General features: G+C 53.3%; 6 protein-coding genes across 16 annotated transcripts; 4 read left to right on the top strand and 2 right to left on the bottom strand.

Annotated features, from left to right (window-relative positions):
* The first annotated feature begins 17,966 nt into the window (after positions 1-17,966).
* Positions 17,967-25,097, top strand: GOLGA7 (golgin A7). Of its 2 annotated transcripts, none has more exons than XM_056362888.1 (5): positions 17,967-18,217; positions 19,526-19,678; positions 20,027-20,128; positions 21,275-21,338; positions 23,759-25,097. In XM_056362888.1, the coding sequence occupies exons 1-4, from the start codon at positions 18,107-18,109 to the stop codon at positions 21,320-21,322; spliced, it is 414 nt and encodes a 137-aa protein (XP_056218863.1). In that variant the 5' UTR covers positions 17,967-18,106; the 3' UTR covers positions 21,323-21,338; positions 23,759-25,097. The 2 variants fall into 2 exon arrangements, with proteins under 2 accessions (XP_056218863.1, XP_056218865.1); XM_056362890.1 differs by having other exon boundaries at positions 18,014-18,217; positions 23,756-25,097.
* A 154-nt stretch (positions 25,098-25,251) lies between these two features.
* Positions 25,252-33,253, top strand: GINS4 (GINS complex subunit 4). The gene is made up of 8 exons (XM_056362887.1): positions 25,252-25,403; positions 25,627-25,713; positions 26,023-26,136; positions 26,603-26,700; positions 27,016-27,104; positions 27,483-27,573; positions 27,685-27,784; positions 33,217-33,253. Exons 1-7 carry the CDS (start codon positions 25,296-25,298, stop codon positions 27,779-27,781), a joined length of 684 nt encoding a protein of 227 aa, XP_056218862.1. The 5' UTR covers positions 25,252-25,295; the 3' UTR covers positions 27,782-27,784; positions 33,217-33,253.
* LOC130160440 (protein phosphatase 1 regulatory subunit 3C-B-like) lies at positions 31,436-34,701 on the top strand. Its single transcript, XM_056362886.1, has 2 exons — positions 31,436-33,142; positions 33,217-34,701. The coding sequence occupies exons 1-2, from the start codon at positions 33,129-33,131 to the stop codon at positions 34,118-34,120; spliced, it is 918 nt and encodes a 305-aa protein (XP_056218861.1). The 5' UTR covers positions 31,436-33,128; the 3' UTR covers positions 34,121-34,701.
* A 2,669-nt stretch (positions 34,702-37,370) lies between these two features.
* On the top strand, positions 37,371-44,888 carry GPAT4 (glycerol-3-phosphate acyltransferase 4). The gene is made up of 12 exons (XM_056362885.1): positions 37,371-37,541; positions 40,362-40,431; positions 40,770-41,067; positions 41,236-41,310; positions 41,753-41,842; positions 41,961-42,054; positions 42,549-42,664; positions 42,884-42,939; positions 43,277-43,362; positions 43,600-43,728; positions 43,810-43,889; positions 44,505-44,888. Exons 1-12 carry the CDS (start codon positions 37,377-37,379, stop codon positions 44,611-44,613), a joined length of 1,368 nt encoding a protein of 455 aa, XP_056218860.1. The 5' UTR covers positions 37,371-37,376; the 3' UTR covers positions 44,614-44,888.
* A 6,251-nt stretch (positions 44,889-51,139) lies between these two features.
* On the bottom strand, positions 51,140-53,463 carry NKX6-3 (NK6 homeobox 3). The gene is made up of 3 exons (XM_056362987.1): positions 52,880-53,463; positions 51,677-51,846; positions 51,140-51,600 (listed from the first exon to the last, which is right to left on the bottom strand). The coding sequence occupies exons 1-3, from the start codon at positions 53,259-53,261 to the stop codon at positions 51,370-51,372; spliced, it is 783 nt and encodes a 260-aa protein (XP_056218962.1). The 5' UTR covers positions 53,262-53,463; the 3' UTR covers positions 51,140-51,369.
* Positions 53,464-54,167: 704 nt separating this feature from the next.
* ANK1 (ankyrin 1) lies at positions 54,168-120,575 on the bottom strand. Of its 10 annotated transcripts, XM_056362818.1 has the most exons (45): positions 94,473-94,606; positions 88,441-88,596; positions 85,144-85,245; positions 79,503-79,601; positions 78,296-78,394; positions 77,516-77,614; positions 77,217-77,402; positions 76,980-77,078; positions 76,295-76,393; positions 75,877-75,975; positions 75,235-75,432; positions 75,053-75,151; positions 74,567-74,665; positions 74,215-74,313; positions 73,827-74,024; positions 73,554-73,652; positions 73,366-73,464; positions 72,066-72,263; positions 71,761-71,859; positions 71,261-71,359; positions 70,837-70,935; positions 70,640-70,732; positions 70,372-70,444; positions 69,949-69,972; positions 69,165-69,272; positions 68,957-69,059; positions 68,523-68,670; positions 68,218-68,315; positions 67,914-68,138; positions 67,339-67,493; positions 66,957-67,168; positions 66,626-66,830; positions 66,341-66,437; positions 65,727-65,955; positions 65,418-65,543; positions 65,212-65,331; positions 64,912-64,996; positions 64,639-64,713; positions 63,902-64,033; positions 63,568-63,714; positions 61,380-61,932; positions 60,495-60,753; positions 59,105-59,188; positions 58,664-58,831; positions 54,168-56,449 (listed from the first exon to the last, which is right to left on the bottom strand). In XM_056362818.1, exons 1-45 carry the CDS (start codon positions 94,494-94,496, stop codon positions 56,423-56,425), a joined length of 5,994 nt encoding a protein of 1,997 aa, XP_056218793.1. In that variant the 5' UTR covers positions 94,497-94,606; the 3' UTR covers positions 54,168-56,422. The 10 variants fall into 10 exon arrangements, with proteins under 10 accessions (XP_056218793.1, XP_056218794.1, XP_056218799.1 ...); XM_056362819.1 differs by lacking the exons at positions 88,441-88,596; positions 94,473-94,606 and adding an exon at positions 120,435-120,575; XM_056362824.1 differs by lacking the exon at positions 88,441-88,596 and having other exon boundaries at positions 94,473-94,627.
* Positions 120,576-121,966: the final 1,391 nt, after the last annotated feature.

Genomic DNA, 121,966 nt, shown 5'->3' on the forward strand with positions numbered 1-121,966 from the left:
TGGTTCTTTGATTTACATGCACAATTGCAGAGCTGACAGGGTCTATAACAAAGTGATTCAGAGCCCTTACACTGCTGTTCCTAAAACACGTCTGATGGAGATGAAGCTGGCACTGCTACTGCCTGGATTTACAGCTGGCCATTAAAGTATGTTTACAAGCCTTTAGTACAGTGTACACATCTGGTAAATCATTGATTGAACAAATAGCTCCTGCTGCCATGCTCCCTCTGTCAACTTTTTCCACTACTATGTTACCCAGCACAAAATCATCTGCTTCAGACCTTGTGTTCTGCGGCGTCTGCCCGCCCACAGGCAGGCATGCGCACGTGCCCAAGCAAGTAGCCTTGCACATACCCACATCTGCACGTGTAGCCTGGGTTGTCACTGCGACCTAGATGCCGCTGGACACACACCTACACAAAAACCCCCACGCAGGTCTGCGGCACACCCCAGTTGATCTGTACCTTACCTATGAGCAGAGAAAGCAGCATCACCCACACAGGGCAGAGTCCTGGCTAGTTGCACAATGGGTGAGAAATGAGAGAGGAGGCTGTTTCTTCCTAGGGGTATGCATAAGAGAAGAGAAGGCAAATAGGAGTGCCTTCACCAGCCTGTCTGCTGCCTTCCAGCAAGCCGGCAGCAAGTGTGTACCGGTGCCCGCACTGGCCATTGTCCCAGCCGGCTTAAGGCTGGGCTGGCGGGCATGGCTCAGCGGGGCAGGGGGGACATGAAGAGCATCAAGAGAGTAAACCTGCAACTGGAGACACTGCAGGCAGACCAAGACCTCGGAGCCTCACCAGCAGGCAAGATAAAGGTCCTAGATGAAGCCAGACCTAAGAGGACAGCTCTTCTCTGCCTGTGGCAGCACATCGGCCAAGCGACACACCCCAGCACCCTGTCAGAGCCAGGCTGCACCGGCGGCACAGGCACAGCTCACCCCACACCGGCTGAGAGCTGCCAGATCCACCACAGCACCCAGGGCTCACACCGAGCAGTGAGAGCCAGGGGCTGGCAGGGCCTTAGGTTTGCTGCATTAGCACAGGCACAGAGGGAGAACAGCAAGACGGAGATGGGGTGCAGCGCCAAGAGTGCAGGGGGGCAGCATCCATCTCCCCTGGCGCTGGGGCGGCATCGTGCAGAGCCCGTGCACAGGACCCACACTTAAGTCTTCCTTGAGGCAGGAGAAAAAAGCTGTTTGTGTTTTACTAAGCATGCCAGTGCCCGGGGCCAGGGAGCCAGAGGAGCTGTGAGCCCCCACCACAGCTCTTTGTGCTTCTGTGAGAGCATCTGGCCAGCTGTGCAGTGATCTGTGGCCAAGCCCTCACTCCCCTGGCCATGGAGCTGGGCAAAGGCCAAAGGGTAAAGGGCAAACCACGGGAGCAGAAACAAAGCTCGACCAGCTCATTCATGCAAACCTTTTCAAGAGCTTTTGGGTGGCTGGACAGACAGACATGGGAGAACAGGACTTACCATCCGGGTGTGAATCACTGCAGGGACACACAGGCTGCCAAGTCCTGTGCTGTCACTTTGCAGCAGTCGAAAAGGAGATGCAGGATCCTGTGCTCACAGCCGGCCTTTAAGTAAAATGAGAGTGCAGGGACTGCTCCCAGCTAGAGACAGAGCTCAGAAAAGCAGGGGGAACAGTGAAATCCTGGCTCTCTGCAGAAAAAAGCACTGCATCCAGTCCTGCCCCTGCACACCTGCAGGCAGCTCACAGACTGCTGCAAGGACAGCCCCCCGCCCGCCCCCCCCCCCCCCCCCCCCCCGACGCTGCTCAGGTCCATGGCATCTGCCAGGGCTCAGGCAGCTACAGGCAGGGGAAACTGTGAGGGAAGGGGCAGACAGAGCAAAGGCAGGAGGGCAGGAGGATCCATGATTGCAGCTTGGAAAAGGCAACCCAGAAGGTGAGCAGGGGAGAGTTCCCCGCTGTCATCCCACTGCGAGCAGTGACTCAGGGGAACGCAGCCTGGAGAAGCATTTAGCCAGCTTCCACCCTGCCTGGGTCACTCTTCCAAAGTACCTATTCCCCATCCGCATTCGTGCTCATGGACACTGGCTGATGTGGGGACTGGGAAAAGCCAGCACAGAAAACTGAGGCAGATTCTCTCCTGGGCTTGTTGAAATTACATACGGGGCAAGCACAGCTGCTACAAACAATTTTAAACCAACAACAAAAAAATGCAGGCAGATTTAATTGTTAGCAATAACCTCTTAAAATAGCATCATTAGCCCAAGTGCAAACAGCTTAAAAGTGTTGGCATGATTTGTGGGATCCTGTGGGGTCTTCCGGGATTTTCTGGGGTTCCTGTAAAACGAATGCAAAGAAGAAACACAGCCCCTGAGTCCCGAAGAGAAAAAAACGTACTTCATCTCACATTAGCATGTGAAAAAGCAGCTCTAATACATGGTAGGTTACCATTTTGCTGCAAACCCAGAACCTCAAGGGCTGCAGGGATGGCCGTGCAGAAGCGTCAGGCATGGCAGCACAGGACAGAGCTTTTGGGCTGCTGGAAGCCAGTAAGGGGGCTGCTGCAGCGGCTGCTCCAGGGCCCGGAGGCAGAGGAGACACCCGGGAGGGCTTGCCATGTCCAGCCGCTCTCTGCAGCCTCTGGAGCGGGAGGATGAAGGACAAGCTGAATCCCCTGCCCAGCACCACGCTCTCCTCCCACCCTGCTGACTCCCCAGCTTCCCACCGGGGCCCTGCGCAGCGCCCAGCCGCAACATCCACCAGTGCCTAAATCCTACCGCACCAGGGATCTTCGGAGCATCCTTGAAGTTAAGTTTTTGCTTAAGCGCTTTCCTAAATAAAAACTTAATTCACCAGAAAAGTGCCCGCAGGGCAGGAACAGCCCTGTTCCTGTGTCCTCTCTGTAAGGGGTGGGAAAATGTGGTGCCTGTGCCCCGAGGCAGCTGCATCTTGGGCTGGGAAGGGAAGAGGCCTGCTCCTCACCCTCCATCCCCATTGCACCCAGCTGGTGCTGGTGCCAGCTTCTGTGGGGGTACTGGGAGATGCAGGCTTGAGGTTGATTTCCTGGGGCACAACAGCCCCTGAATTTCAGGTTTTTAATGGGCTAGCAGGGCATCTGGGAGGGAGGAGAGGGAAATAGACTTTTCCTTCCCCCATAAATAATTTTATGGAAGATTTTAAGAGAGATGTAAAGAAGAACCTCTTCCCTGCCCCCCCCCTCCCCCCTTCTCAACAGTACAGTGCATTTTAAACCATTTGCAGAAGGGAACTAATTAATACAGGCAGCAGAGCCCAAAGCTCTGCAGCAGCCTGTCCTCTGCAGCACAATGGAGATCCTACTTTTTCTCCCCTGCCTGAGAAACACATGCCCAAAATCCAAGTACATAAATTTTTTCTAACCTAATTCATTTTGTAGATTGATGGAGAAAATCCATAACAAATATTTATGGCTTTGCAATAAATAACCCTCAATAGAAGTTACAAAGAGCTCTGGTGAGTCTCAAGGTAACTTTCAGCGAGTTCCAGAGGTCAGGGCACATCGGGATACTGAGTCTATAGTGTTTGAGCCTTTGGCTCATCTGTTTTGAATTATTGGTATTACTCAGTTGAGCAGTGCTCTCAATGGAGTAGCTGTGCTGTTATTCCATGCCATATTTTATTTCTATGGTGGGAGAGAGGCTTCAATAATTATTAGTTGTACTCTGTTGCAGCCAGCAAAGAAACGGGCCCCAGCAAGCATGGGTGAGTCCTGCTGGTGCTTGCAGGCTGAGCTGTATAGGCTGGAGCAGGAAGGCGTCCATGCCCGAGCCAGAACTGCCTGGGATGGGATTCAGGACTGGACATAGTGCATTTTGCTGCCAATTCAAAACACAGACCTGCCAAAATGCTCGTGGGTTGTCCGGTGTGAACAGGTCTGGTGCTTCCTAAAGAGGTGCTCGTGCAGCCACTGTGTTTGCACAGGCAGCGGCCAGTGCTGCCGGCCAGGCTGGCACCAGGCAGAGCTTGGGGGCACGGGAGGCAGATGTGCCCTGCACAGACTGAGGCAGCTGTTAGTCCCCATTTAAAGGGATGTTGATGGTGTTTCAAGCTGCAGCCTTTGCTGATTGTGGTGATGCCTGCTCGGGGAGATGCTGCACCTCAAAATGCTAAAACCACCAGTCCAAAGTGAAGGGGTTCAGGTGCAGCAGTGAGTCCGCAATAGCCGAGGACCATGCTCCTTAGCCTGTTTGGCTGTTTACACTTTGCTTTCTATTTTCCTGTGGGACCCTCACCTTTCCACCTGTGCCAATCCCACAGCATGTCCAGCACTGTGGTGGGGACCACTGCCCGCCTTCACCGTGGTGGGACGGAGCCATGGCCAGGACTGCAGCACCGCAGCTGCACATACCCGGGCAGTGGCGTCCGCCCTGGCGAAGCAGCCAGGTGATGCACCGGGCTCTGCTGGAGCTGGCAAGGGGCAGCAGGAGAGCTTGCCCTCACTGCACCGCGTGCCAGCGCATGGCATGGAGCCACCGCTGGAGACGGCACCCTCTTCACAGGAGCCAGGGCTAGGGCAAGCAGAGAGCAAGCCTGTCCCTGCTCCATCTTCGTTAGCTCTTAATCATCACAACGGAAAGAGAAACCGCCGGCAGCGTCACGCTGCTTTCCCGGGCATGGGCTCCTTTCAGGGCTTTCAGAAAACAGGGTCAGACGTGTCTTCTGACCTGTGACCTGTCGCTTCCCTCCTCACCATAATTATCTAATACAGCGCTCTCCCTGCCAAGTACAATGAAACAATTTGTCACTTCAATTGTCTGTCAGTCAACACTGGGGCCTTTTCAACAGGCCAACACATGTTTTTTGAGAGCTTGTCAGCAAGGGCTGTCTGGCCAGGCACATAACCATGGAAAATGGAACCTTTGTTAATACTGGTTCTTAGAAAAGTAAATCCATTCACTTGCTTTTTTCAGGCCTTCAGTTTGGAATTTGCACAAGAAGCTGAATTGCCCCTGATCCCTAAATGATTGGTCAGAGGATTTGCATGAGGAAGCAGAAATTAATTATTCTTTTCTTTTCTTTTTATTTTCTGTAATTGTGTGTTTAGAAATGAGATTACATTCTACAGCAGCACGAGGGGCTTGAGGGATGGGGGGGTGGGGGGGGCAGGGCATTGCTTTGCATTTGCTTAGCTTCTTAAGAGTTAAGATCACCTAATCGTTTCAAGCATTTCCTAAGATTCTCTCTCTCTTTTTCTGCTTTAATGACCAAACAAAGGCTGTGCTACTTCCCGGGGAACTTTGCTGGCAGCTGAGCTCAGCAGCAGGAGCCAGGGGCTTATTCCTGTGCTGAAATGGTCTTCTTGCTGCTTTTGGCTTGCAGGGCACAAAATGCGTCCCAGAACCTATAAGCTTGGGAGCCATGGCAGCTCCTCGCACTGGAGAAAGGGTGAAATGGATTCCTATCAGCCCAGGAGGAATATTCTGGCTGCTCGAGTCGCACAGCCAAGCAGCATGAGATGGAGCAGGCAGACGGTCCTGGCTCAGGGAAGAGTCCCAGGAGCATCTCAGTGTGTTCACCTGAGCCAGGACTGACGCTGTTGGGACATGGACCTGTGAGCTGCCGCCAGGTCTGCGTGTGGCTCGTGCCGATGCATCAGATGCAGTGGGTCCCACAGGACGGAGTGCACTGTGGATCCACAGGCTGCAGTGCCAGAACCACGATGGCGGTGGAGTTGGGAGAGTCACCCTGATGTGGCAGGAACGAAAGGGAGGTGGGCCAAAACTGAAAAGCTTGTGGTGCGTTGCACTGCCATGCTGTATTTTTGCTGTACAACCTAGTAGAGGGTCTGGTCCTTGGGCAGTGGCTGCATTGCACAGAAACAGGAGCAGCTGAAACATAGTCCCAGAATAAAGGGCTGGATCCTTCACACAGCCTGGGGAGCATCTGCCCTGCTGAACCCACAGTTTGCCCCAAAAAGCTTTTTCCCACTGCTGAGGTTTCACATAGGAGCTCCATACAGCTTTTATGTTTTGCAGAGTCACAGACAATAGAGCTGATAACCTTCTTAACAGCACAAACTGGTAGAGAAAAAAAAATATCTAATTTTTTGGTGCTACTTAAGAGCTTCCTTCTTTTTTCTTTTCTTTTTAAAGCAGCACCCTTTGAAATTCCCACTTTCTCTGTTGACACACATGTGGAATCTTATGCCTAAATATTTAATACAGATAGATACCTCCATTTTCAGGTATTCATCATTTTCTTAACCATGCAGAAGCTTGGAATATTTTACTTGCAGAAATGCTAGATGGTCCCTACTTGATTACAAATGCCCTGAGTCAAAACCTCTCCAGATTTAGCTTTCCAGAATACCGCTATCCAAAGCTAATGTGAACCATGCAGGGAGGCCTGACTTAGAATCTTTTAAGCCTATGAAATGAAACAAATTGGCTTTGCAAGCATATCTCCCAATCTAAACTATGCCTGTAAATTCGATTTGTCCTCTTGGATCTATACTGCATTAGGTGGCCTGAAAGACTCTTTGTTTCAAAGTCCTTCTGTCTCCTCCAAAAACCCTGTTTCTGTGTTTGGTCATGTCAGGGTGGAAAACCGTGCTCATTAACAGCAAGGACTTGGTGCTCCTCCAGCATCTCGGCTTCGCCTGCTGGTCTGGCAGGAGGGGAGCAGGATTGTGCAGCCCCACCACACACAGGACCTTCGCCACGAGGACCCCACGCATCAGACCAGCTGCAGAGGGTGCCTGGAGCACCCAGACACTCTTGGCCGTGGAGCCAGCACATGCCACCAGCTTTTACCGGAGAGATCCCTGCCAGAGCAGGGTCAGGGCCAGCGCCTGAGTCAGCTGGGCTTTTCCGAGCCTTGGGCTTTCAGGATCCCAGTTCATCTGCAAACAGGACCTGGCAGCCCCTCTGTCCCAAGCTGCTCCTGGAGCAGGTACTGCCGGCTCCCCATGGCAGCACTGCATCATGTGGGGCTCCCTGTAGCAGCGCTGCAGCATGCAGAGCTCCCTGTGGCATGCAGGGCTTCCCATGGCACGGGGGGCTCCCCACGGCAGCGCTTCTGCCAGGGTCCAGAGACACCCAGCAACTGCAGACCTGGGGGTCAGGGCGAGGGAAGCCCAGCCTGCAGTGACGCAAGGAGCAAACATCTGCAGGCAGCAGTGACGTTTGGTGTTTCTCAGAGGCAGGATCTGCAGCCCTCAGATCACAGCTGGTTTGACTTACAAACAACAAAAAGAATCCTGTTCTTTGCACTTGTTTTTTCTTTGTAAACATCAGGGGAGATACCCACTGGTGCAGGTTCAAAATACCTTCCGCAGGCAGCACCGGGGCAGGAGCCTTGCTGCCCACACCACACATCCCGTGGGAAACCTCCCAGAGCAGGGCCAGGGGCTCCTGCTAGTAGGACTCGGGATGCCCCTGTGGCTCTGGGGACCCAAGTGGGGCTGGGGGCTGCGTGGGTTTGCTTCATTGACCGCTGTGTGCTGCCTCGAGGCGCTTTGCCTCCACCAGCTCCCTGACCTCTCCCCAGCACAGAGAACAAGCTGCTGCCCTGTTTCAGTGGCCTTGGAGCAATGACAGCAGCACTGGGGGGCTGTGGGTGGGAAGTCCCTGAAAAACACCACCCCAAGAAAGAGGTATGAGCAGGCAGGTTTTCCAGACCCCTTGGCTTTATGCATTGCTGTTTTCCTCAAAGGTGTGTGAGCTAACACAACTGGTTTAGTTCCCCAACTTGCAAGTACACTGCTGTGTGACCTTCATGGGGCATCCAGGCTGAAGAGCCTGGGTTCAGCACAAGCCCAAGACAGGGTTTCCCTTCCCTCTGTTTGCAGCGGCAGTGCCGGCAAGGATGGGATCCCGAAGGCGCAGCCCTCCAAAGCACCGCACTTTTGTTGGAAGGGGCTGAGCCACTTCGGCCAGCTAGCGGACACAGCTTGTAGACAGAGCCTGGTTTTCTCTCTTTAACAGAGTAATTTACTCCCTTTCTTTATGTTTTCATGTACGCTTGCTATATAATTTTAATAGGCTTATTCTAATTCACCATCTTTGAATAGGAATAAGCCTGTTAAAATTATGAACTACTTAGGCATGGAATCATAAAATGCTGGAACTCAATATATGGGTCTTTCAGAAATGGACAGATTACATGATCAGCATTTTCATGCTTAGCCTTCATGTTCACATGGCAAACCTGGAAGATTCCCAGTGATCACAGTATTTACCATCTTTTCTATTCCAAACGCACAACAGTAGATGTCTTTAAATGGACATCCATTAAATTCCATACATCTCCTTTCTTGATTCAGGTTTTCACTTAAGCCAGGGAAGAAATATATTCTCACCTAACATCTCCAGAAGCCTGCCTACAAAAGACTGAAGTCACCATGCAGGATAAGACAGATCTATTCTTACACTTGCTGGGAGATAACCTAAACAACTTAGTCAATTGAAGAGTTTCCCCGAGCTCTTTAAGTTGTATTTTTAGTATCTGATTCAAATGCATTCATGTCAGCAAAGGCAAGCCTTTAGCCCCTAACAGAAAGCAAAAGAAGGTCTTGGTGCAGAGATGGAACATATTTATTATTAACTCCCTATGTTAGCTGTTTTCAGAGGTGACCAGGTACAGGACTGAAGAATTAGCACACTTACCTAATCATAAAAATTCCAAAGACATCTCCCATGTAGTAGCAATTATATTCCATTGCAAGGGCTCCAGAGTTTACAATGAAGGCCAGCAGCATCTCAGACACCCCGAACACATATTTTTATGTTTCTATAAACTATAGTAAAATTGTAATTGGAAAAAACCTTGCATTCAAAAGCACATTCTTTGAGAATATTTTATATGCACATAAAACATCTGAGAAAATGTTAACATTATGATCTTAACTGTTTGCACATTGGAACCAGCTAAAGATTAGGAAAATGCAGTCCATCTGGCACAGTATTTTAAGCAGAATATTTCTGAGTGCATTTCCCTTAGAGCTTGGCTTCTTACCACTGTACAGACGCAGCTATGACTGCAGATGCATTGTGACGCACAGGCCAAGATGCTGATCACGATGTTGGCAGGAAGAATGAGCCCAGTTTGTTTTCACCATGCTTATGACCCGGGTCCCCAACGAAGAGGCAACACCTGGCAGCATCACAGGGTTTCTGCAGCTTGCACGGTGCTGTGCTGGCTGGAATATGCAGCTCTGCAGCCTGCGTGGAGCTTGTCCCCAGCAGCTGCTGGTCAGGGCAGGGTGGGGAAGGTCTGCATGCTAGGAGCAAGAGTCCTGCTGGAAGGACAGTGCAAGCTGCGCAGCTTTTGGAGAAGAGCTGGCTGCTGCACAGCTGGCAGGCAGTGCCCCACGGAGCCAAGGTCCCCCCGACACGAGGGGACCGAGCCCTGCGGCTGGCGACAAGTGGGGCTGGGAAGGACAAAGTCTGGAGAAAGGCACAGGCACCAGGGAGGTGGGCAGGGGAAACCTCAGCATGCAAGGCTGGCCGGGGGAGCAAGCAGAGGTCTGCGGGGCTGGCAGCATGCTGTGTGACTGACGCTGTGCAGCAGGGACCCCCTTTGGTGCAGAGGCCAGGCTGCTAGCAGGGGGATCAGGTGGGCAGGAGGGGAGAAGCCAGGGGCAGCCCCACGCTCCCTGGTCTTCCCCCACACCGTGCCACGGGACTGGGGGTTTCCTATGGCTTGTGCAGAGGCTGTTTGTTCAAGCAAACTCATTAGGTGTTTATTAGCCTTCATTATGGAGTGCTAGAGGGTTAATTAGTTCAGGCTGTGCCTGTGGGAGAAGGTGGGAAGCAGGAGGGTGAGGCAAGAGCAGCAGCAGCCCAGTATCCGGGTTCCTAGGGCAGTCCACCACTTATCCCGGTTTCTTTCTTTTTTTCCCCCCTCTTTCTCTCTTCCCTAAGCAAATTAGGAGTGTCATTATCACATATGCAAACCGATTAGCACAAGAAAGAGTGCCTGGGCAGGAGGAGGCTTGGGTGCCCAGCTCCTCTGGAAAGCCCGGGTGGTGGGGTGGTGGTAGGTGATGGGGAGGCAGCCTGGCTCCATCTCCTGCTGGGGTGGTCCCAGGCAGGCAGGCACTGAGGGCAGCAAGGGTCCATATCCAGGCTAAGGGCTTGAGCCTGGCAGGGACCAGCTGGCCATGGCTGTGGCCAGCTGATTTCTGGCAACCTTTGGGAATGGCAAGTACCTCTCCTGGAGGTGACATCTGAGCAACCAGGGCATCCTTCGAAGGTGTCCCTTCCCCAGTGTGCAGTGAAGCCCAGCTTCCACCAGCCTGAGCACAGGCCTGGGAGACCTTCCAGGGAGCCAGCTGGTGCAGACATGTCCCTGGAGTGCGTGTTTGGGCACAGTGACAGCACTGTTTGTCGTAGTATTTTGTTGCAAAATTGCTGCTTTTGTCCAGAGCATGACATGGACACTACTTACTATAGTCTGTAAAAACTAAACTAAATACATCACTTTTGTGTTTATTTCTTCCTTGTTGAATTGTGGTGCGGTTGGCAGGGGACAACAAATGATCCATCAGTCTCCACACTGGATGGGATGTAAGGCTGTTGAACCCTAGCAGGTCAGACAGCCCACGCAGAGCTCCTGCACTGACCCACCACTTGCAGCCTCTTGGCCTGGCAACAGGGAGACAAGGGGTGATGTGCTAGCCACCAGCAAGCTGTTCTGACAGATGATTGCCCTTCCATGGAAGCCTGAGTTCATCGAGCTTCTGCTTCCAGCTGACCTCGGTATATATGCATTTTTGCCTGTTTTTATCAGAAACCTGCTCCCTCTGTAAATACTTACAGGCCATGGGAGACTGCTAACTTGCAGCCTCAGAAGTCCAAATCAGCCATGCTATCCTGACACCTGCAGGCCCTTGTGTCAGCTCTTACCGAGGTGCAACAGAATCCATCCCTCCTTCCCAGGGATGGCCAAAATCGGCTTGCAACAGTGGAGTTTGCAAAGAAACAAACAACAAACCCAGAAGTGCTTTGCTAGAAAGATAAGCCTGGGTTCTTCTTCCTTGCTTACAGTAGGGGGTAGTCCATCACCAGCTGTGCCTTGCATCTCTCTGAGGCAGTTGGTGCTGGATGCCAGTGGGGCAGCAGGTCTGGAAAACCTGTCCCTGAGCCTGAGAGCATGCAGCCTGGGCTGTCCCAGTCCTCATGCATGGACAGCCAAGGGGGAAGCTGTAGACCCCTCCCCGGCACCAGGGAGCCCTGCCACAGCAACCAGGGTCCTCTTACTGCTTAGTGGCCCTCCTAGCCGCGGATTAAGGGTTAACATTTCTTGCTGCTCCACTGGCACTGAATTAATCTTGGCCATCAAAAGTCCTCTTGCAGAGGAAGGACAATACTGCACCAGACTCCGGTGTGATGTGAATGAAGCAGCCCAGCTTGGCCAGCATGCAAAGGGAAATTGCAAATGCTAAAAACGTAGGTTCATGGAAGTCTTATAAACTCCCAGGCTGGGCCCCCCAGCTCTCTCAAGCTGTGCTCAGCATCTGACCAAAGAGGGATGCATCCCCTCCTAGTAGCCTTCCCAGTCTCCCAGATGAATTAGCACAGTTTCCACATCAAGAGCAAAAAGAAAAAGGTTAAATGCAGACAGAAAAAGGCATCTTTAAATGGTGTGGTGCTGCTTCCTTTTCATACACACACAGACACCCACAGCCCAGTCTGCCACCCTCCTGTATATTCTGTTTAGCCTAGCAGCCACTCCTGGGATTTATTTGCCCACAAATGCCACAGACTGACTTGGGGTGCAAGAGCATCTGAAAACAGATTTCCGTATCTCTTGTGATGGGAGGAGTAAACATTACCAGCTTTTTAGCAAAAGAAAATGCAAAACTAGCAGAAGAGCACAATCAAGTGATCCCTGCCAGACTGAACTCCAGCGGTCAGGTACAAGTTAACAATGGCTGTGGCCCTGCTTGATTATTTCTGCTCCAGCTAATTGTGAAAAAACAGTAATTTCCACTTAAAAGACACTCTGTGTGATCTTTAGGAGGGTGATTCCCCTGCGGAGCTGCATCTTCCCCCGAGGAGGCAGCGGCAAGGCAGCACCGCAACTCCGTGAGGGCTTTGAAGAGGGATTCCCTGGAAGGTGGGCATTAGGCATTAGCATTTTCCAATTACTGCGTGGAGAAGTCCGTCTCGGTAGGGACTCTGCCCTGAAATCAAACTGCTGCTTGTCCCGTACCCGGAGAGCTGCCGGCAGGAACGGAGATACACTGCAACGGATCCGTGAACCAGCGGGTCTGGGCTCAGTATGTCTCGCTTGGAGTGCCCCAGTGGGGGGTCTCCAGGTCCCAGGACCTCCCAGAAAAACTCCCATGGGCCTTGGGAGGGCTGGTCCGGACCTTGCTAATAGTACAGCTATTATGCACCCAATATACAAGTGCTCAGGCATCCAGCTTCTCTGATACTTCCAGCACAAAGTTTAGAAACAACATCTGCAATTTTGGGAGTTTAAAGGAAATGAAGCTCCCAAGGGGATGTCCACAGAAAGTCCAAACTGTCTTCTCGTCTCTCCAAACCCTGGCACTGCAAACCCACCTCCCAGCACGTGGCCACAGCACAGCCGTCTCCTGCTCCCCCCTCCCCTGGCTAGGGGTGACCAGAGGTTTATCCTCCTAGAAGGGATGAGGACGATAGCTCAAGGCCATTTACAGCACTACCTCCTGATGAATTTAAGAAAGCCCAGCACACACTTCCTCTGTGTTGCAACACTTTCTGCCACTGCTGTGTTGTATTTTTAAACAAACACAAGCTGAAGTGCCATGGTCCTGCAGGCAAGAACTGAACTCACTGAACCTGAGATTCACCATTACTACCTGTGTCCAAATTTGTAACCAGCTTACACAAATCCTGTGGGAAGGCAAAGTGGGTTTTGGCAGGTATGAAAAACCAGATGTCCAGGGAAGCTGTCAGATCCCTGCACATCAGGGAATGGCCGCAGTCTTTATTTAAGTGTGCCACTAGGGGACACACAGTAAGGACAAAAACCATCTGTGTTGACAGGAAATAGTTGGTCCTGGTTAGTCCAACTCTGATGTCTGGGATGTTCGTAGCCTCCAGATCCAGAGAAACCTATTAGGTGGTATTTCCCCACATTCTCAAAATGCCTCTGACTTGTTGATCTGGCAGTGCTGGTGCTCTGCACTAACCTTGTCTCATCAGCCAGCTGCCTACAACCAGCCCTGCACTGCAAGCACCCGCCCCACGTCACCTGCCTTCCCCTCTTCAGCAAGTCTGGTGCTTTCCGGGGATGCTCAGCCCTTACTCCTGGGATGATTTACATCAGCTTTACCTACAGCCAGAGATAAAGCCGCAGACAAAAACCTGGACTAGGTCAAGCTTTTCCAAACAATTGCAGATCTGAGAGGCCATTGTTGCTGAAGGTAAATAATGATCAAATGATTTTCCTCTTGCAACAGTGTTGAGGTCTGTGGCCCCAAGCCAGGGAAGGCCACCTCACACCGTGGGGGGAGAGATGTTTCAGCTGGTCTGGGGCTGAAAAGGCATCAGCATCCCTCCAGGCTACCTGAGTGCCAGCGGTAGTGCTAAAGATGAAATGGCACCTCGAGACAACAGCCTGCTTGAGGCAACAAAATAAACAAGCGGTGAATAGAGGGGGACAGAAAAACCTGAATATGCTGCCATTACTCTTCTTCCAACACCCGCCACTGATGTCTGTGCAAATGCCTGTACCCAAGGGCTCCTGAGCCCTTCACAGCATACAGGGCTGCCCAGTTCTGCATGCTGTTGGTTTATTACCTTCATAACACAAGGACAACATTGATCTGATGTGCTTACAATCTTGCTCTTAGCCATAAAAATGCAGAGCAGTATGTTCAGCAAAGGAAAAAAGTTGAACCCTACAGACAAATACCATGGCTGCTTCTAAACACAAGGCTGGCTTGTGGTGCATTAAGCAGGGATGGGTTACCCAGCCAGGAGTATTTTCTGTCTCCAAAAGCATGAATTAGAGACCGTGTCTTACTATCAGCATCTGGAATTTCAAATGTCCTTGGAATAGATAGCATCTGGATTGAATTCTCCTTCTATTTTTTACAGGGCTCTCTCATTTAATAAATAATAATAGTTTATTACTGCATTGTAAAATTTCATAATCCTTTTCACAGCAAGAATGAAAAAGATTCAGAAAAAAAAGGAAGTGCTTTAAACAGGTTGATGCCAAGAACTAACCAAGGCAGAACATTTCTTCAAGAGAGATGGGTCAACTCATTTTGCACTTGCAGCACTCAGCTCCATGTACATTTGCAGATGTGCCAACAAGTGCAGCAACAATTGCTAATAAAATCTTGGCTCACATCAGAATGGCAGAACACGCTCCACACCTGCTCTGCTGCAGGACCCATACAGCCTGGGTTGCCTCCGAATACATCTCAGCACACGTGCTGAAGAGGGGGTCCCAAGCAAGTTTTGAAACATCAGACATTTTTTATTTATTTCCCAATTTGTAATAATTTCAGACCCACACTGATAGTTAATTAACAGAGCTCCCATTGACCAAGACAGCAGGAGTTTTGGAGGTAAAATATGAGACCAATTTAAGCAGTAAAATGATGTCTTTTCTCCCAGGCCTTAGTCCCCTGTTTTACACACAAGCTTTGCTCTCTGGAGGTGTGCATGGTCCCTTACTGAGCACAGGCACATCTCTGTCTTGCTCAACAGCCCGTAGCACTGCTGTGAGAAGGAGCAGGCAGAGCAGTGCTGTGGTTTATGACAGCCCTGGGCATCAGAGGGACCTTAGCTCTCCTCTTCCTTACATGCTAGCCCCAAGGCAGCCGGACACCAGGAGCACCAGGGCAAAGCTGCACGAGGACTGAGACAGCCTGCAAGCTGAAAGATCCCCAGGGTTCACAGCTTTCTCACTTCACTCGGGTTAGTGTTCCAGGGCTGATAACTCTTGTCATCCTCTTGCAAGACAAAAGAGGTTTAGGGAGATGAATTAATCTGTACAAACCACAGTAAGGGCACGGAAGGGCACAGATGGTGAGCCTGTGACCCACAGACTTCACCGCAGAGCGACGGGTGAAAGCCTGTGCTGCTCAGCAAGGAAGAACATGGGCATCGGTTTCTTTTTGGCACTTGGACAAAGGAAGACACTTGCACGCATCCCTTTCTTCCTGTGCAGCTTCAGATCCAGAAAGGCAGGACTCATGCCCACTAGCACTCTGCCAAGTCCCGTTATGATTTGAAGCAAGACAGTTTTCAGGTAATGCCTGCCAAGGCAGTAAGGGAGTTTGCATCCATGGAGAGGTGGACAAATGCCAACAGAGCAGCATCCTAGCACCTCACTGGGGACACTCCACAGCCTGGCTTGCCCCCACACCCCTGGTCCTGCAGCCAGCAAGCCCACTGACCCCACACCCTCGCCACAGTGTCCCGGCAGGTCCCGCACAGCCATGGCACACGGCCTGGCAGTGGCCTCCCTCCGTAAGCCTTGCTGATGTCTGGGGATGCCTCCCTGTCAGCACAGCAGACTCAGTGCCCCGGTTCATGGGAAGCAGGTCAGCCCTTCCGTCTGCTCTGACACTGACCTGGTAGAGATGGAGCATGGCCCAAGCCACTGTGTCTGCCCTTGAGTTCATTCCTCCCTGGATGCATGGGAACTGTTCTGTATATCATCTTCTAAGTGGAAGCATCAGCAGACTGAGAAGGAGCAGCTGCTGTAAGCAAATAATGAAACTGAATGTCCCAAAAGCTTTGCTTTCCTTTACTTTTTTTTCACCCAAGTGATGGCTTCCAATAATTGTTTAGTTAAACATGTCACTGACTAGCTAACTTCTGAACCTTGGAACAGTATCCTCTGATCATCCATGATTTCAAAACTTCCAGACAAGAAAAAAAGACTCTCAGGAACGCTGAAGGCAAGACATTAGCTTTATTTGCACAAATCACAGAACTAGGAACAAGGATCACACAGGGTGGTTCAACCAAGGCACATTTCCTAATTCTGGCTGAAGACCTTGCTACCATTGGACCTCAAGATCTCACAGTACTTCTGCCAAGTACTGCATTAATTAACCCAGACATACAACTCACTGATGGCTTTTGCAGAAGGGCTTGCTCCCAATACCTCTGTGTGACCTCAATGAATACTCGCTGAGGACTGTGCTGCAGCCCAGGTTCAGTAACTGTGCTCATAATCAGCGTCTGCTTGGTTTTTTGATCCCATGGGTACAGATTGCCATAGAGACCTCAGAAATCTTCAATTAGCTGTATCATTCTCCAGTTCCCCTGGTTTGTGAATTAGCTGAAAGGGTGCTGTCATTTTTCAGGGGGGTTGTGGAGTCTGCAGCACTTGTTATACTGAACAGAAGCATTTCACCTCCCGAGGAGGTTCACCTTCACCTTATGTTTTTGTCAGTTTAAATTTTTTTTTTTAATAATGTCATGAGATCCAGAGGCCATTTATCTGCAGTATGTGAATTTTCCCACCACCTAAAGAAATTTTAAACTAAACTATCTCTTTGCAAATCTCCCATGTCTGTTGCACACATGCAGGCTGCCGGGCTCCCGAAGGCTCTGGAAGGTACATGGTGCCTTTTCAAGCCCACCACCCCAGCTCTGAAGCTGCTCAGTGATGCAGCACTGTGCACGCCAAGGGCAAAGACCTCGGCAGAGGGGTGCTGCGCCCATCTCGCTGCTCAGCACCTCAGACCCACCGGTCCAACCCTGTCCCACGTAGTCCCCTGGCAGTGGGACAAGGCAGCTTTGTAGAGTGTAACACTAAGGCAGGAGGAGGAGGCAGTGACTCCACAGTGAGCCCCAAAGGACAGGACGGGACAGCCCTCCCAAGCAGAGCTCGGCTCGGAGGCACAGGTGGACCTGGCTGCTCCCGCACAGCTGCACAGCCCCTGCCCCGGGCAGCCAGCAGGACCCTGTCCCTGTCCCTGCCCCGGTGGGGCTGCACGGCGTGGGGCGGGGCTGCGGGCCCCCAAGTCCCACGGCAGCACCAGGCCAGTGCCGGGGAGGCCCAGAGCTCAGAGCCCCGGCCTGAGGCTGCCCGCCTGGCTCGGGCGCGCTGGGCCTTCAGGCCTTCCTGAACCCGAGCGGCCTGCGGCCCCACCCGCGCCCCGCAGCCGCCGACCGCCCGAGGCCGAAAGTTAACGGGCCCGGAAACGATCGCGGGTCCGTACACCAGCAAAACCAGCGTGGAACGCAGCCGGGCGAGCGCCGCGCCGCGCCGCCCCGCTCCCGGAGGAGAGCCGCGCCGGTCACAAGCTGCCGAGTCCCGCGGCGGAAACCGCCCGGCGCCGCGCCCGGGCCCGGCGGAGCGCTGCCATGTCTGCGCGCGGGGCGGGGGGCGGGGCGCGCAGGGCTGCACGCGCGTGCGTCGTCAGGGCTATACCATGTGTTCGAAGGGGGGCGTCACGCGGGCTATACCATGCGGCGTGCAGGTGGGGTAGCTGTGCCTGTGAAGGGAGGGACAGTCGCTGTAATAAGTAACTAAGGGTAATTTGCTGATCAGATGGGTTTTTAACAAAAGAAATGATCTTGCTGCAACACATTTGAGAATGTTTTGTCTGGCGAGAAAAGAGTTAACTTACCCATGAGGTTGCGAGATGTACCTTCTCAAGGCCAATGTTAAACCATAATCTCATGTTACTATGACAACCTTTGTCTTCGTCTAGACTTTAGTGTAAAAATAGTTTAGTTTTGTAATATACAGCTTCTTGCTACGGGACTGAGAGCATAACTGTTTGCTTAAACCGGCCTTGAAGCTGAGGATAAAAGGGCTGTGTTACTTGTCGGAATTTGCGAGCCTGGATGGAGCTGCGACTCCCCGGCCGCCCAGCGCTGTTTTTTCTTTCCTGCCTTAATAAACACTCAGTGAACTTATTTCGGACTCTAGTTATTTCAAATCCAACTATAACAGTCGCCACGCAGCCCACGGGACCGGGCGGCGTGCCCACATGCGTAGACCCCCCCGCTCAGCTCTCTCGCGAGCTGCTTTTGCGCACTACGGCGGCGGCGGCCCGACGCGTGCGCCAGAGCGCACTCCTGCCCTTTCCCCGGCCCGGCGTCCTCCTGACGCTTTTGCGACAGCCGTAAGTGAGTGGCGGTGCCCGGTGGAGCGGAGCGGGCGGCGGCCGCGAGTGGCGGCGGCGCGATGAGGCCGCAGCAGGCGCCCGTGTCGGGCAAGGTGTTCATCCAGCGCGACTACAGCGGTGGTACGCGGTGCCAGTTCCAGAGCAAATTCCCGGCCGAGCTGGAGAACAGGGTAAGGTGGGGCGGGCCCGCCCCGAGCCCTCCGGGCAGCCCGGGGCCGCTGGGGCCCGCAGCTCAGGCTGGCCGCGGCGGGAGCGGGGCTTGCGGGCCCGCTCGGCGGTGGGGCAGGGCCCGGCCCCGCGGACGCCCGTGCGCCGTGGGTGTCGCGGCGTGCAGGCGGGGGCCGGCTGGCGCCCGGCGGCGACCACGAGTGACCCGACAGACTCGCGTCCCCTTCGGCGCTGTTGTGAAGCACGCCGTGGGTCTCCCGCACAGCCCTCAGCTCCCTTGTCCCGTCTCTCTGGGGGCAGGAGCCGGGAGGGCTTCTCCCCCGTGTCCCTGTCCTGGGACGGCTCTCCCTCCGGCGCACCCCAGGGATGCTGTGTGAAGATCTCGACTACTGTCTTTAAGTTTAAGGCAGCTAGTGCTTTCTAATCCTCTCTTCTTATTACAGCCCTATGCATAGTGCCAGAGAGGCATGATTTCAAAGTGTAAGGCACATTCTGCTTTGCACATTGCTTATTTTTTGGCATAATAGCGTTGTTTATTGTCCAAATAGCATTTTTGATCAGTTGCGGTAAGCAGGTACTTTTAATTTGTGGTGAAAAGCCACATGCAAAATAGTTTGAAAATGCTTCTCTTTATTGTTTATGAAATGCTGGCATGTTGTACTTTCTTTAACCTTGCAGAAAGCAGCTCTCTTTTGTAACAGTAATGTAGAATGTGTTGATTATGTCTGTGAGAATAAAGCGTACACTGTTGTGCTGCTGTGCACTAACACTGTCCTCCCTTGTGGAGCCCAGCCAGTTCTGCTGGGCCTGTTCAGTAGCCTCACAAGTACTGTCTCAGGTACTTTCATTTTGTTGAATGCTGTTAGATGTAGTATCTTCCACTAACAGCAAAACAAACACTCCTTACTAGTGCCTTTTCTTTTTCTCGTGGCACTTCTCACTTGTTTGATCAGCACTGTAGCAGCAAGATTTTACTAGTCTACTCCCTAACTGCTCTTTTTAATCCAGCAGATCTCCTTGTGCCTGAACTAAGCTCCACACCCCCACCCCGAATTGAATCGCACATTGGCTTAGTTACTTTACTCTTTAATTGTTTGGTGTTCACATTGTGTTGGAATTCAGATTGGCCTAATCACTTGGCAGATACTCAACGAAGAGCTATAGGTCTGTAACTTGGTGTCCTTCAGACTTTGTCTCTAAACAGTGGCTGCAAAGCATGGAAGTGCAAATAGGCAATAAATGAAGGCAGAAGATATCGGTGAGCTCTGAAACGTGCAGAATGTGACAGCTAAACTTGACTTCTCTTGCAGATTGATAGGCAGCAGTTTGAAGAGACTGTCCGAACACTGAATAACCTCTATGCAGAAGCTGAAAAACTTGGGGGCCAATCTTACCTTGAAGGGTGTCTCGCCTGTCTGACTGCCTATACCATCTTCTTGTGTATGGAAACGCATTATGAAAAGGTGTGCTGCTTTTGTTTACCTTCTTAATTGCAAGGGAGTATATCTCAGAATTCAACCAAAGACTTATTTCTTGGTCAGTTTCCTGTGACTTGCACCATTGTACAAATTCCATATAGACTCTGGATGTTACTGCAGAGTTGTTTCACATATACATCAGACAGACTTGTTATTAGTCAGTTTAAGTAACATAATGATTACTTGTACTTCAGAGGAATTGTGCAAGTTTTGTCTCTAGTTGTGTGCTAGGTTCTCCTAATGTTGCTGTATCTGTAATATTGCTGGGGCTCTGACTCTAATGTGCGGAAGCCTGATGAAGGAACTCTGACCTCTGTGCTCTTCTGTTACCAGGTTCTAAAGAAAATTGCCAAGTTCATTCAAGAACAGAACGAAAAGATCTATGCTCCTCAGGGCCTCCTTCTGACAGACCCCATTGAAAGAGGACTAAGAGTTGTATCCTTCTGTGGTTTCTTAGATTGTTTCCTGCTTTGTCCATCTGTGATGTGTGCTGTCTCTTTATCTCAGTGGCATGCTTGGTTTGTGATATGGCAGAATATGTGATTAGTTTTGTTTCCATTATGTAGTGCTCTCTGGTCAGACCCTTAGTACATTAAGATTTGTCATATCGAAAGACAATCAAAGTGGAATCCATCCTTTCAGACTTCCTGAAAATCCAATGTGTATAAACAGAGTACTTCCAACACTTTAGATGCTTCCTTTATTTCAGTGACCTATAAAAATGCAGTTTGTCAGATTGAAAAAAGTGAAGAACTTGTTAGGATAGAAATCAATGACATGAAAGCAAGAGATCGCCATTTAATTTGCAACCCTCAGCTCAGGTTCTGGCGAAGATTTCGCCATATGACATCACTGTGAGTAGATGCCAGCCTAGAACTTGCTTTTGCTTCTAGCATGGCTTATTTCAACCTTTATTCTTCAATTCTTGAACCACACTGCAGGCATTTATCTAGTCATTACTCATTACTTTAGCGGTTGTAAAGACCTTGAATAGCAAGTCTAGCGATAGAGTGACTAACACACATCGTTTTTTGAGAATATTGAAACCGGAGCAGCTTGAAACACAGAATGCCAATGAAATGTGTGCTAAGGCTAATTTCTTGCAGTTGGGTTATTTGTGTATTTGTCTAAATAGCTTCTAGCTGTCACCAATATGAGAAGAATGCAGTTATTATGTTTTCTGCATTTTTCTGTGCACACACCTCCTGGAAAAAAAATACTCATTTTCAGTTCGATTAGTGACTTAGTAGCTGAACTGTAGAAGTTTTAATGTTTGTCTAATGCATAGCCTTTCCTGAAATTTAACAGAAGGTGGCAAGGCTCACAAACTCTCTATACACAGCATCTTGTGTTATTGTTGGCAGAACAGTCCTGGGCTGGATCGATCACTGATCTGACCTGACAGGGCATCTCTTAGGCGTACTATTTGTTTGCTGTGTAGCTCTGAAACTAGCCTTGAAACAGCAGGTATGAAGCAGAAAGATCAAAGGTTCTAAAATCTTAATGTTTTTCTGCCTTTTTTTTTTGTTATGTTTTCATAATCTTTTTATAGTATGTTTCCCTAATAGCTTTTCTGTGCAGATTGAAATTACCATTTATGAAGACAGAGGTATGACCAGTGGAAGATAAAACTGTGGAGTCTCAGGTACATGTTAACCTTACACTAGCTCATTCTCAACCAGTTTCCTATGCTCAGAGGGGTAGATTCTGTCATACTGAGACAGAATATTTATCCCACCACTATATGTAATCAAAGGCTGTTCACATAAATCCTGTGTGGACTAGCTTTTCTGAATAAGTAGAAATACCAATACTTGGCATTATGCCACTGAATGTTAATACAGATCAAGTGTTACCAAAATTGTTCTCTGTTCTGTTGAGAAAAGGATCTTCTTTTATTCTCGTGAAGCCTTTCTGTCATAAGGTTCTGAGCAGACAAACTTCAGACTAACCCTTAAATCTAGGCTTCAAAATAGGTGACTAATTAAATGCTTATTTTGGATTTCCAGATAGTTTTTTGTACTAGTAGTATGAGAAAAAGAGTCAAGAAAAATCGTTGATGGTACTATACTAGCACCTGCTCTTCCTGTACTGCTGTGAAAGATACAGCTTTTCCTTTCAAGTTATTTTCTGTGGTACCTCAGGCCAGGGTCTATATTAAAAGCCTCCATGTTTTGAGCACTTGTGAAATCAAGGTCATAACCACAGCATGTTAAAGATCCCCTTCTATTTTGCCCAGAAGTCAATATTAATAGCCCCTGAATCCTGAACAAATCAACGGGAGTAATTACATTTTACCTTCTTGCTGCTAGTATATAGAAGATTCACTTCTGTTGAATAGTAGCTTTTCTGTTCCAGGAGGGACTGAACAGTGAACTCCTTTGCTGCTCAGAAACATTTTGTAAGATACTGTATAAATACAGAATATCTTACCTGCTGTCCTGAATCTTAGAAGAATATGATATATTCCAAGAGTCAAGCCTTAACACAGCCTGAAAGGAAAATGCAAGTTTACTATACTTGGTACTGTTACAAAATTGTTTCAGTGCTTTTTGTAACCTGCCACTGCTATGTATCTCTAGGATTTCCCTTTTGGTAGTCTGCTCATGACTGACCCGTGTTTACAGTGCATATAAACCAGGTTAATCTACCACATACTGGAGCAAACCATGACATAAGTTCTGGTAAAGCAATACGGTGAAGATTCTTTGATGCATACCCGTTTCTAAACAACTCTGACTTGTAACTTGGCATCATTTGTAGATGCCAATTGTGTCTCAAAGTATCCTTCTTTATGTGGTTATTAGCACTTGGGAAGATGTTGTGTTGCACGGCACTTGTATTCTGTTGTTGAAACAAGTTAGTGTTTTATCAACTGCATCTGCATATATTTGGCACAAGGCATTGGTCATGACTCATTTCATAGCAGTTACTGCAGAATGTTGTTCTAGGTGATGTGGGTTTTGAGCAATTACTTAAAAGCTATTTCTGCCAGTGTTCAAACAACTGAAATTTCTGAAATGCAGAAGGACTTGTATGATGAAGTTCTGGATAGTTTGATGAATTGCAAATATTTGTTGTCAGTAAACCTGTTTTGAAAGCAGTATGAGTACTCAAGTAAGCCTGCTGGAGTTTTACTTCCTCCTACTCATTTGGAGCCTGCACGCTGTACTGAATGATCTGTTCGTGAATGCAGCCTACATGGGCTCTACAAAATGTGTTTTTCTATCCAGTATAGTGGTAGTGGACACGACAGGCTAGATGGCGTGTTGTAAGACTTTAACGGTCTCTGCAGCATGTAAATTTAGAGGAACTCTGAGATCTACTACTGTATTTGAGACCTTATCCTACCCAATAGATTTAAGTGAAAACACCTCTGTATGACTCTGTCCCTGAGTGTATGCTAGCATACACAAACTTTTAATTGCGGTTTTTCAGCTGGATGCAGTTCCAGTTCTCACCTTGGTATCTTTACTCATGATGCTTTCAATTAAGAGTGGCCAGCAACCTGTAGGTTTAACTGGGAAAAGGTGCTGAAAGGCACTTGGTTTTCATGATACTGTGTGGCAGTTATGAAGTGAAAAGTGTGCTGGGAGTACCTGAAAGAGAGAGGCTAAAATAAAGAATCATGCTACTTGCATGCAGTATAGAACTGCAAAATTACTATCACCAGGTTTCCAAAATACCTGTTGAACTTTCATTAGGCTTTGCTCTTGGAAAGCTCAAATTTTAATGGGATCCCTTGTCTTAAGTACTCGGCAGATCATGGGGATGGCAGTGTAAGTCTAGGTTGTTGGCAATGTGTGCAGAAAAGAGTTTGGAAATATTTACGATGGTTATGCAGAAAGAAGCAAGGAAGTAAAGGTCTTTATTTTCTGTTAGACAAATGAAATCCGGAGTGTTGGCTTCTGTTGCTGTTACGTTCACCACAGCACGTGGTAACCCTACCTGTCCCGCTGTGTACCTCCTAAGATAACAAAATGTGGCTGTGTAAAGGTTGGTGTAGGGTTTTGCTGGTTTCATTTAGTAATAGTTTCTAATAATATGAAACTTCTTTTCTAGCAGATAGCTCAACAGTGGACTTGCTGTATCGAAGTTCCCCTACCTCCTACTACAGAGCATCATTCCTTTCTTTGCTGCCAGATCCACAGTGCCATCTACTACAAGGACTAACTTCCTAAAACTGCTCCACGTGGGGTGACCTGGCTGGTCAGCATCCATTTTGTGGCAAACTTTTAAGCAATTAGATCACTTCTTAGTTTTTTGGGGGTTTTGTTTGGTTTTGGGTGTGGTGGTTTGTTTTTTTTTTTTGTGGTTTGTTTTGTTTTTCAAAAAAACCCAAAAGTGGTAAAGCTACCATACTCTTCTGAAAGAAAGAGGGCACTTAGCCCAACGGAAGTCTATTTCTAGTTGCGTAAGCACAGTGCTGTTCTTCCCTAGTTCTTAAACCCTTCTGTACATCAGTTGGGCTTTGGAAAACTGCAAGTCAGAGTTGGGAATTTTCCAGAAACGAGGCCTTCCCTCCAGTTCAGACTTGGAGTGAGGGGATACACAGTGCCTCTGCCTGGCAAGAAGTGACTCAAGGCAATGAGGATTTTATATTTCCTGTGTTGATCCTCATGGAAAACCAGAAGGCAAGGGGTTACTTGTTTCAATGTTTTCATTGTTCCTAGAAGGGGGAGGAATAGCTGGAGTTTAATAGTGGTGTTTTTTCTACTATGTCTGTGCTGTTACTGCATCTGTCAATGCTCACCAGAAGAGGGGGGTCTACTCATTCATAAAACAGTAAGTACAATAAAATGGATGCTGAACCAATAAACGTAACAATTCCTACCCTACTCTGATTAATATGTGAAGTGTAAGACTTTCTTTATGGATTTATTGTATATAATTTATAGGAAAACATTGGTTTGACGGACTTTTAGATGTTGTGTAAGGTGGTTTCTTAATTTTCTCTGCTGGCAACTATTGAACAGTGGAGCTGTGCGTTACTCCGTATCCCCCACACATTGACATTCCTCAGCAATCCCTGCAAAAGTAAAAGTTCCTACCAACCAGACTGGTTTAGCATTTTTCTCTTGTATCCTTTTCCCATATCAAAGCAAGGATGTCCTGGTTTTGGTTCAGAGCGTCAGTGTGCAGTTGCAGAAGGAATTCAAGCATTCAGGAGAGGAGACGGCCTGTGCAGAGCGGTTTGGGCTTCTGGTGGTGCTGTAGGTGCTAATACTGGATCTGAAATTCCAGGCTTACTACTCAGCCACTGATTATTTTGGGTTTTTGAGATTTGTTTAACATTTTAATTGTATAAAACTTGTTTTTTCTAAACTGTAACAGTGTTTGCCTTTCACATCTGTTGCAATATTGGCAGGAGTACTAACGGATTAGTAAATTTTTTCTTAAACGATGTCCGTGTCCTGTTTGGTAGTACCCGGGGGGGAGAGTTTTGCTCCTGCCGCAGCGGGGTTCGGGCTGTGAGCGCTCCTCCGGGGCGTTCCAGGCGCCCCCGCCGTTGCCGCCGGCGGGGCGGGGCGCGCAGGCGGGGCGGGGCGGGGCGCGCAGGCGGGGCGGGGCGGGGCGCCGCGGTTGGCGGGAGACCGGCGGAATGGCGGCGGCGGCGGCGGCGGACGGTGGGGCCCCGGGGGCGGACTCGGACGGCTGTAGCGAGGAGCTGGTGCTCACCCCGGCGCAGCTCATCCGTAGCCTGGAGCAGGTAGTGCGGGCTGGGGGGAGCGGCCGGGCCCGGGCCCCTGGGCAGGGGCAGGGCGGGGATGACGGAACGCGGGGCCCGGGGCGCTCTGGGGCCCTTGTGGGGCGGCCGGGGCTGGGCCTCTGGCCTTGCCGGAGGAGGGGTGGCCGAGTTCCTGGCCTCTCTGGGGACTCTGGCATGTGGCAGGTGCGTTCCTTGCTTCTGCTGACATCGTGCATTCTTTCAGGCCTGGCTGAATGAGAAGTTTGCTCCAGAGCTGCTGGAGAGCAAACCTGAGGTCATCGAGTGTGTTGTGGAGCAGCTGGACCATATGGTAGGTTCTGCTGGGCTAAGGTGGTGGTGTAGGCAGGCCCTGGTTGCCTGGCTTGGCAGATGCGTGCTTGGGTCTCTCTGGGGTTACGAGGGTTATCTGCTCCTCTGTCGCTGGGGTACAAGGCTCATCTGAGTACCTTCTTCGAGCTTGTCTTGAGAGGGGACTGGGAGATGCAAGGAAACAGTATGCTTTGTGTCACCAAAAACAGCTGCAGTCTATTTTTGTGGGCTCTATTTACAAAACTTGTCTTCCACTCTGTTTCTTGTTTGGCGTTTCAACCGTTTAATTTCTGTTTACCTTTCTTTGCAGGAGGCAAACTTGAAACGGGCAAAGAGAGGAGACTTGAAGGTCAGCATTCACCGCATGGAGATTGAAAGGATCCGTTATGTGCTCAGCAGCTACTTGCGATGTAGGCTTGTGAAGGTAATGCTTGCTGTGCTGCCCAGGGGATGAAAAAGGGTGACTTCACGAGTGATTTTTACCCATACAAGGCCGCCTGCTTCAGCAAGGCACTTAAATAAAGCACACTCTATCTGTATCCTCTTAAGTGCAACCGGAAGGAATTAATTCCTTAGACGCATTTTTCTGTTGAATGAAGGGAGATCACAGCGTTGCAATGAGTGTTTTCTTACCCCGTCTAAGCCCAGGATGACACAATGAAGTGCTTGCGTGTTCTGCCTGGGTTCTGCCACGTACACATACAGTTGTGTAGCTTGCAGACCCTAGTTGACTATATCACTCATTAAGGCAGGAACAGGTATTTGGGCAGGCCTGCAGCTGCTGTATAAACCTTTACAGCAGTGGACTGGTGCTTGTAAGAGAAGAGCAGAGACTGTAGGCACTAAACTACTGACTAGTTTCAGTCTTTGGGATTTTGTTCCAATATCAGATAGAGAAGTTTTTCCCCCATGTCCTGGAGAAGGAGAAGTCTCGAACCGAAGGGGAGCCTTCCATTCTGTCACCAGAGGAGTTTGCTTTTGCTAAAGAGTGAGTAGGTTTTGGATGCATCTACAACCTATAAAGAGGGAGGGAGAACTTGCCCGTGTATCATGCTGAACAGTTCTTAAGACTGTTAGCCTTAGGTTTGCAGTAAGAATCATGGGTTTTACTGGTAGGTTTCCATGTGGACTGAAATAAAATAACTCCAGTAACTCTGAGCCCATTACCGGGACAAGCCATTAGGCTTGCCTCTGGCCATGCCTGTGGGAGTGGGAGATGTTACTTGCTGGCATTTTGAGTCAATACTCTTCCTGAGAATTTGTATTTGATTAAACCAGTAAATGCTCCAATGGTTTGTTTCAGGTATATGGCAAACACAGAGACTTACCTGAAAAACGTGGCCCTAAAACACATGCCACCCAACCTACAGAAAGTGTCTCTCCTAAAATCAGGTGAGTGCATCCAGACTCTGGGGTGATCTGAAGATTACAGTGGCAGGGGTGTGGGGAAGACTTCGGGGAGCATGAAATGTTAAAAAGCGTAGTCCTCCAGCTAGTGCTTAGTAGCAGCAAAGATGATGTGACGACAGTGTCGTAACACTGCTCTGCCGTGTGGTACATGGCTTGATACTGCTGTCAGAAGATCATGCTGCCCCTGCCGTTGAGCCTTGTCTTAAGTCAAGGCTGTGCACACTACATCTGATCAGAAGCATCTGGCAATTCCTTTACTGGCCCTGAGTTTGCTGTCCCTCGTACCCTTCTGTCAGCTCAGTGTCTTGCAGAAGAGCATAAGTGAATACTGAGCTTGTGCTCTGCATCCTTTGTCTGTAGTTCCGAAGCCCAACCTGGACTCCTTTGTGTTCCTGAGGGTGTTGGAGCGGCAGGAGAACATCCTGGTTGAGCCAGAGACAGATGAGCAGAGGTAGGTGGGCACTTCCCTGTATGGTGTACGTACCTGAGCTAGTCCCACAGAAGAGACATGGGTTACAGCAGAACAACAGAGGCAGCTCAGCATCACTTCTGTCCTTGGCAGAGAGTACGCCATTGACCTGGAGGAGGGCTCACAGCATCTCATCCGATACAGGACCATAGCCCCACTGGTGGCTTCGGGAGCGGTGCAGCTCATCTGAAGGGTGAGTGGTAAGTGTGGGGCCAGGACCGCAGTGACGGTGGGGGCAGCCACCACTGTCATCGGGGACGTTGGGTGGGGCTGTGGGGCCACCTGGGTAAGCAGCATGGCTGGGGAGGGCAGCAGTGGTGTTGAAAGGAGTACCCTTGAAAACATGCAAATAAAGCAGCGGGACACCTTTGCTGATGCAGAGGGGCTCATTGCCCCCACAGCTCATTGAACTCTTTAATTGCTTATGACATGCCTGGAATACAGCCAGACTCCTCTCTGGTGCTGCTGAGCGAGGGCAATCTGTGTCACAGCACTCCCTCCAGCAAGGCTTTGCAGCAACCTTGCATAGTCCCCTTGGAGTCCTGAGGGAGGGACAAGTGTAGCTACTGCCTCTCTAGATCCCAGGCTGGTTTGACAGCAGATGTGGACAGAGCACATCTATACTCAAAGGTGAATACACCTTTTGTAAATAGCAGGGTGCTCTCTTTTTAAACCTGCAGCTTTGTGTTCATTCCTGTTCCAGTTTATCACTGTTCTTTAAATTAGGCTATTGGGTGGAAACTGACTAAATGGTGTGGCAACCAGCTATGTAAACTCTGCCTTCCCCCATCAGCTTTGATCTCATCACAGGATCTACACAACCTGCTGTTGTGCAAGTGGCCAGTTCCTCTGAGGTGAACCGCAACAAGGGTGGGGGGATACTTCTGCACCATCTTTGTCACATGTTCCATCGAGAAAAAAAGTTACACATGATGATATATGGTGGCAGAGCAAATCTTGGTTCTTGCAGAAGGAGCAGGAGGGATTTGGAACACGTTAAGGATGGGAACTGCAGCTCAGAGCAAAGGGAGAGTCATGGGGTCCTGTGTGGAGAACTTAGCCCGAGCTTGTTACCTGCAGTGAGAGGGGAGGGTGAAATGTTTACCAGATTTGTTCCCTTTGTCTTTCTGACGAAGTAACAGCTAGGATATGGCCATGAAGGTAGGGTTCTAATTCAGGGTTTCTACTTCCCTCAGTTTCTCCCTTGAAACATTATGCAGGCCAAACAGCAAGTCTGTCCTTAGTTGGAAAGACCCTGCCTTTGGGGAAGGCAGGCTGCACAAGCTTTGTTCTGTGTATGTAGCCTGTGTTCCAGTGTGGATACAGTTGTGTCAGTACAGCCCCTTCTAATAGGGCCAGAGAGGAGTTATGCTGCTTTTTCCTGGCATTTTGGCCATAACAGCACTATCCTTGTGAAATACCCACCCTTGCCATTACAGGTATCTGAGACTTGCATGCACAGTAGGCCTGGATTTGGAATTGCTACCTGGACCTTATGCTGACAGTGGCATTTCTTGGCCTGGGCCAAGAAGTGAATGCCTCCAGGAGCCATGGGGAGCTGTGTTTTCTCTGATCAGATTTGTGAGTGGTGTAACCACAATCAAAGCTTTGGAAATGTCAGACAGCATGCACAGGTTTGTCACAAACCTCTTAACCAGAGCAACTGGTTCATGCCCAGGGCGTTTGTGCCAGAGCCATGGGGTCTTTATACTGCCCATGTAAAATTTGTGTTTCAACCTGTGCTTCTGCTACGTGCACAGGCTTTGCATAAAGCCAACACCAGAGCAGGTCCTGCGCAGAGGGTTTGAGTGCTGCTGTTTCACCTTTTGAAATTCTGCGTGTGGATCAAGTCCAGCAAGGAGAGTGAGAGGCCTTGCTGCTTTTCCAGCCTTTTCTAACCTGCTTCTTTGGACTGGCTGACTTCAGGGAGATTGCACCACTAATTGCAGCTAATTGCAGGGAGATTGCAGCTAATCCTAAAGCTCAAGACTGCCTTGGTCAGTGAACTCCAGAGTAACCGGAGCCCTTATACAGGGTGGTCTGCATGGTCAGCAGCTGAGCACTGTGGAAGAACTCTGAGGAGTTTTGTAAGCTTGTGGTGCCTTCATGTTGTTCAGAATGATATTGGAGCATGAGGCTGGCAGAGCTTTCCCAGAACAGTCCATAGCTGCAGCATGAGAACAGGAGTCTTGGTTTTACATCACCTTTTATGCTTTGTGTCATTTATGTTGCTTCCTATCAGGCCAGTGCCCTGTATTAGATTTCTGCAGCAGAGCATTCAGCTCCCTGTGCAGGGAGACTTGATCAATAGAACAAATGCAAAGTGACGAATTGGAGGGCGTTTTCTGGAAAGCTTCAGCGTATAGCTGTTGGGATGCCTTATTTAAGACCACTAGCAACCAGTTTCACTAAAATGGAACAGCTGTAATCATGGGCTTAGGAAAACACAGCTTTGCACTATGTGTGATCTGAATGCCCTCCCTCCACAGAGTGAGAGGTTCTGGTACAGCTTCTGATTGCGGTTGTGAGGTACAGACTGTCAAGCTCCCTTCTGCTGAAACAGCTGCTGGGGCAAGGGGGACAGCAATTCCTTTATGCTGGTCACACAGAGGAAAAGTTCCTCCAGCCTTGTTGGCCCCTGTGTGCCTCTTCTAGTTGGAGGAGAAGCCAGTGTCCCATGCTACTTCAGCTTCGTGTCTGTCATGTGCGTTGACAGACAGTGGCTCCTGTTCCTTTGAGACAGTCTTGCCTGCATGGTTGTCTGTGTGAGGAGCAGCCTGGTGCTCCTCTTGACACTCCCCTTCCTCTGCTACGTGGGGGGTGACAGTGCATCTTGTGGGGTGAGTGGCTTTGCATGCCTGGTTTATAGTGCTCCTAATAAATCCATTTAGGTAAAGAAGATTCTTTTAAGTATAGACATTAAGAGGAGGCTGGGTTTAATCCGTAGGAATCATTAGCACATACCTCTGCCCAGCCCCCCAGAAAGGGCTGTGGATTCTGCCCTGCCCATATCTACAGCCCGGGCAGCTTCACAGAGGTGACTGAAGCTCCCAGCCAAAGTCATTGTTAATCTGCTGGTGCAGAAGTGTGCTACGGAAGAGCTGCTTGGAGAATGTCTAGGTGACACGTCTGGAAGACTTTCTCCTTGGCCCTATTAAGTTTGACTGAACAATTGCCCAGACAGCTAGTACTTGCCTCACCACTGTATCTCACGTGGCTGCGGCAATGTGAGCATAAGGGGTGCCTGTCCTCTTCAAGCAGCTGGATCTTAACTGAATCTGATTGTTTCCAGAGTGCCTTCAGTACAGCTCCTCTCTGGAGTCTTGGCAGCTGGTGTGTGGCAATGTCATCACAGGCAGTGCAGGATTTTTGACAATGGCTAGTAGGCTAAAACCAGTCAGGCTCAATGAAATTCAGTTTTGGCATACCTGAAAACGCTGCTGTCTGCTTTTTGTGTCCTTCCATGACTAAATACTGGGACACTTCTGGGACTGGATACTACCTTGCTGCTAACACTGAGCCTCTGTTCTGTCTGTGCTGGGGGAAAGGGAAGTGTCTGCAACTTTGTCAAGAAGATGAGGCTTTTGTGAAAGTGATGTCCTCTGAAAGTCCTGATTAGGAAAAGTAATCCAAAGGTGGTTCTATTTCTTTTTTCCTGGATATCTACAGGAAATTGATCTCAAATATATAACATGATTCAGGGAGGGTAGTCACAATACTACCACACACCTACCTAGTATACTACCTAGTCACAATACTACCTAGTCACAATAACTACCACACAAACTTTCTTACACGATGGGGAAACAACTGGTATACTACCTAGTCACAATACTACCTAGTCACAATAACTACCACACAAACTTTCTTACACGATGGGGAAACAACTGGAAATCGTGGAGTAAAGTTTCAAGTAGTCAAAAGGTTCAAAAGCAGACAACTTGCAAGACCATGAGCCCTTGGTTCAGAGATAAGGGGGACAGTTTGTTGTCATGACCTCGTTGGGATCTTGCTTGGGTTTGTAATCTGAGCAGTTGCAGCTGCAGTTAAACCTTGTAGGGGTGAGTATGCTACAGCTGATCCTCCAGCTGACCTCTGCAGAGGGATGTGGTGCTGGCCTTGGAAATGGGGAGCATTGCTTCTGGCGCGGTTACCAGCCACGGCTTCAGCCCAAGGCTTGTGGCACAGTGAGTCAGCTGTGTGCTGGTGGCAGGAGGCCTGGCGTTGGCCTGGCAGATGGATCTGCTTTGGTGCTGGGGGCTGGTATTTGGTAGTCCTGGCCATGAGCAGATGTCTCTAGCTGCTGTGGGCCCAGCCAGACGAGCACATCTGGCTCCTGGTCACCCACAAAGATGGTGATGGCTGCCCTGCTGCTCCTCAGGCAGGAGCGTCTGGCCAGCAGTGACACAAGTGCCATGCGTCCTTCTAGGGGGATGGTGCCATCTTGAGTCTCTCACTTCTTTTTCTGATGTTTTTGCTGACTGAAGCCAGAGCTGAACTGCAGATTTTTTCCAGCCAGGCACTGGGTTCAAGCTTGCTTCTGGTGGTTGTGAGAGGTGTCTTGTGTTGTGCTGGAGACATTCAGATGTGGTAGTGATGGAGAGCCATATATAAATACAGATAGGTGGGTTGTGTCATGAGCTGATGGAAATCTGTGCTGTCAGCAGGAGCAATCAGGGCTGCTTAACATAAATGGCTAGACAGCTCTGGAGAGATTAGCCGGTAGTACAGGGCAGGGGTGATCTGATTTATGTGGCGGACTTTTCTGTCAAGGAGTCACATGCAAGCTAAACAGAGAAGGTGATTTTGATTATAGATGTCAGGGACACCACAGTGGCTCTTGCCTGCTCAGGCATGAGTGAATTTCTTTTTCAGGGCAAAGGATCTGGGGTAAGAAACTTGAGTTAGATTTGCTTTTGGTAGAGAGTGAGCCTGGAGCCTGGGGCATTATTTATGCTCAGACACCCTGGAAGTAAATGTCTTCAGACAAGCGCCTGCAAAGGGATGTAAAACAACGGTTCAAACCTCCCACCACTGAAGACGGTGTGAGAGGAACACGCTCCTCTTCTTCCTGTAGCTTCCTCTGGGTGTTGGCAGTCCAGAACACGTTTGCCTTTGAAAAGCAAGTTTTTGTGGCGTTAGGAGCTTTCTCAGTGCTGCGCCTCCTGTTAGGCCGCTCTGTGGCTGCGTTCGGCAGCGCAAGCGGGGCTCTGCCCCGTCCCGGAGGGTGAGAAGGCCGCAGCCCGGAGCGCTACCCGGCACAGGGGCGGTGGCCTTCGGCACCCGGGCCGGCCGGCTCTCCGTGCCCCGCTCCCTCGGGGGCCGCGCCGCCCGGGGGGCCCTGCGGCACGGCGGGGGGGCGCGGGCTCAGCCCGCCGGGGCGGGGCAGCGCCGGGCCCCTATTGGCCGCTCGGGGGCGTGTCCCCGGCGCTGATTGGCTGCCGCCGCGGCCGCGGGGTGTCCCGGCCGCCGGCGCTCCCACGGCTCCATTGACTGCGCGGAGCCGCCGGCAGCGGGACCGGACCGGGCGGGAGGCGATGAGCTGCGGCGAGTGAGCGCGGGGCGGGCGGGGGTGGGGGGAGCCGCAGCCGGGAACACGCCGCCTGACCCCCTCTTCGCCTCTAGGCTTTTCCAGGTGTATAGCGCGCGGGCCGTCGCGCCCCCAGCCATGCCCGTGGACCTGGCCATGCGGCTCTGCGGGAGCCACTCGCCCCCCATCCGCAAGCTGCTGAACTCCTACGAGGAGCTACGGGGCAACCGTGGGCGCAAACCCCTCCGGTCCTGTCTCAACCAGAAACTGAGTGCAGAGCCCGAGCGGCGAGACAGCACCAAGAGCTCAAAGGGCCAGAAGAAGAAGAGAGTCGTGTTTGCTGACATGAAAGGGCTCTCACTGACGGCTGTCCGCTTCTTCTCAAAGATCGAGGAGGACCTCTGTGACTTACAGCATGCCCTGTCTGACCTTGCCTGCTTCCGACCGAGGCTGCAGGACTTGTGCCCAGAAGTGTGCAGGTATGTGCTGGACTTCCCTCAGCCCTCTGTGGACTACACGACTTTCCGCAGCCGCCTACACAGCAACCTTGTCTGCCTGGAGAACTGCCTGATCCAGGACCGTGCCCTGTCAGGGACAGTGAAGGTCAGAAACATCGAGTATGAGAAGAAGGTGATGGTCCGCATCAGCTTTGATGGCTGGAAGAGCTTCCGGGACATCTCCTGCCGGTACATGCATAGCACATATGGCTCAGCTGACACAGACATCTTCTCTTTTGAGCTTGCCCTGCCCAAGCCATCCATTTCCTGCAGGGCCACAGAGTTCTGCATCTCTTTCCAGTGTGGGCAGAACACCCACTGGGACAACAACCATGGGAGGAATTACAGGATCTGCCACACAGGCATGATTTGCTCTCCCTCCCATGCCGTGAAGAGTTCCAGCAGGGCCTGGGAGCATCTTGGCACTTCTCGGGCTGCCGCCCTGGTCCTTTCTCACTTGCAGACCTGGCGGCGCTCAGAGACCCAGGCTCCTTATTGGTAGGAAATCAGCATGGGGAGAGGTGTAGGTCCCTTCTGTGTTCTCATTATGGTGCAAGGGTCTTTGGGGAGGGGTCAGCTGCAGAAGATGCTGCTCACAGGTGTTCTTATTAGCTCCTCCATGTGTCTGGCTTGTTGCCATACAAGCAGCTGCTGGCCTCTGTGGAAGCTTCTTCACTGCTGGCTCCTGCCGTTGAGGCTAGAAGCTGCTGCTGGGTGTAAGTCCTGCCCCTCAGTTCTCAAGGCGATGCTGCTGTGAGAGTAGGGGGGTGACAAAGGGATGGCTGAGGCCTGCGGACCCCATCTCTGCTTTGGGCGAGAGCCAGCCCTGTGAGCCACGGGGGTCCTGGTGCTGCCCAAGTGCCTTGTGTGGAGTGGCTGGGGTGGGGTGTGCACCCCCCAGGGCCTGGGGTCTCGGCAGACCTCCCAGCTTGCAGCCGCCCTGCCAGCCTGCCGCCGTGGGCACTCCCCGAGCCACGGTCCCCAGGAGGGCTCGCCGCGGGGGCAGCCGTGCGGTCACTGGGCGGGGCGGGGGGCGGCGGGGTCGCGTCCGGTCGCTGGTGCTGTAACGGGGAGTTAATAAAGTGACGGCGCTTCGCGAATGCTGCCTCTGCCTGAGGGGCGGGGGGGGGCGGGCGCCCTCTGTCGGCGGCGGGCGGGACGGCGCGCTCCTGCGGGCGCGGCCCCGCGGGCGGCGCGCTGACGTCAACTCACGCAGCGCGGGGCAGGGGCGCGCACGGCACGTGGCGGGGGCGGAGCCGGGGCCCGGCGGCGGCGGCGGCGGCGGCGGCGGCAGGTGAGTGCGTGACCCGTGCGGCGCGGTTCGGCGGCTCAGCCCCGGCTTCCCCGCGCGGGCCTGGGGCCGCCGCGCCCGGCGGGTCTGCGCGCCCGGGCGGGGCGAGGCCGCGGACCGTTAACCGGTGTCCGCCTCGGCGAGCGCGGCCTCCCCGCCATGGTGCGGGCCGCGCCGCAGCGCCCCCCCCGGCGCCCAGTGCCGCCCGACCTGGCCCGGGGCGGGGGAGCGGGGCTGGCCGGGGCCGTGGGCTGCCGGCGGGAGCTCGCCCCACGCGGCGCTCGTCGCCCGACGCGCACACGCCGAGGCCGAAGGCCGCCGTGCTGAGCCTCGGCCCCGCCGCGGTTCGCTGCGCCCGCGGGGCGCGGCCCCGGAGGAGCCGTTACGCGTGTCCGTGGGCCGAGTGGAAGCGATCGGCCTGCGGCCGCCAGTGCGGAGCCCGGCGCTGCAGCCCGGAGCAGTCGGTACGGGATGCGGCCGCCGTGCCCCTAGGCCTCGCCGCGGGCCGGCGGGTGCCGCTGCCACCCCGGGGCGGTGCGGCCCGAGCGGCGACCTGCCAGCCCGGGGGCGCCGGCGGCGCCGTCCTGCCCAGCGGCCCAGCGGCTGTGGCCCGAGGGCTGCCCGGTGCGTGACCTGCCCCAGCGGGGTGACACCGGGCAGGAACGTGATAGCCGAGCCCTGTGCCGGCTCGGGGGGCTCCTCTGACCAGTTTGCCAGCACCAGTCCCGGTCTGCCCCGATGGGTGACAGCTGTGGTGTGGTGGGCAGTTACACACGTGGCTGCAGAGGTGCCTCTCCCAGGACACGGTGTGTGTGTTCCTTGGAGCGCCAGCAACATTCTTGGCTCCACTGGTGTGGCAGTGCTATGCCAGCAGCTGGAAGACACTGTACGGGGGGAGCGAGAGGATCTTCCAGATTCTCCTCAGCTCCTGCGTGCTTGTTGCCCACCGGCTAAAGCCCATCCTCAGGCTGGCGCTCCGAAGCCTTTGCTCGAAGCCAGGTGAAAGCAGTGTCTGGAGGGGAGTCCCCCCGGAACAGACTCATCTGTTTTTACTACCTGGGTTGGCCTTGCACATAGCCATGGCATGGAGGGAGTCCTGCCCCGGAAGGGCTGTAGTGCTGAGTGTTTGACTTTGGCGGTCTCGTGTCCCCGGCAAGTTCCACTTTGACTAATCATCGTCATTAATTGTCCCCTTGGGCTAACTCCCTGTCCTGAGCTGTTTGTGAAGCTGCCTGGTGTGCTGGGGGTGGTGGTGGTGGGGGAAATGTGTGTACAGCAGTAGAGGAAGTGATGCCTTCCCAGGAATCTGGGTACCTGGTTAGCTCAGCGCTCTCAGATGCCTCTGAAATGAGAGCAGTGATAAGATCTTTATCGTGAGGACGGGTTTTATGTCACTCCATTGACTCCTTTCCTGTGCTTGGGACCAGATTGCAGTGTCCTGTGTAATAGGCGTGGTTCTGGACAAGTCTGCTCAATCTGAGGTGTGGGTGGTATGAAAATACGGGACGAGTGGCAGCAGGGGTAATTCCCAAGTCTGTGACAGTGCCAGGCAGTAGCTGGAGTGCCAGTCTGAGCCTGCTGTGTCTCAGGAGCTGCTCTGAGTGATGTGACCAGCCCAAGTGCTATCTTCCAGGTTTCAGAGCCCACTGTCCCTGGCTTCCTGCCACCCTCACTGAGTTGACATCTCTCCGAGGTGCGTGACTTGCCTGACTTCGGTTTCTCTTTCCTCCACTAGTGCTGGTGACATGTGAGTGCCTCATCTGCCAAGAAGCCAACTTGCTGTTTGAAGAGCTTTCCAGGGACACAGGCTTCATTCATGTCTATAATGACCCTTCAGCATGAGTGGATGACAGGGGCCTCCGGATTTAAACTTGTTCCAGGCGTCATGCAAGGATCTCTGTTACTGCCTGTGTCCTCACAGAAAGAACAACAATAGCTCCGCACACAGTAGGCTCCTGCAAGTGCTAACTCCCTCGATCTCCTCCAATGCAGGCTCAGGGATGGACTCCACCTTTTCCCTGTGAAGAGACTCTGCATGCTTTCAGCAGCCAGAAGGGGATTCTGCTGCCAGGTTCTTCACAAGCCGCCCCACAGCAGGACTTGCTCAGCGGCGCCTTGGGAGGATATCCATTTGCGCAGTTGTGTCAGCGCAGTGCTCACTGCACACCTATGGAGGAACCTCTGTGTGTGTTCCATCGTCTTTGAGCACCTCAGCCCACACTGTCAGAACTCACCTGGGCTTCCAGCAGACTGTTCGCTTGTTTTCCCAACTGCTTGCCCTGATCCTGTTGTGTTCCCTCTCTTGCAGAGCCTGAAAAGGATGTGAATTTTGGAATGGGGTCTGTGAGCAGGCTGCGAACTCAGTGCATGTGTGAGACTGTTGTTGAATAACAGGAGGACTGGTTTATTGCTGTGGGCAGCCCTTCTGTCTGGCTGCAGGGCTCCAGCCTTGCCTGGGCCCTTCACCATGTTCCTCCTGCTCCCCTTTGACAGCCTGGTTGTTAATCTCCTGGGGATTTCTATAACTGTCCTCTTCACTCTGCTTCTGGTTTTCATCATTGTGCCAGCAATTTTTGGGGTCTCCTTTGGCATCCGCAAGGTTTACATGAAAACTTTATTAAAGATTTTCCAGGTAAGTTGTTTTCGTAATTTTCTGTCTGTTTACAGGGGTCTTGTCAAGCGTGGTTGTGCCAGGGAGAGAGGCTTTTGCCCCTCAGCAGAGCATTGCAGGTGACTGGGGTGAGAGGTTGGTTTGTTGGTGACGTGTGCTGGTGCCACATGACCTGTTTGGGTCATCTCATCCAAATGTAGTTTACTAGAGCTCTGTTGATGAGCATTTTTTTCCCCAGTAATTAATGTTGTAAGTAAAGCAGTAGGATATAGCGTGGCCTGTAAGCATGCGGTGGCGCGGGAGAATCTGTCAATGTGCTGAAAGGAGGTGTGTGCCTGGGTGGGTTAATGTCCTAGGCAAGGCAGTGTGCCTGGTATAATTTGATATGGAAGGAAGCCAAAAGGGGTGTAGGGTGTGATGGGGAGGGGCAAGGCTGCAGTCAGCAGGCTGCCTCTCTCCGGGTCATGTTTGGATGAAGCCAAAGCCGGAGGTAAGGCAAGGCTTCCTGTACTGCAAGCCCTGAGGTCTGTGGCCAGAACCCACAGCTCTCACCCTCAGCAGCGCTGCCTGCTCATCTGCTGGGCCCAGCAGCCATGGCTGCACCTGCAGCCTCTGAGGACGACCAGCAGCCCTTGCTGACCCTCTTGCTAAAGAGAGGCCAAGTGGAATTTTCCAGCTTGGGGTCGTGCTGTTCTCTTGCCTGCCTTTTGCAGGCTGGTTTTATGGGCTGTCTCACAGCCAACGTGTCTCCTTGAAGCAAGTCCCTGGTGAGACGAGAATTTTTGCCAAGATCCTACACCACCTTACCCTTGCAGCCCAGGCAAAAGCCAAAGGGGTGACCTGTGATTGACAGGGAGGTTTTAGGCTCTTAAATATGAAGTTCAGGCTGCTAAAGGATTTATGATATGGCTAGTGCTGTTTGAACAGGGGTGGTCTTCCCCAGCAGTATCTCTGTACTGGCTGGCTTGGGAAGGCAGCCCTGGAATTTGCACTGTTCAGCTCTTTAAACTCTTGAGTCCTCCCAAAAAGCCTGAGGTGCGGATGGGAAGACCCTGGGCTTTGTGAGGTGCTTTGTTAACACAGGTGTCTGAAGACCTGACTTCAAATGTAGTGACTGAACTGGGAGAAAAAATCAGTAAGAATTTTGGTTTATCTACAATAGAACTTTTCACCTTGGTTTTTTTGTTTTTTGGGTTTTTTTCCTTTCTTCAATTCAGGAATGTTTAATCTCAGCATCTATTTTGGTGTTTAATTTTGAAACTATTTTTCTGAAAAGACTTTGAAGTCTATTTCAGCTTTTATTAAAGAATCTTTGTGGTGGGTGAGAGGAGCACTCTGGCCCAACTGCTTACAGTTTTGGTGGAAAATTCACTCGGTAGGTTTGGTCATTCAGAATTGGATTTTTGAGGAGCGTTATTTACCTGAAAGATTTTCGCATCTCTAGAGGCCAGTGTTGCAAACATAGCCCAGATGGACAGCAGTCCAGTCTGGCAACCTGTGGGGGGACAGCCCAAGCTGCAGGGGTTGGGGTGGTGGCTACACATCACTGTTGGTGGCTGAGGGAGACATGCCTCCTGTTCCCCAGATGGGAGTCTGGGTTTTCTGCTAATGCAGTCAGGATAGAGCCCAAGCTGGGCTTGCAAGGAACGAACGCCTTCTCCATAGGCTGCTCAGCACCTGCTGGGTGAGAGCTCCTCTCCTGACTTCTCTGGGATGGCAGTGTCTAGGCAATCTTCTGCAATCCTGCAGTTCCTTCTGCTGGCAAAGGCAGCTGCTGGATGAGCTGGAAACTGCATATGTAGTTAGCATTCCCACATCACTGCCTTCTGACCTGATGCTGGCACGGGCTGAGACTGGGTTGCCAGGAGTTTCCAGCAGCTTCCCCTTCTTCACAGATCCCTGATGGAGCAGCTAGCCTGGAGCAATTGGCATGCTGTACACAAGTCCTCCTTCAGAAGCTTCTTCTCCCAGGCCTGTGTAATGAAGAAGAGAGTGAAGCTGAGAGGGTTACTTGGAGGGCAGGCAGAAAGACCGATCAGAAATCCAGCCAGCAGTTTTTGCTGGTGTCCTTGAGAATTAGCTGAGAGAGGTTTCTATGGCTAACAGGTAGTCTGGGCATGGTTTCTGGCAGCCAGCTGCCACAGAGCTGTCTAAGGGTGCTTGCTGCTGCAGTTTTGGACTGACTGGTCAGCTGAGAAGCAGCAGCAGCTGTGAGCTGAATCTGAGAGGGAAGGATCCCATCCTGTCATCGGCCTGATGTTTTTAGCAGCAGCCTGAAAACACAGTCTCTGCTTTGAGCTTGGAAGAAGTAAGGGTTGAAAAATAGCACCAGCCCCATGATGGGCTTCCTGCGCTGTGGTGTGGGCCACACCAGCTGGATGCACGGTCCACCCAGAAGCTGTGCAGTGGCAACCACATGCCAGGTGCAACAGAGCCTACAGGACACAGAGACTGCAGAAAATCTTGCTGTGCCATATCAGCACTGACCTCTCCGCTTCCCTGTGGCGCTCACGCTTCCCCCTGGCGCTCTGCTATGCAGAGTGGCGCACAAACATCATGGCTGTCCTGTGCCTGTACTAGTCACCTCCCCATCAGTTCTCTTGTCTTGCAGGGCAGGCAGGTCTCTGCTGTAAAAACATTCCTCCCAGGCCAGACTCTGCTTCCACCTTGGTTCAGTTGTGTCCACCACTCACTCTTCCAGTTCTGTATGGAAGCCTCCTGCTTTAGCCCCATCTTCTCCCCTTAACCATGGTCTTTCCTGGAAGTCTACTGTAGAACAAGGGGTAGTGTGAAATGGAGCTACAAGCCTTGTGAACCTTGCTCATCATTTGTCTCTTGCAGTGGGCAACACTGAGAATAGAGCGTGGTGCCAAGGAGAAGAACCATCCATTATACAAGCCCTACGTCAATGGTAAGATTGTGCCCTGCATGGGTACATACGAAGTTCAAAATTCTTTTAGGGAGATGAGGTAAATGTGTCTCGGAGCAGCTGAGGTTTTCTGGGAAGCCTCCTCCATGTAGATGGAGTGGAGGGAGCTATGGAGAGGTCCGTTTTGTGAGGAAGGGGAGGGAAGCGCCCAGGCAGTCCTTCATTTCTACGGGGTTGGGAGGGCTGGTCTATGCCTGTCTAAACTGGAGAAGGGAAGGGGGCCCTGTGGAGGGTGGGCAAGTGAGCAAGGGCCCTGGCTCTCGGCTGCATTTGAATGGGCAAGTCATACTTTGCTCAGAGCTGCCTGTGGCATGTTGCAGGTATCATTGCAAAGGAGCCAACATCACTGGAAGAGGAGATCAAGGAGATCCGCCGGAGCGGCAGTGGCAAAGCCCTGGACACCCCTGAGTTTGAGCTCTCAGATATCTTCTATTTCTGCCGCAAAGGCATTGAGACCATCATGGATGATGAAGTGACCAAGAGGTTTTCAGCTGAAGAGCTGGAGTCCTGGAACCTGCTCAGCAGGACCAACTACAACTTCCAGTATATCAGTCTGCGCCTCACTGTACTCTGGGGACTGGGGGTGCTCATCCGCTACTGCTTCCTCCTGCCCCTCAGGTGAGTGCTCCTGCCGAGATGGTGCTGATGGCATGTTCCCACTGCAGCAAGTGCAGCTGGTCTCCAAGCTCCACAGAGCCTGTTCAACATGATCAGGAGAGGTGGGCTACTTGATGAGTAGGGCCTGTGGCCTGGTTATGCTAGCGTGTAGCTTCCCTCTTCCTGCAGGATAGCCTTGGCGTTTACTGGCATCAGCTTGTTGGTGACTGGTACTACAGTGGTGGGATATTTGCCAAATGGAAGGTGAGTTTGTGTTTGAGGGAAGAGGGAATGGGGAGCCCCCTGTGCAGTTTGAGACCTCAGAATCCTGAAGTTTTCCTGCAAGGCCTGTTTGTTCTGCCTGCTGCAGACAAGGTGGGTGGTCTTGGCATTTGTGGCCTCCCAGGAAGAGACACCCTGTAATTTTAAACAAAAGGCCTAGATGTGAGCACTAAGCCTATGGCAGAGCTCAGCCCTGGGCTCTGAAAGGAAAGATAACAGAAGAGAGCAAAGGCTGAGGTTTGCTTCTCACGAGTTAAGAATCAGTGGTCATAAGGTGACAGCAAAACCCAGGATGAGATGTGTTCCTGTGGGAGAGATGTGAAGTCTTGCCTGGATCTCATGTCCTGGGGCAGCTGGGCTGAGTGACATCCTTACAGGCGATACTGTAGAACCAGGGGGTGACAGCTTCTGTCCCGGGCTGCAGGTGTAAGGAGTTCCTGAGCAAGCATGTCCACCTGATGTGTTACCGGATCTGTGTGCGCGCCCTCACAGCCATCATCACCTACCATGACCGGTAAGGAGGCACTGTCTGCTGCAGGGTGTCCCTTTCCACTAACTGCTCCGTGCTGTGCCTCTTGCAGGCCTTATGTTTTGTTCCTCTGTCCTCATCTGTACCTTTGTTTTGCATTTAGAGAAAACAGACCCCGAAATGGAGGCATCTGTGTGGCCAATCACACATCTCCCATTGACGTGATCATCCTGGCCAGTGATGGCTACTACGCAATGGTAAGGTCTGCACCTCAGCCCCAGCTCTGCCTGCCAGGGCCTGGCTGCGCATGTGGTGGGAGCAGCAAGTATATTTCGTGGGACAAGGAGCAGGCAGCAAAAGGCTTTTGAGCATGCAGAACTACTTTTCCCTGCATGACATCGCAGGGCACTCTCAGACCTTGTGCACAGATGTCCCATGGCATGTGGCTTTCCAGCAAGCTTGGTTTGGGACTCAGAGCACCAGGGGAATCTGGGCATGGCTTTTCAAATAAAGCTCTGGGCTTTGCCGTCCGCAGAAGAGCAAAGTGCTTCCCCAGCTGGGCCTCTGGCAATGTGGAAAGCACTTGGGCCTTGCTACATCTGTCCTTCCAGTCAAAGCCTGGGACTTTTCCTCTCAGCCTTTCCAGGGCAGGGGTAGAAAGATGAACCACAACTTTGCCGTGAAGCTAGGAGCTGCCTGGGCCTTCATGTGTCCCCTGGTCTTGTAACTTGTGTCTTCTTGCCCTGTTCAGGTGGGTCAGATCCACGGAGGGCTCATGGGTGTGATACAGAGGGCCATGGTGAAAGCTTGCCCCCACGTCTGGTTTGAACGCTCTGAGGTCAAAGATCGTCACCTTGTCGCCAAAAGGTGTGCCAGTTGCTAGCTGCAGGAGGAGGTCTGGAGGCTGGGGAAGTGGGGGGAGCTGCCCACGTCCCTTGGGTGAAGACACTGCCTTGCCTCATGGGTGTTGGGAACTGTGCCACTTGCTGGCACCCAGGTAGCCCCCAGGATAAGGACTGTATGCTCTGCGGGTTGCTAGTGACAGCTGCTGTGCCCTGTGCTAACTGGTGACGCTCTTCCACTTAGGCTAACAGAGCACGTCCAGGACAAGAGCAAACTGCCTATTCTCATCTTTCCAGAAGGTGAGTTGTGGAGCAAGGCCAGACAGGCACCTGGTGGAGGTGACCCATTGGGACAGCACAGCATCTCTCTTCCTTCCCTTCTTACACAGCCAAGGGCCTTGAGACCCTTCCCTGAGGCAAGGGGGACATTGCATCTTTAGAGCTGACTGAACCCAGAATGTGGAAGTCAGATATATGATGTCCCAGCGGCACGTCCTGTGCCCGCAGAGAACAGGGTTTGGAGTGAGTGTTAGGGGGCAGTTGCTGGGTGCCTGTGGCCTAGCCCTTGGCTGTATAGCTTAGACTTCTGAACTGACTTGCGAAGGGGAGTTGAGAAGATTGTGCTTGCCTCTTGCAGGAACGTGCATCAACAACACATCTGTGATGATGTTCAAAAAGGGGAGCTTTGAAATTGGAGCCACAGTTTACCCTGTAGCTATCAAGGTATGGCAAAGCAAACATTCTTACAGCACAAGCAGCCCTCTGTGTGAGAGCTCAGTCTTGGCAGCCCGGTCTTGGTGCTGCTAGGTCAACAGCCCAGTCTGAGGGCAGGGGGAAGCCAAGGTCACTCCGTGCAGTGCTCTGGGAGGGCTGGCCTGTTGCTGGGCTTGGGGTGGAACTTGGAGCCTCAGGGAGGGTGCAGCCACTCCCTGACTTTGATGAGCTCTTCTGCCTCTGTAGTATGACCCACAGTTTGGAGATGCCTTTTGGAACAGCAGCAAATATGGCATGGTAACCTACCTCCTTAGGATGATGACTAGCTGGGCCATTGTCTGCAGTGTCTGGTACTTGCCCCCAATGACCAGGCAGGTGAGTAAGGTGGACCTGGTCTATCTGATCTGCTGTCTGTTTGGCCCTTTGCTCCTGCTGAACAGTGTTGTTTTGTCACAGCCCAAAGAGGATGCTGTCCAGTTTGCCAATCGAGTGAAGTCAGCCATTGCCAGGCAGGGGGGCCTTGTGGATCTGCTCTGGTGAGTCCAGGCAGGCTTTTCTCTTCCTGGTGCCAGGGTTCCTTGTTCCTGTGTCCTTGTCTGTGCTTGTGGGCTGCAGAGATAAGTTTGTGTCTTGCACGGGGCACAGTAGGGCTATGGAGAAATGGAGATGGATGTTGCCTGTGACCTCCAAAACTGCTCTTCTGTAGCAGTGACCCAGGTCTTTGCTTCTGCTGTGTGTGTTGGGCACCAGGGCTTCATTCTGTGATTTCAGCTTGCACTGGGATACTCTGGTTCTACCTTGATGCTCAGCGAAGTGGGTTGAGCTTGGGAACTTCCTTTTTCAAGCAGTGAGATCTGGGGGGCAGAGGGACTCTGCAGGCAGTCTCCTGTAGCGGTATCAGAGCAGCTCACACTTCTGACAGAACTGCCATGTTGAGCACAGCGTGGGGCCATGGGTGCAGCTCCTGGCAGAGCAAGGTGTGAAAGTAACTCTCCTTGGGGATGGTTGGTCTGCAGCGTGCCCTGGCACTGTAAGGTACAAGGGTAGCTGTCTGGTGGTTGCGGGAGCTCTGCCCTGCTCTGAGCAGCCCCAACTGAAATTTCAGATGGTGCACACCTGCAGCATCTCTGATGGTATGACTCTTTCCCCAGGGATGGAGGACTAAAGAGGGAGAAGGTGAAAGACACGTTCAAGGAGGAGCAACAGAAACTCTACAGCAAAATGATTGTAGGCAACCATGAAGACCGGAGCCGCTCATGAGCCCTCTGCCTCCAGCACTGGTGTTGGGCCTGGCCAGAGCCCTCTGCCTCCAGCACGAGCCAGGGCTTGTCTGAAGCAGCTCTGAATCTTTGGACTTTGGCTGTTCCAGAGCTGCTTGGACTTGCTCCTTCATCCTCTGGCTGTTCTTTCCCAGAGGCACTATTACTGCCTCGAGTCTTCAGGCCCTGGGCAGGTCTTGGCAAAGATGCCTTCTTGTTACTGTTACAGTGAAGCCCCTTGCAGGGGCAATATTAAATGAAACACTTATGGTGTCATTTGCTTCCATACGGTGTTTACAAGCCCAGGGGGAGGACTGGTGTGTTGATGTACATGTGTGTCAGTCACAAGTCTCCCATGGCACAGAAACTAGTGAGCTGCACTGAAATTAGCTGCCTTGACAACCAAGGGAGTCTTCATGAGCCTGTGCTTCCCATTTGTGTGGCATAAACCCCTTAGGAGCAGTATGTGGTCTCCGAGGCCATTTCCAGCTTTACTTCCGGAAAGAGAAACCTTTCCTTTTCCTTTTGCTGCCCTCCTGTTATAGCCTGACCCAGACCATTGCTTCTCCAGCATCTGCATAACAGCCTCTTTGCTGGGGTTCCTCAAGCAGTGAGGATCATCCTCCTTGGAAGCCTTCCTCTGTCCCCTGGAACTGCGGGTTGCCAGGCAGTTGTCACTCGTGTAGCAGGTGGGGCTCTTGAATCAATACGTGCTGTGGTGGAGCCCAGGGTGGGTGGGAGAGGCTGAGAATGTGGGGCAGGAGATCCCCTTTCAGGTGTCTGCTGAGGGAAATGGTGGGATCTGATCTCGTTATGCACCAACATGTACATAGATAATCTCAGCTTATTGCAAGGAAACAGAAATCTTGTGCTGGAGGTGGTACCCCTTGCCCTTTCAGTTCTGCAAGTATATTTTTCAGTAAAACAACTTGTATTTGAGCATTCATCACCTGTACTTTCCAATTTTCCTTATGTTCCTACAAACTAGCACTTTCACTGGGTCTTCTGCCTGCTCTTACAAGCAAATACTGTTTCTCTGCTACCTGCAGAAGCCTGCTTGCATTTTCTAGAAGGCTAGAGAAGGCAGCACTGAAGTGCTTCCTTTGTACCTCACGTGGTGTTTGTTGGGGGCGGGCATCTGCTGTCCCCTAGGTCAGGACAGCTATTCTGCATAAATGTCCTGAAATCTGAATTTCCCTGCGCTAGATACTAACATGGATTCAAGGTAGTTCAGTGCCTGCTTCCTTTTATTCGCTGTATCAAGACAGAGAAATGGAGAAAAGAAAGCAACAGAGAGGAAGGGTTCAGAAACTCCCCTAACCTTTCTCATGAGACAGGATGCACATACCCCCACGTTATCCCATTCTGTGCAGCTTCCCTCCCGCGCATTGCTAGTGGCTTCAAAACACTTCTCTTGGGTCGGTTAGGTCGTCTTTACCTGTGCACAATGTGCAAGCAGGGGATGCACAACTTGTCTCCATAGTAGAGGAACCCTATTTTCCATGGTGTGCTATTCTCCACTGCCGTGGTTTAACCCCAGCTGGCAACCCAGCACCACACAGCCGCTCACTTGCACCCCCCGCCCAGAGGGATAGGGAGGAGAATCGGAAAGGAGTGTAAAACTCAAGGGTTGAGATAAGAACAGTTTAATAGGTAAAGCAAAAGCTACACAAGCAAACTTCCCATGTGCAGGCGGGTGTTTGGCCATCCACAGGGAAGCAGGGCTCCATCACACGTAATGGTTACTCAGAAGACAAACACCGTAATGCCGGATGTCCCGCCCTGCCTTCTTCCCCCAGTTTATATACTCAGCATGGCGTCATATGGTATGGATATCCCTTTGGCTAGTTCAGGTCAGCTGTCCCGGCCACGTCCCCTCCCGATTCCCCATGTCCCTCCAGCCCTCTGGCTGGCAGGGCCCAGGAAACCAAAAAGTCCTTGACTTGGTATAAAGATCACCCAGCAACAGCTAACATCGGTGTGCTAATCAACATTGTTCTGGCACCAAATCCAAAACACAGCACTGCACCAGCTACTAAGAAGAAAATAAACCTTATCCCAGCTGAAACCAGGACATCCACCTATGCCAGGTCCATCATTTAATGTAAGAATAAACTGAACTGCTCCCAGTATGATACCTGAGAGGGGACAGTCTTCCTTACAGTGACGTAAAGCTACACTTAGCAGCATATGATCTGCTAACATACAGTTAGGGGAAACATTTCTATACCTAATTGATTTACCTTTGCTTCTCATAGTGCTCAAAATAGGATCCTTTATAAATACACACACAGAGACACATTACCTGCACAAACATTGCATTCAATTATCAGTGATCTGTTACACATGATCACCATTAACATCCAGCCCTGCCAAGAGAAACCAGGCTGTTCGTGTTTGGTGATGGAGATGGCCTTATTGGCCCCATGCTTTTCACTGTTACCCCAATTTCACATTCTTCTCCTGCCCAACTTCAGCTATGGCAACTGATCTGGAGTGGGGGGTGGGGAAGAAAAAGCAACAAAGCCTGATACCATTTTCTTTCCACCTAAGGTAACAGAACAAAAGCAGCTGAAGCCAAGCAGGAGATAGTTAACATCTACAGGACTGAAGTGTATTGCTTATGCTCCTGTGCTACCAATAGAAGACAGAACAACTACTCCTTGCTGACAGACACCTCGGTTGCCCAGGCTAGGACCCCTCCTTCATTAGGAGTGTATTACAGCATCAAGGGCCTATTAACTAGCATTTCAGTTTACTTGTTTTACCCAGTTCGTTAGGTACGGCTCCTAACACCAGTTCACCAGTCCTCCATCGGTGTCCGTTAACTGATGGGGCTGTACTTTGCTCCTTCAAAAAACAAAAGAAAAGAAAAGGAAAAAGCAAAGTGCAACCCTTAGGTCCTTGGCAGTTGTTCTATTCATACAGAGTTTTTGACCATCTTTTAGTTGTAGAAGCAATGCTGGGTATAGCACATGCATTATGGGACTTAACCTGTAGCATCGCTAAGTGTCAGTTACCAAGCAGGTGTGCGTTACCCTGTAGTGACCCTATACCAGGGGTCCTCAAACTACGGCCCGTGGGCTAGATACGCTCCCGCCCCCCCCTCCCCCAGGGGGTTGGGGAGGGAAACCAAGCAGCCGCAGATGGCTTCCTGCCACTTCATCCGCGCTGGCCCCCTGTTTAAAAAAGTTTGAGGACCCTTGCTCTATACCACGTAATCATAGCATTTTACGAGCTGTATTTGCTCCATTTCCTGCTTGAGTCATGTGCTTTTACCCAAAAAGCTGCTGCTGACCTCTGTGGCAGCCTTGGCAGCCTCTGGCCAGGGGAGAAGAGCCCCAGTTTTGCCTAACAGCTTTGCTGCTCAGGCTCCAAGGCTTGCAGAGCTTTTCCCTTGCTCAGGGGGCTGTTTGGGCCTAGGCTGCTGCACTGTGCCGTGGTTTGGGCTGGCTCTGGAGGGTGCCCCTACCCCAGAGAGCCATGGGGTGCCCAGGCAGTGCCGCCCTCACTGGGTCCTATGGGTGCCCTTTCCCCGTGCTCAGCTGCAGACGGGGACACAGCCCTGGGCTGGGGCTGCCTGGGCAGGATCTCTAGGCTCTCCTTCACCTTTCCCCAGCCAGCAGCATGCCAAGCACTCACCCACATCCCTCCTGTCCTCCAGGACTGTGCACCCAGAGCCCTCCTCTCTGGGGCGGGGGGAGTATGGGCATTGGCTTCAGGTCATGCAAACACCACGCCACAGCCGCTGCAGGCACGGGCAGGGGCTCTGCGCTGGCCTCACACACACTCCAGTGCCTGCAGCAGTGTGCCCTGCACCCCTGGGTGCTTGGACCCAGCTGCGGGTGCCCACAAGTCTTCTGCCCACAGCTGGGTCCCCCAGCCCTTGTCACAGAGGCTGTGGAGATGCGCAGGAGCCTGCCCGCCCTCCCAGCTCTGCAGGCCCTCCAACTGCCCCGCCGTGCTTGGGGAACATTTCCAGCAGCCCTGCTCCTGCTGGGATGCTCAGCAGCAGGCAGGGAGCTGGCTGGACAGGTTAGGAGGCACACATCCATCTTTCCTTGGCTCCCCCTCCCCATGCCCCCAGTCAATATGTCTCTCTCCGATGAGAAAGTTAATAAATTTAGCTCTAGATTAAAAGTATCGATCATTTCATTTGTAAGCGATAAATAACCATGGGGGAAGCGCTGGGCGGCCCGCAGGGTAGGTGCTGCTGGCTCTGGCTGCAGCAGCCATGCAGCCTGCTGGGGCCAGGGGCCCTCATATGGATTCTGCCCGGATGCTGGCATTGATTTGCTATTAGTCTCCACGCACCACCCAGTAGCACATCATTCCCGGAGCCGCTATTAATGGCCTTTTGATAAATAATCACTTGTAAGTCAATAAATTTTTATTAAAGAGTGTGGCGCTTTGATTTATGAAAATCCGACGGGGTTTGTCTGGGAGAAAAGGGATGCAGAATTGAAGCGGAGCAGCTATCCATCTGCCTGCCAGGCTGCCCTGCCTGCGCTCGCGCCCACACGCCCCTGGGGCTACCAGCCCCAGGCTCTGCCACACACTGGCAGGAGCCCTGCCCACACGCCCCAGGGCTGCCCAGCCCCAGGTAGGGCCCAGCTGAGGGGCGCAGGGTGGGTTTGGGGAGGGCAGAGCTGGTGCTTGCCACTGACCGGGCTTCGCATGCCCTGCTGAGTACCTGGTGTTGGCAGGGGAACCACTCTGCTGCAGCAAGCCGCAGCAGCAAGCGGCCAGTGCTGGCTGTGCAGGAAGAGAGCAGCAGTGGGCAGAGTGAGCAGGAGAGCAGGGTGGTCCTGGCCACCGCCCCGGGGGCCTGCAGAGAGCAGCACTGCTGGGGGACCCGGCCGGCTGCAGGGACATACAGGGCAGCCAAGCTGCAGGAATGCACAGGGCAGCCAGGCTGCGGCTGCGATTTGTCACCCTCCCCAGCTACAGCAGGCCCTTTGCCACCTGCTTTATTTGTCTCCCAGTCCTGACGTGGCATCAGACAGGTGTTAAACTACTTAATCACTTTAAAATTGTTTTAATTTTCTGTTTTGTATTGATCTCCACAGCACCAATTAATCAGCTCACTGGACCAGGCAGTTAGTACATTAAAAATTGTCAGCCACGCTGGGCAGCTTAGAAAATGTCAAAAAAATATCCTGACAGCAGCTCCTCACTTCTGCCGTGTGGAGCCTGCTCCTGCTGAGTGCTGGTGCTGCCCATGGATGGTGACGTGGCTCTCCCAGCCCTGCCACACAGATGGGTCGCATGGAGCACAGAGCCTCTGCCCCAGCCCCGTGCACTGCACTACCCGTGGGACCTGCCCTCCCGTGCCCTTGCAAAGGGTCTATCAGCTCTGCTACCCGCTGGCATTTGTCCCATCGAGGCAACTGAGAGGGAAGCATTCCAAGCGCCACACTCGCTGCGGCAGGGCTTGACAGGGACCTACGGGATGAGGTTGGTTCTCCTCAGCCCTGGGAAAGTGCTGCCAAGAAGTCAGTGCTCCTTGCAAAGTCCCTCCACCCCAGCGCGTGGCAGAAAGTGACACGTTGGAGGACTTGAAGCCAAATGTGGGCCCCGGGGCCTGGGCAGACGGGTTGCACAGTGATGGTCTGCAGCCCCACACCACGGCTTCACGGCACAAGGCTGGTGCTCAGGGCCGCTGCAAAGCCCCAGTGCTCCAGGGGCACTGATTGTCCCCGGGGGTGGACGTGGCCACCAGTCCATCCCTAGATGTTGCCTGCAGCCACAGGGGAGAGCAGCTTGGGATGCAGCCCCCAGCACTTCCTCCATGCCCATGCCACACTGCTAATCAGTATATGATGGGCCAGCAGCACCTTATCTCTTATTGATTTCTGCCCAAGACACAGCCGGTCTGTTTGCTCACACCTGGCTGGCACTTAACTGGCTCTTGGCTGAACAACTGCTGAGCTCGTTGGGCCCCCAGCACTATGCCTGTGCCAAAGGACTCCCTTTGGCATCCTGAGCAGCTGGGGACAGATGGCCCTATGTGGCACCCACCATTGGTGTGCAAGGGCTGACCATGAGGAGCCACAGCAGGGGGTGTGCAGCCCCACATGCACACCCGTGTGCATATGTGCATCCCCTGCTGTACAGGGGTGCAGCATGGGGAGGGGGGCCCACCAGGTTGGCAGGCAAACACACCGGAGCTATTGACACCACATCAATCCTGTAGCCTCGACAGGTGAATGGGCTCCCACTCACACCATTAAGATAAATGATATTTATTTGCTGCTAAGAGGTTCCAACATGAGGCCCCAACAAGTGACTTTTGAACCAGCACCTCTTGCTGCCCATGCACACACAAACCAGGGAAAACCCTGGAAAGAGTCCCAGGGCTGCCTTCTTCCTGTGGGCTTTCCTGCCACACACACAGAACCACAGCCCCAGCCCCTTCCCCTGCCTGGCACGCAGACCCTGCCCCATTCATGCTATCCCAGCCCCTTCTCTGGCCCAGCCTCACGAGGGGACCCTGGACCACACGGCCACAAAGCAAGCGCTGGGACTTGGCTGGGACCTTTATTGTATCAATGCTGACAGCATGGCCACGCCTGATGCTGCCCACGCATGCTGCTCCCAGCCCTGCAAGCTGTGATCCCTGGGCAGGAGCTGCCAGGAAGCGGGCAACAGCCACCCCATACCCACAGCCGGGCATCTGCTGGGGGGTCACCCCTGGCAGGAAGCAGGCGGCTGGGCCAGGTGCCCCACAGCCCAGAGGAGGGGACTGTGCCGGCACTCAGCCGCTGTGCGTGCCCAAGCCCAGCACAGAGAAGGCCGCACGGTGCTTCCTCAGCAGCAGCCGGATCTTCTCATCATCTGAGTCAGGGTCCAGGGGCTTGTTGTACTCGTCGTCCTCAGTCTCAGAGGCTGCCTGCTCTCCACCAGAGCCCCCCACCCGCTGTGAGGACGAGGAGGGCTCCAGGGCGCTCTTCTTCCTCCATTTGGTCCGTCGGTTCTGGAACCAGACCTGCCACCCCAGGGGCCCAGCTCAGTTAGCAGCCACCACACCACATGCCCTGTGCCACCCAGGTACCAACACTCACCTTCACCTGGGACTCAGTCATGCCAAGGGAATAAGCCAGTCGTGCTCTCTCTGGACCTGCCAGGTACTTGGTCTGCTCAAAAGTCTTCTCCAGAGCAAAGATCTGGTGCCCTGTGAAGGTTGGGCGTGTGTGCTTCTTCTTGTGGATGCTGTCAGCCAGGTGAGCAGGGGCTGTGGAAAAGGATGAGGGAGGTGGGTGAGTGCCTGGGTGCTTTGCGGTGCATGGCTCTGGGCAGCTCTCCCCTTCCTGAACACAGCACCAGCACACCTGCCAGCCCTCAGCACCCACAGAGTCCCTCCATGCTGGCTCCACCCTAAATTAAAACCGTATTCTGGCCTCAGGGCTTCAGCCCCATCCCAGGAGTGCTGAGCTGCCCCCTGTGCCAGTGCCAGGCTGTGTACCCCCTGCGCGGGGACAGCACCAGCTTGTTGTGCCGAGAGGGGAAGGGTCGTTCGCAGCAGTGCACGGCCTCAGAGCCACACAGCACTGGGATCACTGTACCCCTGTGCCCCACACCCCACAGGACGCGTGATGGGAAGGCAGGCAGAGCTGTGCTAGGAGCAGACGGCTGAGCTGCCTGACCTGCCTACTCCAAGAGCAAGGAGAGAGGGGAAGGGGACTACGGCTGCAGATGCTGAGCAGCTGCACCCAGCCCCTGGCCCTGAGCCCCCTGGGGTTCCCCACGGGACAGCGGGTGCACCCGTCCCACCCACCCTCTGGCACAGCAGCAACGTGCTCTGCAATGCCCCCGCCCTCGCCACCAGGCAGGCAGCACTGCCAGCACAGGGTCGGCCACCCTGCCTGCCCCTGCCCCGAGCCAGGCCAGGCACTGGCCCTCGCGAGGCTGCCGGAGCGGCAGGGGATCTCCAGGGTGGCGGGCTCTGCCTGTCCTTGCCAGATGTGGCTCGCCTGGGGACTAAGCAAAGAGTTAACGTTTGCCATTGGAGCTGCCCCTGTTCTTGAGCCAAAACCTCTGGCAGGTTGAGGTCCAGCAGCTCTGGCGCTGGGGCCGCCCTGTGGTCCTGGGGCAGCCCGCAGGGTGACCAGCCATGCCTCGCGCTGGGTGACAGAGAAGATGCGGCCTGGGCAGCTGCCCCACGTCCCGTCGCCGGTGCTGAGGGTTCGGGGCTCTGCGGGGTGCCTGTCGCTCACAGCGCCCACCCGCCTGCCCGCACCCACCCGCCCTGGCCCCACTGTACTTACGGCCGCCGCACTGCCGGCCGCCCCGCCAGTCTGGGGCTGCCTCTGCCCAGCAGCTCCTGCCCCGCGACAGGTAATCGCCACCGGCCTTGGGGAGGGCCCCCACCTGGGGCCCGTAATAGACGCCCGGGGAGCTCAGTCCGTTAAATCCGCCCGCGTGGGGGTAGCCGGGGAGGAGGGTGCTGTTTGGTGTCGCCGCAGGCCGGCTGAGGATGTCAGAGATGCCGTGGGGCGTGCCGGCGGCCAGCTGGGCACCCAGCCCCGGGGGGCCCAGCTTGTAGAAGGAGCTCTGCACCGAGTACTGGCAGACGGGAGCCTTGGCCTCGGGGAAGGGGCCCAGCGAGGGGCCGTTGAGCAGGAAGGTGCCCGGCAGGTTGGCGTCCATGGCTCCGGCGCTGAGGCAGCCCTCAGAGTCCGGCTCCCCAGGGGCGCGACAGCCAGCCCATCCCCACCGGCCTGGGGGCTACCGGGCCCCGGCGTCCGCCCTGCCCGGCGGGCACCTGGGTGGCCGCGGGGGCGGCCCAGGGCGGTGGCGGGGGCCGGGGCCCGGGCAGGGGGCGGCGCGGGCGCCCTCCTGACCCCGGGTGGCCGCGGCACCGGACACTCAACTTGGGTTTGGGAAGCGCCAACATTTCTCTGATAAAGATGAGCCCCATTAGAATACGGGGCCCCCATTGGCCGGGCGGCCGCAGGAGCCGCTCCCATTGGCCGGGTCTCGGCGGCCTCGGCCGCCATTGGCTGCGCCGCGGGGCCAGCCCGGGATTGGCCCGGCCCAGACAAATCGCTCTTTGAAAGCCGGCGGCGGGGGGACGCGGGCGCTGGACAGCGCCGGGCGGGAGCAGCACCGGCACCGGGCACCGGCACCTGGCACCGGCACCGGCACCTGCACCGGGCACCGGCACCGCCGCTGATGCGGGGCCGGAATGCCGGACAGCGCGGCCGGAACGGGCCGGGACGTGGCGCCACCGGGACGCGGCGGGCCGGTGCCCTCGGCAGGCCGGTGCCCTCGGCGGGGCCCCACACAGCGGTGCCGCTGCCCCCGGCGCAGCTGGGCCACCCCCCCCGCCCCGCTGACGCCCCCAGAAGCTCCCGGGGGAGGCCAAGGGCAGCACTGTGCACCCTCCCGGGCGGCTCGCCAGCCGTCTGGCAGCGCACAAACAGGTGCCAGCACCCACCACTGCCCCTGCCCACCTGGCAATGGGGTACGGGTGGAGGGGAGCCCCACGCCACGGTGCACCCCGGAGCCTCGGTCTCCCTCACACCCTTGGAAAAGCAGAGAGGAAAAGCAGAGTTTGTGTTGGTTTCTTTATTAATTCATAGTCTGATAGCTGGTGTACAGGGAAATGATCTATACATCAGGGCTAAGACAGGGAAATCCAAAAGGCTTGTTTCCATAACAATTAAAAAAAGGAAATAAAAGTAATTTTTAAAACTTCTAAAAAGCTTCTAGTGTGCAGACTGCAGCATTCTCTAGACTCAAGGTCGGGTGCAGCCTCCCCCTACCAGCCCTACAAGCAATCCGGGCGCAAAGCAATGTCACTGCAGGTGCCTGGCACGGTTGCAGCACAGCACATTCCCTAAGGCGGATACAAGGCCAAAGCACAGGACCCACACACAACTCTACGGTGGTGCTACGGAGTCAGCTGTCGCAGTGGGTCTAGGGACGTTATTGTACACAGCAAGGGTGATGGATGGAGAGTCTGTCTATATGGCTCAACTTTGGGGTGGGGAAGGGGGTGCTTTGCTCTCCAGGGCTAAGCTGGGTCATTTGCTTTGCTGCAGCTAGGCTTCCTCCTGACTGCAGAGGAGCCAGGGGCTTTCCCAGCAGATGCACGCCCGTGGCAAGACAGGGCTGCCCTACCAGGGTCACCATTGCATGGCCTGAAGCTGAAGGTGGGTTCATTCTGCATCTGGCCACTGAGAGCAAACTTGCACCCCGTGAAACATGTCCATGGCCACCTCCAGGGGAAAGAGCAGGGGATGCCCACACCACTGTGCTACAAAGGCCAGGCCCCCACACTGATTAAGTAAAGGACAGAGTCAGGGACATGGGACCTGCTGCCACTACCTGCATCCTGCTCTCCTGGGGTCAAGTACTGTAGCAGATTCAACCGACTGCACACCTCAGAGTTGCCTGGACGGTTCTGCCCATCACTGCTTTCCTGCTAGAGCAGCTGGCCCTGGGGCTGCCCTAGCTCCCAGGGAGACTGCTTGGTCCAGGCTGCTGCAGCAGGACATTTCACCTGGCCAAAGTGCAGCCACCAGGGGAGCAGCTCCTCACATCTCAGGGATTAGTCCTGGGATGGTCAGCATCCATGGTGTCACTGGACTATCCTCACTCTTGTGCCCTTGCAGGGAGGCCAGGGGACCCTGCGAAGCCCTTGCATGGGGTGCGTAGTGCAGGGCTGCTGGCTCCTGCCAGCTCCTGGCTCATGTCCTGAGCAGATATTGTGCTGAGTAGAGCTAGGCACAACCCCGTGTGTGGCACAAGCATCCCCTACTCTGTCTCACTACCCATCCTCCCTGGGCCCCAAGCACCTCATTGCAGATCTACAGCTTAACCCCAGCTGGAGGCAACACAAACTGGGGCTTGCACCACGGACAGGCCCATGGGACTGCACCTGTGGGCCCCTCGCTTCAGGCCAGGAAGGGAGACCAGGCTCAGCCAGAGGGGCACAGGGCAGCCTGATGCCCTTTTTAGTCCTACAGCCTCCCAGCTCCATTCACCAGAGCCCCTCACGTACTCCAGAGGTTTTGCCCGTCCTGCAGCCTGAAGAGGTATTTGGGAGCAGAGCTGTTACTGCTTTGTACATACTGCTAGAGTGTCCCTAGGGGTTTGCATAGTATTTATTGGTTCATATACACAAGGCTGATTGCTGTACAGTTTACACTTTCAACACAAGCAACGAGCTCAGTGCTCAGCCCAGAGCCCTGCCCTGGCAGGAGACGTTGCACGTGCTGGGGAGAGGAAGGGCAGCCCTGCACCAGCCCCTCTGCCCAGGGCAGCTGTGCTCCCTGCAGCCCTCCTCTCACACACCCCCTGGCAACGGCTGCCCTCCCCATAACCCAACACTCACTGAGAGGGACGAGAAGCGAGTCCAGCAGAGGCAGCACGGGTGATGGGGGTCCAAGCCCCCTCTCCTTCCGTGGCGGGTAGCGCTGTGCTGCCTCAGCTTCCCTCTTGCAGCTGGAGCACGGCATGGGGATGCATTTACACACGTGAACGCATGAGGGTGGCGTCTCTTTCCCTCTTGTTTTCTGCCAGTCCAGCTCTTGCCTTCCAGAGGAACTGAGAGGATGTCCCTGGTGCGAGCTGCTGTCTCTGGGCTCCTGGCAGCAGTGGGGCAGGGACAGAGGCCCCTCCATCAGTTTTAAGTACTGTAGCTCATGCGTCTTGCAGTCAGTCAGTCATGCGGATAGGATGGTAAGTATGTCTCATACAGAAATCATGCCATTAGCCTATAGAAACATGTACAGCCAGCCCTGCTCCCCTTCACTCTCTGCTCTCCTCTCTTCTCCGGTTATGTGTCAGAACGTGCTTGGAGTTCAGTGGTTTGGTGCTGAGGTGAGATCCTGGATAGACAGAGAGACAGAGATGGGGTTACCAGGCAATCATGGTGGCACAGCCAGGAGAAAGGGGATGGGCAGCCAGGTATGTGGCAGCCCCAGCCCCTGCTACACCCTGTGCTTGTCCCACACACCCCCATCCTGCCCAGCTACAAGACAAGTTTTGGGGGATAGGGAACGTGTCAGAGAGACAGCAATGGAGCACCATTAAGTGCCTACAAACACCGGCAATGCCGCAGATGGTGTTGGCTGTGCTGTCCCATGTGCAGAGAGCAGCAACGAGCGGGTGCTGAGCTGCACCAGAGGCAATGTGGTGCTGGGAGGGCTGCTGTAGGCTCTGGGAATAGAGGAGGCCAGCTCTGAGCCCCCAGCCTCAACCAGGGTGACTGCACCTCACCCTCACAGTGGTGAAGACCCCATGCGTTCCTAATGCACACCCCAGGCCACAACAACACACCAAGGAAAACAGCAAGTCCAAAGCAGCAGGAGCACTGTCCCAGAGACAGGCAGGCCCAGGGACTGTCTGGGGTGTGGGGCAGGCAGTAGGTGTGGGGACACGGTCTGCATGAACACATGTGCACAACCACAAGCCTCTTGACTGTCATGCACCCGCTAACACAGTGGAAAGAGGAGGGCAAGGGAGGGCAGACAGGCACAGCCATGCATGTACAGCAGAGACCAGAGGACTGACAGCCCCTGCTTGGCAGCCTCCTCCCTGGCTCAGGCAGTGCCCGGCAGCTGGGGAGCATGCACGCCGCACCTTCCCCCAAGTGCTGCACTGCCGGCCCAGCAGCAAGCATGCAGACAGCAGTGATGCAACTGGGTCCAAGTGTGTTGTGCCAGCCACCCTGCTTTGACCCTGGTCCAGTCCCACCCAACAGGGAAGGGCAGGGGGAGCAGGGAATGTGCAAGACTTGGGGGATGATCCAGTGCTCACACTGGGGATCAAAAGAAGAAATGGCCTGGGCCAAAGGCAAGTCCCCTGACCTCAACCCCTACAAGCATCGTGCTCCTGCACCCTGCCACTGCTGCATTCCCTACCGTCCCGATGTCCACCAGCAGCACCCTGCCAGGGCGCCTGCACCTACTTTCCCGGCGACAGGAGCCGCAGCCTCACTGCCGCCCTCTCGTGCCGCCGTGTGTGGCTGGCAGCGGCAGCCGCTCGCACGTCCCCGCAGAAGTGCTGCGAGCAGACAGCAGGGAATGGTCCAGCAGAACTGTGACACCCCTCATCTGGCTCAGGGCTCTGCCTGCGCCTGGCTGCACCCCGTGGGAAGGGGAGGCAGGGGCACCAGGCTCCCAGGGCTGGTCTCATCTGCACAGGACCGCACAGTCAGTGCTCGTGCGTGATGCAGACAGCTCTGCTCAGACCCCACACAGATGCTGTCCACTCCCTGGAGTGGTTTTGGACAAAGATCACCCCTCTGCTGTAGCTCAGCATAACCAGGAGTAACAACCCTGTGCCCTTGTCACTGGGGACCATTACCCCAAGTGTTCAGGATGCAGTGACTGCAGTAGCAGCCCCTAGCACTGCAGCCGCAGCGAAGTGCTGAGCACAGAGGTTGACCCAGCACCAGCAGCTGGCTGGAGCATCGCTGCAGAACAGGGCACCCCATAACCATTGCACCCACACCCTGGGCCCCAGGAGCAGGTTAGCAGCAGGGGCATGCCACTGCCCACCCTCAGCATTTTGCTGCGGCACAGCAACCCGACTCTGCACGGCTCTGTTACACTTTCCCCAGGAGGATATGCATGACCAGCAGCTCAGTGCAGACAGCAGCATGGGGAGCTGGGACAGAAGGAAGAGCAAAGGTGGGGTTACCTCAAAAGAGGCCATTTGAGGGGTCACTGCTTCCCTCTTTTCAGGCTGGCTCGTTTCACTATCTGAGCCCCCATCCTGCCCCCAGAGACCTCCACTTTCGGGACACGCACTCGCATCTCCTCCTGAGGAAGCCACAGGGGCAGGAAGCAGGAGATCACCCAGGTGGACAGACAGACATACAGAAGAAGACACGAGAGGGAAAGGCAGAGTCAGTTGGCAGAAGACACTGAGCAAGAAGACTGGTGCACTAGGCAAGAGCTGCCCCTGGAGGCCTTAGAGGGGAAACAGGAGAGGAGAGGAGAGCAGGGCGGAAGGACAAAGGGTGGCAGAGCCTCAGAGCCTGCAAATCCTGCAGAGGCAGTGCTGGACACCGGCAGGCACTATGAGCCACACTGTACCTTGGCCCCCAGACTGTCCCGGTGCAGAATGGAGTATTTCATGAAGTGATCATCCTCAGCCTCCAGGTCTTGGGGCTCCTGCAGGGAGCCCTCCAGAATCAGCTCTTCCTGTTCCTGCCTGTCATCCGTGTCACCAGGCCCCAGCTGACGCACCACCTTCCGAATGACCTGTGGAGAACCACACAGTTGGGCATTACAGCTGGCACCAGGGCACCATGCCTCCCTCCTCACCCTGCCTGGCCACAAACTGCACATGGCGTGCAGCCTCTGTCCCATGCACAGGGTCTGGCTGGAGAAGTGCTGTGACTGTAACCAAAGACGACGGGACGTGAGTGCCCTGCGTGGGCCCCTGGGCTGCAGGGAGGAGAGGGCAGCTGGGCAGAGGGGAGAGGAGAAAAGCTGCCGCGTGCCGTTGTCCCCACCATGCCCTTGATCACTCACCTTCTTGGTGATAATATTGCCTTGATCATCTGTGAACTGCTCTTCAGTCACCTGCTCTCCAGGGAGATGAAGGACTTCGTTCCCCTGCAGTGACAGGAGGGACATCAGGGCATTTCAGGGGGAGTGAGGGGAGCCCTTTTGCAGGCAAGGACAGTACAGCTCACAGGCACCCCACAGCCTCTGCCCCATCCTGCCCCATCCCTTCACTGCTCTCCTCTTCATCTGCCCTGGGGGAAGCCCCTCAGCTCCCTGCTCATTACCTTCACAAAGATGCGCCGGCGGACGACCCTGGTGGAGAGAGCCTCCTCATCGTCCGCCAGCCTCTGGCTCTCCCCGAGCTCCTTGTCCAGCTCACGGTGGGCGTGTTTGAGCAGGAAGCGGACAGAGCCCCTGACAATGTGCATGACGTTCTGGCAGCTGACCAGGAAGAAGGCCAGCAGCACCAAGGCAATAAGCAGCTGGGCCAGGAGAGCCCACATCCTGCCTCAGCACGTGCAGCTGCACGTGTGCCCAGTGGGTCTGAGCCCGCAGCTCAGAGCCCGGCCATGCTGTCCAGCTGGGACAGGCAAAACCTCCAGGGCAGGAGCAGCTTTGTGGGTCTGCAGCCTGCCGGGCTCGCCAGCTCTGCGGGAGGACTGCTGTAACCCTAGCTGCCCAGCTCAGCTGGCTGGGGGGGCGGCGAGAAGGGAGCAGGCAGGTGGGGCACCCTTTGCACTCACAGCTTCTGTCAAAGTCATGGGGCTGGGACTGTGACAGCACCACCCATGCCCAGCCAGGCACTAACCAGGACACCCCTGTCTCCCTTCTCCATCAGCTCGCCAACAACCTGTCTTCCTGGCTGTAGTGGAAGGGCATCATGCAGTCCTCCACCACAGGACAAATAAAGCCCCGGGCAGGAGCCAGGGGTTCGGGGTGTCACTGGAATTGCACGTGACTCAGGAGACGCATACTGCAGAGCTGAGCAACCACCTCCAAGCATGGCTGTGCTGCTGGGACTGCTGTGTGCCCTGGCTGGGGAAAGGCACTTGCCCTCTCCTTGTGCTTGCTGGCTCCACGTGGCTGTGGCAAGGTGCCCACCCCCACCCCTGGCCCCCAGACCAGCTCTATTTCTGGCTCCAGCAGGCTGCTGGGCTAGCGGCCAGGGCAGATATCAATAAGGAAGAAGGCAGGGAGGCTGGCTGGGTTATAAATGGAGAGCAAGAGCTCAGGTATCAAGCATAGCAGGCTATTCTGGGCTGAGAGGCACCCCCAGGGGCAGGAAGTGTGGCAGGAGACTTGTGCCTCCACTAGCACCCAGTGTGTCCAGCTGGCCTTGTGGCAGGCTCAGGAAAGGGCCGTGCGTGGGGTCTCTACCACCTGTAGGTCTGGGTCCCCCTGCCCTTACCCTCACCTGCCCAAAGAAGTGGCTGTCTGCCTCATCTTGCCAGCCGCCCGTGGGGTTCTGGGGCTGCCAGTTGCTGTCCTCTGCGGAGCTGACCTGCATCAGCTCCATGGCCGGCGCCAGGACCTGCTCTTGCTCCTGGCCCTGTGCCCCGGAGGCTGTGGTGTGCGTCAGGAGCAGCCTTCGGGTGACCCCCTCCTGCCAGGAGCCCTCTGTCAGGTCCTGTAGGCAGGAGATAAAGGAGCCTTCTGCATTCCAGTCCCTCAGCCTGGGCACCAGAGAGGGACAGGGAGAGAGAGACAGAGAGAGAGAGGCAGTCAGCTTTGGCATGGAGGGCTGCACCCTGAGCACCAGCCTACCTCTGGCAGGCATGCCGGCACATCCTGCACCCCACCAGGCACTGGGCTCCCCTGCTCACAGCACTGCCACGCACCTGGCACAAGCAGCACAAAACGCAGATGTACAGAGAGCACAGGCCTCCTCCCTGCCATGCTTCCTACCCACCCTACAGCCTCGCAGCCTGGCTGCAAGGGTCTAAGGCAATGCTGTGGAGCATCGCCAGGCTCTGCCAGGGACCTCACAGGACCAGTGGCACTGGGAACGTGCGGGGATGCAGCCCAAGCTGAGATGGCTCTGGTAAGCACAATTTACATGCAGGGCCTGGGGTCCCTCCCAGGTGCTCTGCAAGAAGATCTTCCCACCCCGAGAGGTGCAAGGCACTCTGCCCAAGCCACTGCTCTGTCTGCTAGGGATGCCCGGGCTCCAGAGCTGGAGAGCCAGCAGAGAAGCAGGCAAAGCTGGAAGATTATTGCAGCTGGCCCAGTACGGGGCAATAGCTGGCAAAGCAGTTCTGCTCCCCTCCCACAGTCATCCCGGCACCCCAGGCCGCGGTACCTGTCAGTGCTCTTCTCCACGACGTGGCTAATGGTAGGTGATGCTGTGATCCTGGCTTGCACCTTCTGTTGAACTGAAACAAAAGAGACTTCACTCTCTGGGTCCTGCTCCCTGGTCCCTGGCTGGTGATCACCGGCTGGCATCTTCCCCTCTGGCCTCTGCCCCTCCTCCTGCTCTAGAAGGTCAATCAGGCCATTCATGGCATCTGAGTCCACTGTGTCATCCTCAACCAGGTCCATAGAGCCCATGTGGTCTGGGCCATGTGTGTCTGCTAGAAGCTGCCCCGGGAACCGGCCTTCGCTTGTGGCATCCGAGTCCTCGGCCTTGCTGCACTCCAGAGAGGAGTCCTCAGCAGTCACCAGTGAGGGGGTGAGCCCCGAAGACCACACCTGCATGTCGGACATCTCCATCAGGGCATCCTGTTCTGTGGCAGCCATGGGGATAGCATCCATGATGGCCACCTCATTCCAGTACTGGTCAGCACGCAGCGGGGATGGCAGCATGTAATGCAGGGAGGCGGGGGACAGCAGCTCGTCCTGCAGCGAAGCGTAACCTATATGGGCAGATAGAGGCGACATCTCCAGCAGCCGTCTCACGCATACACAAGCACAGTGGGGCGAGAAGGGAAATAGCCTCCAGGAGGATGCCTGCCCCAAGGACAGCAATGGTCATGCCACAGACCCCAGTGGCTGGGCTGAGCAGGGCCGCGCTCGCAGCAGCTGCTGCCTTTGCATGGTTCCTGCAAGTGCCACCATGCCTCCCTTCAAGTCCTGGGGCTGGTTTGGACAGGCCCTGGGGCTGCCCACTCCTATGGGGAGGGCTGGCCTGGGGCCCACAAGATGCCCCATCCACACTGCAGGAGACAGTGTCCTCTTTGCTATCCTGCTCCATCAGCCTCCAGGTCCCTGCCCACAGGCCCCCATCCAGCATCAGCTGGCTGACAGTCAGGTGGCCAAGTCTGGCAGGCACTCTCCACAACAGAGGAGCAGGCTGGAAGCAGTACCATGAGCAGAGAAGGATGGCCCTGGATGGCACGTATCACACGACCCTGAGGCCCTGCAGGATGCAGCCAGGGCCCTACAGCCCTGTTGGAGTCTTTGGGGGTACAAACAGTTGCCACATCCTCATCACTCAGGGCTATGTGCACAGCCCAGGCACACTGATACAGACCACAGCCAAGCCAGGCACTCCCACTAGGCAGCTGGCTTTGCTCAGCCTTTTTCAGCTCTGAGCCACTAGCCCCTTTTCCATCCCCGGAGATCATCAGAGAACCCATTCTGCTCCCCAGGCATCCAGGGATGGCTAGCTGCAGCTGAGGCAGGAGGGACAGCTGGGACACCCAGCACAGAAGGGGCACCTCTCCCCTGTGTGGGTGCCTGGCTCGGGGCAAGCAATGCAGGGCCAGCGAGGGAAGGAGTGCAGGGCAGTGCAAGAGAAGGCCTGGGGTGGCCGCCTGCAAGCATGACAGCCATGAGAGGGGCAGTCCCTGGTGGTGTGCAGTCGCTGGAGCAGGACGCAGCTCCCCGAGGGCTTAGCTGAGGTGGAGACAGTGGAGACAGGCAGTGGAGGAAGATGAGAGGAGGACAGGCCAGGATGAGCTCAGAGGAGAGAGGTGAAAAGAAGTGACCCACAGGAGTGCCTGCACCTCACAGTGCTAGGTGGCATGTTGAGAGAGCAGAACAACGGGAGAGACAGAGAGGGAGAGAGCGATGAGCCAGCGCTACACAGGCAGCGACACAGTGCAGGGCTGCAGCAGCACAAAGCCCTGCCCTTGCCAGGTGAGCCTGCTCCCTGACGGCACACCCTGCAGCTGACCCTGGCTGCATCCCCACACGCAGGCATGCTCTGCCTGGGACCCAGCCCGGGTGCACCACTGCAGCTGGACAGCCAGGACTCTGTGAGCTCCCTGGCCACCGCTCAGCTCGCACAGCTCCAGGCACCTCTCACTGGCACGTCAGGACAAGGAAACTGTGACCACCCCACCTGGAGAAGTCAGTATGGCAAGACCAAGCTCCCTGCAGCGTAAGCCCCGGTGAAGGGGCCATGTCTGTCAGCAATGCCTTGGGCCCACTGAACTCCCAGTGGGCTGCTGGTGCACCCTAGTCAGGTAAGATACCAGCCCCGCTCTGTCTGCATGGACCCTGCCCCCAGGAGCCTCCCTCCGTCCCTGCCCAAAGCCGGGACTCACCATTCATCTGGGATGGTGAGAGGGAGTAGTCTCTGTCCGTGTAGCGCCAGCTGCCCTTCAGGCTGCGGCTCTGCCGGCCGGAGCCCTCCAGCGTGTTGACAATCTCGCTGCGGTCGATGTTCCTCAGCGCCGTGTACAGATTCTCAACTGCAGGGGGAAGCCATTATCAGCAAACTGGTCACTGGGGGAGCGAAGCAATGCCCCAGACACCCCCCAGGCAGGCGTAGGTGTGCATGACCCAGTGGTGTAAAGCCAGCCAGTGACCCCTGAGCACACTCTGGCACAGCCAGCCCTGTCACCTCCGTGCCTGTAACAGGGCACTGCAGATACTCACTCTTGACACCCTTGCCCTCGCGGCTGACCCAGAGGTTGAGTAAAGCTATGCTCTGCTCCAGCAGGGAGTTGGGATTTTCTGCACGTATCCTGTTGATGTCTTCCACCCCAAACTGCAGCTCACGTGCCAGCTCTGGGGGAGACACCACATCTCAGCATCATGCCCTCTGGCACCCACTGCCACCCCCTGAGCCAATAAGGCTAGGGACGCTGTGAAGGGCTCAGCCAGACCCAACACACAGTCCCCATCACATACAACAACTGAACACAACAGAACATGCAGGAGCAGGAGCTGGGACAAGGCAGAGGTTGAAGCCCCTCTGCCCAGGCTGGCTGTGACCGGTGTAGCAGTGTCTTATGCTAAGGAGAAACGTGGGTACTGCCACTGGGCACGTGGCTGCATCTGTAGCACAGGGCCTCCACAAACAGCAGCAATATGTGCAACTCAGAACAAAACCCTAGCCTGGTATCTGCACATGTGTCTGAATGCATGCACAGCTGCAAGAAGGTTCATTTCAGTGCCACGGTATGCTCACGGTTTAGCAGAAGTGCTGGGAGGCAAAGACAGCCTGCCAGAGGAGCTAGTGCAGACTGCGTGCATACCACCTGCACCAGGGCCCAGCTCCCTGGACAGCGCAAAGCATAATCGCACCACCCTGCAGCACATTTCTAGCCTTCCTAAGTGTCAGCTTTCCAAGGAGTGCTGTGTATCCTCAGAGCCCTCAGGTGTGGACTCACCAGCCCAGCTTAGGCCCAGCTGTTCTGCTATGTCAACCATCTTCTGGTCTGCCTTGTCCGTGCTGCTCAGAGAGCCTGGAGAAGAGGGAGTCACAGCTTCAGCTGCGCCGGGCCCCACACCAGGGTGGGGAGGGCAAAGGGGTGCTGGCTGTGGGGGCCTCATGCAGGACCAAAAGGAAACCCGCAGGGAAAAGGAAGCTGCCACGAGTGTGAGTACGGCAGGGTCAGCCCAGCCTTTCCACCAGGCTTGACCAGTCCTAGCAGGCTGCATACCGAAACTGGTCTCACTTAGGATGCTGTATCGCTCCCGCAGAGACAACGGCGTCAGTGTCCTCCTCCGCTCCTCGCTGCCACTTGCCTGTGAGAGTGGGGACAAACCAAGGGGTCACCAGCTTGAAAAGAGGGCAGCAGCTCTGCCCTGGCACCACTGCTTCCCCTGCAGCCTCAGAGTGGCACGATGTGGCCATGCAGAGCAGCTGAGGAAGAAAAGACTGTGAGGGCTGTCTCCTGCACCGGAGGGCAGGATGGGCCCCTGCAGCCCCCTCCCAGAGGTGCCAGAGACCAGGCACTGACCTTGGTGCAGGGTGGTATGCTGATGTTCAGGTGGCAGAGCACATGCTGGAGGTCCTCATATTTCATGGCCTTGCGCAAGAAAGACAGGGATCCACTGGCTTCCCGGCTGCTGTCCCGAACCTGAGCACCGAGAGCCTGGTTAGGTGGCTTGACACGTACAGGCACAGAGGCCCCAGCTGCAGCCCAGCTCGGCACCCTGCCGTTACCTTGATGGGGATGGCGAGACGATTCTCGCGGAAGGACTGGAAGAGGAAGGTGCGGGGCTGAGTGGCCTTCTTGACCGGCACCAGGTTCCCTGAGAGCTCAACGTGCAAAGGCATCCCCTCTACCACCTGGCACGGAGCAGAAAACAGGCTCAGACCCTGTGCGGAGTCGCTTATCCTGCCACTGGACAGGGCAGGTAACCCCGACTTTCCTCCCTGGGCCGGGGTCAGGCCCCTCCACCAGCATCAGACTCCCCTCGCTTGAGCAGCCTTCTCCCTGCTGCCCCCCTCAACATGCTGGTGGGGACAAACCTCAATGTCCCTGCTGCGAGCCACCTCAGTGAAGTTTTCATGCTGCTCTAAAGTCTTGTCAACCTTGTCGTCAGTCATGCAGTAGCAGCGTAGCCGGCCTTCCCGTGCATCATTCATCTTGGCAAACACCACGAATTTGGCCATGTAGGGCACAGCCGTCAGCTCCTTGTACAGCACTGTGGCAAAGTGCACGGCCTCGGCTGTGCGTGGGCAGTCAGCCAGCCAGAACCTGTGGGAGGGCTGGGTTGGGGCACTGCCGGGCAGGTTCCCCAGTGGCACCAGGAGAGCTGCCCCCCACCCCAACAGCAAACCGCACTGCGGAGGGTGCCCAAGAGCTCTGGGTACAGGAGCAGCCCCATCCATGATGGGGACCCACCCAAGTAAAAAGAACGGCCCCTTCCCTCTGCAACACACAGTTGTCATGAGTGTTTCCTGAAGCGTGCTGAGGCAGCATGGGGGTCTCAAGGCTGGAGGCAACTGCCCTGCACACGGGAATGGGGCAGCGCCACAATGAGCACAGGGAGGGGAGGCTCCTCTTGGCACAGGCTGCAACCTGGGAGGGCCCAAGGAGCAGCAGATGTCCCCAGATGAGCACACGATCTCCCAGGACTCACCTGGCAGACACATTGGTGGTAAAGTTAGCACACTCATTTTCGTAGACCAGCTTTGTGGTGCCTGTTATGTCTTCCCACTGGGCTTGGGCTGTCCCTCCTGCAGCAGAAAGAAAGGGTAAGCATGCTGCCTTTCTGTAAGCTTGGGGTCTGCATCCCCCAGGCATCTGCCCTCTCCATCGCTGTGACCTGTCCTCAGCTTGCAGGAGCTGCACCCCACCAAGGCAGCCCATCCCATCCCCCTCCAGAGAGCTCGACTGCCTGCACAGTAGGGGTTGGCAGCCTTACCAATGACACTGCAGAGCAGGCGCAGGCTGGTGGTGTCACCCTCACCGCTGTCTCGGGGATTGTCCTTCCAGGATGGTGGCAGTGGGATGCGGAGGCCGATGGGGCGGTGGAACTTCCTTCGGCGTGGCTCCACTGTGACGATGGGGCTGAAGGTTGCCTGGTTCCCCAGCAGCTTAGTCACCAGCTCATCGGGCACGGGCTGTGCCTGCCGGCAGCACCAGCACAGGCATCAGGGCCTGTCTCCCCCAGGCTGGGGCACAGCCTGGACCTGCTGCCTACCCCTGCCTGCAGGAGCCCAGCCGGGCCCTGGGCCAGGCTCCCCAGGGCTCACCTGCAGGGCCAACCTCACTCCCTTGGTGACAGCAGTGTCCGGGAAGGTGGCCTGTACCATGGGCACCAGTGTGCTTTTTAAACACCCTCCCTCAGGGCTGATCGTATCGCAGTCCTGGCAAATCCGGGACATGACCACGAAGTAGAGAGGAAAGTCGGTGGTGATGATGCGGCAGACCCTCTTCTTCTCCAGCTCCTCCAGGGTCTCCAGCTCTGCAAGGGCAGCATAGCCATCAATGCCCATACACCAAACCTGTGGCTGCTACCCATCACCCCCTCCAAGGTGCACTGACCACACAAGCTCATCCCACCACCCAGGCCGGCCACAGCCCTGCCTGTGGGGAGCTGCATGGTGTCAAGCCCCCATTGCCTGGCACACTCACCCTCATCCATGCCGTTGAGCAGCTGGTCCATGTAGCTCTCCTCATAGCGGTTGCGGTGCTCCTTCCAAACAGAGCCATTCTCACTGCGCAACACCACCAGCTCACGGTCTCCACGCCCATACGAGGCAAAGTGTGGGATCTCCACAATGACAGGGCTGCAGACAGCAGAGGAAGAGCGCTTGCACCCGCTGCTGCTGCTCGGACACGCAGGCAGCAAGGCAGCCCTGGGCAGAACACCCACCCATCGTGCTGCACAGCTGCCGCAGGAGGAAGGCAAGGCTGCTCACACCCCTCTCTCAAGGAAGTGGGGCTCTGTGCCTGGCAGGACCGTGCTGGTCAGGCTTTTCCTACCACAGCACAGCCACTGCTCCATTACGCTGGAACGACCCACCTCAGAAGCAGGCTGCACCGGGCCAGAGGTGGGATCTCTCCTGCACCAGAGCCCCAGCAGCAGAGATGGACAGAGGTCTTGTTCCAGTTGGCAGAGACTCCAGAGGAGCCCAGATCCATCCCCAGTCCTGAGGGATGGCCCTGATGTGGGCAGCCCCATCTGTTCTGTTCCTAGCTGTGCTCACCTGAGGAACTGGGCACCGGTGGGCCCCAGGGCAATGATCCGGCTGGCCAGACCCTCCTCCTCAGCCAGCGATGGGGGTGCAGGCAGCTTTTGGGGCTTCACAAGGCGGCAGGTGATGCGGGTCGGTGCTGCGCAGGCACGGGGTGGGATGACCACACGCAGTCCATGGTGCCGGCTGCCCCGCATGGAGCCACCACGGGCATCCACCATGAAGCTCACCAGGAACCTGGAGTGGGCAGAGGCATGGGCAGGTGAGCACCTTGCAGCTGGCTCATGCATAGAGTGTGCATGGGCTGGGCACTCACCCTGTGTGCACGGGGCTGGCCACTGGGCTGATGTTATCTGAGGTCTCAGTGGCAGGGCTGCTGGGGATCAGGGAGTCCTCATCAAACTCCTTGGAGGGCTGTATAAGGCAAGGAAGAGACCCATGGGCACAGGGACCTATTGGGGGTGCTGGGCCTGCCCACTCCTCCACAGTCTCATAACCCTCCCCGAGCAGTCCTGTACCACCAAGTCCATCCCCACCACCCACCCCATGTTTGGCTGACAGGGGGCTCCCCCCGGCAGATAATGCCTGCGGGGGCTGTGGCAGGCTGTGTCTCATGCTCACCTCCTGCGGGGACACCGAGGGTGCATGCAGCAGACTGACTTGCTCAGCTTCTGTCTCCACAGGTCCTACCTGCTCAGTCTCCTCTGCTCTGGTCACCACAGTCTCAGGTGGGATGCAGGGGACCTGCAGGACAGCTGGAGACTCCACCCTGGCAGGAGAGGGATGACAGCCACTGAAGTGGTCAGCCTGAGCCCCTCAGCCCTTAGCCCTCCCCAGAGAGTTCCAGAGCCATTGGATGAAGGCAAAGTCAAGAGCAGACCCGTGTCCTGGTGCAGGAACAATACCAACCAGCTTTGCCTGCCATGCTAGCTGATAGGGGCTCAGTGATCCATTCCTTGCCCAGACCTATCCCTGATCCACTGGCAACCCAGCCCTGCACCAGGCTGGCCCTGTGCCCTGTACCTGCTCCCTCCTCACCACCCAGCGCCTCTTACGTTTGCTCCAGTGTCGTCATGGTCACAAACTCCAGCATCTCCTTCTTGCCCTCCTGGTCCCTGGCATCAGCTGTCCTGGGCTTTGGTGTGATCAGCTCCTCCTCTGAAACCGAGAGCTAGCTCAGCATGCAGAGAGGCAGAAGGACAATGGAGCACCCATGTGCAGCCCTTGTCCCCATCCCTCCACAGGTCTGGAGCCAGGGCCCACCTCTGCTCCCACTGTTGGCCACACACACTTGCCTCCTGGGGCTCGGCCAGCCATGGGGCAGCTTTGCCCTCTGCCAGATGGGGTCTGCTGGCAGGGCCAAAGCCTGTGCTGCAGGTCGGTGAGACAAGAGCTGTGGTAGCTGTCAGGAGCCACAGCTGCTAGCTGACCCCTTTCCCACAGCACCAAGCACAGAGTACAGCCTACTGTTGGATGCTGGGGACAGGAATGTAGGCAGGCCTGGGGACATGGGAAGGATGCCCTAACATGGCCGAGTGCAGCCACACGCCCCCCTTGGAGGCAGAAGCCCAGCCAACGCTGCCTGCTGCTAGTTAACACCTGCTAAGCTGTTCACCAGCGTTTGGGTCTTGCCAATGCCCTATGGGAGTGAGGCCAGCACCTTCCAAAGCAGGGAGGGAGCCCCAGTTATGGAGAGGGGACTGTAGCAGCACCAAGACCCTGAGCACTCGGGTTCATCCCTGCCCTGGCCAGGACAGCACAGGGCAGTTGTGGAGGGGCAGCAGATTTTGCCACAGAACCAGGCTCTTCTGCCTCCTGGGGACAGTGCTGGGGGCCTACCAGGAGCCAGGGCTCCCCCCAGGCTGGGGCAAGGCCTGTTCATGCAGTCACACCACGGCAAGCAGCACGGACACAGGTGGGCAGGGCAGGACAGCAGGGCCTGCGCTGGACAGCACCAGGGCACAGCAGATGGACATGGCATGCGGGTGGTTAGTGGCCATGGGGTGAAATGGGTCACTGAGCTGGGGCGGGGGGACACATTTCATACCCATTACTGTGACATGAGCAGTGCCTGCAAAGTAAGAAGAGGCAAAGGTGAGGTGTTGGTGGGAGGGAGCAGGAGCAGACCAGCTGCAGCTGAGCTGGGAGCTGGTACCACCCCGCGGAGCAGGTCACAGCGGTGAGCTCTGCACGCCCACGGGCTCTCTGCACGCTGTCCCTGGGGCACGGGACCATGGAGAGGTCCAGTCATATCCCTCCTGCATAGCGCAGGGAAGCACCTGAACCAGGAGGTGCCACCCTAGGAGTCCGGTGGGCTCCCCTTGTCCTCTCCACAAGACCAACTGTGGGGCCACACAGTTCCCCCACGGCCCCCGGCAGGAATGCCAGTGCCTATTCTTGAGACTGCTGCCTGCCATGCTGGGCCAGCCAGCGGATCTCTGGGATGGTGGGCCCAGTTCTGGCCCCTCACCTTCATCCTCTGACACGTCCAGAATTTCGTCTACAGTCTCTGGGAAGCTCATGCGGTGCTTGTCACCAATTGACTGCGGGAGCAGAGCAGAGTCAGAGGAGGCCAGCTCTTTGCTGCACAGCTGCCTGCAGCCCCCTTCTCACCCCTGGGCTAGGCATCCAGCTGTCAACACTGGCGCTGCCCAGCCATGCTCAGTGGACCTTTGCAGGGCTGCTCCCAGCCCCATCCCTCCTCCGCAGGGTCCTGGTCCCAGTCCCCAGGGGCTTACCAGGACATCGGTTTCCTCTGTGACGATCTTGAGCACGTCTGTGACAGAAATGTAGCCAAGCCTCTTTGCAATGGCCAGGGGAGTGGTGCCATTCTGTGCAGGGAAGAAATACCGAGTGAGCAGCAGCCACAGGGAAGCCCAGGCAGGCACCCCAGCTTGCCATGGGGCGAGTAGGTGCAGGCACACGCCGTACTCACCATGCTGATCTCATTGGGAGAGGCACCATGCTTCAGCAGCAGTGTCACAACATCCGTGTGGCCCTGCTGCGCTGCTTGGTGCAGAGGGGTGTAGCCCAGCTGCAGGGGAGGACAGAGGGTGCTGCCATCAGTTCCAGGTGTGTGCTGCCCCAGAAGTGCCCCGGGGCCTCACTCTGTGCTTCAAGCCTGGAGCATGAGCGTGGCTCCCTTCTTTCCAGAGCAAGCAAAATGGCTCTGCAGAACCCAGCACTTTCCCCAGGCCTGTAGCTAGACTACAGAAGCTTCCAGACATGGAGACAGGAGGGCTTGGAGCAATGTGGGGGTAGGGGAAGTGGAAGCAGGGAGGGAGGCTAAGCCTTCCCCATCAACCTGCATGCTGTTGCCAAGGGCAGAAAGGTCCTTGGAGCACAGGACATTTCTGTACCTTAGTCTTGGCGTTGACATCAGCCTGGTGCTGCAGCAAAAACTTCACCAGCTTGATGTTCCCATAGTGGCTGGCCACATGCAGCGGAGTATAGCCCATCTGAAAAATGACATCAGGTTTCAGCCTGCCCTCAGTGGCACTTCCTTCCCTTCCGGCTTCAGTATGCTCATCCCATGGGTAAGGCCCCACAGATGAAGGACGGGGCATGTGTGCAGGTACTGCCTGAGAGCCCAGGACCAGGGCAGAAGGCACACTGCAGACCACACCATGGTTGTGCCTGTTGGTACAGGGGTGAGCTGTGGGAGCAGGCAAGAATCATCCCTCCAGGAAGGTGGAGGGAAGAGGTGGAAGAGTCCCCAAGGCAGAGACAAAATGGTAAGGATGCCTGCAAGAGGGCAGACTTGCACAAAGAAAAAGAAAAGCAATGCTCCTCCTGAAGCAAGCCTAGAGATGGCTCCCCCACATTTTTCACCATAGCCATGGTCAATGCACCACTTTACCCTGGTTGTTGTATCCACTGTGACTCCGTGTTTCACTAGAACATCAGCAACCAGCACATGGCCCTCTTGCGCCACAAGATGGAGAGGAGTCAGGCCACTCTGCAAAGAGAGGACATCTCAGCGTGGTGGCAATGCCATCACTGCAGCTCTAGCAGCAGAGACTCTGAGGCCAGGTCTCCAACCTGGCAAATTGACCAACACTGTGCTGCTAGCCAGGGCACTGCTGCCTAAACGCAGGGAGGCACTGGGGCCTGGACTACCACCTTGTCAGCTACTGCCTGGCAGGACATGCCAGGACAACTTACCTTGTTGCCTAGGTCACCGTTGGCTTGTTTGGAGAAAAGCAGTGCCACCATGTCCGCATGCCCCTCCTGGGAAGCCAGGTGTAGGGGGGTGACTCCCTGTACAGACTCCGCGTTTGCAGAAGCCCCGTACTGCAGCAAGCTGCTGGCCACCTCCATCTGGTTCTGCTTGGCAGCAATGTGCAGGGGGGTGTACCCATTCTGCAGGGAGAGAGGCTCATTGCAGTGCTCAGCCCCTGCCAAGCAGACCAGCAGGGACAGAAGGTGTCACCTTGTCTCTCCAGGTCAGGCCTGCCCTTCCTCGTTGCCTCCAGAGCTCAGGGATGCAGGCTTACACCCAAACCATCTCCCTGGCAGCCCCTAGCCCTGGCACTGGAGCCAAATCCCACTCTTCCAGCCAAGTCAGCACAGGGGTTTCAAAGACCACCTGCTTCAGGTTCCACTGGCATTGGCTGTCTTGGATTTTTCCACACATGAATTTCTACAGCAGTATTCAGCCACCTGGACATGAGAGGCTAGGGCAGACAGACACCTCCCGGAACGTGTCTGGCTGCGCTCTGGAGCAAAACTCACAATGTGCAGGATTAGTATTCAGGCAGAGACTGTGGAGCATTGAGCATTGCCTTTGCTGCCACGCTGCAGCTGGCAGACACCCTCTGCCCAGGGTGATGCACAGACCGTTAGTGACGCAGACCAACGGGGGATCTGGCGCCGGTACTGGCTGCTCCCAGTGCCTGCCCAGCAAGTCTGCCGGCAGCCTGTGCAGGGGGAGACAGGAGTGCCAGATGGGGAGGGCCGGCACTAGCAGCCACTTGTCTGTTCTGAGGATGCAGATCCTGCACACAAAGTGGACAGCTAGACTGCTGGTCTGCTCTTTAGGGAGATGTTTCCCATGCTCAGGCAGAGCGGGGCGACACTCACGAGCCCACGGGTTTTCTGGCTCACTGCTTCATAGCTGCATGCAAACATTTGTGTGTGGTTTCCCAAACTGCAGCACTGCCCCTCAGGGCTTGCCATGGAGACGCGACCCCCAAGCAACAGCCACCAGGCTGCCGGCACGGACTGTCTCTGAGGTAGCCTGTCTGCCAGAAGGGGTCAGCTGCCCAGCACCCCTGCCTGCCCCATGTACTGGTGCAAGGGACCAGGCGGGCATGAGCAGCAGGTGTGGAGAGTGGCTAGTGGTGGCTGGACCCTTGTACACTCCCTGAGTGCCAGGGATGAGGGGCAACAATAGCCCCAGGCTAGCAGGCAACGGACACATGACACAGCCCCACACCCCCAGGGACACTCAGTCCAGCCTTACCCAGGCTGAGCTGTGCGGGGAGCTCCCCTTGGGAAGCAGCAGCTTGACGATCTCCAGGTTGTTGTGGTGCACAGCCACGTGCAGTGGGGTCAGGCCGTTCTGGGGAGGGGGAGAGGGCACAGACAGGTGAGACAGAGCTTCTCCCCATACCACACCACTCCTTCCACTGCCACAGGAGCAGCACTCACCTTCCCTGCTGCATTGGGATGAGCATCATGTGCCAGCAGCAGCTCTGCCACATCCACCTTCCCGTACTTGGCTGCCACATGGAGCGGGGTAAATCCTTTCTGAGGAGAAAGGCAGCCCATCACAGGATGTCAGGGATGAGGAGGAGAGCACTGGTGCATGCTGCGGCACAGGAGGAGGCTGCTCCTCCTGTGACAGGGACACTGTGCCACCAGCCTGCCCAGCCTTGGCCCAGCCAGGTCACACCTTCAGCAGCAGTGGCCACAGCAGCCTACCTTGGTCATGCAGGTCTGTGACGCCCCCTTCTCCAGCAGGGCCAGGGCTGTGTCCACATGCCCCTCTTTGGCAGTGATGTGCAAGGGCGTGTGCCCTGCTGTTGTGGCCAGGTTGGGCTCAGCATTGCTCTCCAGCAGGAGTTTGACCATGCCAGTGTGGCCAATGCGTGCAGCACAGTGCAGAGGAGTCTGGTCATCCTGCAAGGGAGGCAGAAGAGCTGTTTTGGCAGATTGGGACCAGTCCCTTGCTTGCCGTGCCAAAGGGGCCCCAGCCCTGCTCTTGCCATTGCACAGCCCCTGGCAAGCCAGGCTCTGGGTAAGCGAGAGCAAAGAAACCTGCGTTAATTATTCCCAGAGCTGGACTATCACACAGGATCTCTGTGCCTACCTTTGCCTTGGCATTGGCTTTGGCTTTGTTCTGCAGCAGGTACTTTGCCACATCCGTGTGCCCAGCTCTGGCTGCCATATGTAGGGGTGTCTCCACTTTCTGCACCAAGGACAGGATAAAGTGGTGAGGCCATAGGAGGGGATATGCCTTCCTGTGGTTGTTCCTCTGGCCTGAGCACTGGAGAGCAGTACCCACAACCTCTTCTGGTCCCTACCAGTTCCCGCTGCCAACACAAAGCAGGGGGCACCAGAGATTGCTCAGGAGAGCAGTGGGTGCCTGACCTGGGCAATCCCCATCTCCTGCTCGACCTCGCCATGCTGGGTTCCCACAGCCCCAGCCAGATGGGACTCACCACATTGGACACATTAGGAGAGGCTCCACGCTGCAGCAGGGTCTTGACAATGGGCAGGTGCCCCATGAAGGCGGCCACGTGCAGGGGGGTCAGGCCAGACTGTGGAAAGAAAGGGGCCAGGAGCCAAATGGGGACTGATGGCCTTCCCAACATCTCTTCCTGCCCCCTTCTCCCCCTCCCTGGGGCACACCTCAGCACAGAGGCAAACTCTGGGTTCCCAGCTTGGCCGGCCCCAGCAGCCTGGCAAGTGAGCCAAGGGGAACATGGGGAATGGCTGCCTCCTCCGCAGTCCCCCTGCCCTGCAAGAAGCAGGCTGTGGGGAGATGCTGCCAGGCTCAACAGTCTCTGAGCTGCAAAGAGCTCCAAGCCGCAATAAAGGAGGTGTCTGGGGACCAGCAGAGGCAACAGGGCCATCGTCCCCTGCAGTGTTGCCTGCCGGGGACAGGCAGCAGCTGGAAAGCTGGGGCTGGGCTGCAACCCACCTACCTCCGTGACGGCATCGATGGAGGCACCTGTCTTCAGCAGCAGCTCCATCACCCGGATGTGGTTCTTCTTGCAGGCGATATGGAGGGGTGTGAAGCCATTCTGCAGATGGGCAAATGGACAGCCATTAGTGAGAACGCTCTCCCTCTCCCCTGCCACAGCCCTGCCTGCCCCTCTTCACTCACCAGGGCTCGGGAGTTGGGCTTGGCCCCCTTCTCCACCAGCAGTTTGGCCACTCGGTGGTGCCCGCAGTGCGCAGCCACATGCAGCGGTGTTAGGTGGTCCAGCGTGATGTCGTCGATCTCAGCACTGTACTGCAGGAGCAGGCGCACACAGTCCAGGTGGTCACCCTGCGCTGCCATGTGGATCGGCGACAAGCCATTCTACGACCACAGAGCGGGGCCTCAGGGCTGGGCCAGGAAGGGGGACCAGGCATCCCACCTAGCCCTTGCCTCACTCCCCTGGCCACAGCTCTGGGCCAGAAATGATGGCTTGCTCCCCAGGGTGCTACCAGAGAGAAGCCCCAAAATCCCTCACAGAGGCTTGCAAGGCGATGCTGAGCAGAGGCAGGGCCTGAAGAGCTGCTGACATGGGGCAGGCTGTCCCCAGGCCATCCCCTTCTCAGGGCTCGTTCCTTTGAAGCATGCAGCCCTCAGGCCAAGGGCTCCAGCTAGGGCCAAGGAGGAGGTCAGGAAGCTCCTTATACCTTGGCAGGCCAGAAAGTCAGCCCCAGCCACGGGTGGCATTCAGCAGCTGTGCACAGCTTGTTACCCCCTGCGCTGCCCCAGGACCTGGCACCAAGCACAGCCCCAGAGTCCCATGGATACCTTGGTTTTGGCTTGAATAGGAGCCCCATGGTCCAGCAGGATCTCTGCAATTCGCACATGTCCATTGCGAGCTGCACAGTGGAGAGGGGTCAGCTCATCCTGGGGAGAGAGAAAAGCTCAAGGGCTCAGCATAGGCAAGGGAGGGCACAGCTCTCCCCTCAGGCAGCACAGTAACAGGGGCTTCGGACTTGTTTGCAAAATAAGGCAAAATTGAGTCTGCCGTCAGCCCCCAGGGTGCACCCACTGTAGCCATACAGCCTCCTCTCACCTCTACGTACACCAGGGAAAAACCTGGCCCATCCCCTTAGTGCACCAGCAACCTTCCCTCACACACCCGGCAAGATGTCCACAGGGGATGCAGGGAGCTCAGGGAGGGAGATGGCCCGCGTACTTGCTGGTGATTCAGAAGTGGTCTTACCTTGGTCCTTGTCTCTATCTGAGCCCCGCGGTCCAGCAACAGGCGTACCATGATGATGTTGCCCCGGCGGGAGGCTATGTGCAGGGGAGTGATCCCATTCTGACAGAAGGAACAGCAGTCTGTTAGAGGGAGAAACCCCTTCTCTTTTCCCTGCGGGGCTGCAAGGAGTCACGGTATGAACAAAGGACAGAGGAGATCTAAATCCCTGCCCAGGGACGATGCAGGGGAACAGCTTGTTTCACAGGGCTGAGAGAGAGAGGGTGAGGACCTGCTCCTGCCTGCAGCTAAAGGCTGTGGACAGAAGCTGCACAGAGCTTGCAGGAAAGCATCAGCTCATGGATTTGGCTGCACCCGTGGGACTGAAGAGGCACACCAACTGCAGGGGCTATCAGCTCTGCCCTGCAGCAACAGCAACAGCTGTCCCTCAGCCTGGACACAAGGTGTCCCAAAGAGCTTCCAGGGATGCGTGGCTGCATCCGACAAAGGGGAGACATAGTAGAAAGGGCCCACGCTGGTTATTAATGGCAACTCCTCAGACACGCATCAGCGTGCTACCTTCTGCACGGTCCCACCTCTCCAGTGTACCCTGGCAGCTGCTGCTGCACCTACATGGAAAGGTGGCACAACATCCTCTTCTGGTGCTGAAGCAGTACCCGTCCCAGCAGCCTTCCCACTCTGCACTCACCTGGGGTGTGAAGTTGACACTGGCTCCACGGTTCAGCAGTAATTGGGCCACACTGAGGTTCTCGTAGTGGGCTGCAATGTGCAAGGGTGTAAATCCAGTCTAGGGGAAAGAAGGAGGGATCAGCCCAGCCAGACACATGCTCCCTGCTGAAAGGATGGATAAATACAGCATACCAAGCTGCTGTTCTCCCTGGGGATGTGGGAAAACTCCCAGAGACAGGGCGGGAAAGCCACACACCTTTGAGAGGACATCAGCATTGGGGTCATTCTGCAGCAGCACGGCAGCTGTGCGAGTGTCATCGTTGCGGGCTGCAATGTGCAGGGCGGGCAGGCGGACCTTTCCCTTTGTTCCATAGTTGATAAGGTGAGCAACCACATTCTCATGCCCTTGCTGCAGAGCCACAGCTAGTGGTGTGAAGCCATCCTGCCAAGGAGAGGCAGGTGAGAGAGGGAGAGCCAAGGAGCCATGGCAGCATCTGGCACATCCAACAGCAGCCCCAGCAAGCAGGGCCCCAGGGTCCTCCCCAAGGGTCTCACCTCTGTGGCTACGTTCTGGTTAGCTCCATTTTCCAGCAAGAACTTGACAACTTCCAGGTGGTTTTCCTGCGCTGCCATGTAGAGGGGCGTGAATCCTTTCTGCAAACATAGGGCCATGCACATCAACACAACTTTTCCTTGAGTGTCTTAGGTTCCTTGCAGATCTACACCCCATCAACACCCACACCCCCAGCTCACTGAACTGGGGCAAAAGCATACACAGTGTGGGTGTTTAAAAGGAAAAAACTAGCTACAGTGGAGCAATCACAGAGACCTGGAGCCCGAGGCTCCCCACATCCAGAAAGAACCAGGAGATGCTTCACAAGAGCCAGCTGAGGAGACACTGCCTTCCACTCACTGACACTACTCTCCCTTGCTCCAGGGACCTTTCTCCCATCAGGCAAAAGCTGAAGAGCTTGCAACCCCACCAGGCCCAAGAAAGAGAGAGCGAAGGAGGCACAGCATGTAAAGCTGCAGGGTTTGCTGGAGACCTTATGGCTGTGCCAGGGAGGCATTGGCCATGAGTCCTCCCTGGATGACTTCAGCGTGCTTGTGTGTGCTGCCATGGACTCCCTCTGCAGAGAGACCATGCTGGTCTCCCCACACCCCTCAAGAATCCCTCCCCACCACTTGCATACTCATCTTCTTCCGGGAGTCTGGCAGAGTCATCCTTGCCCCTGAACAGGAGTAGAGAGAGGTCCCCATGCCAGGCACAGCTCCCACCATGAGGGCACCATTATCACGCATGCTGGGTGCTTTTCCCACCCCAGGGCACTCTACCTGTGACTGCGCATTGACGTTGGCCCCATAGTTCACCAGTTCCCGCACCACGTCCCGTTGTCCAGCCAGGGCAGCAATGTGCAGGGCTGTGTTTCCTTTCTGAAAGACAGCACAGGGCAGCGCTCAGGGGCTGGAGCAGCCCTGGATACCAGGGGAAGACGAGGCTGACACGTGCTGACACACGTGCTGACACACGTGCAAACAGAGCAGCTGGCCAGGGGAAGCCTGTGGGGCCCTCACCCCATGCTCCGTCCCTGCAGCTATCCTTCACATTCGCTGGCCAGGGAAGAGAGTGATTTCATCTTTCCCATGAAGTTACTGGCAGCAAATGCTGTATGCATTGTCAGGCTCTGTGTACCTCCAGCACCAAGAGATGAGGAGGGGAAGGAGGATGGGGGAGCTGAACTGGCAGTCTTCAGGCAAAACTGCAGTGTGTGCCCAGGTAGCCAAGGCATCCAGCAGAGCTAGGGGATGATAAGCAGGCTGGAAAAACGCAGACACAGGCTCTTCCGACTTGTGCCTTTGGGTGGTGTGGCAGAATGCCAGACCCTGCTCCACGCCCTGAGCCCTGCCAGAGTGCCAGAGCCCTGGGGAGGTGGCAAGCCAGCCCCCTCCTGCTCTCGCAGTCTTTCAGACAGTGCTGGAGGCTGCTCATTTGTCAGCCCTGCTTGCCTGCGCGTTGTTTTGCTTGTTACTGAGCAAGAACCACTCCCTGCCGTGGTGATGCCAGGGAGGGAATGGTATGCTATTTAAGGAGCACCAGAGATTTCCAAGTTTGCTACAATGGTTCCAAGGCCATCTCAGCGTTGCAGCATGAAGGGGCTGCCCTGGGGCAGCAAGGGCTGACCTGAGCGTGCAGCCAGTGCCAGGAGGAGATGTGAGTAAAAACAGTAGTAGGACATGTTCTGGCTTCTGTTACTCCCCTCTTGAGCCTTCAGTGGCCCCCATGGCCACCACAGGGGAGAGGCATGTGCGGAGAAGAACCTCACACCCACCCGGTGGTACCCAGTACAGCTTCAACTGTGCTGAAATCAGAGCCCGGGTCCCAGGCCCCAGCCCAGCAGCACTGCCACCAGCACAGCCTTTCCAGGGGCTGAGAGCAAACAGCATGATTCACTGCTCTCATTCTCAGCTACTGCTGGCACGTCTGGCAGCAGTGGCAGGGTGCGGAACTGTGAGTAATGTGACCAGACTCCCTTAGCCTCACCTTGGTTGTTGTCTCCAAGACGATCTCCTTGTGCAGCAGCTCCACCACCATTTTCACATGGCCCTCCTTGGAGGCCAGGTGCAAGGCGTTCAGCCCGTTCTGGAGGAAGCAAAGGTGGGAGAGGGGCATTACTCACATGCTGGGGCTGGGGCTCTCTGGCGAAGCCCCTACTCTGAGCTCCTGTGCAGACACGACTGTGGGCATTTGGCTCATGCTGGAGAAAGTCCAGGCTGGTGGGAGCAGAAGTCATTGCCTTGCCCTTGAGCCCTGCGTTGGCACCCAGCATGACAGCCATGGTTAGCTCCATGCTGCCAGGGCAACTGCACACAGCTGAATGCCGAGCTGCTGACTAATGCTGAAGGTTTCTCTATGAGCAAAACACACAGCCCCATAGACAATTTCCTATGGACGGGTGGCACCACAGCTCAGCATGTGTGTGCTTGGTGCCACAGGCACTGTTTCAGTCCCTCCCTGCTCATGACACATCTCTGATGTCAGCTCCTGTGTCTTTGCCCAAGTGACTTTCCTCGGAGTGCTCCTGCACACGATTGTCAGGCTTCTCAGACTTGAAGCACAAAGCTGAGCTTTGTGCATGGCCCAGAGTGAGGATGCACCAGAGCTGATGTGTAAGTGCACATGCAAACCTTAAACTTAACAGTTACACAGACAAAAGCGCAGTGAGAAGCTCTGCCTGGGACAATGATTTTATTAAGCAGCTGCCAAATTTAATTCACAACAGTTCAGGAGCTTCCAGTCCACCAGCTGGCTTCTTCCTGGCTTTGCAGACTGCCTACCAACAGCCCCATCCTGCAGCCCGTGCTCAGCATAGGGTCAGCTTTGCTCCCTCAGAGTTTAACTGCAGCAAAGAGCACAGAGAAAGTGTTTGCTGTGCCACTACTAAGCTCTACCAGTTCCAGGAAGCTCCCAAACAAATGAAGTGACTTCTCAGGAAGTCAAAACCCCCAGTTTAGGTCATCTTTTTCCTACACATGGAAAAGATGAGGTGCACTAGGTGCAGAGGGCTGGCCAGCACCCTTTTAGCATCATGACCTGACCAGAAGGGGTCAGGCCAGCCAGCATGCTAAAGGCTGCAAAGAGAGCTTCTGCTCCATTATTTCTGACACCCTCTTCCGCTTCCCAGATGCGAATAAAAGGTCTGGGATATTTGCTAGCAAAGAGGTTCAATATGCAGGCAATGTCAGATGTCACTTTTTCCCCATAAGGCAAATGTCCCTTGTCCCTCACTTCTCCCAGGTGGATGCATTATGTTTACTCACCCCTACGCAATGCTGTCATGTGGCAAAGAGACATCAGCTCCCTGGGAGCACGCAGTCCTGCCCAAGTACTCCACCTCCCAACCATCTGTTTCAGCTCCTCTAGAGTACTGGAAGGTCACTTCACAGAATTGCTTCATCCCCACCTGAATATAGGTAGGGGAGCAGAAAATGCCTGGGGAAGCTCCAGTTCCAGCACTCAACACTCCAATTAAACTTAGAACAGCTTCAAGAGTGTTATCATACTAGAAAAAGGTTTCCCACCCTCTCTTACTCAAAGCACCAGCTATCCAGGATCACAGCTGAAGACTCACAGATTCTTTTTCTCAACTGTGATTAAAGCACAAAGAGAAAACCCCTAAAAATTCACAGGCTTCCTCAGCACACCAACTCCAAAATTCCCAAGAGCCTCAAGCACAAAAGGCCTGCTTCCAAGGGAAAATGAAGTGGGAATGTTGCAAAACCCACAGAACAGAGCCACCAAAAGGAAACAGTCCCCAACCAGACCTGGCTATACGGCACGTATCACCTCGGACAAGCCCAGCTCCTTTGACTAAGAAACATCTATGCAACCCCACACAGATGGTCACTGACACCCTCACCTTCATGAGCTCACAAGTCAGATATGTGGCCACAGACACACATGCTTTTTCTCCATTACACTTGCACGACAAATGCCTGGAGTGCAAGATAGGTGCTTGATTGCTCTCCTCAGCATACATCCTTTTACACAAGGGATTCATAAATAACCTTCTGAATGCTGAAAACCTGTGAGGAATCATTATTCTCTGGCCTTACAACAATAAGCACAACGTTTGCAGGAGATAGTTTCCCAGAGGCCCATCGATATTTCTGCTCCAGGAAGAATACAGGCTGTTTTGCATATCTGCTTTGTCTTGACAGATCATCTGACCCAAAACCGCCACAAGATGTACTTAATTTCAAAGGTGCTGTATTCCCCTCACTAAGTGCTGCAAACGCTTCCCAGAAATCCCAGTCGCTGGCTGTCAGTGCAACAGACACAGCCCTACAGACAAACACAGAAGGCAGGACTTAGCACTTTGCCTGCACCAAAACAGGGTCATGCCACAGACTGCCCACTCTGCCCACCCCAACAGAGACTATCCCCTAGGACCGCATGCTGGCACAGTGCTGTTCTTGCTGGTGAGGGTCCTGGCAGCAAGACGCACCCATCCTCAGGCTTCCAGCTCCTCATGGATGATATGGGAGCATGCAGGAATTTGAAACACAATGGAGGTGAATGATGAAGGCACTGATGCAGATGGCAGCAATGAAGGGGATTAAATTGGAGGGATGAAGATCAGATGGCATGTCAAGGTCTCTGCACTTGAGTAAGAATACAGGGCCTGTGGGATAGGTCTGACCACATATATCCCTCTTTATTCTATACAGGACATGTGAGGTTGGACCTTTCTCACAGGTCTGATATTCCTCAGAAGGAAACCCTAAAGTGCCATCTAACCTCAGGGAGATGGCAGGAACCAGTGCAAAGACGTCACCAAAAGAAGTGCCTCATACTGTTGTAGCCATGTGCTCCCCATCAAGGTGTTAAATCCCTTCACCAGCACCAGAAATCGGGCTGCAAACAGGACTTGTAGCTGGCCAGTGGAGACAGCTGAGGACTGTCTTTCTGGGTGACGAAGAAGATCAAAGCTATTGTCTTTAGCTTGGGGCTGGGTCTCCCTGTTTTAATTCTTTGCAGACTCCTTTCCAGAACCACATATTCCTCTGCACTAGAGTGGTACAGGAGTAGTGTACAATGCAGAAATCCCTCCTCCACTTTCAGGCTTGTCATTCGACATGAGTGAACATCCGTGGCGTGATCTGCGTGTGGAGTCTCCCATCTCAGAAGGCATGGGCCAGCGTGGCCAAACACAGCCCCCATCTACTCTTGCTCCTCTCCTCCAGACAACCACAGGAACTGACAGGTGGGAATTCTCTGAGCCACTTCTGAACAGGCAAAGTAAGATGATTTCCCCTGCCAGGCTCTGCTCTAGCTTCTACACACACAGAGCATGCACGAATGTGCCACGCGTGGCAGCATCCCCACTCCTTCCTGGAGAGGATTGCAGCACATATGTCAGCAGCAGGATCTCCCTGCTCCTTGTGACTTGCTTTCCCAGAGGTCCATAAGGGAGCAGTGGGTGCATGAAACACCTGTTTACCTCTGCTTGTTTATGGCTAAGTGGAAGCAAGAGCGGTGTGACTGCTTCCAGTGACTGGCCTGCTGCTGTGGCTCAATTCTGTGTGGCTTCTTCTCCCCTTCAAGAGAGACTAAGGGAGGAGCAGTTGGTGGTTTAATGACTGGGCCAAATTCTGAAATAAAGCACAGCAACTTGGAAGATCCCCAGGTGCAAGCACACAATCTGCTCAGTGCCAAGTACAAGCCAAGTCCCGCAGCCCAGTGCTAAGAGCATCTCACATGGCCTCTCTTTACAAACCCTGTACCTTTGGGGTCAGAGCCTCTAACCCATGAAGGGGACACCATGGAAAAACTCATCTTCAAAGGACTCTGAAACTGAACACTTTCTACCTCTTCTCCCTACAAGACCCTCTGATCTAAATCCCATATGTCCCCAGACAGCCCCAGCATAGAAGTCTGAGAGTACCTGGATGCTGATTATGAACAAATAATCCAGATAATACAGGGATGAAAAAAATGAGCATCTCCTGAGCTTTCCCCAAACCTCATCTAGTGTTCCAAAGAGGAGGAGGGAAGCTGCAGTCTGCCCCAGGGGTCTGCAGAAGCCCAGCATCCCTGCACAATAGCATCAGTCAGAAAAGAAAAAAAGACGGTGACATTTCCTGGGGGAACCTGCCCGCAGTAACTACACTGGCCACTGCAGTGCACAAATAAGTAGGTCTGAACTTATGCTTGATTTGGGCACTTGATACTAAACCAGGTGCATATACATTTGTGCTACCTGCTGAGTCAGTCTCCCCAGCATCACTACTGCTCTGGAAAGCAGCCAACAGTGCAGTCTGTCTGTCCCCTGCTGCTCAGCGCAAGCCCCCTGAGTCTTTCCCTACAGTACCTACCCCAGCTCAGGCTGAGCCACTTCCATTTGGCAGCTACACAGATACAAAACGTTCTGTCGATTACTTGCAAACAATTCTGCCTGCAGCTATTTTTGCCTGGGGCAGACCTGCCTGTGCCCTGGGCCAGGAGGCACTACACCTGCCCAGCACCTCCTACACCACCAAGACTGGCATTTTGCAAACAACCCCTGCTTCTGTTAAGCTGCAACTTCTGAGAATCTGAAAGCCTGAGCACTGCAGGCAAGGAGAATATCCCCAGCAGTGACTCCTGCTACATCCCAGCCACCTTGCTACACCCTCTGCCCTCTGATAAGCAGCTGAGCCCCTTCCAACTGTCAGTTGCTTGTCACCCTAAAGGAGCCCCAGATCTCCCTCTCTGCTTACCTGTTAATGCCCTTTGCTATGCTCCAGCTAGCACTGCCAGGCTCCCCAGATTTGTACAGCTAGTGCTGCTCCCCCTGCCCCAAAGACGATGCTCCAGATCTGCCTTCTGGTCAGCTGTTCTCCTCTCCAGCATAGGACCTGTTTCTACTCGGTTCAGCTGTGGAAGGCTCCCCAGCAAGGGGCTGCTCTCATGCTGCTGTCTGCCCTTCGTGGTCCCTCCCCTGGACTCAATTCTGGTTAGGAGCTCCAGTGCCAGCTGCTTGGTACAGGCAGGGATGAGGGGCTGCAGGTTGCCTGGAGCCTGGCAGGGGTGGTGCACGTGAGAGGAGTTGGGGTCTGCCAGGACACTCAAGTCCGCACCCCAGGGATCCCCCCACTGGCTTGGCAGTCACAGCTCCATGCTTTGCTAGAATGGTGTGCACCCATCCCTCAGCTGGGCACACCACAGCTCTGGAGACAAGTGCCTGGAGACTGCATGGTGCCTTTGCAGGGCAGATCAACCCCAGGAAATTACCTTCACGCAGCGAAGTCGCTGCTGCGCTCCACCTGACACAGCACCTCTTTTGTCTGACCCCCAGATGCTTCATCTGGAGCCAGGCACACAGGTGCAGGAGGGTAGGGAGGTCAGGACAGGCAGCCTCTCCCACAATTTTTTTAAACTTCCTCCACCAAGCAACTTATTACCAACCAACTCGTATTCTCTGCTCCGTGACAAGTGGAACTGCGGGATCAGGGCAGGTCCTCCCAGTCAGCTACGCAGAGCAGAGTAAGCAAAGCAGCCGTGGGGAACCTTCCTGCCTCCATCCTATGGGAGCAGTCTGTAAGGAGGGGGTGCAGTGGATGCCACTGGGCCCAGGGAAGCCACCACACAGCATGCTTCATGAACCAGAGGTGGCACCAGAAGCCCTGTGAGTTTCACATACCTGGTTACAGGTGTTAATATCTACCCCATTCCTGAGGTAATCCAAGGCTTTCTCCAGATTCCCGGATCTTGCAGCTCTCAGGAAACCAGTTGCAGTATCGGCCTTGGGGAAAAAAAAGAAAAAGCATGAGACAGAGTCCCTCTGTCCTCCCCCATCACCAGCACAGGGCCAGCTCCTCAGTTGCAGAGAACATGACTCCAGAGACAGGCAGGTCAAGGTGGGAACTGCAGGGACAGACTGAGGTGCCCCAGATCAGGTAGGAAGAGGCAGGGCTGGGACCTGGACTTAGAGTGAAGGCCATCCAGATGACAGGGCAGGAGAGCTACATGAGGTCTGCAGCTTGTCCCAGCACTGCAGGCGTGGTAGGGAGGAACCTCTAAGGGGACTCTGCAACCAGAAACACCTCTGTGTCCTGGCTGAGAGACTGCAGTGATGGATGGAGCCTAGGCCACAGCTGTGGTGAGCCCATCTCTGCTGTCCTCCAGAAACGGCTGGCTGTGGTGACGAGTCTGAGTGCCGGCACCAGGGACAACGACCCTGGCTGAGCGCCCCGCATCCAGGAAAGTCATAACTCTCTGTTCTGACAGAAAGAAGGCAGTGCCTCCCTGCACCACTAAAACACAGCCACCCCAGGCAAGGCACAGCAATACTGCAAGCAACACTTTAGCAGTGTAAGGCAGCAAATGAAGGCCATGGGATGGCTCACCAGAAGCTGTAGAACAACAGGGTGGAAATGAAGTGGCATGGCTGTGTGAGGCTTGGACCTTGGACTGGTAACTGCGAGCTGCTGCCTGCCTGCTAGGTCCAGACCAAAGGGCTCTCTGCAGCAAAGAGCCATGAGACTTCCACAGCAAGGGCGCGTGACACACTCCTCTGCCCTCAGCTCAACAGAAAATCAGAACCCCTCTTGTACCACTCAGGCTGGGACTGAACAAGGGACCTCCTGTCCTACAAAAGCCCATATCCTGCCATCCCAAGCTGTCCTCTAGTGCCCACAGCCTGGCTGTGGAGGAACACCCAGGAATAGGAAGCTCCTGGATAGGAGCTGGAAGCAGCATGGCCACTGAGGACAGCCCTGGAGGCAGAGCTAGGCAGGATGATGCACCACATGGGTTCAGGGTGTCTCTCTTCCCCTCTCTTTGCAGGATCAGTCATTTGAATTTGGACTTCGAAGCAGCATAACTCAGCTGCCTTCTGCTCTCCTCCATCTGCCTCCCCCAGCCCATCCTTTTTGCCTGACCCTCTTACCCCACAGAAATGTAGCCATGTCCTGGGCCCATCACTCTGCTACCCCCTGCAGAAGGAAGACCCACAGAGAGGGTGTCCTGACCCCCACTGTGCTAGGCACACCCTGCAGGATCCTGCCTGGGCTCCCGCAGCTGTGGCTGGGTGCTGTGGCCCCTTCTGGGGCAGCCCGCAGGGTCAGAGGGACAGGTAGTGGAGGGCAGCACCACCATGCCCTGTCCCACTGCGCAGCCTCCACATGCAGAGGGAACACATGCTGATCGCCTGACCTCCTGTGCCAGCTGGCTCCACTTGCTACTGCCTCAGGGGAGAGCCCTGTCCATCTGGAAAGAGCCCCCAGATTCACAGCAGAGCTGCCGGCTTTGCGGAGGGCTGTGAGCACAGAGGAGACATGACGTGGTGCCTCAGTGCTCTGCTCGTACAGGATGATCTACTGTAAGGGGCAGAAGGCAGCACCAGCTCTCTGCTTGGGAGTGCACATCTGCTCTCTGAGCTCTCCGTGCTGTTGGGTCTAGCAAGGAAACACTGACGGCTTCAAGCAACAGGTTGAACACAAAGAGCTTTTCCAACTCCAGACCCTGCTAGAAGCCTCGGCATCTCAGGTCAGGATCAAGGACAGGGTAGCACCTCAGCTACACTGCCAGCATGCCAGCCGTAGCACAGACCTTCAACAGCAAACCCCTTGGAAAGTCCAAGTACAGCTCAGCCAGGGTCTCCCACCCACGGGACACGCACGGAACTTCGAAGATTAAAATGGTAGAACTCTACAGGCTCCAGCAGCAAAAGGGATCCTGAAGCCCTAGCACGCTCAGCAGCAGAGTCTACCGGCAGAAAGCAAGCAGAAAAGCAAAGCGGAGGTCTCTGTGGGCACAAAGGAGAAGTGCATTGTATACTCACAGCCACGTCTGGACCGGACCTGCCCTTTCGTGCTGCCATAGTCCGGCACTTCAGCTGAAACCTGAGCCTGGTGTCCCCTCTCTCCCTCCTTGGTTATCTACTCCCCAGCTTTGAGAGAGCCAGTAAGTTACATTGCATTCTATCTAAAAATACAGGCTCCCTCCTCGCTCCAACGCAGACCCTGCAGGGATCGCCAGCCGCTAATGGAATTTGTTCATTTTCTCTCCATTATTGTGTCAGACAGGATATTTAGTACCAAGCTGCCTCCGGAAAGCAGATGACTGCTGACAAGTGCAGGGAGCGGGTCAGAGCTGCAGGTATCACCTCAGGAACAGCAGAGAAAGAACAACCCCACAGACATGCCCGGGAGCCTGGCATTTCACAGGTAACACCCACCACAGAGGAGAGGGGTCGCAGCTCCCTCCCAGCCCTCTGGATGCAGGGGGGGAGGGGGGGGGCGAAGGGCCTTGGAGAAAGTACTGAGGCATGACTGCTTCAGAAGTACTGCCCCTCCGCTCCCCATGCACCTTTCAGAGGTGCATAGAGAGATGCAAGACATCAGACACCAGCAGTCAGACAACACATGCAGTCAGAGAAGAAGGGATAGCTCAGCTCAAAAAAAAGCAGAGGAAATAGGTGTGCATATGTTGCCCTTCCAGTGTCAGTGTGCATGTTGGGAGTGCCCACCTATCACTCGGGGCATTCGTTCACTAGGGAACTGGGGTACAGATTGGGTCACTGCCATCTCCTGAATTTCAGCAAAAGGGAGCAGTGACAGCAAGAAACGCAGAGACCTGTGGGCACAAGCAGATGTGCATATCAAAAAGATACACACAGAGTCCAGCCAGCGCACCAGCGTACCTGAATACCAACACACACACGGCACAGCTACCATCCACTAATAAGCACCAAGCTTAGTATGGGCATGCTACATGCACCCCCCGACTCTGTACACACACATGCACGCAGCCACTCGCTACCCACATGCCCCGGGATACACCGCAACTCCTTCCAGAAGCAGAGACTGCCTCTGCTGGTCTTCCTTTCTTCGGAGTTTGTAGTGTTTCTTTCCATTCTCCTTTGCCTTCCTAGCAATTTTCCAGGAAGGAGCTATTGCAGAGGAGAAAACAAACTGCCTCACTTGCCATTGTGTACCTTTTGCACTCTCATGCAGCTGCTAAATCCCACACACAGGTGGTGTGCTCCACAGACTTCTAGATGTTCAGGCTGTGAAGTGTCAGTGGGCTGCTGCCAGCAGTTCCCTGGGGGAGAAGCCTCAGATCTGGACTTCACAAAATACTCCAACACCTTCTAAAGTAAAAAAAACCCAAACCAAACAACCATAGCACAGCACATTGGACTGTGCTTCTATTCTCCTTCCTTTTCTTCCAGGAAAAAGCTCCCCTTGCCTGCTGACAATCTATATTTTTCCCTTTTCCTCTCCTGGCCCTGATCAGTGATGTCCTGTGTTCCCATTCACAGGTATCCTCCTGCTCTCACAGCCTGGCCCCGCATAGCATTACTGCTGCTGGGTGAATGTCCTAGCCACTTCAACCCAACGTGAGAAGCCTGGACTTGGCCAAGCCCATTGCACTGTAGCTGTGGCTAAGGCAATAAGCAAAGGGGAAGTTCTCCAAACCAGAGGTTCAGGCTGGGTTTCAAGGGCTGCAGTCAGTTACAGAGGTTCAGTAACCCTGCTCTGTCTTCAGGCTGCGGTTGGAGTCCTGCTTTAATCTCTCCTGGCACTACCTCACTTGCACTCCCACCCAGGGAGGAGCCCTTACCAACTCCTGCACATCACTGATAAAAGGAAGGGAGGGTCTCAGCATTGCCTCCTTCTGTGAAAGATGTCAATAGCCCACTCTGTACAAGCTGCTAAATGATGCAAGTGGATATCCCCAGTGCAAATGAGTTCAGGGACTTCTGCTGGTCTAACAGTGTTTTCTGGGACAGGCAAAGACAGGCAAGAAGCAAGTTGCCACGCTATTCCAGACTGGCAAAACGCATATGTGCATCCTGCTACACTACACTGTCCTCTATACCTTAACTGTCCACTTGTGTCTTCTATCTGCAGGTCTTCTGCTAGAGTGACAAGGCAGCCTGAGCAGGGACTGCAACTGCTTTTGCTGCTTATATAGTACCCACCATGAGGAAGGGAGGAACTGGCTTCTTGCTGAGGAGCTCTGGAGGAGTTGGGATCCCTCCACCGCAAGGATGTGCACATGGGTCTGTGGGACTCCCTGGGAACATGTCCTGCTACTGACAAGGCCAAAGATGCCCAAAGAAAGGGACTGCGTGCCCTTTCCAACAGGTGTCTCACTCCAGCAGCCCCTGGAGAGCAGCCCTGCCAGTGCCACACAACCACCAGGCCACAGCATGGGCAGGTGAGGGGCAGCACACCCAGTCAGAGGTTGCTAGCATCCACCAGACCTCACTGCCCGCACAAAGTGCTTTGATGCTTAAAACCAGCTGATTCCCTGCTCCATTGGAAAAGCCACAAGGATTAGTTACAAAGAGGGGAGAGTGTGGCAGCTTGCAGTCACTGTGAGGTTTTTTTTTTAAATGGGCTGTAATTTCTTCACTCTGTACCCAGAGGCATCACATAGCCAGAGCTGGCCTGCAACTGAAACATGCGGTGCTACAGGGAATTCTCAGTCTCAACTCAGTCTCATCACTCAGCCCCTGCTTGTCCCCTTCCCTGGTCTCTGCCACGGAGCTTTCAGAGTCTCTGGCCTCACTGAAGAACAGTGCTGCTCTTATACTAGAGAAGAGGAATTGCAGCACAGAATTTCAAATAACAAATTACCTCCCACACCTTGAGGAGCAAAATGCTTTCTGCCAAACAGCAGCCAGACCCAGCGGCCAGGAAGTTTGGGTCTGCTCACCCAGCTGATGCCTGCAGGGGAAGAGAGGGAAGCTGGCTGTGTGGCAGTTTTGCCTTAGTCCCTGCATGCCAGAGGCAGAAGGATGCAGACCAGGCCTGTCTACACTATCCTTGGGGCAAGCACCCTCCTGCCAGCCCTGGCACTTGTTCAGTTTTGTTTCTTCCAGGCATAGCTACTGGAAAACCTTGCCAGTGAGGAGCAGCAGGCTTTGCTGCGTGAAAAGCTTCCTATGGCTGCTTCATAGCAAAGATCTTGAAAGCAAGCACCACTACACAGGCTTCTTGCTGTCTCATGAGCTTTGGCATTAATGATATCTCTGCACTTCAAACTCTCTTGCCTTTTCTGTATTCTTTGGAAGCCCTGTGCTCCTTCCAGCAAGGAGCTTAGCAGCTCCTATTCTGCACACTGCAGGCATCTGTTTGCAGCTCCATTGTTCTAACACTCTCTAGAAACCCCTTATCAGGAGCAACATGTGCCATCCTTTCTCTGGAGTACATTAGGAGCAAAGTCAGCTGAGGTATTTTGCAAACTGGGATGTGCAAATCGTGTGAACAGCAGAGGAACAGCAACAGGAGGGCCACTTCCAAGAGTCATGTGCTGCTGCTAAGGGGAAGGCACAGCTTTACCATTGGCCCTACCTGGGGGAGGCAGCAGTAGCTTTTGGCCCTGCCAAGCAGACACACTTCCTCCTGGACATGGCTAGTCTGCCAGTGAACAGCGGGGTAAACAGAGCCAGGCTGACATGGCTCATGGAGCAGAGGACAGAGGAGGTCCAGCAAGGAACACTGGGCAGCCTCGGCAGCACACAGTCGCCCCAACAAGCAAAGAGCCCCCGTACTGGCAGTGAGATGCAAACCTGAACCCTAGCACCAAAGCCATGTATTGCTATGGGCATCCTACCTAAACAGCGTGGAAAGGTCCAACTCACATCTAGGAGTTCATCATCCAGTCACTTCCAGTCACTGGTGCCAGGGTGCTGGAACCTAAGGTCAGCGCTGCCAGCTGGGGAGGTACTGCAATAAACCTTGCTACATCCCTTGGCATTTGCTTTGGCATTTCTTTGCTCATGTGGGCTTGTGTCCAGTGGTGGGCATGATCCTCACCTTTGAGGGATTATTTCCAGCAGAGACAGCAAAATCTTACACCAGCGCAGTGGTTACTTTTAAGCAGTTGGCCAACCTAGGGATTTCTCTGGAGCCAGGGCTCATTTGGACCTCCTTGCCTTACAGATATCGAGTGCCCAGGTCTGCAGGTGGTAACTTGGATCTTTTCTCATCAGATGAGAAGAACATGTCAGTCCTGGAAACACACTAGAACAGCTGGTAAGATTAAAAGCATAAGTCAAAGATGGCATCTAGGGTTCTCTCCAAGATGATCAGGGACAATCATGAAAATTGAATCGGAGATTCAACTCAAAATGCCCAGAAACAGAAAATCACACTGTCCACCTTACAGGAACTTCCTCTCCTATCTGTATTCGCAGAAACTTGACGCTCTCAGAGGTCCCTGCAGTGGAAACAAAACCTCCTGGCAGCTTTCTGCCTTCCAAGTAGAAGACAGCATTCAGCACAGCACAGCATCTCCAGAGAGGCCACAGTAGCAAAGCCTCAGGCAGGCAGCCAGTGGAGCGTGGAAAACAGGCTACCCAGGCACATACTGCAAACCCAGATGAAAAAGAAAAGCAAAAGCAGCAGGAAAATTCATCAGATAAAAATATAAATCTATATGCCCATATTCTGTTCCCCCATCATCCTCATCCCTGCCCCCATGGTTTAAGACAGATAAATCCATATGCCCAGGTTCTGTTCTCTAATCATCCTCACCTCTGCCCACACGATTTAGGACAGGCCAACAGATCTTAATAGGACTGATGAGACTCAAGGCACAAGAGGTCATCTCTGGAAAGCATCTGCCAAGCAAGTGTGTTCTCATTTCACACACCAGTCTGAGAAAACCCTTTGTCCATGCTCATTTTTGCTGACTGGAGATTCCACAACAGCCCCAGGCCTCCCCAAGGCAGGTACCACAGAGGCCAGTGGCTTATGTGCCCAGACCAGAATGCAAAGGGGAGCCCAACCATCTTGCAGCAGGTAAATTGGAGCATGCGGGAAATGAAAGATCTGTTCATGTTCCTGCGGCAAGGGGCTGTTAGAGCTGGAAGAGAACTCAGCACAACTGGCAGAGGAGGAATCCCAAAGCAAAAGGAGGGACCCTGTCAGGTTTGTGGGAAGGGAGGCAACTTGTCAAGTAGTATTCTGAAAGTACTGAAAAGGGGGCAAGCTTTTAGGTGCAGGCACCAGACTGGCCCCTCCATCATGCGCAGTCCTCCATCATTACATAATCATGAGTAACTAGCTTCCAGGAAGCCCATTTTTATGCACTCTCAACAGGAGATGTAGTTCTGGACCGTCACTGGTGGTACAGTTCAGGGCCAAGGTTAACTTTGTCCCTGCTGAGCATGTTCAGATACAGAGAGCATCTGCACTGTCATTTGGCTCCCTCCTCCTCCCACCTCACAGGTCCCCTTTGCTAGCTGCTGAAGCTGGAACAGCTTCAGGACTTTGAGGAGGGTGGATACCAGAAACAGCTTAATCAGCATTGAGCAAGGACTTGGGAGCTGCCCCTACAAAACAGGACTGACTCTTCTGATAAGGCTCCCTTGGTGCTACAGCCTATGGCTCTATGAAAGCTTGCCTATGTCAGTCCCACCTGCTACTAATGGATTTTGTAAGCAGTAGCATCAAGATCTTGTTTGGTCATTTGCAGACCAGTACTTCCCCAATGAAGCACAGCGCTGGGTCCAGCAGCAATGAGTGGAGGAGAGGAACAGGGGCTGATCCAGAGGTCTGGAGACCAAGACATTGTTCCTTTCACACAGAGCCAAAGCAAGGCAAGAATTAACACAGCTACTGCTCCTGACAGCTGAGGCCATGCACACCCAGGGGAAAGCTGTCAGTCTCCTTTGATGTTAGCAGGAGCCTCTGCTCTCTGCGTATCCTGAAAAAGAAAAGCTATTTTTACCTCAACAGAAAAACATATAGACTGTGACTGAAGACAATACACGAGAGCTTTTCACTCAGGCACTTCTAACAACATAACAGGGTTTACAGCTGCTGAGAGATGCAGCAGCACAGTAACTGCTTTTTACCTCCTACTTTTCTAATGCACTTCCTTCCTTGGACCATGACATGGCTCAGACAGGTGTGTGCGATGAACACTGGGGAGTTGAACGGGCTCTAGCAGGTTGCCAGTGCAAGGGTGAAAGAAGACACATGTTCTGAGCCCATCTGATGCAAGCCAGGGTCTAAGGCACATCTTGCAGACCAGCGTCCATCCTGCCCTGGGCTCTGGGCAGTGACCTTGTGCTTGGGAGATGTGCTGGAGTCTAGACATCAGGGTCTGCTCTGGCACCTTGTGGAGGAATGTCCTTTCTTCTAGCAATGCTTACGAACTGCTCCTAATTTCTGCAGTGTATTCTGACTCATCCTCTACCTCTGCATCAGCAGGGGTAGCCCACACCTGCTTTGCCTGCCTGCATGAGCAAAAGCACTGAGAAGGGAGCTTTCTACTCGGATCTGCACGCTGTGAGCAATCTCAGTACAGTCCCTGTGACATGGCTGCAATAGATTTACTGCCAGCAGTGTTCAGCCAGGCAGGTCTGGCCAGCGCTTGCGGTGCAGCCTCCGGAAGCCATGCAGGGAAGAAAGCATTGACAGGAAAGCACCTGAAGCACAGGCCTGGCAATATATCTCTGCCAGCTGATCCCTGGTGAGGACATGCAAGCAAAGCCACAGCAGCATAGCCACCTGCTCCTCAGTAGAGCTAGTACAGCACTGTGCCTAGAAAGAAACGTCATCCTGCACCTGTCCCAGAGCTTTGGGTGGGTAAAATAAGAAAGATGATAACACAGAAATCAACATTTTCCATTACACTAGCACAAAACCCCTTACACTTGGGGGGCCCCTCCCTTCTGCCAACGAAGCAACGGTGAGAAGGACGAGGTGAGTACAGCACCAGGGGGACCTAGCCATTCAACACCGGGCTCTGCCACTGAGTCCCAGCATGATCTTAGGCAAGTTCCCAGCCACCTAAGAAGGCAGCAAACCCTTCCTGCCATTCTGTGGTCCATTTAGCTGCAATCTTTTGGGGACAAGGACTGTTTCCCCTGGACCAGACTTAAGTCCATGTTAACGGCCAGGATACACCTAAACTCCCACATGCAAACCAACGCCCTGAGAACTGACCTGGGTTCTCTCCCTCTAGTGTTGCCCAGTGAGCCCCTTACCATGCCCAAGTACTCACCCTCAAGCAATGCAGGCATGGCATCACTGCAGGAGAAGGTCAGCTCACCCTGGACAGCCAAGGTCTGCACCTCTGATCAGCCCACTTACACTGAACACTGCAGCCGAACCAAGTGTGAGCGACCAGTCTGGAAGAGGTTTATCAGCAGCAGGGCTGCACCCTATCACCACTCACCACACTTGCCTGCCTTCGAGCTGGCACAGTGGGGAGGCTCCCGCCTGGAGTCTGGAGATTACAGGTTGTCCCACGTCAGGGGCCCGGGGAGAGCTGCCAGGCTGGACACAGTGTTGTTCATAGAGTGTCATGCCTGAGGCACGCTTCATAAACATGTCTGTGAGCTGTAAACAGGGAGGAGCCCACATATGTGAACTCTGCTCTTCAGACTATACAAGGGAAGATGAAACTTCAGAAATGCGAAGCAAAATGAAACAGCTCTGTGGCCAGAACCACACTGTCTCTTGGTCTGCACTGCACAAAGCAGGCCGAGCCAAAGGCAGTTAGCAGAAGACCCCAGGTAGGTCACTGGTCTCTTCAGACCTTGGCTGGGCACAGTCCCAGATGAAGGACACTGAGATGGAACTGGAGTGGCAAATGAAGTCTAGTGACAGCAGGCCCTACAAAGGGCCTGGAGCCTACTGCAACACAACGAACGCGCCCCTTCCCCCCTTCTACCTGCACAGCAGACTCCTGCTCCAGCATCCCTTCAGGAGATCCTTGCTTGCAGCAAGAAGGCAAGGGGTCCACAGTGGTTGGTGCATGCCCTCTCTGAAAGACACGCAAGGGAGTCACACCAATTGTTCAGAGGAACAGACCTCCTGGAGACCGCTCCCGTCCCACCCTCTCCTCGTGCTCAGGCTCAGGGTGGCACGCTGCAGCGCCAGGCTCACCCAGCACCCCTGGCTGGGGGTGGCAGCCTCCTGCCAGTGCTTTGCTGTCCCCATCCTGGATCCAGTGCTAAACTGGAGGCACCTTGACAAAGTGTGACTGCAGGACTACAGGGATGCCACACAGCTTGGTTTCTGCTTCTAGCTACCATTCACCCGGCCCTTTTTGCCAGTTACACATTCAAGAAGGCCAAGGCACTCCCTCCCAGGCACTGGGGCCGAATCAGTGAGTGCAATGCCATGAGGTGATCACACCTGGAAAGGCCTGGGCAGCATACAGATAAACATGGCTTGTGGCACTTGCAGCTTCAGAGAGAAAGAAACAACAGCTTTGCCAGCTGCATCTCCTTAGGGAATTCCTATGAAACAGCCCAGCTCACTACTGGGAAAGCTTATATCAGCTGAAAGGCAGGAAAAGCTGATCAAGAGAACCTGTTAGGATGGAAAAATGCTTTGCATTACAGAGCAACTGAGATTTTTATATTGAGAAAAGGCCACACTGAAGCATTAGAGCAAAGCAGAGTCCTTACCTCCATATAAGGAAAACACCTTCCCCTTGTCCTGTGCAATTTAGCATTTCCCTGAAAGTCTGAGATCCCTCTGGTATTTGAGCTATAATAGATTCCACCTCCCGTTCAGGTAGAGCTCAAATGTTATTTGTTGAAAGGATGAGCACTGCAACTGCTGGCTGGCACACTACCTTTGCTCTAAAAAGCGCAGCTGCTCTAAACTTACAGAGCAACATCATCAATGTCTCAGATCCTGCTCCTCCACCCCGCACCCTGCATAACTGCATGTCATGAGTGCAAATATGAGTCCTCTGCACCCTGAGGACAGGACCTTACCAGCCAGAGTTTGAGAGCCTACTGAAAGCTGCTGCCTCAGCATAATGCAAACTTTCTCCAGGTCCTGCAGCCACCAGGACAACATACACACTTGACAAAGCCCTAGAAACAAGACCTGTGCCCTCCAAGCCGTTTGGGATTACCTTCTACCACTCCTCAGGGAAAAGCAGCTCAAAAGTGCCCATGAGATTGCTCCACCAATTTGCTGAATGGGTGTCCCCCCACTTCTACTGCGAGAACTCTCTTAAGCAGGGACTACGATTTTGCTTAGATTTGTGCCACCTCTGGCACCAGTGAGCACCAGCAGTGGTGACTTTCACAAAGCCATTACAGGCAAATTCAGGCATGGGATAACCTCTGGGGCGGCAAACCCTTTGGCTGTAAGGGATGACCAGTCTCAGACTGGCTCAGTCCTACAGACTTGTAGCTACCCAGTGATGCCACATCCTCCCCATGAGAGTGGAGAGCTGAGCCCTGCACTGTGACATGGCCCTCACCTTGCGGCTCCAGCCTAGGATGCCCTGGTGCACATCATATGCCCACAGCCTCAGCATGGATGAGGGAGGGAAACCCTGGGACAGTGTGGACAGCAGTGGTTACTGTGGGATGCTGTAGTGGTAACCACAGGGTGCTTTGGCACATGCCTGCAGGCCATGTGGTGGGTGGTAGGAAAGAATTGTCCCAGGTCCCCACCACTGCACTGAGGCAGAGCCTTGCTGCAGCCATGAGAAATGAGAAAAGTGCCTAAATTCAGGAGCCCCTGACAGGGATTTTGCAGGTCAGAGCTCCTTTAAGGGACAGAGAAACAGTGCCACCAGGCACGGTCCCAGCAAGCCTGGCCAAGCCACCAAGCCTTTGCTCCCCCACTGAGACCCGGAGTTTTGCCTGAAAACAGTCCTCCGGCGATTTCTCCATGCCTCAGAGGAGGTGCTTGGAGGCAGCAAGAGCTCAGGTCACTGACGTACCCCAGGCTGTCAGTGACACCCACTTGGGCTGGAAGTACTGGACTGTAGTAGACCCATGGATCAGCAGCTGAAGCAGATGGGCATATCACAGGGCACTAGTTACACGTCTTGAGGCAACTGTATGGAGCTCACTTGGTAAACTCTACAATCAGTCACATTGCTGTGGCCCTAGAAGTGAAGGCGATTGTAGGAGCATGAGTGAACAGGGTTCTGTGAGGTGGTAGGTATGTGCCTGCTTCCTCCCTTTGCTGAAGAAGGAGGAGAACAGAGCATTTTGCCTTGAGTATGTAATACACTAATAATCCTTTCTTTCCTTGGCTGTTTGTGGAGCTGGTGCAGGCTCCATCTCTAAGGGAATCAGTCTCTTTGCTACATTAATTGCTGTCCTTTGTTAATCACTTTTTTTCAGAACACTTCCTGCTGATCCCTCTACTAGGTCTCATTCACTCATTATCACCTCACTTGAGGCATCTCTGAAGTTCCCCCTATCTAACTGCAGACTGGTGAGTTGCACGTATCAATGGTGAAAACTAATACCCCAGAGCAACTTGCTTTAGTAGCAGTTTGTCACCGTCACCTTGCCTGTTATACCTAACAGTAACATCTTTGACATAGCCTGTGGTTCTGGAGAAACCAACAGTATGGCCATAATCCTGTCTGAGAATTCAGAGCCTGGGAAAACTTGAAAAATAACACATACAGCTCTAATAAATCAATAGCTCTTAATCCCAAGAGCTCTTTCCATTTCAATTAAAACATCTCAAAAGACTAAGGTCTCAGGCAGTGCCTTAACACTACTTACCTGCTTCCAGATCCTGAAGTGAGAGTGGCTGGGTTGCTCATTCCCTAAGATTTTTTACTGTGTCCTCTCCGTGGTGACATCTGAGCATATGGATGTCCCCTTAAAGGCCTCCGAGATTGTACAGGTCAGTGTCATGTTGCACCCACAAAAGCTAACACAAGGTTAAATTGGATCTCTGCAAAGGGAAACGATTTACAATGGACACAACAGGAATGTTCTCTAAGAAAGAGCAAACTCATGTTGAGAAGAAGTGGCCAACAGTGAATAATAGCTGTCAACTCCCACTTAGGCCACTGTGCACCCTTGTGGGCTTCAGGGTTTTTTTGCGAGCCAGGGTTCCAGTATTGTCTTAAGTGCTGTTCCCTGGATGCTATAATATCTATCATACCCACAGGAAAAATAATTTGTCCCTCTGCTGTCCTGAGATGGCTCCTAGGATGAGACTCAGCAGCCCTGGTGCCTCAGTGCCACTGCAATCCAGGTTTACACCTGAGATAAAAACATGGAATTCCAACAGCAACTGCAGACAGAGTCAGTGAGGTTGAGAGAAGCTCTGTCAGAAATTTAGAAGGCAAAAGAGGTCTTTAAGGAAAACTACCCCTTCAGCTACAAAGATTTCTCGTTTTTTTCAAGATACAAAGTTCTGCCTCTGACCTTTGGAGAAACTCTTCAACTGCACTATGATGTAGCTGTGAAGGAATGCAAGGCTCCTTCCTCTGTGTCGGTATCTTCCCTGTAACTAGAGAAGTGATCTCCCAGCACCAGACACTTTGCTGGCTGCTGCCAGTCTGTCCTCAGCTGTTCTTCTCCTTTCATTTAAGGGAATGGGGAATGTAGTGTGTGCAGCAGATAACCTTAAACACATTTCCTTGGAGAAGAGTAAATAACTTTCTTTAACAGTGGGCTGCAGTATTTTGTGGAAATAGTATGTGCTTTTGCTCAGGGAACGAAGTACATCCCTTCCTGCATTCAGCAGTTTGAGAAATGATGCTGGGATGGTTCCAGGGCTGAAGTCACCAAAGGAGAGCTGCTCCTCTCTGGAGCATGCACTGTGCCCTCCTGGAACAAGGACAAGGGTACACTAGGCATTCACCTTGCTCCAGCATTTCCTCTGTAAGCAGAAAGGGGACAACACTCCCTGTGTTCCTGTCACCTGCTGAGGCTCCAAGGAGCAGCCAGGCTCCCTGTTTCTGGTCAACAAGCTGTTATCTTAGGAAATGTAAATGCCATTTTAAAGCTGGGTCAGCAACAGAAGCTGAATAATTTAACTCCTTAGCAATTTTGCCACTGCTGCCCAACCATGGATAACAGAAGGTACTCAGACTCACTCAAGGAGAGAGCTGGGATGAAAAACAGTGTCACTGTCAGGCTGATTCCTCCTGTTAAGAGAGAACAGCAATGATGCAGGCATAAATAAGCAGATAACAATGCTCTGCAGTGCTGAACTGGGTGCTCTGCAGCTCAGAGCAGGCAGTCCTCTGAGCACAGCAAGGCTGAAGCTTGCTTTCCTGTGGCATTTATGGCTTCTGGCACAGTGATGCATAATTTCACAGGAAGTCCACAGGAGCTTCTGGTGCGTCACCTCTCAAGTGGCTAATCCCTCAGCTTCCAAAGTGCTGGAATCATCAGCTGTGAGCAACAGAGGAAGCATGTGAAAGGTGCACACTGACACCTGCTCTTCAGCTTCTGTCAGAGGAGGAGCTCTGTGTTGTTATGTGGTGGGAGAGGGAGAAAGATTTGCTATGCACAGATTTTCCAGCCCTTGCTCTCTCCCTAGTTCCCTCTCCATCTCCTCTATTGGGGGGGGTGGGGGGGGGGGGGGGGCAATTTACAAGTACTTCTCCCCAAATTGTTCTAAAAACCAGCACCCAGAAGCATGGGACAAATGAAAACTTGGCAAGAAATCTGGTGGACTGGGTTTGCAAAGCTCAGTACGACCCATCACACCCCTGGTCTAAGAAACCATTTCATGGTCATCATCCATCAGTTCAAAACTGTTTGAGTTGTGAGATTCTCAAAGGCAATCCAGAAATACAAAATGAATAGATGTTCTTCACATTGTGTTTCTTGAAATGTGCACTATTGCCTTCAAAGGCATGATTTTGGAGATGAAGTAGCCTGCTCTCTTACTCTAAGAGACAGCTGCCTTGTGCCATCATAACCACAGTTTAGTTCCTGGAGAGGAAGTAGTCTGAGCCCCAAATCGGGATGTCTAGCAGTCCTTTACCCCCCCCTGCACGCATACTAAGCAGAAAAGACAGCCTCATGGTATGTGCCTCTCCGACATCTTATGACATGAGTCATAAGGTATTCTTTTTGCTCATTATTTGGATGAGCTAGGCAAGGCAACTGAAAATTTCATCACACCAATTTATCTTATCTGTACTCATTCAGGCACAAAAAATCAGGAAGTCAGATTCACAGGACGAAGACATGAAAGGGTTTCAGAGCTCCCAAAGGAAAGGAATATTCATGGCCCGTTGTTTATGCTATGGCTTAGTTCTGTGCTATCCTGGCTTCAAAGAAGGTTTCTGCATGGACAGAAAGTGTTCAGCAACCTCTGCATCCAGCTCTCCTATCCAGTGGGACAGAAGACATCTCACCCACAGGATTAACCACCGCTGTTTTTCCCCGTGTTGGAGACCAGGCAGCTCTGAGAGCAAAAAAGCATCACCTAACAGCATGAATCTGAAAAATCCTGGTTCTGGGAACTCATATTTTGGCATTATGCCCACAATATGGGCCAAGGGCAAATCACTTCTTAATTACTGCTTGTGGTGCAGATTCCTGCTTTCACTCAGGCAGGTACCAATCTGAAAGACTTAACAAGCCCCTTATCAGGCTGCAGTTAATCCACCCCAGCTATTGATCCTGTTGGATCCATTGGTCCTGCAAGATCACAGACCCACTGAGATGCGTAAATGTTATGCCTATTTGGGGATCTCAAAATGAAGAGCTATTCAGCACTTGGCTGCAGTACATGCCTGGAGGCAATGCAGACTGACCTCCTGCGAAAGCAGATGAATGCATGGTCCCCACCTGGCAGGCTGCACTCTGCTCCTCTTGGAAAGAAATCTTCTGCTCTGCTGCTGAGCATCGAGCAGGAGAGCAAGAACTCAGACCTCACCCCATACTTTCAATGCTTGGACAATCTGATATAAACATTACAGCAAGAACAACAGCCTGCACCACTGCATCCTGCTCACAGTACAACAGCCTGCACCTTTCACCAGTTACTGCAATGCTCTGAAGAATAGCTTGGCAGATCTGCAGAAAATCTTGAAAACTTCATACCCATGGAGTTCCATTTGAGGGTAAGTAATGAAAGATTCAGAAGAGATGTGCACATTTCTGTTGTATGCCCACAGCCTTGCTCTCACTGATCAGCATTTAGGATGATTTCACCTTTTCCTAAGGTCTAATTCAATTACATAAGATGCCTCTGGAGGAGAGAAGCAGAGTCCCAGAAATACTCACTCGTACGCTGCTTTGCAAAGTGAACGATTCTGAGGAATAAGAGTGAGGACAGAGCTCCACTGACCTAGCAGAGCTAACAGGAATCTCACTGTTGTTCTAAAATTGAAGGAGATCAACTATTTCACTTCTCCCAGTGGAGCTTTTTCACTGAATGTCTGCAGAATCAGCACTTTTCCCTGGCCTCAGCAGTAAAAATTTGGGAACAAAGCCTTTCTGGAACCTGCCCCTCAAAGCTCTGTCAGCTACCACACAGGAGACGTGTGGGTGTTTACTGTTGAAAGTGAACTTTCTCCCAGGAGGACAAAGCTTCCAGCAGTCACCATCGCTATAGCACAGGTACAGACAAAACTGTTCTATCACTGGACACATTAACTGTGCGCTCTACAACACAGCAGCCAGGAACTGGCCCTGACATATTTGTGACAGCTTCACAATGGCTCATTTACCTACTTCTTAAGATAACGTAAGACACTGCACTGGGAAGGCTAAACCTCTGTGCTGCAGCACTTAGGTACCCACACCAGTGCGAGCCCCCACCAGTGCCACAGAGGGCTCTTCCAAAATCTCTCCAACAAACCTACCCTACCAGCCTCACTTCAGCAACTCTTGTTTAGAAGTCACAGAGCTCACACACAAACAGTTTCTCTTACCACTGTTTCCCTAACCCAGTCCCCACCATTCCTTCTTCAACATGTAATGTAAAAATGCAGCTCCACAGTGTGGGTAGACCAAAGAAAATAGGGGAGATTTTTCCTGCAACTCGCTTAGCAAATGATTTACTGTTCTCTTCTTCAAATGTCATCCAAATGCTGGAAAACAAGCTCTGAGCTCCTGGAACAGCAGCCTTTTTCTTGCAACATCAGGCAAATGCTTTTGAACTACCAGCAGGGTAGTGGGACCATTTGCAGGTTCTGCCCAGGCAGCAACATCAATCAGAGAAGAAATTCCATGTTTTACTTCAGAGGAAAAGATCAGGGATCACCATTGTCAGGAAAGGGCTCTCTAAACAGTCTCAAGAGACGGATACTGTGAGCCTGATACAGCAAAGACCTCGTGGTACACGGATTGTGAAACTGAGCTCCAAAAGAGGCCAGTGGTCAAGTTCAGAGAAAGGCATGATGATGAGAAAAGATGGAGGAATCCTGATGACATGTGTAGTTACACATCGCACACAAACTCACAAACCCCTTCTTAACCAAGGAGTCAAACAGGCCTCTGCAAAGCTAGCCCTTCTGCGGCCGCTCCCAAGGCAGCCTGCTTGGGGTTCACACTTGCCCCTGCAGCCTAGTGTGCCTATAGACCTATACATACAGAGATGGGAACAAGCTTTCAGATTTCTGGGCATGCTGCCTCTGTCAACATCCCCCGTTGCTACCCCAGGCAGGATTCAGACCTTTTGCAGTTTACTGCAGCGAGAGCATGCATCAGACAGACCAGGACATGTCCTGGAGTCCCCTGGCTGTGGGGAGTTCAGGACAGCAGGCTTGGCTCTCAGAGTCACACTTGGTTGAAATTTCCTCCTACTGAGACATTCAGGAGTCTAATTCAGCACCTACAGAGGCTAATCCAGCTTCCCAGAGCATCAACAATGCTGTATTGAGGCCCTTCCAACTGCTCCAGCAAACACATTAGGCTTGCCTGCCCAGGAGGACACAGGGTAACTGCAAGGACACAGCAGCAGCACGGGAAGTAGCCTGAAGACATCTGTTCACTCCACTGCTCTCCCGGTTGTGAGATGCCATCAGCACAGCAATAAGGAGCAGTCTGCTCTCAGGGCTGGCAGAAGCTAGTCCCTGTGCTTTGCCCATCCTTCCAGAATGCACTGAAACCCAGCATCAGCTTGTAACCCTCGCTAGGAGCCACCCCAGTACTACCTGTAAATGCAGGCAGCCTGAATAGAGGGTGGCAAGGAAGGACATCACACACTCTTTCACGTTTTAATCCGCTTCTGAGCCAGTGGAGTAATACAGACTGAAAATATTCACTCAACTACCCTCATTTTGCCTAGGGAATCCCTGGATGGCCCATCACTGGAAGTATTAAAGGTCAGGTTGGACAGGGCTTTGAGCAACCCAATGTAGTGAAAGATGTCCTTACCCATGTCAGGGGTGGCTGGACCAGATGATCTTTAAAGATTCCTTCCAACCCAAACCATTCTGTGAGTCCATGATTCTGTGATCTTAGAGGCAGGGCACTAAAGCACAGGTGGAAGTGAAAGGGAGCAAAAATGGGACCAGAGGACAGTGGTTCCTGGATCAGCTTACCCTGATATGAACTCTGGAAAACTTGTGCATGTCAGCAGTGGATGACAGCTCTTGCTCTCAGTCCAGCACCCAATTCTGCATTGCAGAGCAGGACCAGGCAGAGTTTAGGGAACAGACATTGGCAAGTCACCAGCCAGGCAGCAGTGGAGAACCCCAAAGTGCTCCTGTAAAGCCATGCTACAGAAAAATCTCCCACAGGTCTCCTGCAGCCTGGCAGCAAAATTAGCTCAGAGTAAATGCACAAAGAGAAAATTAAATTTCTTATAATGACTTTCATGGTCTTTGCTCCACTGCTGTCAACAACATCCTTTTGCCTGCCTTCCTACTTCTCTGATGTGAACCCCAGCTCCTCTGTCTTGCACCTGCAGGCACAGGTCAGAGCTGTGACAATGTTAATACAGTCTGGGAAAATACTGTGACATGCTGCAATAAGTTGCTCCTGAGAGAAGACCCCTGCACACACACACCAGACATACCCCAGATCCTCAGTTAGACCTTCTGCAGGAAACTGCTATTGAAAAAGTCCAGTTATGCCCTAAGACAAGCCTGTTTTATAGGCTACAGCTAGTGTAGGCTGCCATAGCTCTGGAGACAGGAACTTTACCTGATTCTCAGAGATGAGCAATCAAAATGCACTTTTTTGCATTTACCATAGAATCATAAAATGGCTTGGGTCGGAAGGGACCTTGAAGGTCATCTAGTTCCAAGCCCCGCTACCACAGGTAAAGATACCTTCTACTTCAAGAGCATAATTTCAGAGATATTATGTAGAAAACAGATATATCTGTTGGACTGCCCCTGCCTGCAGAAGCACTGAGACCCAGCCCCATTAGGGAGTCTAGCCTAGCCTTGAGGAAGTAAAGTTAATACTGTGTACACAGAGGCAATGAAAACAGAAAGCACCTTTTGTTGCAGATGAGTTTGTAAGTAATTCAGGTGATTGCACAGGAACTTGACAGTTTGTCACACTCATGACAAACCATGGTACAGCATTATTACTACCACCTCATCACCTCCTTTAGTCTGCAGTGGCCAACAGCACTGAGACCACAAGACTGACGGTTGGTTGTCTATGCTGTGGCAGCACAAGGAGAAGGCAGGGTGCTCTGAATTACCTGCTTTCCTACATCAAACCACCCAGCTGTTCCTGAGCGTCCACCACCACACCCCCAAAAGGACATTTGCTATGTGCTTGTCAGAATAAATCACACATGTGCCTGTCCCCTCAGCAGACACTGGCTGGAGATGCCAGGATCACCCAAAAGAGAAATGCTCACAAACCAGCACTAAATTCTCAAGGGCAATTTCACAGCACACAATAAGGATGGGGCATTTTACCAAGGAAACACAGCTTGACAAGACCCAGCAGAAGACCCCTTGATCATGCTGCTGTATTGGGCTGCCCAGCCAGACTCAAGTCATATTTTCATAACGTTTAAAGCTCAGCTTTATGTTCACTCCTGGAAATCCACTGTATCCTGCATGTGCAGAGCTGCAGGGGACAGAAGAGGCACCTGGGGCAGGCGTACTGAGGACAGACTCACCGTAACAGTGTCAGGCACCTACAGAGTCAACTGCTGAAGCAGAGCTTACTGTCTGGGCTCCCTTGAGAGCCAGTGGAGAGAAACAAGCATTTCTAAGGGTATAATTCAGCTGACCTACTTCCACGTGTGGTGCAGCATGGGAAGGACTCCCTCCTTTTCTCCCAGACTAGAGGGAGCTGAGATGAGCAGTCCGATGCAGAGGTCTGCATCACAGCACCCCTAAACTGGGGCAGACAATCCCATTACACAGCAAGAGATGCACATGCCACTGGCAGCACCAGGCACGCTCAAGTCGGTGATGACAGTAGGCACAGGTATGTGAAGAGCCCCAACACACCCAGCAACAAAATCCCATCTCAGAAACATCCAAATCCTCTCAGCTGCTGCTGCCATGGCAACGCCAGAGAGAGGATCCGCCAGCCTTTGATGTGCTGATCTGTTTAAAGCATGCAAAATGCCATTCAGAAGCTGGAGAGCTGCATGGAGGAGCACCTGACTGCCCTGAAGATGGAAGACTCTCCAAGGAGCAAGGATTAATGCACACTGGCAGGCACCGCTGCCATCTCCTGCCATAGCAAATCATTGCCAGCATGCTGCTGTTTCTGTGCTCCAGCTCACCCGCTTAGTGGAGTTTAATATTTAACATCAGACAAGCTGCTGTTTCACGGGGTTATTCGGGTTATTAATAAAAAATCTTCCCCCCCAAAGGTTCAAAAATGAGATGCTGTTACTCCCAGTTATCAGTGCCAGCAGCCAGTACCGGCAGCTGAGCACCAGAAGAGTGCCACAGAGCAGTGAGTGAGGAATCAGGGAGGGCTGTTACAGGGCACAGAAAAGCCAACAGACCCAAGTAACGTGCAGCATAATGCTGTCCCCATCTTCCACTGCATCATGGGCAGGGAGGGAGGAAGTTGGTTCTAGATGACAAACAGGCTGTACAAACCACGGGAAGAGCAGGCTGCTTGATCCCATCTCCAGCAGCTCACAAAGGTCCCCTGCATTGCAAGGAAACCTCCAAGCTCAGAAGGACTGCACAATTACTTACCCTCAAAAAATGAATACTCTTGTAGCATTTAGCACTAGGATTCCCTGAGGCTTTGCAAAAAAACAATGCTGTCAGTGCCAGAAAATATTAGATACTGACCCCTGCGTACCACGTGCCCTACTGATCTACCACGTTAGGGTGGTTCAGTACAATCCAAGGTGGTCTGAAATGTGAGATTTAAAACATTTGAGGGGGTTTTATGCTAGAGTCCTGGCAGAATTTACAATATGAAACACAGAAACCTGTAGTCATCTCCTACAGAGAGAACGTTCATATCCTGCACTCTGCCATTTCCACCACTTTCAAGACTCAGCCTATACCACAGTTGCAAAGTTTCCCTTGCATTCATTCACCCTCTCACTAAAACTAGTGTTTCCATGCCCAGAGTAAGAGGAGGCAGCCTTCAGCAGACACAGAAACGGTAGAGAGAATCCCAGGAACTGGAGAAACAAGGGACTTGAAGGAAGCAGAATGCTATCACCTGAGAAAGATTTTGGCTGAACAGAGGAGTCAATCCACGCATGTGTGTGCATGCATGTGTTCTCTCTCTCTCTCTCTCTCTGTGGAAAAGCATCACAGGACCTTTGCCAGCAACTATAGAGGATGTCGAATACCAGGCTCATAAAGGTAATTCAACCTAAAACCTTCAGATTTCCTCCTTTTAACTTGGAGTATAGGGGGAGTCTTAAGTACCTGCTGAGTATATAGCTGAGTGAATACCCTGGCTGTGCTGGCCTGTGAATGGAATTAAAGAAAACCTATTAATTATTTCATCTTTTGGCTTGCTCAAGTTCTTTTCAAAAGAAAAGAGGAACCATATTCACCTGCCAGCAGGCTGAGGCTGAGAAACGTGTTTTGGCCAGGATGCCAACTGTGGCAGAGACATGAGAGCACACCGGTTTCATTACAGCTGCTTTGCTGCCTTAACTGCTGACCGTGTTCTGGAATGTGGGCCTGCTGGAAGCCTCCAGCATCGCAGTCTGCTCTCCTACCTCTTTGCAACCCTTAGTGGCTCTTCAACATCCTCCAAACAACATGTTTGTATGCGTGTTTGTTCATGTTGGTCTTTGAAAACATAGCCAAAACGAGGTCCCTCTTTTCATGGCTGGGCACCCAGAGAGATTCCTTGAATCTCTGTTGTCTCCTGGCAGCTCCCAATCACATCACTGGCATGTCATGTACCTCTTTTAATACAAACATAAAAATGATACATGCATATTTCCCAGGCACTTTTCATCATTAAACAAGCCTAACATTATCCCAGTAATCTGCTGGCAAAGCTCAGCAGGAAACAGCAGACACCTTGAGGGTGGGGAGCTAACTGCAGTGGCTACAGCTCCAGAAAGAGGACAAAAAGCATGTTACTTGCTTTGTTTATTTTTTCCCCTGAAATCTCACAAAGACAATAAAGGAAACTCTGAAGTTTCTTCCTCTGCTGAGCTCTACTTTTTCCTCCCAGTATGTTACAACAGATTCTTTCTGTCAAGAGCAAACTACAGGCTCATATGTTATTACTGGGCACCCTCCATTCTGCCGCTTTGTGTGCAACACTGTTTATTTCCAGCGTTAAATGGACAAAACGCACCACCTCTGCAGAGATGAAGTCTCTTCAGACTAAAGTACCCAATATGTAATGCTCCTTCCCAGTGAATGGACCTTACCTCCAAGCTTCATGAAGAAGTCACTTCACTACTGCTGCTGTGAGCAGAGCCTCTGGATCAGCTTGCTCCAAGTGTCCTCACAGTACTTTTAGCTCCAAAGTATGACTCTAAGGCAAAGCGAATTAGGGAAAGATGCCAGCTTCTCTGCCCAAATATCTGCAATTTACCCACAGTACAAAAAAGACAGCATAAATGTCCCTCGTGTGACCCCTCTGCTCCTGCTGACGGTGGTGCCATGCAGTGTATTGAGAGGCCCCCCAGGGAAGTGCTGCTGATCCATGCTGGGATGTTGTCAGGAGACAGCAAATGCTGCTGCCTCACATTTCGGATGGAGAGAGGGTGATCTTGTCTGTGTCTTATTGAGCTGCTTCTGGCCTTGGAGAACTCCTCTGGCAGGTCTGAGAGGTGTATTTCACCATTGGCAGGGATGAGTTCACAGGTTTTGAGAAGTTTTGCTGATACAGTACTGATGGGCAGCAGATATTTTATACTTCTGTCCTGTGATACTGCAGCTCCTCTTACTGCAATCTCAGCTCTGCAGCCATGTGACAGTGGTCTTGACAAGAAGCATTTTTCCCAGCACCCACAGAAAGGGGGTCAGCCTGCTGACCATCATGCTGCTCTTTTAACAGGAGCACGTTGCTATGCATCAGTGCAGTGGCACATCCAAGCTGCGTGTGAAAAGAACTGCCATGCCACGCTCCACTGAACAATTCTGTCTTGGACCAAACCTACTGTCACTGTGAACTGAGATGATTCTGCCAGGAAAAGATCTGGAGAATGGAAAAGCTTAGAAAACTACAGCCTGCAAGGCCAAATACAGACCCCATCCAGGCATCTACTAGAGCTGAAATACACCCATGCCAAAGACAGTGGCCCACGAATAGAAATTCTGTTTCAACATTAAAGATGGGAAGCAGAACCATAACACTCCCCACTGCACTAAAAGCATGTCCAACATCAAAAGCTAATTAGGTACATTTTCCCTTTCTGAGAACTCTGGCATGCCACCACCCTATGCTCCACTTCCCATGCCCACTGCCAGCTCGAGTACTTTCACCCACAACAAAGCAAATGGGAGGGGGAAAGAGAGAATAAAACCCAACATTCAAAACCAAGAGAAACTTCATGCAGAGATTCACAAGGACAGTAGGTTATTGAAATTCAGCATCTTGTTTAAGAACACACTATTTACTACTATAACCAAATCCATGAAAATAATTTACAGTAGAATGTTACGGTTCAAACAGCAGAGTAAGAACCTAGAGAAGCAAGAGGTGTGCATACGATTACATCACACAGTAAAAGCTCACAGTTCAGTCATCGACAGAGTACAGCTGATCGCCAGGCAGCCCAAAGGAAGATCCCTTTTATTCCCTTCACCATGCCCACCACCACACCCATCCTTCCATTCAGATGAATGGAAGAGCTTGGCTGGCGTCTCATCTCTGCCTAAAGCTCTGACAGATGCTATCCAGCAGAAGCAAGGTACAGCCCAAAGCAGCCATTTCTCTGCTCCATCACTACAGCTTGCATGACACCTACAAAAAGACGGACAACTGACTTGTAAGAATTTTCATTGTGTTGCAATATATTTTCACAGTTTTGGTATGTTGCACTTTAAGATTCTGCTTCTCTCAGCCAACTAATACAAGGTGTTAAAAAGGCTGCAAGTTTCTGAATCTTTCCACATTCTGATAACACCAGCTTCACTTTGTTTTTAAAAGATTATCAAGAACAATGAAGCAAAATGGACTGGCTTGTTTTGAACTCTCCAGTTCCAACAGCAAAGCCAGTCATGTTAGTGTCCATCTAAAGCACCAGTGCAAGAATCTTTTTGCAATCTCCTGAGTCAGAGAGACCAGGCACAAAGCAGAGCAGGCTATATACCTCCAGGAGTACAGCCAAGGCATACTCCAGGAAACAGCACAACAACCTCACCACAAGAACCCCACCGGCTTTTTACCGAGAAGGCTGCTAGACCAGAAGAGCTAGCAGGTTGATGGTACATGCCCAGGATGACATTGCCCAGGACCCTCCCTATTAGCACAAGAGATTCCAAGGTCTCCGAGTGCAATTCACTACAGCTAACCTGTAATTAGCAACTTAAAGCTGGCCTATTGTCCAACACCAGGACAGCTATAGAAGAAACTAACATCTACTGCTCAACAGAACAGTTTCTCCATGCAGAGCAATGTAGGCCCGCTAGGACACAGATGTCAGGCCTCAGAGGCAGTGCCTGCTGCTGGTGACAGAGGAAGGAGAGCAAGCTGCTGAAGTATCTGAGAAAACACTGAACTTAACAGCAGCACGTTTGGCAATGGAAGGGTCAAATGCTTGGAAAGCCTAGTACAGCATTTCCCACCACACTCACCCAAGACAAGGCTCTGAGATCCTGTGTGACCACTGGCTGGTTCCGTTGATCTGAGAGCTGAGCAGACAGCTTAGTCCCTGTGAGGTGATGGTGCAGATACTACCCTCTTCTCTTTCCCAGTATGTCCCTTAAAACAGATGACAGACCCTCAGTGCACTAGGATGCCAGGCATCTGTACTGCCTCAAGGTACATGAAAGCTCCACATGACACAGGGGTAGAACTGGAACGAGATCTAGCTGGAGCAGCCATATATTGACAGGTCAGTGTCTTTGCTGCCTGTGGCCGGCAGCCAGATAACTGCGCAGCGCTCATGGGGGCAGCCACAGAAAGGGGCAGCATCATTCCTGTGTTCAGACATGCTCTGTGCAAGTTGGGAAGTACACTGTTAAAGCTGAAACTGTCCTTAGTTCACCCCACACCTGTCTGTCTCACCCACCGGAACAGCACATTCTCATAGCATTTATCTTATTCTTTGCTTTGTGCCGCAATCAGCAAGTCCTGGGAAAGACACAATGCTCCCCATTCCAGGCATGGCATCATGACAGAACTAAACGGACTATGAATACACTATGCATTTCCTGCAAAGTATCTGGAAACCTTAGTTTTCTGGACAAATTACACTGCAAAAAGGTGAAAATATTTACTATTCCTTTGCAGAGGCCATCAGAGTAGTTAAAAATCTAACATAGTTTATACTCTGCAAAGGCTTTCAGTACTCTGTTCTCTGCATTTCTCATTTAAAAGGTCCAACGTATGCACATGAATGCATGCTACAAGCCCTGAAAACTCCTGTCACGCAGTGCAATGAAGGGCCACAGCCTTCATTTCTGCTTGTCTTGCTGCAGTACCTTTTTGCTCAGTCTTGTTCTCAGTGACCCAGACACACACACACACGCACGCGCATGCACACTCTCTCCTTTCTTCATCTCTGTGTAAATATAGAAACGTCATTTGTTTTCTAAATACTCTCCTGCTGCTGCATTCTCTCCCTCCACCTCCCAAGACACTTAAGTGAATACCTGCTGCTCTGTTTCTGCTGTAGATTTTCCACTGAGGCTGCAACGTTTTGAAGTCATAGATTCAACATTGTCCCCTACATTTGCAGCCCCTACACAGACATGTATGGCTCTGGCTTAATGTTTCACCCAGTCAGCAAAACTTGGTTTGCATATGAGCTTGAATTTTGCTGCTGTTTGCAGCATTGTGGTGCAAAACATGATATAGTTCAGCTGTGAAAGGAAATGTGAACTTTCAGATGGTTCTGCCATACTGAACAGTCCCCTTATAGAGAGAAGGTGTCAGGAACTTCCCTGCACCCAGGAGGCTGCCCTCTACTCACCTAAGATTTTAACAAGGATGCTCTATCCAAGCCAGGGTTAATGTTTTCAGAATGTCCCCTCATAGCATTTTGAGAGTTGGAGGTGAGGACTGCTAGAGAGATATAATTAAGGCAGGGAACCCAGAAATCTCTGCAATCCTTGACCTATCCTTCCATCATGCCTCTCAGTGATGCTGCACCTTTCCAGACCAGCACAGAGAGGGTACATTCCTGAAGAACCTTGACATACTTAGACAATTAAAACAAATTAGCATAATTCAGACTAAACTTCTAATTTTAGCACTCTGTAAAGCTGCTTTCCTTTGAGCTCAGATCTAGCTTGCTGCACCTCAGCTTCAGCACACTACAGGCAGCTTCCCACTGTGAACAAACAGCCCCACAGGGCTTCCACAAAAGGCACTGTCCTTTGCTGCTTATCCTCTGGAAGGCACCTGCTCTAGACTGGGGTCACTGCCTGTACACAGCACGAATCCTGCTCAGGCAGACACCTTGGCCACAGAACCAGGCACTGAGGATAGGGCACAGTTGAAAGAACTTGCTCCCAAAACAGATTTCTGAATGTTACAGGGTTTCAGACATTGCCCACATCATTTCAGTACCTTGATAACTGGTGGGCTCACCAAGCCACATAGATTCCATTATTACCTGAATAATTTAAGAGCCTGCAGAGCAGCAGTGCAGAATGGCACCAGCTTCCCCTCAGCACCTCCTCCCCCATCAGCAAATCCCTGCAGCAGCAGGGTCTGCTCTGACCTGACATCCTTTACATCCAGATGCCTGTATTCTGCTCATGTTCTCCCCGACAGCCACTCCCCCCTCCCATCACAGTGCTGCATTTCCCTCCTGCCTGGAAATGTCAGGAAAGGACACAGTCACAGGCTCTAAAATGCCTTGCTGGCTAAGTACTGTACAAGCTGTTCCTCACTTACAACTCACTTTAGTACTTGCGGACAACTATTTACTGGGAAAGGGATGGACTTCCCAAGTCAAACACGGTTCATTATATATTAGCTCACATTATCTGAAAGACCAGGCTCTCTTGGCACCACATTCTGCAAAGGGCAAGGTAGAGAGTGAAAGAATAAAAAAGTAAACACCAGAGAGGAACTGCTACCGTATAAATGGTCTGATTTCTTTAATTGGGCCATATGAGAGAGCTCTTGGTCTGTGCCCATTGCAACAAATCGTGCTCAGCCAGAAACTCCTGTAACCTTCCCACTGTGAAGGAACATTGAGATCAGTATAATTTCTGCATTGCTGTTTTCCTTCCTGCACACAAATACACTGTGCACTGTCCTCTGCCATCCCTCCCCCATACTTAATGCAAACACTGGAAAGAAAACACAAGGGCTGGGAGCACAGATGCTCCCATTATAACCAGTGCATGCTGCATCACAACCTAACAGAAAATTGCTAGAGGGTGATTGTGAGCAGTGGCGAGTGAAATTGGACAGAGTTTAGTCAAAGGTAAGTTTGAAATAGCCCCTTTTCTTCCGGCTGACTCCATACCAGAGAGACACAGGGAGAGACGGAGGGGAAACCTCAGTGGCAAATGCCCCCTCACAGGCCTCAGACAGAGCAGTACGATACATCATAGTGCTGATGCTTTTTCTAATCTTGACAGCATTTCCATTTCTACAGGACCCCAGTGGTAGGTCAGATAAACAGCATCAGAGGAAGTCATGGTCACACACAGCCCCTGTACTTCCCAACACAGCCTAAAGCAAGAACTAAATATTTATGAAGCTTCTATGAATCAGAGGTCTGAATCTCCTGACAGTGCAGCCAGCTGACGCAATCCTCCCCAAATCCTGATGGGACTTGCTGCCCCAACAACCTTGACAAAGCTTGGAGGGTCACAGTTACCTTGTAGTCACACAAAGCAGTTCCATTTTGGCATGCTGGGCGGAGGTGGGGTGCAAATCCTCCACAATTTCTCCATCCCTCAGTGCACTGGATCACCTGTAAAGGAGCTTGTGCTTTGCCACAATTTGCCAGCAGCCGTGTATACAAAACACCTTCCTAGCTTTACACGTTGGACATTTACAGCAGAAAAGATTTGACACCGTACTGCTGCTTTGAACCTAGCACACACACAACCCACAGGAAGATTTAAGATGGTCCTGTGATTTGAAAAATCCTTTTGAAAGCCTACCTAACAGCTAGATAGCTCACAGCTGAGCCTATTCCTAGTCACACCATTTAATTTGTTGTCTAGAATTTGTTGTCCTTCTGGTTACTTTCAGAGTGGTAAAAGCTAGGGTTTCCTTGAGTCTCAAAGGCACTGGCTGTCCTGACATCCCATGCCCCTTCTCCCTGCCACTGCACAGTAGCATCATGCCCCAGGCAGATGGTATCAATTCCTTTGCAGAAAAAGTGCCTCCGACAGAGAGTACTGGAGGCCAGACAGCCAATCCTGGCTACAAGGAGCTGCTGCCGACAGCTGGAGCCTAGCTGCAGCATTCGATGTCCTCATGGCCTTACCTAGTGCTGATCTCACCTGGTCCTAAGGTGCCTTCTTCAATGCTGTGCCACACCACAGGCTGGTTACCTTCTCAGGGAAGGTGTGTGCATAGCCATCGCTCTTGCAATGCAAGGAGACACAGGATGAGTTTTGGCTGATGGAACTGACAAAACTTGCAGTGGGAGACAACAGAAGTTGCAGCTGGAGCTATTGCTCTAGAAGCAGGCAGAGAAAGGAGACAAAACAGCTTTTTGCTCTGAGACTCTGCAGGTGGCATGGTCCTTTCCCTTGCTGATGAGCTCCAGCTTCTTGCAGGTTAGATACCAACACAGCTCCCAGCAGCCAGTGAAGCCCTGGGTGCCTGACAGCCACATCACGTCTTTGGCAGGATCTACTGCCATGGAATGCAAGAATCCAGGTAGCCCAATCCAGCAACTGTACCAGGCCAGACATCTATGGGAGGAGTATACAATGGTGCTCGGAGGTCCAATTATTCTGGGGATGTTCTGAGCTATCTGCAGCCTAGGTCTGCTGAAATCCTTCGCTCTCCTTCTGTCCATCATACTCTCCTCTGCAGTCCCTCTAAACCCAGCACAAGCTGAAGGCTGCTGCTTAGTGACAGCCTTTGAAAAGGGTGGCAGGCAAGCAGACAGAATAGCCCCAGTGGCTTCTCCTTGGTACCACTCCAGCAGTGATTTCTCACCCCAGTTTCTCATGTGCTTATTGCATGATTATGACAGAGGTGCCTGGATTTTCCATGTCAGGGATCCTAAGCCTGGACTTAAGTTCCACCCTGATACAGCTCATCAGTGAACAGCAGGTGAATGAGCTCTTCTGCTTGTCACATAACAAGCACAAGCGCGTAGACATCCTATGTGCCCATTCGATTGTCCTGCTAAGGAATCATCTGTAACTGCTCCTCTGTCTGTTTGCGCTTGTGGCTGTTGCTCCAAACCCTACATAGCTTGCTCTGCTTCCCACACTTCACTAGCTTCCTAAGCATGCAAAATTTCTGTCATGCAAAAACATTCTCATTAGTATCCTCCAAGTCACCTCAGCCTTCTCAGAGCTGCCTATCCAGGACCTAGTCCCCCTCCCAACTCACCTCATACACCCCAGCTTGGAGTTTCTCCTGACAGTTGATGTCGGCTGGTTATCTTCACATTTATTCCTTATCCGCACTTGAGAATACGAAAGGGATTGTTCAATCCTCTGTGCTCCCTTTGCCCTTTCCCACCACTTCATTCAAGCTGGTGGAAAACTTTCTCTGCCACAGCTCCTACCCAACAGAAACACCCCTCTCTCTTTCCCACCTATTTCAAACCCTCTCTCACAAATTTCTTGTTTACCTTCTCTGAAGCACCCTCCCAGCCTTTCTTGCTGGGATGTATTTCAGCGTGCAATAGCGAGCACTAAAATATTTCCTGCTGCAGCATGCAGAGGAAACACTGCACCAAGGATGGGTGCCAGCCTGTACTGTGGACAGTCATGAACCCTCAAACTGGTCTGTGTGCTGCTTCCAGGAAACAGACAACTAGAAAAAAGGCAGGGAGTTTTATGCAGAGTTTCTTACAAGGAATAATTTTCTTTTACCTTTCAAGACTGCATTGTGTGAGATGAAGGGATTGGGTCCATTTTCTACCTTTAATATATAAACCTTTGGTATATAACCACAACAACAAGCCACATGCAGCTCCAAAAGGACTCAATAACAGTGTGTTCACATAATAAGTTACAGACCAACCTCACAAATTGCGCCGAAATGTCACATCCTCACAATGTTTTGTGCTGCTCCCCACTAATCCCACTAATTCCCTGGCAGAAAAAGACCTGGGGGTCCATGTTGATGGCCGGCTGAACATGAGCCAGCAGTGTGCCCAGGTGGCCAACATCATCCTGCCTTGTGTCCGAAACAGTGTGGCCAGCAGGACCAGGACAGTGATCGTCCCCCTATGCGTGGTGCTGGTGTGGCTACAGCTCAAATCCTGGGTTGAGTTTTGGGCCCCTCGCTGCAAGAGGGACACTGAGGTGCTGGAGCGTGTCCAGAGATGGGCAACAGAGCTGGGGAAGGGGCTGGAGGTCAAGTCTTACAAGAAGCAGCTGAGGGAACCGAGGGCACTTAGTCCGGAGAGGTGGAGGCTCGTGGAGGCACCTGATTGCTCTCTGCAGCTGCCTGGCAGGGGGCTGTGGCCAGGGAGGGGTTGGTCTATTCTCCCAGATAACAAGCAACAGGACAAGAGGAAACGGCCTTAAGCTGCAGCAGGGAAGGTTTAGATTGGATATTAGGAAAAATTTCTTCACTGAAAGGGTGGTCACACACTGGAACAGGCTGCCCAGGGAGGTGGTGGAGTCACCATCCCTGAAGGTGCTTAAAAAACATGTAGATACAGTGCTTAGCAACATGGTTTGGTGATGGTCTTAGGTTAACAGTTGGACTTGATGATCTCAAAGGTCTTTTCCAACTTAAATGATTCTACGATCCTACAAATCCTGCAGAAGGCAGGACTGTAACTTTTAGGTGCTCTGCGTGACTTCCAAGCAAAGGCGTTCTGCCTCTTGAGGCAGCCTGACCACAGCACACCTACAGTGGAAGGAAGCATTCTGGACCACTGCTACCTCCCAGAACCAACCACAAGAAAAAAAGTGAGAGCGTGCTGCATCCAAAGCACAGATATGGCTACTGTCTGTCACCACTTGCCTATCAGTGCAGCTGGCCACATCAGAGACTCCACAAGCAGCCTAGCAGCTACAGCCAAGTGGCTCTGATCTCCTGTGAACTGGCCATCTAAGTAAAATGTACGGAGATTTGAAGCTAGGATACTGCGGCAGGAATAGCAAGAAACCAACCCAGATGATCCTTGGCAAATTCTCTAATAGCAATGAAGTTCTGTTCTCCAGTTCACACCCTCCTTTGCTCAGGGGCTGCTCTCTGCCATACCCGCCTGTCAGCAGGGCATCCTGAAAAGCCACCAACACAGTATCCTAGACCCCATAATGCCTCACAGTACAGCACTTGCACTAAATGTGGGAATGGACAGGACTACTGAATGCTTGCCGGGCACCCTGGTGCCATCCTCAGACAGAGGCAACCTCCAGCCATGCTGCAGAGCCCAGAGCAGGAGCACTCCTCAGGACATGTCTGGGTGTTTAATGGACAGCTCGGCCCAAAATGCAAGTGCGGCTAGGCTGCACAGAGAGCAAAGGTGAGTGACAAGATACTGTTCCTTAAATTCTTGGTGCAGCCCTTGTCACATTGAACATCAGCTCTCATTGTCTGAGTTACAAAGGCTGGGGGCAGAGAACACCGGAGGAGCAACAAGGGTATACACTTGGTCTGCCCCCGTGCTGAGAGACAAATGAGAGGCATGCAACATGAAAATGGACAGTACAAGGTCAATCAGGTTCTTGTTACATGCACTTAATACAAAAGCCAAGAAATTACCATGGAAACTAAAAAGCAACAAAAATAACTATGGTCCAAGGAGAAGGGTTTTGCACAACACAGTATTAAATAACAAAACCCCACTGCCTGCAGGTATCACAGGACACAAGGTACTTGCAGGTCTGAACCATGCAGTTCACGAGACACACAACCACACAAAAATGCCTGGGAACACTAAAGGATACAAAGCTCTCATCCCCCAAGATGTAACATCAGTTTGCATGGATGCAGGAAGAAACTTGTTCTTGGGCCATCACCTCCTTCCTCTGGCCATCTCCACTGCTTCATATCATGCTAGCACTTCCTTGGATCACAGGTTACCCCTCTGCTAACAACTTGCATTGCAGCGGCGCATGGTGGGCTCAATCAAAAATCAAGACACCAATATCCTGCACTGTACAAACACAGAGCAAATAAACAGTCTCTACCCAAAAGAGCCTGTATCTGTACACGGAGCAGGAGACAACTGACAGGCACAGGCGGAGGAGCAGAAGGACCCAGTGACACAACAGAGGGTTCAGCCCAATCCAGCGGCTGGTGCAGGAGCCGTTTGAAAGAGATGTCTTTCACACAGATGTGATGTGACTCTCATGCAGACTCACAGGGCACTAACAGACACCCGGGCTGGCACAGTTTAACCCCCCACAAATGCTGCAGCCAAAACAGAATGAGAAACTCCAACGCATTCTGGCAGCCCTCAGCCTGGCACCAAGGAGACTTGCACAGTAAGCCACTACCACTGGAGACACTCAGGCTCTGGGGGCAGGGATTAGGAAGAGAGATCTGGCCTAATAGCAAAATCTCCTGGTTTGGTGGTTCTTCTCATCGGAGCCCCTTTACAGCCCTCTGGCAATGTCAGAGACAAGCTGCTCCGTCAGCCTGGAGTTAAGAGGTCCTGCAGGGAAAAGCCTCGGGCCTGCATGCGGTAAGCAGCTTCCATTGAAGAAAGCAGCCTTTGACGTGAAACCGTGGCAGCTAAAAGACCCCACACCAAACTTCCTAGCTGCTGTCTGCAGACTTCACATCTGTCCTGAATGTGCTCACTGATCCCCTAATCAGCTGCTTTCTGCAGACACAGACCCCGCCTGGGCTGCCCTGGTCAGATGTCTTGGCATTGAGAAAAGCAAACATGCTGACGCCCAGCTTTGGTCCCAAGAGGAACAGGAGGGTGAACAGGAGATCTGCCCACCCTGACGGCAGCCACCGAGCCCACCCAGGCAGGCGTCCCTTGCCGGCATGTTCCCTGGATTCATCACTCAGGAAGGGATAGCTGAAGATCACCTCCCCCTCAGCCACCAGAGCCCTGTCGATTCCTGCAAGCAGACCTTGCTCTGCACCCCATGCTGTGACCGTCCCAAAGGCCTGTTTACCGCTCTAAGGTCTGTCCCACCCCAGGGAAGCAGACCCCTCTGGGTATGTTCAGTGGTGCTTCTCCAGCTCCACGGCTTCTGTCACCATTTGTCTTGGCAGCAAGCGCAACTCGGTCTTTCACAAGGAGCTGCCCTCTCCAGTACCTTCCACATGAGGAAGTCCAGACACTTTGCAGGTATCTCTGGATGTCCCAAGCCATCACCAAGATACACATACACTGTGCTTTGGGGGGGGGGGGGGGTGTGTGCAGTGAGGAGGCGGAAGGGAAGAGGATGGTTTTCTCTAAGACTCACAAAGCGAGCCCTCACCAGAAACCGTGATGAATGAAATCTAGGAATTGCAGTGTCCGGGACTAGCCCAGACAGCCTGAATCAGCCGCGTGGCAGGAAGAATAAAAGCCTGAGGGCTGGTTAGCAGTGCCTCTCCCCAGCATCTCAGCAAGACTCAGGACACAGCTATTGAGATGCTCCAAGCAGTAGAGCTTTGCTGTGAGGTTTTTGCTCAGAGGGGGCACACAAGAAGTCTCTAAGTCTTTTGCTAAAGGCAGAGGAGAAGCCCACCTAAGACATCACTGTATTGCAACCTCCTGTCACAGATATCCTTGATTACCCTTGGTTTCACCTCTCTCCTCACTGCCTCTCTGCGTTGGTGCATAGCACATACATCCTCAGGCCCTGCTGTGAGAAGAACAGTTTGAGAGGTCTTCAAGGGGTAGCAAAGCTTTCTCAGCAACATGCCTGCTCCTGCAGGAAGCTGGTGCCAAGAAAAAACTGACAGTGACTTTCCAGAGAGGAGCTACAGCTTGGAAAGCTGACGAACCCAAGGCTCCAGCATGTCTGTGTCAGTAGAGGGGAAAGGCACCTCTTCTCCTGATCCCCCCACTCACCTGCTCCCAGCAAATAACCTGCCTTTTCTGGGAGGGATGACCTGTATCCCCCTCACAAACACAGCCTGACCTAAGCAGCAGCAGAGCTCACAGTCCCCTGCACAAAACTGCTTTCTCTGTTGGTGGTCTGCTCCTGCTGTACCCTGATTTCAGTGTTCTGGCAGAGATCAAGCAGGGTATGGAGAGGACATCAAAACCACTTCTTCTCTAGAGAAGTGGGGTGGGGGTCTCTTGCCCTTTTGCTCTGCAAACACAGAGCAACTCTGGGAAACTGCATGAAGCTAGAAGCCAGCAATTTTATTGTGGAGATCAAAACTGTTCCTGGGCTGAATGAGATTCTTCAGCTGCCTTGACAAACCCCTCACTTCCTTTCTCCCTTCACCAGGCTTTTTTATACCTCCCCCTCACAGATTTCTGGCCCCAAAAGTTGTCCTCTGTTTGGAAGACTTTCTTGCACTGACTGCAGGTAGATATGTACAGGGACTAAACTGCTCCCCTGCCATCTTCCCCACCCCCCCACCCCCCCAAATGCAAACAGCGCTCACTGCCACAAGCGCAGGCATCTGGATATAGGGCTGCTTGCCCCAGTGCCACTGACCTTTTTTTTCCGGTCCCGAGAGCGGTTCCTGCGCTTGCGATTGGATTCTTCCTTCTCCCTCTGCTCCTGCAGAGCTTGAGCTTCAATATCTTTGATTTTCTTCAGCTGCTTAGCTGCTTGAGCCATGGCCGGTCAGACTGCAGTTCCCTCCAGAGCTCAGACCTGCACTTTCCACGGAGCACCCTCCAATTTCTGGCCAAGAAAGTCCTTCCCCTAGCTCAGATGCTGTCGACCCAGATGAGTGTGAAACCAGTAATGAGAGGAAAATAGAAAGCAGTCAGCAAGCCCCAAAGGGCAGCCGATGTCTCCAGCTAATTGCTAGATGGAGCCTGGGACGCCTTTATAAAGCATTAATAATCCTAAATCCAGCTGTTCCAGAGGTTCTGTGCACCACTGCAGCAGCCCCTGACTGCATTGGCACATCATGCAGAATCCTCCTTGTGGGACAGGACACCAGGCTGCTGCTGTGCTCTCTCCTCACTGTCTCTCCTGCAGTATGAGAAGAGATGCACGCAGTCAGCCACAGGAAGGAAAATAAATCTCAGCAATTAATGCATAATGACAATAGAGAAGCAGTGGAAAAGGAGGGTGATGCATTTCATCTCGACTTCTGGGTTCTCCGTAGCAATGCATAAAGAACAGTAACCTGCATGTAGTCAGTCAGTGGCTTTACCACTGCAGTGCTGCTGAGGCAGGCACATATTCCAGTCTCTCCAATTTTCTTCCTTGCAGTCGCTCTCTGTGCAGCAGCCGTATCACTCGCTCACTCTCTAGGTTATGATTCCAGCTCCTTTCAAGGGGAGCAATAGGGAATCACTGCATCAGTTTGGAGGCAGGCAGCATCTCTGCTCAGAAAACCGCCGATACTGCAAAGGATGTGCCAAGTACTGGAGCAAAGTGCAGTTTAACAGCATCCTTTCCTCCTCACATGTCTCCACTGAGTGAGCAGCAAGGGGAGGGGAGGGATCTTGGCTGTGAATGGGAGACAGAAACCAAGGGCTCAGTCTGCTCTTCGACTACGCAGCACCAGGAAAGTAAACCAGAGCCACAAGCTCCTGCCCATCCAAACATCACCAGAGCTCAAGTCCTCTCTGCGGATCCCCAGTCAAGGTTCCTGGAGAGCCAGCCACTCTCTCCATACACATTCATGCATTTCACCTGCAGCTGCCTTCCAAAACCACAAAAAATTCTACGCTGGAAGCCAAGGGTCAAGCGTGGAGGTACAACTTTGGTTCCTATGCATGGCACCAGTCTGTGAAGGGGCCAGGATAAAACCAGGGCGGACTCGGTGGTGGTGACCATAACATGACCTGCAGCAAAGTGTGCTTTACTGTTCAGGTGCTTTGGAGCAGCCCTGCCTTTATCAGCTCAGTTCTGGTCCCTCAGAACAACTGTCCCCTATGTGCAAGCCCATGGGCAAAGTACTAGGAAAATCATCAGCCCAGGTGGAAGCCCTGCACTTTTCTGGCACAGTCCTACCCATCTAGACAGAAAGGGTCCCTTTTGTGTCAAAAGATGGAGAAGCAGGGATT

The sequence above is a fragment of the Falco biarmicus genome, chromosome 18, assembly GCF_023638135.1.
Source record: "Falco biarmicus isolate bFalBia1 chromosome 18, bFalBia1.pri, whole genome shotgun sequence".
NCBI lineage: Eukaryota > Metazoa > Chordata > Aves > Falconiformes > Falconidae > Falco > Falco biarmicus.

What these genes read in the sequence shown, in the direction of transcription:
- GOLGA7 (XM_056362888.1), top strand. Translation starts at nt 18,107, where the DNA reads ATGAGGCCGCAGCAGGCGCCCGTGTCGGGCAAGGTGTTCATCCAGCGC. An exon ending in CGGCCGAGCTGGAGAACAGG is followed by an intron (nt 18,218 to 19,525) that starts GTAAGGTGGGGC and finishes CTTCTCTTGCAG; the next exon opens with ATTGATAGGCAGCAGTTTGA. An exon ending in TGGAAACGCATTATGAAAAG is followed by an intron (nt 19,679 to 20,026) that starts GTGTGCTGCTTT and finishes TTCTGTTACCAG; the next exon opens with GTTCTAAAGAAAATTGCCAA.
- GINS4 (XM_056362887.1), top strand. Translation starts at nt 25,296, where the DNA reads ATGGCGGCGGCGGCGGCGGCGGACGGTGGGGCCCCGGGGGCGGACTCG. An exon ending in TCATCCGTAGCCTGGAGCAG is followed by an intron (nt 25,404 to 25,626) that starts GTAGTGCGGGCT and finishes GCATTCTTTCAG; the next exon opens with GCCTGGCTGAATGAGAAGTT. An exon ending in TGCGATGTAGGCTTGTGAAG is followed by an intron (nt 26,137 to 26,602) that starts GTAATGCTTGCT and finishes TTCCAATATCAG; the next exon opens with ATAGAGAAGTTTTTCCCCCA.
- GPAT4 (XM_056362885.1), top strand. Translation starts at nt 37,377, where the DNA reads ATGTTCCTCCTGCTCCCCTTTGACAGCCTGGTTGTTAATCTCCTGGGG. An exon ending in CTTTATTAAAGATTTTCCAG is followed by an intron (nt 37,542 to 40,361) that starts GTAAGTTGTTTT and finishes TGTCTCTTGCAG; the next exon opens with TGGGCAACACTGAGAATAGA. An exon ending in GGCCTTGTGGATCTGCTCTG is followed by an intron (nt 43,890 to 44,504) that starts GTGAGTCCAGGC and finishes CTCTTTCCCCAG; the next exon opens with GGATGGAGGACTAAAGAGGG.
- NKX6-3 (XM_056362987.1), bottom strand. Translation starts at nt 53,261, where the DNA reads ATGGACGCCAACCTGCCGGGCACCTTCCTGCTCAACGGCCCCTCGCTG. An exon ending in CGGCCGGCAGTGCGGCGGCC is followed by an intron (nt 51,847 to 52,879) that starts GTAAGTACAGTG and finishes CCTTTTCCACAG; the next exon opens with CCCCTGCTCACCTGGCTGAC. An exon ending in TGACTGAGTCCCAGGTGAAG is followed by an intron (nt 51,601 to 51,676) that starts GTGAGTGTTGGT and finishes CTGGGGTGGCAG; the next exon opens with GTCTGGTTCCAGAACCGACG.
- ANK1 (XM_056362818.1), bottom strand. Translation starts at nt 94,496, where the DNA reads ATGCCATGCCTGCATTGCTTGAGG. An exon ending in GCTGCATGAGAGTGCAAAAG is followed by an intron (nt 85,246 to 88,440) that starts GTACACAATGGC and finishes TTTTTCCCCAAG; the next exon opens with GCCGATACTGCAACTGGTTT. An exon ending in ACCACCAATGTGTCTGCCAG is followed by an intron (nt 65,956 to 66,340) that starts GTGAGTCCTGGG and finishes GCCCTCCCACAG; the next exon opens with GTTCTGGCTGGCTGACTGCC.